This window comes from Gorilla gorilla, chromosome 3 (assembly GCF_029281585.2).
Source record: "Gorilla gorilla gorilla isolate KB3781 chromosome 3, NHGRI_mGorGor1-v2.1_pri, whole genome shotgun sequence".
NCBI lineage: Eukaryota > Metazoa > Chordata > Mammalia > Primates > Hominidae > Gorilla > Gorilla gorilla.
Genome location: NC_073227.2, coordinates 160084178 through 160228356, shown reverse-complemented (window position 1 = coordinate 160228356; position 144179 = coordinate 160084178). Strand labels below are relative to the sequence as shown.

The window sequence follows — 144179 nt, the reverse complement described above, 5'->3', positions numbered from 1 at the left end:
AGAGCTATTACCAATCCTGCTCAAACTATTCCAAAAAATAGAGGAGAGAATACTTCCAAACTCATTCTATGAGGCAAAATCAGACAAAGATGAATCAAAAGAAGAAAACTACAGGCCAATATCCCTGATGAACATTGATGCAAAAGTCCTCAATAAAATACTAGCAAACCATATTCAGCAATGCATTAAAAAAATCATTCATCACAATCAAGTGGGATTTATCCCTGGGATGCAAGGGTGTTTCAACAAATGCAAATCAGTCAGTGTGATAATGTGATAACATATCAACAGAATGAAGGACAAAAACCATATGGTCATTTCAATTGATGCTGAAAAATCTTTTTATAAAGTTCAACATCCCTTCATGATAAAAACCCTCAAATAACTGGGTATAGATGGAACATAACATAATAAATGCCATATATGACAGACCCATAGCTAGTGTCATATTGAATGGGGAAAAACTGAAAGCCTTCTAAGATCTGGAACACAACATGGATGCCCACTGTGACCACTGTTATTCAACACAGTACTGTATATCCTAGATAGAGCAATCACACAAGAGAAAGAAAAGGCTTCCAAATTGGAAAGGAAGAAGTCAAATTATTGTTGTTTGCTGATGATATGATTTTACATTTGGAAAAACCTAAAGACTCCACTAGAAAAGTATTAGAACTGATAAACAAATTCTGTAAAGTTGCAGGATACAAATAAACATACAAAAATAAGTAGCACCCTTTCCACAGCTTCCCATTCTTCAGAAACCAGGCTGCATATTCCCGGTGGTGGCACGCTGGATTCCAGCCTCTCACATCCCCACCAGCCTCCCTGAAGGCAGACGGGTGGCCATGGAGACCCATCCAGACTCATGGTCTTCAGTGCATTACAGGGTGGGTGATGCCAGGGTGCCAGACGCCATGTTTGACCAGAACATTGGGAAGGTCATAGCCATGCTGGAGGTTCTTGTGAGGAGATGAATTGGTGAAGAGAGAGGCCAGGATGAAGATGCCTCCAGGAGTGGGCCAGTTTGGGACTGGCAGCTCCACCCGGGTTCTGCTCTCGCTGCTGAGGGCAGAAGGGTTCACTGATGAGACCCTTTGGGGGAAGACTGAGGAGGAGGCAAAGCAGCTTGCTGCTTCTATGTCAGCCAGACTGATGACATCTTGCTGCATCAAGATGTGGATCTGGTGGGCATCAGCATCTCCCCTCCACTCACCCAGCAGATACATGTCAAGGCTCTAGATTTGTTGTCTGTGTCTATGATTGTTTCTGCTGCAAGCTGGCCAGATGAGTTCCCCTCCTGAGCCTGTGTGAACAGACTCCATCTTGGTCTGATATGGTTTGGGTCTCTGTCCCCACCCTCATCTCACCTTGAATGGTAATCCCCATAATCCACACATGTTGAAGGAGGGACCCAATAGGAGGTGACTGGATCATGGGGGCTGTTTCTCCCATGCTGCTCTCATGATAGTGAGTGAATTCTCATGAGATCTGATGGTTTTATAAGCGTCTGGCATTTCCCCTGCTTGCACTTCTCTCTCCTGCCACCATGTAAAGAAGGTATCTATGACAAACCCACAGCCAATATCATACTGAATGGGCAAAAACTGGAAGCATTCCCTTTGAAAACTGGCACAAGACAGGGATGCCCTCTCTCACTATGCCTATTCAACATAGTGTTGGAAGTTCTGGCCAGGGCAATTAGGCAGGAGAAGGAAATAAAGGGTATTCAATTAGGAAAAGAGGAAGTCAAATTATCCCTGTTTGCAGATGACATGATTGTATATCTAGAAAACCTCATTGTCTCAGCCCAAAATCTCCTTAAGCTGATAAGCAACTTCAGCAAAGTCTCAGGATACAAAATCAATGTGCAAAAATCACAAGCATTCCTATACACCAACAACAGACAAACAAAGAGCCAAATCATGAGTGAACTCCCATTCACAATTGCTTCAAAGAGAATAAAATACCTAGGAATCCAACTTACAAGGGATGTGAAGGACCTCTTCAAGGAGAACTACAAACCACTGCTCAGTGAAATAAAAGGATATGAACAAATGGAAGAACATTTCACGCTCATGGGTAGGAAGAATCAATATCGTGAAAATGGCCATACTGCCCAAGGTAATTTATAGATTCAATGCCATCAACATCAAGCTACCAATGCCTTTCTTCACACAATTGGAAAAAACTACTTTAAAGTTCATATGGAACCAAAAAAGAGCCTGCATCGCCAAGTCAATCCTAAGCCAAAAGAATAAAGCTGGAGGCATCACACTACCTGACTTCAAACTATACTATAAGGCTACAGTAACCAAAACAGCATGGTACTGGTACCAAAACAGAGATATAGATCAATGGAACAGAACAGAGCCCTCAGAAATAACGCCGCATATCTACAACTATCTGATCTTTGACAAACCTGAGAAAAACAAGCAACAGGGAAAGGATTCCCTATTTAATAAATGGTGCTGGGAAAACTGGCTAGCCATATGTAGAAAGCTGAAACTGGATCCCTTCCTTACACCTTATACAAAAATCAATTCAAGATGGATTAAAGACTTAAACATTAGACCTAAAACCATAAAAACCCTAGAAGAAAACCTAGGCATTACCATTCAGGACATAGGCATGGGCAAGGACTTCATGTCTAAAACACCAAAAGCAATGGCAACAAAAGCCAAAATTGACAAATGGGATCCAATTAAACTAAAGAGCTTCTGCAGAGCAAAAGAAACTACCATCAGAGTGAACAGGCAACCTACAAAATGGGAGAAAATTTTTGCAACCTACTCATCTGACAAAGGGCTAATATCCAGAATCTACAATGAACTCAAACAAATTTACAAGAAAAAAAAAACAACCCCATCAAAAAGCGGATGAAGGACATGAACAGACACTTCTCAAAAGAAGACATTTATGCAGCCAAAAAACACATGAAAAAATGCTCATCATCCCTGGCCATCAGAGAAATGCAAATCAAAACCACAATGAGATATCATCTCACACCAGTTAGAATGGCAATCATTAAAAAGTCAGGAAACAACAGGTGCTGGAGAGGATGTGGAGAAATAGGAACACTTTTACACTGTTGGTGGGACTGTAAACTAGTTCAACCATTGTGGAAGTCAGTGTGGCGATTCCTCAGGGATCTAGAACTAGAAATACCATTTGACCCAGCCATCCCATTACTGGGTACCCAAAGGACTATAAATCATGCTGCTATAAAGACACATGCACACGTATGTTTATTGCGGCATTATTCACAATAGCAAAGACTTGGATCCAACCCAAATGTCCAACAATGATAGACTGGATTAAGAAAATATGGCACATATACACCATGGAATACTATGCAGCCATAAAAAATGATGAGTTCATGTCCTTTGTAGGGACATGGATGAAATTGGAAATCATTACTCTCAGTAAACTATTGCAAGAACAAAAAACCAAACACCTCATATTCTCACTCATAGGTGGGAATTGAACAATGAGATCACATGGACACAGGAAGGGGAACATCACACTCTGGGGACTGTTGTGCGGTGGGGGGAGGGGGGAGGGATAGCATTGGGAGATATACCTAATGCTAGATGACGAGTTAGTGGGTGCAGCGCACCAGGATGGCACATATATATGTATGTAACTAACCTGCACAATGTGCACATGTACCCTAAAACTTAAAGTATAATAATAATAAATAATAATAATTGGGAGGAAATAAAGTGGTTAAGAAGAGAGAAAAAAAAAGAAGGTCCTTGCTTCCCCTTCACCTTCTGGCCATGATTGTAAGTTTCCTGAGCCCTCTCCAGCCACGTGGAACTGTGAGTCAATTAAACTCTTTCCTTTATAAATTACCCAGTCTCGGCCAGGTGCGGTGGCTCAAGCCTGTAACCAGTACTTTGGGAGGCTGAGGCGGGTGGATCACGAGGTCAGGTGTTCAAGACCAGCCTGACCAATATGGTGAAACCCCATCTCTACTAAAAATACAAAAATTAGCCAGGTGTGGTGGTACACGCCTGTAGTCCCAGCTACTTGGGAGGCTAAGGCAGGAGAATTGCTTGAACTCAGGAGGAAGAGGTTGCAGTGAGCCAAGGTCGACCACTGCACTCCAGCCTGGGTGACAGAGCGAGACTCCATCTTGAGAAAATAAATAAATTACCCAGTCTCGGGTATTTCTTTATAGCAGTGTGAGAATAGACTAATACACAGTCCATCAGGGTATTGGGAAGACTGTGGTTTGCAAGAACACAGCAACATCAGTGGATGCCTTTTGGATGGTGATGGCCTTGTGTTAACTGCCTGCAGCTGATGAACGTGGTGGGGAACATGCTGCATTTCCTACCTGCCTTTGTGTGCACGTGAAGCAACCAGTCTGGAAGCACTACGCAGGAGTGATGATGATCTGCAACACCTGCATCTACTCAGGCAGCCTGCTGAGCCCCAGCCATAGCTGGATCTGTGAGGAGCTCATGGGCAGCAGGGGTCTGACACAATGGGGACCTACATCGTGGACCTGCTGACCCACCCGATCTTCTGGAGAGATGAGAAGTTTCACACACTGTCAAGACATACATGAGGCAGAGTGCCATCATCTGTGGCATCCAGCATGTCACCATTGATGACTTCTGTTTCAAAAAAAAAAAAAAAACTACCTGCCGAAACAGGATTCAATACTGTGTAAAAGAAGGAAACAACTTCACAACATCAAGATACTAAGCAATGTAGCAGTTACAACTATACAATAAAAAATTACTAGACACATGAAGATTCAACAAAATATGATCCATACCAGAAGAAAAATCAGTCAATAGAATCAGAAATGACAGAGATCATGGAATTAGCACAAGAAAAAACCATTAAAACAGCTATTACTAATATAATTAAGAATTTACAAGAAAATATGAACATAAGAAAAAATGAAGATATGAAAAACAATGAAATGCAGCTTTTAGACTTAGGTAATGCAATATCTGAAAAAAATTTAAATCACTGTAGGAGTTTAAAGCAAATTTAATGTAGAAGAAAAGATTGGTGCAAGTTTTAGACCTATGTAATGCAATATCTGAAAAAAATTTAAATCACTGTAGGAGCTTAAAGCAAATTTAATGTAGAAGAAAAGATTGATGACCTTGAAGACATAGCAATAGAAGCTATTCAAGCTGTAGCACACAGAGAAAAATACACCAAAAAGCCAAACTGCTATGAGTGTTTGCAGAAATAAACTTCAGTAGATGTGTAACTCCAAGGACTGTAGGTAGTGGAATTGACAGATATGAAAAGTATAGAATTTCTGTGTTCTAAATATTTTAAAAGGTAAAGGATGTTATAAAGATGAGCAAGAGATTACCAGGAATGGACAGACAGGTTGGAAGGTAGGTGGGAGATGGGGAGATGCTCTAGAAATATAAAATATAATTGTTAGAATAACAAAACTCAGTGGAAAGGTTAAAGAGCAAATTTGATACAGATGAAGAGAGAATTAATAAATGAAGCCACTGAGGTGGCTCATGCCTATAATCCCAGCACTTTGGGAGGCCGAGGTGAGACGATCACTTGAGGCTAGGAGTTCAAGACCAACCTGGACAACGTGGTGAGACCCTGTCTCTACAAAAAAGTTTAAAAATTAGCTGGGCATGGTAGTGTATGCCTGTAGTCCTAGCTACTCAAAAGGCTAAAGCAGAGCATGACTTGAGCCCAGGAGTTTGAGGCTTCAGAGTGCTATGATCATGCCACTGTGCTCCAGCTTGGGCGATTGAGTGAGACCTTGTCTCTTAAAAAATAAATGAGAAGATATCTTTAAAAATTACCCAGGGTATACTAAGGAGAGACAAGGAAGTAAAAATATGAAAACAATATTAAGAGATGGAAGCTTGGATAAGAAAGTCACACATATGACTAATTGAAATCTCAGAAAGAAAGAAAAGAAGGAAAAAAGTAGAGGCAATACTCCCTGCCCCCTAATATTTTGTGAAATTGTTCAAACATACAGAAAAGTTGAAAGAATTACACAGTGAACTTTTACATTTACCAATTAATTCTAGAACATTTTGTTATATTTACTGTATCATATAGCTATCCACTTAACCATCCATCAATCCTATTTTTTATGCATTTCAGAGTAAGTTGTAGACATCACCACTAAACATTTTAGTATGTTCATCATTAGTATTCAGTATTGTTTTATAGCTTTTTTGTATTTAAAATGTACATACAATAAAATGCACAAATCTTAAGTACAATATTTGGTAAATTTTTACAAGTGCATATACCTGTGTAACACAAACTATCAAAAAAAATCATATACTGCTCTTCAGAAAATTCCCTTATGCCCCTTGCTAGTCAATCCCTGCCCTTTACCTCCCACTGGTAAGAAGTGTTCTAATGAGAGGTATCATTTAGATAAATAGTGCTGTGATTTTTGCAGAAATGATGAAAAAAATGAATTAACAGATCTGGGAGTCACAACATAATGAAAGCAGGATACATAAACAGAAATGTACAATGACATATTGTATAAAGAACCTGCAGAATTTGTAAGATCTTACAAGCAGCTAGAAAGGGCAGATCACTTGCAAAAGAACAGCAGTGAAAATGACAGTGGATTTATTATCAGCATCAATGGAAACCAGAAGTTAATGGAATAATACCTCTCAAGTGCCAAAAGATAATGGTCAACTAGAATTATGTACTTACCCAGACTACCTTTTAAGAACAAGAGTGAAATAGAGACATTTAAAGATAAGTGATAATTGAGAGTTTAGCTCAGAGATATGCACAAAACTCCTAAATGACATATAGTCATGCACTACATGACAAAGTTTTGGTCAATAACAGACCACATATACAATGGTGGTCCCATAAGATTATATTGGCTGAGTATTGCTAATCCAAAAATCCAAAATCCAAAATATTCCAAAATTCGAAACTTTTTGAGTGCCAACATGATACTCAAAGGAAAGGTTCCTTGGAACATTTCTTTGGATTTTCAGGTTAGGGATGCTCAACACTAAGTATCATGCAAATATTCCAAAATAAAAAAAAATTCAAAACCAAAATTTTCTTGTCCTAAGGATTTAGGATTAGGGATACTCAACCTGTAATACTGTATTTTTACTGGACCTTTTCTATGTTTAGATATACAAATACATACTCGTATTACAGTTGCCTATTCAGTACAGTAATATGCTATACAGGTTTGTAGCCTAGGAGCAAAAGGCTATGCCATGTAGTCTAAATATGTAGTAGGCTATACCATCTAGGTTTGTGTAAGTACAGTCTGTGGTTTGCACAATGATGAAATCACGTAAGGACACATTTCACCTTTCTCAGAATGTATCCCATCATTAAGTGATGTGTGACTGTAGTTGAGAGATAGTATTTCACAGGAGTTAAGAATATGCACTTTGGAGACTCCATAGGTGTGAATCCCTATTCCACCATTTGCTAGCTGTGGAATACTGGACAAGTGAGTTAACACCTCTGTGCTTCAGTTTTTTTTCTCACTTGTAAAATTTTGACAATAATTGTATTTACTTCATGGAATTGTTATGAGGATTAAATGAACTAATATAAAATAAAGCACTTAGAACCAAACCTGGAATATAAGTGCTTTGTTAAGTCAGAGCTTAAAAAAAGGAAATTATCATAAAAGAATGGTCTGAAGTACAAAATAGAATGGTGAGTTAATAAAATGGTGAACAAGCTTGTCAGTCCAAACAAACATCAGTCTAGAAAAATAAGGTCTGATTTGTGAAGTTTTGAACTAATGCCTCCAATAACAATAGCAAGTAGGCATTTGGGGGAGGGTCAATGTAATTAAAATTATTCTAAGATCATTGCTTCGTTTCAAAGGAAGGTTAAGATATGTTTGCCTTTACATTTTGTTAAGTTAGACAGTTATAAAATGCAGGGACAGTTGTTAAAAAAAAGGAATAAATACAGAGCTATGAATTCCAATTCAGTAGAGGAAAAATGGAATTTAAAAAATCTAACCATAAAGTCAGTTTTTTAAAAATGCAGAAACAGCCAGCGCCGTGGCTCACGCCTGTAATCCCAGCACTTTGGGAGGCTGAGACGGGCAGATCACGAGGTCAGGAGATCGAGACCATCCTGGCTAACACGGTGAAACCCCGTCTCTACTAAAAATACAAAAAATTAGCCGGACATGGTGGCGGGCGCCTGTAGTCCCAGCTACTCGGGAGGCTGAGGCAGGAGAATGGCGTGAACCCGGGAGGCAGAGCTTGCAGTGAGCCGAGATCACGCCACTGCACTCCAGCCTGGGCGACAGAGCGAGACCCCGTCTCAAAAAAAAAAAAAAAATGCAAAAACATTGGGGCTATAAAAATAGTAGCTCAGAAAAAGCAAGGCAAATATAAACAAAAAAGATATATAGACAAATCCAACTATATCAAGAATCACAATAAACATGAATGTAGACATTTACCAATTAAAAGATAGAGTTTGTCAGACTGAAATGAAAAGAAAAATCTAGCTGTATGACATATACAAGAATCTGAAAACATACAGGCAAAACAGTAGAAGATAAGAGATAGAAAAACATGTACCAGGCAGATCTTAATACAAAGAATTCACATACATTAATTTCAGAAAAAAGATTTTAAGACAAAAAAGATTATTAGAATAAAAAGGTCATTACCTACTGATAAAAGGTTTTTTTCACCAGAAAAAAAAACAGAAAAATTATAATCCTGTTTGTAACTAATAAAATGGACTTAAGCTATATACAGCAAAAAATGTTAGAACTACAGGAGGTGGCAAATTTCTATGCAACTCTCTCAGTTCTTGATAGGTTAAACAAACAAAAACCAGTGCATTGGTCTAGGCCCTGGGAATACAGAAGTGAACAGGCAGACCATCACCTGCATGCTAGTGGGAAGATAAATTAACAAAAATATCAAATTTTGGATAATGATAAATGAATGAAGAAAAAATCAAATATAAAGGTAGAATCTAATGGGAAGAGGTGGTTATTTTATGAGGGTGGTTAAGGGAAGGCTTCCTTGAGGAGGTGGCATTTATGCGGACACATGAATTAGTTGAGGGAGCAAATGATGTGTATATATAGGGGAATATTTTTTCAGACAAAAGGAAAAGCAACTGGAAAGACCTTGAGGCAAACATGAGTTTCACATAATGCAAATATACATATTTAGCTTTTTGAATCTGCTTAGAATGTCTTTTCCCCCCATTTTAAGTAGAATGTAGAAACCTTACATATAGGTCTACTTAACCTGTACCCCTTACGTTAGAGTTGTCATGAATTACGTCTACGTATGTTTAAAACCCCATTAGACAATGGTACAGTCTTTATTTTCAACCATCAAATATATTTTTAAAGAACTTAGTACCTGTCAATGATAGACTGGATGTGGCACATATACACCATAGAACACTATGCAGCCATAAAAAAGGATGAGTTAATGTCCTTTGCAGGGACATGGATGAAGCTAGAAACCATCATTCTCAGCAAACTAACACAGGAACAGAAAACCAAACGTCACATGTTCTCACTCAAGTGGGAGTTGAACAATGAGAACATATGGACACAGGGAGGGGAACATAACACACCGGGGCCTGTTGGGGGATGGGGGACTAGGGGAGGGATAGCATTAGGAGAAATACCTAATGTAGATGATGGGTTGATGGGTGCAGCAAACCACCATGGCACATATATACCTATGTAACCTGCACATTCTGCACATGTATCCTAGAACTTAAAGTATAATTTAAAAAACAAACAAAACGTAAGAGGAGAATAGGAGAATAGACTACTATTTTTACACAGATATTTACCATTTCTGGTGCTCTTCCTTCATTCCTGATGTTTTCAGGTTTCCTTCTGGTATCATTTCCCTCTGTCTGAAGAATTTTCTTTAGCAATTATTTTAGAACAGATCTGCTAGACATGAGTTCTTTTAGTTTGTCTTCATATGAGAATGCCATTATTTCACCTGAATTCCTGATGGATATTTTCACTAGATGTAGTATTCTGTGTTGACACTTTCAGTGCTTTAAAATTATTGTGCCACTTCTGGCGGGGCGCGGTGGCTCATGCCTGTAATCCCAGCACTTTGGGAGGCCAACGTGGGCGAATCATGAGGTCAGGAGATTGAGACCATCCTGGCTAACATGGTGAAACCCCGTCTCTACTAAAAATACAAAAAAATTAGCCGAGCGTGGTGGCGGGTGCCTGTAGTTCCAGCTAGTTGGGAGGCTGAGGCAGGAGAATGGCATGAACCCAGGAGGCAGAGCTTGCAGTGAGCCTAGATCACACCACTGCACTCCAGTCTGGACGACAGAGCAAGACTCCATCTCAAAAAAAAAAAAAAAAATTATTGTGCCACTTCTGTGGTTTGCATGGATCCTGCTGAGAGATTTGCTGTGATTCAGATTGTTTGTGTGTAGGTAGTACTTTGAATTTCTCTAGCTACTTCCAAGATTTTTTTCTTTGTCTTCATTTTCAGCATTTTGATTGTGATGTGTTTGGGTATAAATTTATGTGTTAAAACTGTTTGGGGTTTGTTGAACTTCTTAAATCTGTAGATTTGTCTTATGCCAAATTTGAGACCTTTTCTTCCATTATTCTAAATTTTTCAGCACCTTTTGTCATTATCCGAGAGGTCTCTGAGATTCTACTCATTGTTTTTTCAAATCTTTTTTCTCTCTGCTGTTCAGATTGGTTAATTTTTATTGATCTATTTACAAGTTCATTGACTCTGTCATGTTTACCTTGCTATTGAAACCATCCAGTGAATTTTTTTTAAATGTTGGCTATTGTATTTTTCTGTTCTAAAATATCCATTTGATTCTTCTTTATGTCTTCTATTTATTTGCTGATACTTTCTATTTTTTTCTTATTGGCTTCAAAAATGCTTGTGATTGCTTGTAGGAGAATTGTTATAACAAAGTCAAGAACTTTGGAGGGTCTGATATTTTACCTTACTTGCAAGTTAACAAGTTAGGCTGCCACAATTTCATGAATAGTGACAGAAGACACGAGACTCCTGGGTCAGAGACAAAGGACAGTTTATTACCCACACGAATAGCAGGAGGCAGAGTATCAGCATTTAACCCAGTTTTCTGAGCCTCAGTTCCCACACAGTGATGCTGTGAGGGCCTGGTGATACCTGTATATGTAGTGGGATTTATGAATGCTGTGGGAAACACCAGTCTTCAATAAAGGGCCAGCAAACCTGCCCAGCCTTGCCCTGGAGAGAGACATTATCTTTTTTTTTTCCATCCTGGAAGGAAAAAAATCTGTCCTTGGTCCCAAAGGAAGACATTCTATCTTCCAAGGATGTTTGCTATACAAACAGCTAAAAAAGATAGTTCAGAGAAAAAGCTGTTAATGCCTTTGCCTAGAACACCTGTAGAAATGCAAGAGACCAATGGAGAATAGACTCCTAACAAATATTAGTAGTTGCTTTAAAGCCTTCATCAGACAATTTTATCATCTGTGTTATCTCAGCATTGTCCTTTTTTTTCCCTATATGAATTGAGATTTTCTTGTTTGTTTGCTTTGTAATTTTGGACCGTATCATGGATATTTTGAATATTCTGTTTTGAGATGCTGGATCTTATTTAAATCCTATTAAGAATGTTGGTATTTTTGTTTTAGCAGGCAATCAAGCTGGCTAGGTTCCTGCCACAAGTTCAGACTAGTCTTCTGTAGGTGAGAAAGCGCATAATGGTATTAATATCCACATCCCAAACCCCAGTGTGTATTACATTCCAGCGTGATAAACCTAGAGGGGCCTTCTTCCTCTTCCCAGAGGAAATTCACTTATATTTCAAGATAATGAATAATTTCTCTCCTGAATGGGAGGAATGGGTAGGTCACCAGCAGCTTTGATAAAAGCTTGGAGGCTTCTAAATTTAAGATTCTTCTCCTGTGATGCAACCCACTGCACAGGAAACATCTGTTGCCTTACGGGAAATGGGGCATGGGGAAATGACACAAGGTGTTGTAAATGCTTTGTGCTTTCAGTAGCAAATCTTTTACGGCACCAGCCCAGCAGTCTGGTGTCTTCTGGCAGTATATGTATATGAAACTGTGGCAAGCTAACCTATTAGCTTGCAAGAAGGACAAACTCTAAGACACTTCACAGTTTCTGACTTAACAGGGGAGAGTGGCAGGATGTGAAGGTGAAGGAGCAGGCAGGGCAAATTACGTAGCACCATCCATAGCTAAGGTAATAGATGAATTGTTAATGTTAAAAATAATGACAGCTGGCCGGTCATGGTGGCTCATGCCTGTAATCCCAGCACTTCAGGAGGCTGAGGTATGCGGATCACGAGGTCAGGAGATCTAGACCACCCTGGCTAAATGGTGAAACTCTGTCTCCACTAAAAATAGAAAAAATTAGCCTGGCGTGGTGGTGGGCGCCTGTAGTCTTAGCTACTCGGGAGGCTGAGGCAGGAGAATTGCTTGAACCCAGGAGGCGGAGCTTGCAGTGAGCCAAGATCGCAACACTGCACTCACTCCAGCCTGGGCAACAGAGCGAGACTCCATCTAAAAAAAAAAGAATAATGACAGCAGTAGCAGTGGAAAGGAAAAGAAGACACTGCATGCTAAGCTCTTCTGCAATGAGGGTGAGAGACCAGGAAGACAGTAGACGACTGTAAAAAAAAAAAAAAAAAAAAAGGAGAATGGATGATATGGTCAAGGGAACTAGAATTTTCGAAGGAGAAAAAAGGTCTGGAATTGGCAGTGGGGAATAAGCAGGACACCTACCTCATCTCTAGGCTCCTTTGGTAAGTGGGTTGAGTAATTTTTAAAAGCAGACACAATTTGAGAGTATTGCAAGGAAAGCAATATTATTAGGAGATGGTTAGGTTTTGGTTAGAGTGAGAAAATGAAAGGAATGTTTAGAAAAGGTGTTAAGGATTAGGGGATTTGACTGATGACAATACAGTGGAAGGGTCAACACAGATTAAGAGGAGTGGGAGCCTGGGCACAGGGGCTCATGCCTGTAATCCCAGCACCTTGGGAGGTCGAGCCAGGCAGATCACCTGAGGTGAGGAGTTCGAGACCAGCCTGGCCAACATGGTGAAACCCTGTCTCTACTAAAATACAAAAATTAGCTGGGTGTGGTGGCTCATGCCTGTAATCCCAGCTACTTGGGAGGCTGAGGCAGGAGAATTGCTTGAATCCGGGAGGCAGAGTTTGCAGTGAGACAAGATCGCACCACTGCACTCCAGCATGGGTGACAGAGCAAGACTCTGTCTCAAAAAAAAAAAAAAGGAATGGGAAATTAGGCTATATTAGAGCAAAGCATGATGGTGTTACAATTCTATACAATGGACTTTAAAAGATGCAAATAGGCAAATGAGGTATGATGGGGTTATTTCTATTTTTTTAAAAAAAGGTCTCATTATAGCCTCTTGGGATTGTTCTTTTAAGCAGTTTGTAGCGTGTTATTATAATCTCTTGGAATTGTTCTGTTAGGCAGTTTATGAAGCAGGTGGATATTGTGATGGGTCGGGGGTAGATTTACCAGGATCACATTCAGCTCTTTGTGCCTCTAAAATCCAGTTGGAGTTGTGACTGGGAAGAACTCTGGATGTGTTATTTAAATCCAGGAACACTGGGAATTTTAGAGGCTTTCTTTACAGTCTAAGTCTTTGGTGTTGCTGCCACTGGACAGGCAATCTCCAGGAGCTTGGAAATCCTGCTGTGACTGGGAAAGAGCATAGTGATATAAGTAAATATCTACCAGGAAAACCCAAGAAAAGCACCATCACTTTAGGTGTCTCCTCAAACTTCAGCTCATCAGAGGGGGCTTATTTTAATACATTATCTGAAAGAATATCTTTCCTGGTCACTTTCCATCCTCCTTTCTATGCTTTTCCCCACTACCACCTCCTTAGCACTTATCACCACCTGTCATATATTTCTCTGTTTAGTATTTCCTCTCGGTAGGATATAAAGACCTGGAGAACAGATTTATTACTGCTATTTCCAGGACCCAGAATAGCATTTGGCACATTGTACACACTCAATAAATATTTGTAGAGTGGATGAATAGATAAACTGAAGAATATTAGAACCATTAAACAAGTCTAGTAATGTGACCAATTAAAAAATCAGTAATTCTGCTGGGCGTGGTGGCTCATGCCTGTAATCCCATCACTTTGGGAGGCCGAGGTGGGCAGAACATCCGAGGTCGGGAGTTCAAGGCCAGCCTGGCAATCAAGGTGAAACCCCATCTCTACTAAAAGTACAAAAATTGGTGTGGTGGCATGTGCCTGTAATCCCAGCTACTTGGGAGGCTGAGGCAAGAGAATCACTTGAACTCAGGTGGCAAAGGTTGCAGTGACCCGACATTGTACCACTGCACTCCAGCCTGGGTGACAGAGTGAGACCCTGTCTCAAAAAACAAAACAAAACAAAACAAAAAAAACAAAAACGACAAAAAAAACCCAGTAATGGTAATAAAAAATATAAAATATTCAGAAGTAAACTAAATGGTAAATAATACTCAAATTTACCGACAGAGGAAATGGATGAATGGAGGAGAGTACCATGCTGCTGGATGGAAAGACATAATATTGTAATAATGCAAACTCTCTTCAAGTTAATCTATAAAATGGACACAATATCAGTCAAAATTCCAGTAGAATTTTTGGAGGAAAGGAAGGGGCAAATTTGACAAAATGATTGTAAATTTCACCATGAAGAATAAATGCTTCAGAATAGCCAATTCATATTTTGAAGAAAGGCATCGATAAGGGACCTTGCTCTATTAGACACAAAAACCTATATAGGAAAAGACAAATGGGTGGTATATATTAAAAGGTTTTTTTTAAGTACATACCCTTTGCCCAGACATTCCACTTCTGGAAAATTTCCCTGAGAAATAACTAGATAGTATATGGCAAAGATATTTATTGAAACATTGTCTATAATGTTATAATGCCAATCCAATTAAAAACATTGATTGTTTGACAAGTAGAGGATAGTTTTAACAAAGTATGGTTTAAATAAATTCCTGTGGAATACCACAGAGCTCTTAAGCATGATGTAGAACTACATTAATTGATATGGAAGGTGATCGCCATATATTGTTATGTTTTTTAAAAAGCTGATTACAAAACAGATGTCTAATACTATCCACATTTTTGTAAAATAAAAATTGGCATATACCTGTGAAGAAAAAAACCTAGATGGAAGATTATATATCAAAATGTTAACAATAGTTCTGCATCTGTACACTGAAAAATGGTAAGCTTTCCCCAAAATGGGATGGTACTTAAATTCCTCATTACTGCCACCTGGTGGCAACCAAGGGAGATTTCTAATTTCTTTTCTACCACCTTGAGTACAATGCACATAACATCATAATTATATAAAGTTATAAAGAAATCTTCAGTATCACCTGGTTCTATCCATCATTTTGTAGCTGAAGAAATAAAGGGCAAAAACTTTAAGCCACTTGTCTAAAGTTGCACTGTTAGTGAAATTTAATAATAGTAGCAAACATTTGTTGAGCCGTTTTGCTAAGTACTTCAAATGGATTATATCATTTTATTGTCACAGGAGCCTATGAGGTTGGTCCTATTTTTACTCTCACTTATCCCTACTTACCAGATGAGGATCCTGAGGCTCAGAAAAAGTAAGCAACTTACCCAAGGCTGTATAGTTGGGATACAGCCAGTGATTCTGAGTTTTACCTCCCTCTCCTGAACCTTCTGTACTGTACCTTCTTAGCCCATTAATTGCCCCTGCCCCTTCCACTAAGTACCCTTGCCCTTTCCTTGTTCCTTCCTTCAGTGTTTTGGTGACAACTCTTAGCATATGCCCAGTCTTTGTGTTATGTTTCTCATGGATGAAAAGACAGTATAGGCCAGGTGTGGTGGCTTATGCCTGTAATCCCAGCACTTTGGGAGGCTGAGGTGGGCAGATCACCTGAGGTCAGGAGTTCGAGGCCAGCCTGGCGAAACCCCAGCTTTACTAAAGTAATCCCAGCTACTTGGGAGGCTAAGGCATGAGAAACACTTGAACCTGGGAGGTGGAGGTTGCAGTGAGCCGAGATCACACCACTGCACTCCAGCCAGGGGATAGAGCGAGACTCTGTCTCAAAACAAAAAAAAAAAAAAAAGGGAAGGATTGATTGATTTACTGAGAGAAGTATAAGGAAACAAAATGCCCCAAGACCCTTGTCCGGACTCTTGTCTCAAAAAAAAAAAAGGGAAGGATCGATTGATTTACTGAGAGAAGTATAAGGAAACAAAATGCCCCAAGACCCTTGTCCGGAAGGAAGGGAGGGAGGGAGGGAAAGGAAAGGAAAGGAAGGAAAGGAGGGAGGGAGTGAAAAGACAGTAAAGACAGTATGAACATTTACTGAGAGAAGTATAATTATCAGGGGTACCCACCCCCAATATTTCAACGGAGGTTCTATTTTCCATAAGTGTTGGCCGGCTGAGAAATAAAGAGTACAAAGAGAGAAATTTTACAGCTAGGCCACCAGGGGTGACATCACATATCGGTAGGACCATGATGCCCACCTGAACCTCAAAACCAGCAAGTTTTTATTAAGGATTTCAAAAGGGGAGGGCGTGTATGAACAGGGAGTAGGTACAAAGATCACATGCTTCAAAGGGCAAAAAGCAGAACAAAGATCACATGCTTCTGAGGAAACAGGACAAGGGCAAAGCAGAACTCCTGATAAGGGTCTATGTTCAGTGGTGCACGTATTGTCTTGATAAACATCTTAAACAACAAAACACAGGTTCGAGAGCAGAGAACCGGTCTGACCAAAAATTTACCAGGATGGAGTTTCCCAATCCTAATAAGCCTGAGGGTACTGCAGGAGACCAGGGCGTTATTTCGTCATTATCTCAACCACATAAGACAGACACTCCCAGTGCAGCCATTTATAGACCTCCCCCCAGGAATGCATTCTTTTCCCAGGGTCTTAATATTAATATACCTTGCTAGGAAAAGAATTTAGCAATATCTCTCCTACTTGCATGTCTGTTTATAGGCTCTCTGCAAGAAGAAAAATATGGCTCTTTTTGCCTGACCCTGCAGGCAGTCAGACCTTATGGTTGTCTTCCCTTGTTCCCTAAAAATCGCTGTTATTCTATTCTTTTTCAAGGTGCACTGATTTCATATTGTTCAAACACACATGTTTTACAATCAATTTGTACAGTTAACACAGTTATCACAGTGGTCCTGAGGTGATGTACATCCTCAGCTTACGAAGATAACAGAATTAAGAGATTAAAGTAAGACAGGCATAAGAAATTATAAAAGTATTATTTGGGAACTGATAAATGTCCATGAAATCTTCACAATTTATGTTCCTCTGCCGCGGCTCCAGCCGGTCCCTCCATTCGGGGTCCCTGACTTCCCGCAACATATAAGGAAACAAAATACCCCCAGCTCCTTACCCCAGACCCTTGTCCAGATAGAAACTTAGACTTATTAATATATTGAATTGTTCAAGTGTCCATATACTAAGAATCTTACATCAGCGATGTGGAACTATGGATAGGCTTCCTTGGGTTCCTGGCTCCACACTATAACCACTGCCCCCAACCCCTTAAATTTCTGTATAGCAGACTTAAGAGTGAATATCACCATAAGCAGTTGTTCATGTACTTCTTCCCCTTTCTCTTCTAGCTCTTGACAAAATTCTCAGGGAAAACTCTTCAGCTCTGGATGTCTCCCTTTTTGTGGATCAAACACAAAGGGCATCATTCTAAAATATATACAGAACCATAAAAGCCCCAAATAGCCAAAGCAACCCTGAGCAAAAAAAACAAGGCTGGAAGCATCACACTACCAGACTTCAAAATTTACTACAAAGCTCTAATACCTAAAACAACATGGTACTGGCATAAAAAAAAAAAATAGGCACACACACCAATGAAACAGTATAGAGAATCTGGATATACCAACTCATCTTTAACAAAGGTGCCAGGAACATACAATGAGGAAACGATGGTCTTTTCAATAAATGGTATGGGGAAAAGCTAGATAACTATATGCAGAAGAATGAAACAAGATTCCTGTCTCTCGCTATACACAAAAATCAAATCAAAATGGATTAAAGGCTTAAATCTAAGACCTGAAGCTACGAAACTAGAAGAACACACTGGAGAAGTGCTCCAGGACCTTGGTCTGGGAAAAGATTTTTTTGTTTAAGACCTCAAAAGCACAGACAACAAAGCAAAAACAGACAAATGAGATTACATTAAGCTAAAAAGTTTCTGCACAGCAAAGGAAACACTCAACAGAGTGGGGGAGACAACCCACAGAATGAGAGAAAACATTTTCAAACTATCCATCCGACAAGGGATTAATGACCAGAATAAAGAGACTAAACAATTTAAGCCAAAAACAAAACAAACAAACACACACAAAAAACAAAAGCCAAATAATCTAAAAAGTGGGAAGGCTGGGTGGGGTGGCTCAAGCCTATAATCCCAGCACTTTGGGAGGCCAAGGCAGGCAGGTCAAGAAATCAAGACCATCCTGGCCAACATGGTGAAACCCCATCTCTACTAAAAATACAAAAAAAATTAGCCGGGTGTGGTGGCATACGCCTGTAGTCCCAGCTACTTGGGAAGCTGAGGCAGAAGAATCGCTTGAACCTGGGAGGCAGAGGTTGCAGTGAACCAAGATCACACAACTGCACTCCGGCCTGATGATAGAGCGAGACTTCATCTTGAAAAAAAAAAAAAAAAAAGTGGGCAAAAGATCCAAACAGACATTTCTCAAAGGAAGACATAAAAATGGCCAACAGGTATATGAAAAAATGCTCAACATTACTAATCATTAGAGAAATGCAAATTAAAACAACATGTTATTTCACCCCAGTTAAAATGGCTTGTATTAAGAAAACAGATAATAACAGATGCTAGTGAGGATGTGGAAAAAAGAGAACCCTCGTACACTGTTGGTAGAAATGTAAACTAGTACAACCACTATGAAGAACAGTATGGAAGTTCTTCAAAAAACTAAAAATAGAATTACCATATGATCCAGCAATTCCACTACTGAATATGTATCCAAAAGAAAGGAAATCCGTATATCAAAAAGATATCTGCACTCCCATGTTTATTGCAGCATTGTTCACAATAGCCAAGATATGGAATTAACCTAAGTGCCCATCAATGGGTGAATGGATAAAGTGTGGTATATATGCACAATGAAATATTAATCAGCCATAAAAAATAATGAAACCCTCTCATTTGCAGCAACATGGATGATACTGGAGACCACTATGTTAAATAAGCCAAGTACATAAAGACAAATATTGCATGTTGTCAGTCATACATGGGAGCTAAAAATGTGGATTTCATGATGACACAGAGTACATTGGTGGTTACCAGAAGCCAGAAAGGAGGGGATGGAGTAGGGGATGAAGGGGGAAAAAGGATATAAGTGTACTTATTACCACTGAACTGTACACTTAAAATGGTAAAGATGATATGTTATGTATTACTTCAGTTTACAAAAGAAAAAACAAATGGCATCAACGTTAATAAGTGTAAAAGTTGTACTAGGGATAAATCCGCCATTTAAAAGGGAAATTAGAAATCTGAAATAATGAGTGCAGTTAGACTCTGAAACCCTTGAAGTCCCCAAAAGTCTCATTCAGAACTGGTCCCAAAATGAATACATACTTTTGTATCATTGTCTAATTAAAGCTGCTTTTTTCAAGTATTAGTTTGCTTCAAAATTAATCTTTTTATCTGTACTATTATTATAAGTGTTATTTCCTATTCTTCAGGTATATTTTTTGGAGAACAGTGTTAGTGAAAAGAGCTTGACTGTTAGACAGTCTTGAGTTAAAATTCACATGTTAGCTGTGATGAGGAAACTATTACATTAAATTTTAATTACTTAATTTTATTATCTACAATTAAGGATAATAATATCACCAAAGGTCGTGGAGAGGATTTAATGGGATGACACATAAAACTAGGACATAGAGGCATCTAGCAAATACACACTTCCTTCCCTTCTCCCTTGTTATATACTTATCCACATGGGCTAGGATTTCTTTGAAGGAACCATTTCTATCTTAGCCAGTGTTCTATCTGAGGTATTTGATGCTCTCTGCTTTTTTCTTTCACATCCCACTTTCAGTCTCTCAATATGTACTGTGAGCTCTGCTTTCAGACTAGATTCGTAACTCAGTGATTTCCTACTCCTCCACAACCACCACCCTGGTCCAGGCCATCATCATTTTTCATCTGGACTACTGTAGTCACTTCCTAACTGGACTCCCAACTTCCACTCTTGCTGCTTGCCATTTATTGTTCACATAGCAGCCAAAGTTATTCTTTCATAAATTAGATCATGTCACTTCTCTGCTCAAAACCTTCCAAGAACTCCCCACCACTTTTAGACTAAATATCTGAAGTCCTTACCAAATCCTACTAGATCTATGTGATTTGACCCCAGCCTATCATTCGGACTTCAGACCTCTCTCCTGCTACCTTACTGTGCTCCAGCAGCACTGGCCTCCTTGCTGTTTTTTTTTTTTTTTTTTTTTTTTGAGATGGAGTTTTGCTCTTGTTGCCCAGGCTGGGGTGCAATGCTGTGATCTTGGGTCACTGCAACTTCCGCCTTCCAGGTTCAAGCAATTCTCCTGCCTCAGCCACCCAAGTAACTGGGATTACAGGCGCCTGCCACCACACTCAGCCAATTTTTTGTATTTTTAGCAGAGATGAGGTTTCACCATGTTGGCCAGGCTGGTCTCAAACTCCTGACCTCAGGTGATCCTCCTGCCTTGGCCTCCCAAAGTTTTGGGATTACAGGCATGAGCCACCGCTCCCAGCCCTCCTTCCTGTTCTTTGATGGTGCCAAGCATACTCCTGCCTTGGGGCCTTTACATCTGCTGTTCCCTCTGCCTGGAATGCTCTTTCTAGATTTTTAATGCCTTACTTTCTCATTTTCTAACTCAGAGAGGCTGAACCTAGGTACCTCATTTTAAACAGATACCCCTGCAAGGGTTTCTTCCTCTCCTTATGCTTATTTTCCTCATAGCACTTACCCCACATTGATATTGAGTTTTTTTCTTTCTTTCTTTCTTTCTCTTTCTTTTTCTCTTTCCTTTTTCTTTCTCTTTCCTTCCTTCCTTCCTTTCATTCTTTTCTTTTACCTTCCTTCCTTCCATTCTTTTCTCTCTCCTTCCTTCCTTCCTTCTTCCTTCCCTCCCCTCCCCTCCCCTCATATAGGGGTCTCACTATGTTGCCCAGGCTCCTGGACTCAAGTGATCCTCCCACCTTAGCCTCCCAAGTAGCTGGGATTATAGGCACACACCAGCACACCTGACTCTATATGTAGTCCCACCTGAAATGTAAGTTTCCCTCTGAAATACAGGTTCAATACTTTGTTTTGTTCACTTTGTATCATCAGCATTTACATCTGCCAGGCATTCAAAAATATTCGTTGAATAAGTAAGTGAGCAAACTTACCTGCTTCCACAGACATCCTTTCCCCCTCTCCCTAGAGATGTTTTTCTTCCTGTCTGAGATTATAATGTCTCCCCTGTGTCCTGCCTGCTCAGCATTCCTTAATATTGCCTATCTTCCACATTCAGTTCTCCCTGGCTACATTTTTTGTTTTCTGGCAAGCACACATCTCTCCCATCTTAAATTAAAACAAAAAAAGAGAAAGAAAATTCTCTCTGGGCATCCCCTGTCAGCTGCCAGTCTCTGTCTCTCCTGCTCTTAACAAACTTTTGAAATATTTATTTATACTCTTTGCATTGCCTCAATTCTCTTTCATTCAAGTTTCTCCAAACCCACAGAAACTGTTCACTCCTGCTTTAAACTTTCTTTCCTGAGCTCTTCCAAGATATTACTCTCTTATTGTTTTTTTAATCTTACTTCCCTGATTGCTACTTTTCCTGTCCCTCCCTCAAATTTTGTATATCACAGCGTTCTGATACAAGTTCTTCATGTTCTCCAGATTCTTCCTTGGCAATCTTACCACATCCATTGCTTTAGTTACCACCTAAACCTGGAAGCCCAGCTCAGATTTCTCTGTACTAAGCTCATGACTTATTTGACCTAGTGTCTACTTGATATCCACCTTGATTTCCACAAGCACCTCAAAATAAAGATGGCCTCTTCTATCTCCAAACTTGATTCTCCTCCAGTGTTACTTATTTTAGTGAGTGGTAGCATCATCCAGTTGCTCAAGTAGAAAACATGGATATTGTCCTTGATTTATCCTTCGCCTTCAGCCCCCTTCCCCCATGTAGCCAACCATTGGCTTCCATTAATTCTATTACAGTGAGAGAAATTGTATCCCCCCAGAAAGATATGTCAAAGTCCCAGCCCCCACTGCTTATGAATGTGATCTTACTTAGGGTCTTTGTAGATGTAATTCAGGATCTTGAGAGGTGATTATCCCAGATTAGGGAGGGCCCTAAATCCAATGACTGATGTCCTTAAACATGAAAGGAGAGGGAGATGTGAGACAAAGACACAGGGGAGAATGCCATGTGAAGATCCCTATAAGGCTGGAGAGAGAGATTGGAGTGATGCTGCTACAGGCCAAAGAACACCAAGAATTGCCAACCCCATTGACAGCCTGATTTCAGACTTCTGGCCTCCAAAACTGTAAGAGAATAAATTCTGCTTTTTTAAGTCATGAGGTTTGTAGTAATCTGTTATGGTAGTCCCAGGAAACAAATTTTCTACCTTCTAAATAGCTCTGAAATCCATCTATGTTTCTCTACCATCACTGCCTCTAACTAGTTCAGATCATGATTACAGTAATCTTCTGCCTCATCTCCCTGCTACTAGTCTCAGCCCATCTTTCTAAAATGCATGAAATTCATTCCACTATTTAAAATCTGTTGAGTAGTTTGCCAGTGACTTGGATTAAGTCTAAATGCCTAGTATCATGGTTTATGGGACTTTATAATTTGGCTTCTGCCTACTTGTGTAGCCTTCTTTTCCCACTCACCCTCAATTCTGTTTTTTGTTTTGTTTTGTTTTTTGTTTGTTTTTGAGACAGAGTTTCGCTTTTGTTGCCCAGGCTGGAGTGCAATGGTGCGATCTCGGCTCACCAGATCAAGGTTCAAGCGCTTCTCCTCCCTCGGCCTCCCAGGTGCAAGCGCTTCTCCTGCCTCAGCCTCCCAAATAGCTGGGATTACAGGCGCATGCTACCACGCCCGGCTAATTTTGTATATTTAATAGAGACGGGGTTTCTCCATGTTAGTCAGGCTGGTCTCAAACTCCCGACCTCAGGTGATCCGCCCGCCTCAGCCTCCCAAAGTGTTGGGATTGCAGGTGTTAGCCACCGTGCCTGGCCCCCACTCACCCTCAATTCTATGCTACAGGCATAGTAATAATTTCTGATATTTCTCAGCATTTATTCTGTGCCAGCCACTATTCTAGGGGCTAAATTGCACAACAACCCTGTAAGATAGAAAACAGGTTTCTTTCAATGTCTCAGCCTTTCTCTCGCTTCCAGGATTTTGCACATGCTGTTCACACTGCTCTCTGCCTGAAACACTCTACTTTCTTTTCCCTTGCTCTTTGACCCTCTCTCAACTGGCTAATTCATACTAACACTTTAGGCCCCAGTTTATTCAATACTTCCTCCAAGAAGCGTTCCTCACTTCCTAAATCTGGGTATATATGCCACCCTCACTGCCTATATTCCCATTACACCCTGAACTCCCCCATCAGAATACTGTTTATTGGTCTATACCTCACACTGTATTTTATGTTTTCTTTGGGGAAGGGCTGTATCTCTATTACCATTGTAACTCCATTCCCAGAATCGAGCACAATGCCTGGCATAGAAGAGATGCTCAATCACTATATGTTGAGTAAATGAAAAAACCTTAAACAAAGGTTGCTAATAGCATTATGTCTCTAATACCAGCCAGGGCAGAAAGAAATGCATCCCAGACCTACTTGCCAACTGTCCTCTTCCTCACAATTCTGATGCCTCTGCCTGGACCAGTCCTGAAACATCTTTTCATAGGAATTCCATGAGATCTCTAAGGCCAGTTAATCTTCAGTTCCCTATCATATTCAGCACTTCTCCAAATACAAGCCTCTCTAGGTGGCTCTCCTTTCCCAGAGAGCTTTGCAAGCTCTCCCAAACCCTTCTGCTTACTTCTGCTCTCCTTTTTCCTGGGCTTTCTGGAACTCCAGCCTATTCAAAACAAACTCACCTGTATTTTCATCCTTTTTTTTTTTTTTTTTTTTTTGGAGACAGAGTCCCACTCTGTCGCCCAAACTGGAGTGCAGTGGCACCATCTCGGCTCACTGCAACTTCTGCCTCCCAGGTTCAAGCAATTCTCAGCTTCCTGAGTAGCTGGGACTACAGGTGTGCACCACCACACCTGGCTAATTTTTGTATTTTCAGTAGAGACGGGGTTTCGCCATGTTGGCCAGGCTTGTCTCGAACTCAAGCAATCCACCTGCCTCAGCCTCCCAAAGTGCTGGGATTATAGGCATGAGCCACTGTGCCTACCCATATTTTCACCCTTTTAACAGAATATTCTTTCCATCTCTGGCCTGAAATAGAAACCTGTTTTCCATTAGAAAAATTATCTTCTTACGTCTATCTTGGGTGGAAGTTGTTAATTTGTCTCACCCTTGTAGAAAACCCTCTCCTTTCAAGCTTTTATTTTTTTAATTAATTATTTATTTATTTGAGATGGGGTTTCACTCTTGTCGCCCAGGCTGGAGTGCAATGGCGTGATCTTGGCTCACTGCAACCTCCACCTCCTAGGTTCAAGCTGTTTTCCAGCCTCAGCCTCCCGAGTAGCTGGGATTACAGACACCTGCCGCCATGCCCGGCTAATTTTTGTATTTTTAGTAGAGACGGGGTTTCGCTGTGTTGGCGAGGCTGGTCTCGAACTCCTGACCTCAGATGATCTGTCCACCTCAGCCTCCCAAAGTGCTGGGATTACAGGCGTGAGCCACCACACCCAGCCTCAAGCTTTCATTTTCAACCATCCATCTCTCTACTGCTTCTTACTGTCATCTACTAAGCTACTAGTTATTCTTCTCTCTGGTTTATGGTCCCATCATCATCTGAGATGACCTCACTGTCCATGTGAACAGCCCTAGTCTCCAATTCCTTGAATCCTCTCAATTTGATACCCTTTAACACATTCCACTTGGTCTATTCTATGGCTGTACCTGTTTGCCACCATTAGGTGGTTTGTCACAACTTTATTTTGTTCTTTGGTCTATTCTATAGCTAAATCTAAGTTTGTTACAAACCAGGTGGTTTATCACCTCTTAAATCCTAAATTTCAATCTCGTCCATTCCTTTAGCTCATCCATTTTCTTGCTAAAAGCCCTCCTCTGCCACTTCCTTATCCTAAATTTCAATCTCGTCCATTCCTTTAGCTCATCCATTTTCTTGCTAAAAGCCCTCCTCTGCCACTTCCTTATCCTAAATTTCAATCTTGTCCATTCCTTTAGCTCATCCATTTTCTTCCTAAAAGCCCTCTTCTGCCACTTCCTTCCTTAAATCAGCCTAGATGCATGATCTAGGTTTCATGATCCAACTTTTCATAAACACCCTCAATCCTTTGTGCTCTTGTTCACCTGGCCCAAATTCGGCCTGGGTTTTACCATGATACTATGCTCCACTACATTCCAAGTTTGTGGCCTAAGTACTAGAATAGGTACTTTTGGTATGGTAGGGGCATATAAGATGAAAAAAATCATCCAATATAAAATGAATCCAGCCAGTATATAACAATATAACCATTTACTTCCTATCCCTGTACCTAGGCTTGTATAGGTAAAAATTCTCTCATCCTCTTATTTTTAATGTTGGTTAGGGGCTTTATGTAAAGCTTCTGTGGCTTCAAATGTATTGAAGTGTTCAATGGATATGCTCCTTTTGAAATCTTATCACTGTTCTCATGTAGGCTAAAAATGGAACTATCTATAACTTTCTTGCTTCTTACTGGTAGGTTTATTTACTCATGCAGCAAATATTTGAGTACCTACTATGTATTTGGCATACACTTTGCCCTTAAAGAGCTTATAACAATATAAAAATAAGACAAATACTCAAAAAAGTTTAAGATAATACTACATATGACTAAAAGAAAGATGGAATGTGTTATGAAAGATCAGAGAAGAAAGAACTTATATCCAGCTGAGAAAATCCTTAAAGAGTGGGCAGAATTTGCTCAGTTGAAGAGAGGAAATAATATTTCAGCCAGAGTGAGAGATACAAGAAAAGGCTTTGCATGGGAAAGGATTAGGAATAACCCAGTTCTTGTTTGTTTACAGGTGGATGGAAAGCCGATTTCCAGTCTTTATGATAACGCCGATGTTCCACTTGGGAAAGATACTGTACAACAATGAAAGTAGCCCTTTCTTTTGTCTTTCAAAGAATGTATTTTTAACAAACAGCCTCTGTGTGATCCTTTTGACCACACAATTTGTAGAGTTAACGCTGAAATTTTCATTAGCAACAATGAAAGCACACACAGGCACAATATTAATATAGATTAGTATCAGCCTATTTTGGTCAGAAAGGCTCATTTAAATGTTCAAGAGACAGAAGTCCCAAATTGTAGTAATTTCTTCCACTAGCAGGAGGAAGCTCAGAATTAGTTTTTCTACAACACTAGAGGAATACTACTCAAAAATAAAAAGGAATTAACCATTGATACATGCAACAACACAGATGAATCTCAAAGTAATTGTGCTGAAAGAAACCAGACCCAGAAAAAGATAAATTCTATATGATCTCATTTATTTAAGACTCTAGGAAATGCAAACTAATCTACACATACAGAAAACTGAGGGCAGGTACTGAGAAGGGTAGGAGGGAGGCGTTACAGAGAGGCATGAGGAAACTTTTTGGGGTGATAGATATGTTTACTACTTTGATTGTAGGGATGAGGTCGCAACTCTGTGCGTGTCAGTGGTATATTTTAATATGAACGGCTTTTATGTAAATTCTACCCCTATAAAGCTGTTTTTTTTAAAAAAAAAACCTTCTCTTTGAGAGACATCACCTTTGTCTTTTAAACCATCTAATGTTGAATCTAAAAGTTCAGTGTAAAGTTTAATAAAATCAGAGTGTGTATGTGTCTTAATTTCCAGGACATATAATCATAGTGATTAAGCCAAAAGTGCTTACATGATTACCTATAAACTATCATAGTTAAATGACTAAATACCCTGCATAAGGTAAAATGATTATTTTATTCCTATAGATTGAAATTGCTCAACTTTTTATTAGAGAATAATAGATTAGAGGGCATGTTGGCTCATACCTGTAAGCCCAATGCTTTGGGAGGCTGAAGCGGGAGGATCCCTTGAGGCCAGGAGTTGAAGATCAGCTTGGGCAACATAGCAAGACCACATCTCTACAAAAAATTTTAAAATAAAATGTTTATCCAAGCATAGTGGCACACACTCACTCACCTGTAGTACTAGCTGCTGAGGAAGCTGAGGCCTGGAGTTCGAACTGCACAATGCTGCACTTCAACCTATGTGACAAAGTGAGATCCTATCTCTAAAATAAATAATTCAATTTTTATAATTAGGGAACATTTAAATTCAGATTATAAGTAAAAAATGGAATAAACAGTTCTGTTACCTGATATGGTTTGGATCTCCATCCCTACCCAAATCTTATGTTGAAATGTAATCCCCAATGCTGGAGGTGGGGCCTGGTGGGAGATGACTGGATCATGGGGGTGGTTTCTCATGGTTTAACACCATCGCCCCCTGGTGCTGTCGCCGTGATGATGAATTCTCATGAGATCTGGTTGGTTTAAAAGTGTGTGGCACCTCCCCTTTCTCTCTTGCTCCTGCTCCTACCATGTGAGATGCCTTGCTCCCCCTTTGCCTTCCGCCATGATTCAGAGTTCTCTGAGGCCTCCCCAGAAGCAGATGCTGCCGTGCTTTCTGTACAGCCTGCAGAACCGTAAGCCAATTAAACCTCTTTTCTTATACATTACCCAGTGTCAGATATTTCTTTATAGCAGTGTGAGAATGGATTAATACACTACGTCATGCAATAATGTAAAAACAGGCAACTCACTGACAGTAAACCTAATCAACTTCTTCATTTAGATATAAACTGTAGAGACGACATTGCCATCTAGTTGTTGAATACTGAGTATACTGTTGAAACATTCTTGACAATGTTCTATTTCTCTTTTGTAGACTTACAAGGAACACACAGAAGCCCCTAACCAATTACATCTCCTTCCTAGGAGTATGAATGTGACTGCCATAGTGCAGCCCATGCTGCCCCTGGTAATTATATGCCTCAACCCAAGCAGGTGATTATGTATCCTGTGACTACCTCATGCTCAAGGCTCTTCCATATTACACACACACACACACTCACACTCAAAAGCAAAACAAAAATAAAACAAGCTGCTTGATCCCTGCCCTATAGAGATTAGTCTAGTCAGGGAAACATACAACTAAGCATTCGAATACAGTGTAGTGGGTGCTACGAGAGCAGAAGTACAGAAAATACGTAAGCTCCAACAAGCACCAGCAGGAGTTAAAGGTTTAGGGAAAATTAGTGGGAAGTTTATCTAAAATGAAAGCAGTGGATAAGAGGAGATGAGATTCTGCAGTGTCCTGTAAGCTATTTTATTCTAGAAGCAATGGAAAGCTTTGAACTTTTTGAAAGACCTTAAGCAAGGAAAGGAAGTAATTAGATTTGTATGTCAGAAATAATATTCTGGTTTTAGTATACAGAATGGATTAAAAAGAGATAAGATTAGAGGCAGGGAGAGAGCTTGTTAGAGTAATTTAAGCAAGAGATGATGGTACTAAGCTAGGATTATAAACATGGAAATGGAGAGAAGTTAGAGGGTTTGAAAGATGTTCTGCAGATATAATAAATATGACTTGCTGAAAGCCAACTGTGGAGAATTAGGAAGATGGAAACACCAAAGATGACTTCCATGTTTCTGACTTCACAACTGAGTGCATGGTGGTGTCCAAAAAGTGGAGGAGCAGGTTTTGAGATAATAAAATTCATTTTTACTCCTATTGAGCTGGAGGCACTCACGGTGTATCTAAGAACAAACATCTATTTGACAACTGAATATATGGTGTGATGCTCACTATAGAGATCTGGACGCTTCAGCACATACATTATCGCTGACACACTGGGGTAGACATAAGGCACGCTGAGTCTATTTCAGGAAATGTGCCTAGACTTAAAATAGATATGCACATAGAGTGGAAGGAAGAAGAGTAGAGAAAATTGAGAAGGAATAGTTAAGGAGGCTCCCTACCTTCTCACTCCACCTCAGGCCGGCAAGCAGAACTTACTGTTACCCCCTTGGGCTCCCACTGTTTTCCATCTATGCATCTACCAAGGCATCTGTTATGTCATTGAATATACTTATCTTTCTCTCTCCTTCTACTAAATTTTAAGGATCTTAGAGCAAGGATCATGTCATATTCATATTTGGATTCCCAGGACTTACAGCAGTGCTTGGCAGATAGTTTTTCTTAAGACTTTTATTTAATAACTAATGATAGAAAAAATTCATTGAGTACTTTCTGTGTTCTAGGCACTTTATATACAAGGTCTGTTATACTTGGGATATATTAAGACTCAGAAAATTTAAGTGACTTGTCCAAGAAGCTTCCAGGATTCAGACCTGGCTCTGTATGAGTCCATGCTTTTTTTTCTACTGTATCATACTGTCTACAACAGACTGGTGAATGAAATCTATCTTTAACAAAAGAGGAAAAAAGGAATTGCATCTTATATAAGGCACAGATACTGATTCTTATGCTAAACACGGTGAAGTCCTGTAGAGAAAATCCTTGGGTTCTGTCTCCTGGGGTTACATGCCATGTATGCCAGAAAGTATAGCAAGTAAATGGCTGCATGTCCTAAACCATAAGGAAGTTCATACAGACTAAGCAAAATGCAACTAGTTACCATTTTGCACAGCAGCTCTTGGAAGGATCCAGCAGTTACCACTACACCATGGATCTAAGACACCCTCACAAAGATAGGCCAAACACGGCCTGCGACCTTCACCTTGTAAGTTTTGCTCAAAATAACTTGGCCAAAAGCTGAGAAACTTTAGTACCATCTAAACTTTTCATTCCAATTATGCTTGGTCACTGCTCAGAAGGCAGCTCCCTCTCATCCATCAGCTTCCTCTCATTTCTTGTCTCCAAACTGTGTACTGGATAGCATCCTGTCAACACACAATGCCCTCCCTCCAACCTTTCAAGTATGGGCTTTGGCAACCTATTCCACTATAAATAAATCCACCTATACACTCAGCGCTTATAAAAACTTTAATTCCTTTGAAGTTCATTCCATTCAATGTTGTCACCCTTTACCTTGCTTTGTCCCTAATACCTACATCATGTTATTCCTTTAAACCCCAAATTCATTTAATCATTTCCTAGGAGATTTCAACATTCATGTGGAATGTCGGTTGAACATCCAACCATCACAGTTCCAATGCCAGTTCAACCTCATTCCCTTGGTCACACTCCCCACTTTGTTATGGAGCAGTTCTGGTGATTTTCATACCCTTATGCTTCCATTCATATTACCCACAGTGCACCTGATCATTAACCTCATTGAGACCTCCATTCCTATAATGCCACCTATTCTTCCAGTTTATTCTTGATCCCGCTTCCTTCTGTATCTGGCCTCAAACTCTTAAATTGGTCATATGACCTGCTCTAGTGCTTTTTTCTTTTTTTTTTTCTTTTTTTTTTTTTTGAGACAAGGTCTTGCTCTGTCGTCCAAGCTGGAGTGCAGTGGCCCGATCTTGGCTCACTGCAACCTTCACTTCCAGGGTTCAAGTCATCCTCCCATCTCAGCCTCCTGAGTAGCTGGGACTACAGGAGCTCACCACCACACTTGGCAAATTTTTGTGTTTTTTGTAGAGATGGAGTTTCCCCATGTTGTCCAGGCTGGTCTCAAACTCTTGAGCTCAAGCAATCCTCTTGCCTCAGCCTTCCAAAGTGTTGGGATTACAGGCATAAGCCACCAAGCCTGGCCTCGTCAGTGCTTTCAATTACCCTCCATATTTTTCCATCCCTGGGTTATCTCTTCCAACTCACATTTCTATATCCCGCCTGGCACAAATGCTCTCAATTCTCTTCTATCCTTATCTTTCTCCTATATCCATTATCCAAATCACAATTCTGGATCAGTCGTATAATCTATCTGGCCCTGTAAGCCATTCAGATGAGATGCTAGAAACAATCACAAAATCACCATACTTTCATGATTTCCAAATTCAGTTCCATGGTTAACCCTGTTCATTAATGTGTTTGTGTTTCATCAGCTCTATTCCAAACCATCTCTATTCTCTTCAAGCCTCTAAACTAACCTTTTGCACCCTCCTACTTCATAAGTAATATCACCTATCACTTCCTACTTCACAAAAAATTTGGAGAACATCTAATATAAATCTCTCCTTTCACATCTACAAACTTATAACTATTCCCTTCCTTCTAGTTTTGAGAAAAGGTGTGAAGGTGTGTTTTCCTTTTTTTTTTTTGAGATGGAGTCTCATTGTAGTGCAGTGGCACGATCTCGGCTCACTCCAGCCTCCACCTTCCGGCTCAAGCAATTCTCCTGCTTCAGCCTCCTGAGTAGATGGGATTACAGGCGCCTGCCACCATGCCCGGCTAATTTGTGTGTGTGTGGTTTTGTTTGTTTTTTTGAGATGGAGTTTTGCTCTTGTTGCCCAGGCTGGAGTGCAATGGTGTGATCTTGGCTCACTGCAACCTCCACCTCCGGGGTTCAAGCGATTCTCCTGTCTCAGTCTCCCAAGTGACTGGGATTTCAGGCATGCACCACCACGCCCAGCTAATTTTGTATTTTTAGTAGAGATGGGGTTTCTCCACGTTGGTCAGGCTGGTCTCGAACTCCTGACCACAGGTGATGGGCCCGCCTCGGCCTCCCAAAGTGCTGGGATTACAGGCGTGAGCCACTGTGCCCAGCCCCTAAATCACCTAATTCTTTAATCTGAGCCCCAGTCTCATTTCTCAGATTCTGTTCACACTCGGCTACATAAAGCTCCTGAATACACTATTGTTTCACATACCTAAATTCAACATTCTCTGAAGCTCTTCCTAGCCTATCCAAACAGAAATGAGTGCTGACTCCCAGGAGTTTAGATATTGCTGTTGCATTCACTTCTTGTCTGTCTCCTTTAGGAGCTTGTGAAAAATGTGAGAGCAAGGACAATGTCACGTACCCCCAGTGTGAAGTATAGCACCTGGAGATAGCAGGCATTCAATAACTACTGGATGGATGGAGGCATTATGAAGTTTGCCAAGTTTGTTAACACTACTAAAGGTTTCAATGAATGTCAAAACAGTGGCAGATAGGTGGTTTTCTCGACTGTGGGAAAGGTAAAATAGTATAAAGTACTAGCAAGTATAAACACAGGCATACCTCATTTTATTGCATTTTGCTTTACTGTACTTTGCAGATACTGCATTTTTTACAAATTAAAGGTTTATGGCAACCCTCCAACAAACAAGTCTGTTGATGCCACCCCAAAGTCATGTGCTCATTTTGTGTTTCTGTGTCACATTTTGGTAATTCCTGCAATATTTCAAACTTTGTATTATTATTATTTCTGTTACAGTGATCTGTGGTCAGTGATCTTTGATGTTACTATTTTGACCGTTTGTGGGCACCACAAACTGTGCCCATATAACATCAGCGAACTTAATAAATGGTGTGTACGTGTTCGGACTGCTCTATCAACCGGCCATCCCCCCATCTTTCTCCCTCTCCTCAAACCTCCTTATTCCCTGAGACACAATACTGAAATCAGGCCAATTAATCACCCTGCAATGGCCTCCCAGTGTTCAAGTTAAAAGAAGACTTGCACATCTCTCATTGTAAATCAAAAGCTAGAAATGGTTAAGCTTAATGAAGAGGCATGTCAAAAGCCAAGACAGGCTAAAAAAGCTAGGGTCTTGTGCCAAACCATTAATTCTTGAAGGAAATTAGAAGTGTTACTCCAGTAAACACCTAAGAAAACCTTATTGCTGATACGGAGAAAGTTTTAGTGGTCTGGATAGAAAATCAAACCAGCCACAACATTCTCTTAGGCCAAAGCCTAATCTAGAGCAAGGTTCTAAATTCAATTCTATGAAGACTGAGAGGTAAGGAAGCTACAGAAGTTTGAAGCTAGTAGAGGTTGGTTTATGAGGTTTAAAGAAAGAAGTCATCTCCATAAATAAAAGTGCAAGGTGAAGCAGAAAGTGCTGATGTAGAAGCTGCAGGAGTTTATCCAGATCCAGCTAAGACCATTGTCAAAGGTGGCTATACTCAGTAACAGATTTTCAATGTAGATGTAACAAGCCTTTTATTGGAAGAAGCCACCTTAGACTTTCACCGCTACAGAGAAGTCAGTGCCTGGCTTCAAATCTTCCAAGAACCGGCTGACTTGTTAGAAGCTAATGCTGCTGGTGACTATATTGAAGCCAATGCTCATTTGCCAGTCTGAAAATCCTAGGGCCCTTAACAATTATGCTAAATCTACTCTGCCTGTACTCTATAAATGGGACAAAGCCTGGAAGACAGCACATCTGTTTACAGCATGATTTACTGAATATTTTAAGCCCACCATTGAGATCTACTGCATAAAAAGATTCCTTTCAAAATATTGCTGCTCATTAACAATCATCTCATATCCCAAGAGCTCTGACGGAGATGTACAAGGAGATTCATGCTGTTTTCAAGCCTGCTAACACAATGTCCACTCTATAGCCCACAGACCATGGAGCAATTTCAACTTTCAAGTCTTATGATTTAAGAAATACATGTTGTAAGGCTATTGCTGCCATAAACAGTGATTTCTCTGATGGATCTGTGCAAAGTAAATTGAAAACTTTCTGGAAAGGATTCACTATTCTAGATATCATTAAGAACATTCATGATTCATGGGATGAGGGCAAAATATCATTTACTGGAGTTTAGAAGTTGTTTCCTGTCCTCAGAGATGACTTTTAAGGGTTCAAGACTTCAATGGAGGAAGTAACTGCAGATGTGGTAGAAACTGCAAGATAACTAGAATTAGGCCGGGTGTGGTGGCTCAAGCCTATAATCCCAGCACTTTCGGAGGCTAAAGTGGGCAGATTGCTTGAAGCCAGGAGTTTGAGACCAGCCTGGAGTGAAACCCTGTCTCTACAAAAAATGCAAAAAATTAGCCAGGCATGGTGGCGTGTACCTGTAGTCCCAGCTACTCTAGAGGCTAAAGTGGGAGGATCACTTGAGCCCGAGAGGTAGAGGCTGCAGTGAGCTGTGATGGTGCCACTGCACTCCAGCCCGGGGGCAGAGCAAGACCCTATCTCAAAAAGAAAAAAGAAAGGCCAGACGTGGTGGCTCATGCCTGTAACTCCAGCACTTTGGGAGGCCAAGGCGGGAAGATCATTTGAGCTCAGAAATTCAAGACAAACCTGGGCAACATGGCAAAATCCTGTCTCTACTAAAAATACAAAAATTAGCCAGGTGTAGTGGCATGCACCTGTAGTCTTAGTTCTTGGGAGGGTGAGGTGGGAGAATCACTAGAGCCCAGAAGGCGGAGGGTGCACTGAGCCAAGATGGTGCCACTTACTCCAGCCTGGGCAACAGAGCGAGACCCTGTCTATTTAAAAAAATGAGAGAGAGAGAGAGAGAGAGAGAGAGAGAGAAAACTAGAATTAGAAGTGGAGCATGGACAGGCCTGGTGGCTCACACCTGTAGTCCCAGCACTTTGGGAGGCCGAGGTGGGCGGATCACTTTGAGGCCAGGAGTTTGAGACCAGCCTGGCCAACATGGCAAAACCCCATCTCTACTAAAAATACAAAAATTAGCCAGGCATGGTGGCACATGCCTGTAATCCCAGCTATTTGGGAGGCTGAGGCACGAGAATCGCTTGAACCTGGGAGGTGGAGGGTTGCAGTGAGCCAAGATTGCACCACTACAGCACTCTGTCTCCAAAAAAAAAAAAAAAAAAAAAGAAGTGGAGCATAAGGATGCGACTGAATTGCTGCAATCTCATGATGAAACTTTAGTAAAGAGTTACTTCTTACGATCAACAAAGAGTGGTTTCTTGAGATGAAATTTACTCTTGGTGAAGATGCTGTGAACACTGTTGAAATAACAGAGGATTTAGAATATTACATAAAAGCAGTGGCAGCGTTTGGGAGGACTGACTCTAATTTTGAAAGTTCTACTGCAGGTAAAAAGCTATCAAACAGCACCACATGCTAGAGATTCCTTCATAAAAGGAGGAATCAATTAATGCAGCAAACTTTGTTGTTTTACATTAATTGCTACAGCCACCCCAACCTTTAGCAACCACCACCCTGATCAGTCAGCAGCCATTAACATAGAGACAAGACCCTCCACCAGCAAAAAGATGACTTGCTGAAGGCTCACACAGTCATCAGCATTTCTTAGCAATAAAATATTTTTAAGGCCTGGCACGGTGGCTCATGCCTGTAATCCCAGCACTTTGGGAGGCCGAGGCGGGTGGATCACCTGAGGTCGGGAGTTCGAGACCAGCCTGACCAACGTGGAGAAACCCCATCACCACTAAAAATACAAAATTAGCCAGGCGTGGTGGCGCACGTCTGTAATCCCGGCTACTCGGGAGGCTGAGGCGGGAGAATCGCTTGAACCTGGAAGGCAGAGGTTGTGTCGAGCCGAGATCACGCCATTGCACTCTAACCTGGGCAACAAGAGCAAAACTCCGTCTCAAAAAAAAAAAAAAAAAAAAAAATTAAGGTATGTACAATGTTTTATTAGACATAATATGATCACACAATTAACGGCTATAAGTATAACCATAACTTTTATATGCATTGGGAAACCAAAAAAATTGTATGACTTGCTTTAATGTGATATTCACTTTACTGCAACATTCACTTTATTGTAGTGGTCTGGAACTGAGCCTACAATATCTCCCAAGGTATGACTACTAAAAAATAAAAAAGGCAAATTTGATCTGTTAGTATGTAGGAAAGAATTATAAAGTATTCCTGGCTCGGCATGGTGGCTCACGCCCATAATCTCAGCACTTTGGGATGCCAAGGCAGGTGGATCACCTGATGTCAGGAGTTTGAGACCAGCCTGGCCAACATGGTGAAACCCCGTCTCTACTAAAAATACAAAAATTAGCCGGGCGTGGTGGCAGGCACCTGTAGTCCCAACTACTTGGAAGACTGAGGTAGGAGAATCACTTGAACCCGGGAGGCGGACAATTGCTTGAACCCAGGAGGCGGAGGTTGCAGTGAACGGAGATCGCACCACTGCATTCCAGCCCGGGTGAAAGAGCAAGACTCTGTCTTAAAAAAAAAAAAAGTACTTCCCGAAACACTGGCCAAATGTGCTGCAGAAGACAAATAAGAATAATCAAGTATAACACTGACAAACAGAAAGGAACCTTTTATAAACATAATGACATTGTGCAGATGTTGTGGTAATCACTTTCTATACAGTATATTATTTATCCTTCCAACAGCTGTATGACCTATAAATTCTTGGTATCTTATCTAAGAGACCTGAGCCAGGATTTAAACCTAGTTCTGTCTGACCTAAAAGCTTTAACTACATTATACTACTGTTGTACCAAAGCACCAAGTATTTATACCAGATATTTAGCAGCTAAGTCACAAGGATCAAAGAAAAGTAACTAAAGCATAAGGCAAGGCATCTATATGAAGACAGACTAAAAAATGTAGACCTCCCAGTATGTAAAATTAGAGAAAACCATCAATGTCTATAAATTCAAGAATGGCGATCAACAGTATCAACATAGCCTAACTCATTATCAAATATTCTTTAACCAGTTAAGAAACAAACAAGATTGGACAGATTTGGGAGTTCTATCCAGAATGTTATTTCAACAAATCTCATAAGGTAAATTTTAGCTTGACATATGATTCTGTAGCAAATAAATCTCCTTTCCAGGTTCTACCCTATCAGGCCAACATGTTCAGCTTGAATTCTGTCTGTCCCAGAATTATGGATCCTTTCACATGTAAGATTTGTAATAGTAATTCATTCATTTATGGAAAATGCAGTCTTGTAGGGATAACAAGAGAATATGTATTTGGGGGTTAGGTATGTCTGTATTTTCAGAGAGTAGTATCTACTGCTGATCCTTATTTAAAAGCCTGCTGAGTCGTTGCCTTGCCCTGATACTTAAAAACTCAAGCATCTATTTATGGCAATTATTATTATTTTTTGAGACAGAGTTTCATTCCTGTTGCCCAGGCTGGAGAGCATTGGCGCGATCTTGGCTCACTGCAACTTCCACCTCCCAGGTTCAAGCAATTCTCCTGTCTCAGCCTCCCCAGTAGCTGGGACTACAGGCATGCGCCAACACGCCTGGCTAATTTTGTATTTTTAGGAGAGACGGGGTTTCTCCATTTTGGTCAGGCTGGTCTCGAACTCCTGACCTCAGGTGATCAGCCCACCTCGGCCTCCTAAAGTGTTGGGATTACAGGCGTGAGCCACCGCGCCTGGCCCCTCTGTCCTCTGATCTTTTTGAGGAGAAAAACCAATAGTATAAAGCATTTTTTAACAACTTCATCATCAGACAATAGCTCTCAATTTTAGATGTACCTTAGAATCACTGGGGAAGGGAGGAAAGGAAGTACAGGAGGGGAGGAAAAGAGAGGACAGAAAATAAAGAAGGAGGACCAATGCCTAGCCCTGATTGCAGATAATTTAAATCAGACATCTTTGCTAGTGAGCCTGGGCATTAATGTTTATTATCTACAGTTCACCTCAGATTCTGATACACAACCAATGTTAAATTTATGACTTAAAGGATTCAATTGCCTAGCCTCAGTAGAGATTAACTGTGGGCCACAGCTATTGGTTGTGATGGACACTGTGAGCCAAGTGTCTAGAAAGAACCATAGCCTATCCCTACCTTTTGTCTTCTTGTAATGATTAAAAGTGGAGACACTGGGCTATGAAAAACAGAGCCTTCTAGTAGTTGTGTATGTTACCAGTATCCTTATATTGTCCGAAAGAGGAAAAACTGAGTGACAATCCTTGTAGTAACTTAATTCCAACGGCATGATGTTACCTGGGTGGCTGGTTGCTAAAGACATAAAGGATGAGTAGATTCACTGCCAACCAATGCCACAATGAACAGGCAACTGAGAAAATTAGAGGATGGTCCTTCCAGGCATCCATTCACAGCCATTCCTCTGACAAACTATAGGAAAAAAGCAAAATTTAGATATGAGCAATATATTCTTAGCATAAACAGACTAAAATGGATCGGTAGTATTTTGAAGGAATTCCTTAACAACAGAGAAGGACAAAAGAAGATGAATGAGAATATTCTACATCAACAGATAAAGGATAAAAAATTGTGGCCGTGGCAGGTGACCTAAAAGTTAAGTTTTTTTATAGCTATTATACAATCTGTATATACTGTCGTAGTCACTATACCTTTATACCACAATGTACCCAGTGTAAACCCTTAAGATATCATACATCACATTAAAAATAGATGAGTCTGAAACATTTAATTTCATATCGTAAATGGACATTTCTCTCAAATAAAAAGCATCCTGGCAGGTGAATGAGAAATCCGACATGAGATGGAATGCTTGAAATACCAACTATGCTTTTTAACTAAAACTGTTTAAGTTATAAAAAGGTGTAAGTGAAGCAATTGGCTTATTCGTAGGTCCTTTTCTATGAACTCCCAAACAAATGTTAGTTGTACAATAATGCTAGTTAAATACGTTTCTAAATACTTTTATTGTTAATGCATAGTAAATGCATTAAGTCACTGAAGGAATGAATCAGTATTTAGTAATCCAGAGTTCAGAACTTGAAAGGAAAGGGAAGAATCTAAGAGACAGGTTTGTTATTATCTACTTCTTTAAATGGTTCCCTTTTCATTTTTAAAGATATCAAGTGACAGCATGATTACTTGAAGGCAAATAAGTAGTTCGAAAAGAGATGAGAAGTGGCAGCCCATTTAATTTTTCACTACTGAGAAAAAAATATCAGATACCTTTGGGAGACCACTTTAGAAAGAAACCAGTTCCTATCCCATTTGTGATGAGGCATTAATCACTGGACAATGAACCTGGTAAATTTGCAGATCAAAGTAAACAAGCAGTACTTACAAAAGCCCAAAGCTGGGAAACCATGGTAGATTGGGAAGATAGCCATAGAATAAGAAGAGAGGCTTCTTGTTTTTGTTAGACAATGCATGGTAACTAAATTAGAAGATAAATGTATTAGCAGAAAGCAAGCCTTGGGATCCAGAACATACTCCAAAAATCCCTTCACTTCCTACCTTGTTTCTAATTGAGAGGGTAATTTGTACTTATTGAGACCTAGTTGAAGATTAAGCAACAGCAGAAACCTTTGTATCACAGAGAAAATTTTCTATCACATCTTCACCACCACCAACTTTTTTTCAGTTAGGAAGAATTATACCACTTTTATTAGATAATGCAGACCCTTAAACTAGGGACAAAGGCCTAAGTTTTAAAATGTAAGAACCACAGTATAGTTTTGTTAGATTGCCAAGTAGCAACTTTACTTTCGGTACAAGCACCCTTGAATCAAAGTCTGTATTTTGGTTTTGGCACATAGAATTTAAGACTATGAGTTAGTGAAAGTTCTAATTTATATAGTACCAGTTTTTTCTTTCTTCTGGTTACAATCCCAAGACAGCATTGTTTCAAAGGCAACTGGATAAACTGAGGCACTAGAAACTTTTAGATCTTCTTTCCTATAATATGCTGCTCCCTCTCCCTATCTTCATAAAAGGGGGTGTGTCCTAAGCTGGGCATGGTAGCTTGTTCCTATAATCGCAGCTGTTCGGGAGGATTGCTTGAAGCCAGGAGTTCACAATCAGCCTGGACAACATAGTGAGATCCCATCTCTATAACAAAACAGCAACAACAAAAGAGGAGGTGTGTCCTGATGGAGGCAGCAGGTTTGAATATAGTATATAACCAAGACAGTACATAAAGATACTCTTCTGATTTATTAAAACAGCATTATTGGCTGGGTGCGGTGGCTCACACCTGTAATTCCAGCACCTTGGGAGGCCGAGGTGGGCGGATCACCTCAGGTCGGGAGTTAGAGACCAGCCTGACCAACATGGAGAAACCTCGTCTCTACTAAAAATACAAAATTAGCCGGACGTGGTGACGCATGCCTGTAGCCCCAGCTACCCAGGAGGCTGAGGTTGCGGTGAGCCGAGATCGCGCCATTGCACTCCAGCCTGGGCAGCAAGAGCAAAACTCCGTCTCAAAAACAAAACAAAACAAAACAAAAAACACCAGCATTATTTTCTCCAGAACCTCCTGTACATTACCAATATTTTAATTTCAACAACGATCTCAGATTCCATACTAAAAGGTAAAAGTGCAATTCAGTAATCTTTTCCAAAAATGTTTTATTGCTACAGGTTGAAGTTTTTCAACCATCAAAATTAGAACAAAATTTAAGTTTCTGCTCACTATGGTGTATAACACAGCCATTTCGTGGGACTTTGTTTTTAATGTAGGTTGGCAGTAGAGTTCAGCAAAGTTTAGATGATAGCAGAATGGTATCATGAAACTTTGTTTATAACTTAAAGAAGTGGGGCATTAGCTAGAATAGAAAGACTGCCTTCTATTTGAAAGGTCAGTCTTTCTTTGAAATCTCAAAGATTCATTTCAAAATTTAAGGCTTTAATTATCTGACACAAGTATATACCTATCTTGCAACAAAGTCCAATATTTTACATTACAGCTTTTCCCAAATACTATACATGGTAACTGAAATATTCTTAGAAATCATACAAAAGAATTCCCTGAACTTACCACAACCTACCTGAATCTGGACCACACTTTTTTTGATCTCTTCATAAAGTCACAGCTTTCATTTCACAGCTCTAATAGCAATACACCATGGAGTACAAACAACACTGTGAAAAACAAGGGCCTGATAAAGCCCACAGCAAAGCTATTCACTAATATTGGCATTACCTTTAGCCATGCTATTAGAGATCACATTTTATTTTTGTGCATAATAAATACGATACAGAAAAATGTTGAAAATATATGACTCAACTATCTAATTAAAGCTGAGTAAACTAACCTAGTCAGATTTTAGTTTTTCAACGAGAAATGACAAGAATAGCTGAATATAAAGAAAAACAAAAAGAACTTTACTTTCCTATGTTAATACAGGTCAAGAGACCCTTTCTTCTCAAAAGGGTTGGTAACACCAGTTCTTAGCAATAAACATAAGGCACTTGTTTAGATTACAACATCACTCCATTTTTTCCACTTGTTTTTCTAACCCTGTTTTTCCCCCACAGTATCATTTGAAATTAATAGGATGAATGAGGCAAATATGAGACGATCCAGTTGATACTACTCAGAGCAAGATAGTACAGTACAGTGTTTCAGGGGTGATGTCTGGACATAAAATGAACCCAGTCAAGGTCCTCTGACACCAATGTATCCACTATCAAGTAAACCTGAAAGAAAATAAAAGATTTATTCAATAGTTCCAGTAAAATTGGGTTGGAATACAATACACATTAGGAATTTAGCTCCTCACGGGTGGCATCTGCATCTTAAGAGTTCTGAGTACTTATGAATATTCATTCTAAGACAATCTACATCATTTGAACATTGTCAAGACAAATAAATGAATTTCATTTCAATATACAGTAGAGTTTAAACAAAATTCACACATACACCCCCTATTATATGGCTGGTACCTCCTCCAAACACCTCATTAGTGGCAGAGGTAGGACTAGTGTTCTTTCCCAACAATAAGAACTTCAGTTGCCACTCATAGGAGTTGAAAAAAAGTTTTTGTTTTTTTGCCATCTGTTAAGATGTTCCTGAGACAGGGCCAGTTAATAAAACATAACAAAGCACTGGAGTTCGGTTTGTACTTCTCTTTACATCACTACTAAACTGTTAGACTGAGATGTGGAATGCAGGTCATGTACTATGAAAGGTTGATTGTAGCACAACTGTTCAATCAATAAAAGGTCTTCGGCAAATTCCCTTTAGAGTATACTTTCTATAAACTACATGTTCCACAAAAAGGTCAATTATATATACAATGGATTTGTTTTACTTAATCTTATTTGCTCAGATCTTGCAAATGCAATGAGAATATTAAGCCTGAGGCTAGTTCTCAGTGTATAGGTTTAACAAATTAAGGCTCATTTTCCCAATCAAAATAGTTTTTAGTTTTCCTTTTAAATTATGAATTACATTCATAGTACCTGCCACCAGCCTTGCCCTCAATGAAATCTTAATGCAGGAGCAGCATTCTACTTCATTATGGAATTTCCCTGACACCAGCACTTAGCCCCTTCTAAAAAGCTCCCATCTGCACTAGCCTTACAGCATATTACATTGCCTCTGGCTTGCACCTCTGTTTCCACCTGTGTATTTCACAGAAGCCCAACACAGATTAGTTGAAATATGCACACAACTGTTTTTCAAAACAATTTATTGCATCATATTTGGTACCTTATGTTTGACAACAAAAAGGAAATTACATCTGTAACTGCAAGAAAAAGAAGCTGGTCTGTTATTTGAAAAAAAAAAAAAAAAATCTTGGGCCCTTTAAAAATTACAAAGTCTTGGGCTTGCCTGAAACAACTGAGCAAGAAATATATTCTTAGAAATGTAGGGCTTCAAGTATTACAAACCTGTGACACTGTGGAAAAATTCCAGAGGTATCTAAACTGCAGCACTTTTTTTTCTGCATATCGTGAACAAGGCCTGCTGAGGTTTTTAACTATTAGTCTTTTGATCAGTCATAGAATGGTAGTCAGGAGTTCTGCTCTTTAACTTCAAGCCATGGTAGATTTTCCTTTTTTCACTCTTGGGTGAAAAATTCATGCTTGCTAATTAGTTGGTGCCACATCACAGTGCTTTTGGTTCTTGCATTACAGTTTTAACAAGTTTGGCCAAACAATGCTGAAAGGTTTGCATTGTTGTTTTAGTTCTTCAAGTTTTAGTTAAAATTGAGACTGTTACAACTGGTTCCTTCAGTTAAAAACTGTGGTACAAGAACACCAAACTGATCATGTACAGTGAATTTTGGAAACACAAGCGTATTGAACACCTTATAGGTTTCTTATAATTTTGCTTGGTATCTATATGTCCCAGTTTCTACAACATCAAGCATCTGTTGTAGGTTTCTCTGTAAATAGTGATTCACATTGCATACTTCCTATGGTCAGAATCAACCCCGTAACAAAATCAGTCAGATGCTAAAGCCCCAACAACTCTTTGTGCTCAGTGAAAGAATCCAGTGCTAAAACAGCATTTATGCTGTCTGAGATATAGTAAAATCTCACAAGACAAATTTAAAGTAATATTTCTGCCACACACCTGCTTTGTTAGCTGTAACAGCCTCCAGATTTTATATAAATTAGTTTAAAAACATGGGTGGGTGGGGAGGAATAGGATAAGGTATCTTTTTTAACCACTCAATTTTAGCAGCTTTAATTTTTTAAGAAACTGAACCTCTATCCTGTAATGTTAGATATTTTATATATACTTTTTCAGCAGGATAAAAAACGTAAAACACTATTTGAAGGCAAGAACATTTACTCCTCTCATTCTGTGTAAGTTAGAGCAATGCAGCAGGTGCGTGACAAAAATATTATATACTAGATATGGTCCAAAGTCATTCCATTTGCTTGTTTAGTGATGTTCAAATTTCATTGGCCAGTTCTTCAGCTTCTGCAGAACTATCTCCATTAACTGTGATCTTCATATCCTCTTCATATCCAGGAGGCATGAAAGCCAAAGCATAAGGGAAAAGCTTATGACAATTTGCTCTATAAATTTCAGCAGCTTCTTTACAGTCTCCTAGGCTACCATCATACAAGGCTTCCAATACCTCCATACATGTCTAAGGAAAGAAAAAACGTCATGTTATAACTGGTCAAAAAAAGGTTCTTACTGTGAATTTATTAGACATTTCAACAGCAAGAGATTTCTAAAATAAGAAATAAATAAACATATTTAGCTATTTACTCCTGCATATGCATTCTATTAGAATGTTCTTCAAGGCCTAATTTAACCATTTGTCCAGAATTGCAGGATTTATACAAAAGGCGAAACAGGGATGACTGTAGAAACAGGAATGGGACTACGGTGAGGCAAGCAAGGTATATGGAGTGCTACATTTAAAAAGCCACTCACTCTCAGCAAGCTTATGACCTTAGGCAGCAATGTTACCTCAGCCTAGCCTGGCCCTGGGTATAAACATCTAGATTTACAATGCCAGTACCAATTACTGCACATATGCCTTTTAATATTTTTGAAAGCTTAGAGCCAGCAAGCAAACTCAAACACTGTATTCAACATTGTGTTCAAATTAAAGAGCATCTTAAGGCACATCCAATAACTAAGCAGAAAAGAGTGTCTCAAACATGAAGTGATTATTTGCAAGAAAAATTAGTTCATGAAAATGAATAATTCTTTCAACCAAACCCCTAAGTAAGTCTGCTTCTTATCTTTTTTGTTGATTGATGTTGATTTGCATTTCTCATGTTTGCCTTCTTAATATTTTCACTTAGAAAAGCTACTTAGTTTCCAGATGCAAAAATCCCTACAAACTTTGCCAGGTTACAAAGCAACTTAAATTCAGGTTACAAAGGACCTAGATTAGAACTTTAAATCCAGGTTCTAATCTAAATGGTACAACTAACAAGTCTAATTTTTCTTTCTTAAAGATACTGCCTTCATTTGCTATTAAATGAATATATTTATTAATAACTGTCTTTCAGCATATACATGTTTATCTGGCAAATTATAACATGAGGTAGCTATCCCTTTGTTTCTAGTTTAAACTACAGTATTTTACAATACACCCATATTAATTTTTATTTAACTTAATCTCATATTGTATTACAAGTTACAAAATAAGTATTTTTATTTAGCCCCTAGTAAATACATCTTTCTTTATTTTGAGATAGGGTCTTGCCCTGTTGTCCATACTGGAGTACAGCGTCACAATCACAGCTCACTGCAGCTCCAACCTTTCAGGCTCAAGTGATCCTCAAATCTCAGTCCCCCAAGTAGCTGGGAATACAGTGCCACCACATCTGACTGATTTTTTTTTTAAGAGATGGGGTCTCACTATGTTGCCCTGGCTCGTCTCGAACTCATGAGCTGCAGTGATCTGCCCACTTTGGCCTGCCAAAGTGCTGGGAATAGAGGCCATGAACCAAAACACCTAGCTAAAATACATTTTAAACATGTTAGAATCTCCACTGAGACCACTGCTTGCTCAGAAATGCAGAGATATGAGGTGAAATCCAAAAATGACGATGGAATGTATATGATTTTATTAAAACATATTTCTTAAAAAGTTATTCCAAACTACAGATGTGAAACTAGTTACTGAATGCCAAGCAGCCTAAATAAATTTTAAGATAAGTTGTTTCTGACCCAGATTCATAATGATTTAAAAAACAGTGTGTATAAATACCCAATTATTTCTCTTGGTGAAAAAAGTAGTTCAGTATTCTTACAGAGAGATTATGAAAAACTCTTTACCTGGAGGTTTCTGTTAGTGAGAGATTCATCAAGTGTTGTTGCCAACTCTATAGCTCGCTTCTGACTAGAAGGATCTAAGTAATATACCATTTTGGCAGCTAAATGAGAGGGAAATGGGAAATTTATTTCAAGGTAAAACCAACATCTTATCCTCTACTTATTTAAATATAAAAGGCAAACAAGATATATGTGCACAGAGGGTGTGGCACGTTATTAGAAGAATGGGAACAGCTACTTGAGATATTGTCATTCAAAAAATAATAATGCTAAGGGGATTAGCTTAACCATCCAAAGAAAGAGAACGATAGAGGTATACCACATATATCTACCCAATAAAATAGAATGTATATGCAACACATGCACAGTAAAGGAGACTATGAAGAAACACAAGCATTCTAATAATACTTGTATTTTTGTGGTAGGACCATGATAGTCTTCTTTCTGAAATAAGCAGAATAATGTGGAGGTTGGGGGACTATCCTATCTCGACAGTGTGAGCCAAAATGCTGAATTCAGGATTCCACAAAGGTATACAAAGCTGCTGGGCTTAAGCCAAGTATTTGAAAAGTACTACCCACATGGTCCCATAAAGGTCAGATTTTGGCTCATTGGCACAGACCCTTGACTTAGATTTCTCAAACTGTGAAGATAATTTCAGGTGTTTAGCACTGTCAACTCTGATACCTACATAAGAATGAGAAATGGAAGAGGATGGTCCTATCTGAGTGAATTTTAAGAGCCCAATGATGAAAAAAGAAATAAAAGAAAACTCTACCTTCATTTTATGATATACATTTAAGTTCAGTTACACCTGCTTCTTTGTAATGCCAATGCTGAACCAGAAGAGACCACTGACTTTGATTTGTAGTGATTATTTTGCCGTAAGAAATTTAAAAATGTATAGGAAGCGCATATATATATATATATATATATATATATATATATATATATATATTATATATATATGTTTGGTTTTGTTTTGATTTGAAACAGGGTAACATTATGTTGCCCAGACTGGCCTCAAATTCCTGGGCTCAAGTGATCCTTCTGCCTCAGCATCCTGAGTAGCTGGGACTACCGGTATGTGCCACTGTGCCCAGCTTAGGAAGCTTATTTAAGCTGCCTGTTTTCATACGATCACAATGTAACATATACACACTGCCTCTTCCATTCTAAAAATGTGTACCTTATATTATTGGTGATTCATTAAAATTACTGAAGTTGTTTTAGAAGGCTAAGGATAAAATAAAGTGATTACCTGATAATCTGTGCGGCAATGAATCAGAATTCCTTTTCAGAAAAGTTTCATTAAAATTCTTTGGATTCGTTGCTCCAAAAAGACGATTCATTTCTTGTTTTAATACTGTTCTAACTGTATCAGGTAAATCTTTACTTTCACACACTGCTGAATAAATTAAAAATAAAATCTTAGCAGTTGAATACTCTGATAAAGTTTACAAAAGTTTATTTTTGTTTGTGTTTGAGACAGGGTCTTCCTCTATTACCCAGGCTGGAGTACAGTGGCACAACCATGGCTCACTGTAGCCTCAACCTTCCAGGCTCATGCAATCCTCCCACTTCAGCCCCCCAGGTAGCTGGGACTTCAGGTGTGCACCACCACACCCAGCCTATAGGAGTTAAATTACCTAATGATGAGGCCAATGAAACATGGCAATTATATACAAAGACAAGATAAAACCTACTGATAATTTAACATTTGCAAAAAGAGCTTACCTATATAAATTGACTGATTGATTGAGACAGACAAGGTTTTACTGCCACCCAAGCTGGAGTACAGTGGTGCAATCATGGCTCACTGCAGCCTCAACCTCCCAGGCTTCAGTGATCCACCCACCTCAGCCTCCTGAGAAGCTGGGACCACAGGTGCAAGCTACCACGTCCAGCTAATTTTTCTATTTTTTGTAGAGACAGGGTTTCGCCATGTTGCCCAGGCTGGTCTCCAACTCCTGGGCTCAAGAGATCTGTTCGCCTTGGCCTCCCAAAGTGTTGGGATTACAGGCATGAGCCATCATGCCCAGCAATACACATTAAAAAGAATGTATGTCAGCAGAACAATCTAATGTTCTAAAGGCATTCAAATAATTTTATTAACACGAGATTCATTTCCAGAAAGGAACTGTAAGCAAAGGAGATGACAAAACATGTAGTTTCACAGCCTTCTAAACCCCTAGAGCTGCCCCCTCAACCTTAAGGTCTGCAAAGCAGCAACTTAAGAGTACCCACCTGGTAAATAGTATCACAGCCAATTATGTAGTGCTGGAGACAACAAATTTTCCTCACCCTCCCTATCTTCCTCTATACCCAAGTAAGGCACATGTTTCAATTAAAAACAAAAGAAAACATGGTTGATGTCATTGACCTTTATTTCAGAAACTATGTAAATTGAGCTATCACTGTATAATAAACTCCCAAGGACCACCAAAGCATTTTCCTATTAATAAATAGGCTGGGCACGGTGGCTCACGCCTGTAATCCCAGCACTTTGGGAGGCCAAGGCGGGTGGATCACTTGAGGTCAGGAGTTCGAGACCAACCTGGCCAACATGGCGAAACCCCGTCTCTGCTAAAAATAAAAAAATTAGCCTGGCATGGTGGTGTGTGCCTGTGGTCCCAGCTACTCAGGAGGCTGAGGCAGGAGAACAGCTTGAACCTAGGAGGCGGAGGTTGCAGTGAGCCAAGATCATGCCACTGCATTCCAGCCTGGGTGACACAGTGAGACTCTGTCTCAAAATAAATACATAAATGAATGAATGCACTGTTGTCATCATATTCCCAGGCCTTGGGATTTACAGATGATTCCTCTGGATTGAATCCAAGTTACACTTTGTTTCATTATCATTTTGGTATAAAGAGAGAGTCTGGAGCTTTGAAGCCAGTTAGACTTGGGTATGGATCCAGGCTTGGATAAGTCATAACCTCTCTGAACCTATTTCTTGATCTATAAAACTGGGGTGATATCTAATCTAAAATATTTACAGTAAGGAAAAGCTACTGTGTAAAAGTGCTAATTATGTAATAGGTAGTCAATAAATCATAGTTACTATTTTTATCATAGTGTGAAAACATTACGTAGATTTTCCTTATGGCTGGGAACTATGGTGATGACTTTCAAATTTTCACTTTAATCAGGTATTTGTACTGCGACAAATACATATTCCATATCCATAACTTATGTGAAGCAAAAGTTTCACAGAACACTTACTGTGTGCAACATATGCTGATCTTTTCTACACTATTCTATTTTTATTTTGGGTTTCTGAGTGCTGGTAATGACCCACTATCCTGCTAATGGATCATTAATCTAAGTTTAAAAAATATAATGAACTCAGTAGGAAACATTTTCTAAGTGAAATATTCTATACATAATTATTAGCTGAATAATTCACTGACATGCTCTTTGTTGGTTAAATAGCATTTCTTCTATTATTCTATAAAACTGGGTGGTTCAAGTAAATGAGCTATAGTGAAATACTTTAGTTTAACCTCTACTATGGCTGTACTTTCAACTTGGTTTTGGCAATTTATCAATACTTGTTTTTCAGTGGAAAAGCAGGAATAGAGAGGAAACAGGAAAAAAGTTATTAAAATAGGTTACAGCCAACTGCAATGACATTAATTATCTCAAAAAGAATGTATCTTCTGTACAATAAAAATTATTTACATAGGCCTTGCTGGTTTGCCTGAAATGCTTTCAGGATACTTTACATGTAAAAAATATCTGCATAGTTTGTATCATAGTTGATGAAGAGAGGGGTAGGCAAGGGGTTTTTATGGTTTTCATTATCTTTTTTTAACTTGTTTTAATCAGATTAAACAATCTCCCAGAAAAATTAAAACTGCTAAAAAAAACTCTACCAAAATTGAAGCAAATAACTTCACTAATAGCTGATTCCAAAAAGTTTGAGGCCTACTAATTTTCTCCTAAACTTTTCTGGATATTTTCCTGGAAATTACAGTTGCAGAAAACTAGAATTGTTAACTTCCAGGAAAATATCAATTACAAAAAGGATAAAAAAATTCTACTGCAGTAAAACCCAGAATGTCCTATGGAATTCTGTGTAATGAAATTTTATGTGTACCCTTAAGAAAAGGAGCAACATCAAATGTCACAGATTATCAGATGTCCATTTACTGCTAAAGACTAGTGGGCAGGGGAGAAAAACTCTAAAAAGCCTTTGAATGTGGTAAAACTGACAAAAAACATCAAGGCCTCAGGAAAGTAGCAAATCCCCTACTAACTCAATTACCTTCCACGAAAGAGTAATAAGTCTTGAGAATCAAGGAAAAGTAATAACTGATGAGCGAGAAGGGGAATATAAAACCTTTTCTAAGGGGTTTTTGATTTGGGTCCTTTGACATCTTAAACTGGAATGTTTGGTTCATGCTATTAGCTTATTAACAGAATGAATAAATTAAGCAAGCACCAATGGTTAAAACACACAATGAAAAGGTGGCTGATTCTTAGCAAAAGGGATTGCACAGGGTTCTCAGGCTAGCTGGCATTGTTAATAATTTGGGTAAAAAATGTTCTTATTTTGTGTGAGGTAATGACTGTTCACTACTAGGTTATAGTACAACCGAGTAAGTGATTACAACTCAAAAACGGCAAAATAAATGAGAAAATTAAACAAAGCTTAAAAAAAATAAAAAAATTTAATAATTTAGTAAGTATTAAACAAGGTTTAATAAACAACAAATTAGATTATGAAAGAAGGTTGGAGGAGACATACATAAGTATAAAAAACATATCTGCAGATCGAAGAAAAATGAGTTTGTGCAAATGGGAGAGGAAAAAGACCTAAGTTTCACTGTAGATCAAGGCAGCCAAATAGTGCTAATTTTAAAAGCAGTTAGGAGAATATAAACATTTAAGAAAATAATAAGACAAATAGAATATATAAGCACCTATCTTTTACTTAGCACTGACCAGAAATGTAATTGTTTTAAGTCCTACAACTTTAAAATTTAAAATCATAAAAAACTTTAAAAGGGTATTAAATATATCGTCCTCATAATAAGAAAAAGACAGTGCTCCTATATGGTAAATAACTGCATGCAGCATTTAGTAATAACATTGTTAGTATAACAACATATTCTAGAGATTTGGAGGGTGCCAGTAACCATGCTAAAATCCATATTCACTCAGCAAAGCTTCCACAACTGATGAAACAGGTATGGAGGCACTGTTTTCCTCTATACTCTCCAGAAAGGTGTCTGTGAGGGTTTCTTTGTAAAGAAGCAGTTACAACAGTGTATCTTAACATGACAAATGTATTCCTGAGAAATTACTTCTAAATTACATATTTTTTTAAAGTACCAAATATTTTAGTTAAAGAAACCCTTGGGGTATAACAAAGATGCCACTATTTGGATATCTGTATTTTCACATATGCCTTTATAGTACACCCGTTTTCAATAAAGGCAATGAAGCAGTCTACCCAACTTCTTAAAGGCTTTTTAAGAGACAGATCTTTACCAATGCAAATAATCACAACCTAATTTCATTGCCTAAAGTCAGTCAAAATTAGATCACTTTGTAAAGTGATGACGATTTCAGCTGAACACAAAGAGCAATGGGTACAGCCAGTATAGATACTCAGTAATTCTAACTAATTAATCATTCTAAGCCCATGTGTATTTTAATTTTCTGAAACCAACTGCTGAAAGAAAACACTCATGTTAATCAATCTACATACTGATTATAAGCAAATACATTTAAATATGTCACTTTTAATTTGTATTTCAAAAGAAAGTATCTAACTCAAAAGGATTTAGGTTATTTTACTACCTTTCAGGAAAATATGTATAAAGTATATAACAGTGTGTATGTTATTTTTGAAAATACTTCATTTTGAAAATACTTTACATATACTCCATCTTAACTGAGAATAAATTAAAACTATTATTTCTATCCTTAATTTTCTGACCCATGATTGCAAAGTTATTTTTCATACCCCCCCCAAAAAACTAAAGAGAAACAAACTACTAAATACAGCAATTCTCTCCTTTACTTTCTATAATATGGTTACATTATTACTTTCATAATTTTTAAAAATTGAGGAAAAACACTTCTACAATTCAGTTTTTGTAACACAAATTAGTTTTTGGACAAGCGTAGTATAATTTAAGTCTAATCTTTCTTGAAAGTCAAAACGATGTTGTTGTTGTTTTTTTGAGACGGAGTCTCACTCTGTTGCCCAGGCTGGAGTGTAGTGGTGTGATCTCGGCTCACTGCAACCTCCGCCTTGCAGGTTCAAGCGATTCTCCTGCCTCATCCTCCTGAATAGCTGGGACTACAGGCGTGTGCCACCATGGCCGGCTAATTTTTGTATTTTTTGGTAGAGACGGGGGTTCGCTATGTTAGCCAGGCTGGTCTTGAACTCCTGACCGCAAGTGATCCGCCCACCTCGGCCTCCTGAAATGCTGGGATTACAGGTGTGAGCCACTCCACCCGGCCAAAATGATGTTATCAATTGGGACAATTTAGCATTTTTTTGGTGATTGGGATGCCTGATTTAATTTCCTCAGTTTTAAATGTATGGAGTTGGCAATGTGATAGTTAACAGTATTTCCAAATTCTATAGATTATTCTGTTAAAGGTTCTATTTCTCCCCCACCAGTCACTTAAAAATCCAAACAACAATACAACCTGACTACAGGAGTACTTTATTATAAATGTACAGTTCTTACAGTAGAAAGAACAATATGAAGATGTGGGCTCTAGTCACTGTTGCGTTACTAAGTTTCTATCTGTTACCTAGAATGAGTCATCTTTTAAGGTCTCAGATTTTTCCCACTATGAAATGAGAGACAATTACTGTAACATTCTACCTTTCAGGGTCGAAAATTCTGTAGTTCTACTTTACATTAAAACTAATATAAAACTGATCTGATTGTCAAAATATTTGAAGACACAGATAATTGTTTTAAAGTAACAAAAAATTTTATGACTCGAATTGTGCTAAGAAAACATAATTCATGCAAAGTCAGATCTACAATACAGATAAATAAGGAGAAAACAGTCAATTTCAAAGAGATTCTTCAATTTCAAAACAATTTACTAAGAAGTTTTACATAACAAAATATGGTTCAAAATTTCAACTTACATGTAACTTTTTAGAAACAGAAACAAAGATGATTCTCAAATATCTGGACTGAATAATTCTATGTCAAAATCAGGTAATACTTGTATCCTTAAAATAAAAACCTTCATCATAAAGAAAAAAGCCCTGCTTTTCCCTTAGCTAATTTAGTATGTGACAGCTTTAAAATCATTTGGTTTATGATAAACTTGTACAGACCACTTATACCGTCACCATCAACCACTGTATCAAATACTTAAGTAATGGAAAACAAAAACATACCAGTATTAAAGAGACGAATCATACACTCATGAAGCCAGGGATGACTAGAATCAATAGCAAATGCCCTCTTTACTGATTGTAGCATCAAAAGAAACTTTTCTATAAAAAGAGAAAGTAAGATATATTTTGATCATTGGATAAGAGGCCTCCTTTGGAGGGCCAAGACTTCACAAACAGAAAAAGTAAATTTAGAGTCGATCACATCAGAACCACAAACATATGATTGAGGCAAACGTTTTTCCTCAAATTTAGCAACATTAGTTAATATTTTTCACATAACATTAAGAAAAAACGTTTTGTGAAATGTAGAAAATTTAGGTGGCATTTAGCAATATTTAAACTAATGACATATAAGCAAAGAAAATTTGAAGTGCCTTCATTTCCTAACTTCCTTTATTTCAAAATAAAGCAACCTTTCCCACTACTTAGAAAATTTCATTGTGTATATTTGAAGGTATTCTTTTATTTTGTGACATGTGAAACAGCTTCCCTTCTGTTTGACTGTTCCTCTCCTGTCAATCTGTGACTCCTTTCTCCTCTAAAGGTAGAATAGTTACCAAGGTTATCTTTTCAGTCATTCTCTGATCTTTCCCTATGCTATCCCCACTCCCATTCCCTGTATTTCCCAAGATTCAGTAGTATCTCTACCTGTTAAATGGAAATTTGCACTTGAATACTCAGTCCACTTCCAAGTTTTATCTATAACCAACCTCTTTGATAAGACTTTCCTAATTTGGTATCATTTTCCCAATGACAAAGTTCAAAACCCCAGTCTCTTCTCCTAATGCTCTTTCCCTTGTCCCCAATACTAAAAAAGCCAAAAATACTGCCATGCCTTTGTCATTACCAATTTCGTACAACTGCAGTGGATTCCAAATGCTGGGGTCCTTTAGAGGTTAGGACACAGCCAAGAAGCCAACTGAATGGGGCTTTAGATTGCCCTTCGCTACTTTAAGCAGAGCAGCTTTTGAATTTTATACTTTGGGGTTCCAATTAAGAATTTTTTAAAAGTGGGAGTTGTATTAACTGTTAAAGTTTGAAAATTATTGGACTATTTATTAAACTTATTTTCCACGTTATAATAATTGTGGGAAGTAGAAAATACAGTAAATATTTTAATCACTCAAAATCTATCAAGAGACAATCTGTTATCTTTTGATCTATTTCTTTCCAGCCACTTCTATATTATATACCTATGTAAATATATTAATAAAATTTCAATTTATAGGTAGTTCTGTATCCTATTTTGGAATAATATAGCAACTTTTCCCCAACATCATTTACTTTTGATAAACATGACCTTTTTTTTTTTTTGAGATGGAGTTTGATTCTTGTTTCCCAGGCTGGAGTGCAATGGCGTGATCTAGGCTCACCACAACCTCTGCCTCCCGGGTTCAAGCGATTCTCCTGCCTCAGCCTCCTGAGTAGCTGGGATTACAGGCATGTGCCACCACACCCGGCTGATTTTTTGTATTTTTAGTAGAGACAGGGTTTCTCCATGTTGGTCAGGCGGGTGTCAAACTCCCGACCTCAGGTGATCCACCTGCCTCGGCCTCCCAAAATGCTGGGATTACAGTCATGAGCCGCTGCGCCTGGCCAAACATGACTTTTTAAATGGATACTCATATAGAGAAGTACCATGTTATTCAATTTCCTTTAGTAGATATACTGTTTAGAGCAACAACCTTCTCTTTGATTTTATTGAACAGTTTCTCTTTCCTTTAATATGCATCACCTTTGTGACGAACTCTTTTTTCAATTAACCACTTGGAAAATATTAACTCAGTACTCTAAAATCTTATTATCTACTACATATATATTCTAAGCATTCTAAACCTGGAAACCAAGACCCTTCATTCATCTTTTACCTGCTCCAGGCAATTCAGACAACCTCAACATTATTTACACACTCCTATGTTTTCTTAACAGATACTCTTGCCTTCTATGTATCTTTTCCTTTAGAAATATAATCCATCCTTCAAGATCCAGGCTCAAAATTTTATCTTCTATTTGTAACAATAGCTAATAATAGCTAACATTTATTTAATGCTTACTATATACCAGGTACTAGGTCTAAGCTCTGTGTATTAACTAATTTTATCCACATGATCAATTCTTTGAACCATATACATGGTAATTACATCTGACCTGAATCCTAGTTATGTTATGTACATCTATCATTGATTCTAATATGCTAAAAGAAGTGATTATATCATTATATCTCCCTACACATTCTGTTCATAGCAGGCATTTCTGTGAGAAAGCTGCGTTGGCATTTGCTAAATAATCGTACAGTGGTAAGGCTATCAGAGTTGGGTGACTATACCTAAGAAATACAGTGATCAGTTTTGTCAGGGCCACTGTACCCTAATTGCCTACCTTTCCTAAAGTAAATCTCAAAGGCAAAAAGATGAGTCTCTATCTTGTTCTTCACCAAGTTCTTCAACGGTGTTAAAAATTTAATAGCTTCTTCCAATGGAGTTTCAACCTAACAAAAATAAAAGATATTATACAAATCAAAGTAAGGTTCTTGGGGAATGTGATTTTATTCTACTAAAAATTCTTATTTTTAAAAAATAAAATCACTTACCAGTCACCCAGAAAAACACTGTCATATTTTAACCTCCTATAACCTAAACAAAGGGGATTTTGAATTCTAGAATTCTTAACTGATTTTTAACCCTAGATACTTTATTATTGCTGGATAGAAACTATCCAAAAAGAAGGAAGTAGATAAAATAGAACCAGAGAAAGAAAGACAGAAAGAGAAACAGGTCAGATAGCCAAGGGGGAAGAAAGAAGAGATGTGAACTAGGACAGGAGAAGTACAAAGGAGACTACAGAGACCATGACAGAATGAGTGAATGTTCTTTATAATTCAAACAAAGTGAAGTATAATCAAGCTATTCAATACTACACTATCCATTCTGTCTTGCTTTGTTCTGTAAATTCTACAGGAATTCATATTTATTCAAATGACATATTAATGGTGAGGTGGCATTTTAAAATATTAATATTTATAGAACTGTGTTCCTACCAATTTTTATTAATTACATAAATGTCATAGTAATTATATACTTGCAATCATTACTAGGCAGGTATAATGCAATTATGCTACTATTCTACTCCTGGACTGAATATTAAGACAAGACTATATTCCCTGTCTTATCTCTGGTAGGGCTGGAGACCACCACCATATTTATCAGAAGGGCACTAAACATCTGGATTCTATATTTGCTTTCTCTCATCACAGAGGCAGTAACAATTTACCCTAATGGAAAATGAATTTGCCACATCTGGTCAACGTGCCTCTGTTAGTAGAGTAATTGTGATTTCACCAAAACAGCTTCTGGGCAAGAAAATTGTTTCACTGCATTTAAAAAAGAAAAGAAAAGAAAAGAAAAGCAGTGAAGTGAATTCTATGGGATTCACCACGTCCTAGTGTGTAAAGCAGAAGGCCTTAAGGGACAATAAAATAACCCATTAAAAGCCCAGCTCCAGTGCCAGAATGTTTTCTTTTGAAGGATACATGTTCTAAACCAGAACCAGAAATTAATATATGGCTCTGCCACTCTAATAACTGTGGATTCAGGAACCAAGAGATAGAGGAGAAAATAAAGGCCCTCATAGGTACGACTTCCCCACACATTTGTACATATTTTACTTCTTGCTCCCATGACTCCATATTCTACTATATAGGAATTTCTGGTACAAGGGGAGAAATAGTTGTATCAGAGAAAGGCAGAGAACTGGAAACCAAACCTGCCACCTAGCTGTATCATGCCTTTCATGCCTCTAGGGTACAGACTGAAATGAGGGTCAGTGTATTGACCAGGGTAATTTACTATCAGAGACATATGGCTGCTATTACAAAGGGAAACAAGGACTATAGGGCAGGTAAATCAATACAAGTATTTATATTTAGTTAAATCAAGTACTCGAACTTGGAGAGAGGAAACAGAGAAATTAATTCTGTCTCCAACTTTAATAAACAAGAACATATTCCCCCAAAGGAGATCTGGGTTGGGTTTGATATTCTGATAGGTAGTCTCAGTCTCTGTTTACTTCTCATAGGTAAGACTTTGTCAGGGTAAATCTAAGTGTTTAAATATACGTAGATAACCACAAGAAATCTACACTCTATATTTACTCATACATCGTGCAGAACAAGGTTTTATATATACATGGAATCATGTAATCAGAAATGCAAGTCTAAAATCAGTATTTCAGGAAAAAAAAGTCAAAATATCCCTTGAAAATCCTTTAAGCTGAAGACAGGCAGATATAAAAATATAAATACTTTGTATTACGTGTATGAAAACCATGTTTTCAATACCAAATTGACAATCACCACAGCAAGATGTTCACACCAAGATAAGCACACAAGAACTGAAATGGACCGTGACAGTCATGCCTCCCATCTCATACTCAGTTGGGGTCCAGTGTTCACTGAGGGAAATACTGGATAGAATTAACCATCATGATGCATATTATTCTTTGTCTCCCTTAAAGAAAAAAGTACATCCAGTCATGAAGAGTTGAGTTCACTTAGGTTAAATGCATGTAGGATGAGACTGCACTGCACTTAATGGGCAATTTAAGACACTTCCAAGGGCAATTTAATCATATGCAATTTTTAAATTTATAAACTGACTTGAAATCTAATCCTCATATTAAGATATGTTGTAAAGGAGTATATGTCTCTAGCATAGCAACTCCCAGCACAGCAACAAAAAGTTTAAAATGATACTTTTTAAAGAAAGACTACTGTACTAAGGAATCATAGCCTTTGGAAGGAAAAGTATATATACAACAGGAAAAAAAACGCTAGGCTGGGCGCGGTGGCTCACACCTGTAATCCCAGCACTTTGGGAGGCTAAGGTGGGCATATCACTTCAAGTCAGGAGTTCAAGACCAGCCTGGCCAACATGGTGAAACTCCATCTCTACTAAAAATACAAAACAAAACAAATAGTGGGTGTGGTGGTATGTGCCTGTAATCCCAGCTACTGGGGAAGCTGAGGCAGGAGAATCGCTTGAACCTGGGAGGCGGAGTGTTGCAGTGAGCTGAGATCATGCTACTGCACTCCAGCCTGGGTGACAGAGTGAGATTCCATCTCAAAAAAAAAAAAAAAAAAAGCAAACAAACAAACAAACCAACAAAATGCTGAGTGAAGGCAAGGAGGAAGATAGGATGAGTGGTACAAAAGGGAATTCATAAATACCAACTAATGCCTCATGGTAAGTTGGAGAAACAAGTGATACAGCTTCTGCCAAGACCTGAGATTTATACTCAAGTTCACTGAATACTGACCTTACTAATTCCCATTTTCCTTTTCTCCTTCTTTACTGGAATTACTGCTAATTTATTAATGCTTTGATTTTATTTTATATAGTCATGTGCTACATAATGATGTTTTGGTCAACAATGAACTGCGTAAGTGGTCCCATAAGATTATAATGCCCTATTTTTAGGGCATTTTAGGAACACAACTACTTACCATGTATCACAATTGCCTATAGTAACACGCTATACAGGTTTGTAGCCTAGAAGCAATCAGCTATACCATATAGCCTAAGTGTGTAGTAGACTTTACCATCTAGGTTTGTGTACATACACCCTATGATGTTCGCACAACAATAAAATCACCCAGGCCAGGTGTGGTAGCTCACACCTGTAATCCCAGCACTTTGGGAGGCTGAGGTGGGTGGATCCCTTGAGCCCAAGAGTTTGAGACCAGCCTGGGCAACATGGTAGAATCCCATTGCCATAAAAATAAATTAGCCAGGCGTGGTGGTGGGCACCTGTAATGCCAGCTACTCTGGAGGCTGAGGTGAGAGGATCACTTGAGGCCAGGAGGCAGAGGCTGCAGTGAGCCAAGATCATGCCACTGCACTCTAGCCTGGGTGACAGAGCAAGACCCTGTCTCAAAAGAAAACAAAAAAACAAAACAAAGCAACAAAATCACCCAAGCATGCATTTGTCAGAATGTATCCCTGTTAAATGACACATGACTGAATATTATCCTGAACTGGTGACACTAAATTTGCCATTTACCACATACAAGAAAGCTGAAATACAGAATCACCAAAAAAAGGGGGGGTTGAAGGGCGGGGGAGATACTATATACTGCAGAACCAGACTTGGCAGGCGGCCTTTAAAATAACCTACAAACCCACTCCTAATTATGATGGCTTGGTATAATTTGATGTTGTTACCACATTTGGAAATCTTGGTAAGTATAGATGCTTTTAAACAGGGGCATCTTGGAGGAAGTTAGCTGAGGAAGAAAAAGGTCTTATGTACCTAACAGGTAAGAATAATATGTACTGAGGAGCAGCCCATGAAAAAGGGTACCTTGCACTAAGCTTCTTCCAAACAAAGCAGTCAGAAGCACCGTTTGTAGCCATTACTTTGTTCTCAGACTCTACAATCGTGGCTACAAATAATTAGACCACAGGTTGTTATCCGGCTTGAAGGCAATTATGACACCCTGGACCCAAGGAAAACCTAACAGTCTTTAAGGAAACCTAGTACAAGAATTCTGCTCTGCAGGTGTACTCTTTATCAAACAGTAACTAAATAATCAAAAGAGATCCTCTCCTTAAGAAATACATGGGCCAGGCGCAGTGGCTCACGCCTGTAATCCCAGCACTTTGGGAGGCTGAGGGGGGAGGATCACGAGGTCAGGAGATGGAGACCATCCTAGATAACACAGTGAAACCCCGTCTCTACTAAAAATACAAAAAAATTAGCCAGGCATGGTGGCGGGCGCCTGTAGTCCCAGCTACTTGGGAGGCTGAGGCAGGAGAATGGCGTGAACCTGGGAGGCAGAGTTTGCAGTGAGCCGAGATCGCACCACTGCACTCCAGCCTGGGTGACAGAGCAAGACTCCACCTCAAACAAACAAACAAACAAACAAAAAAGAAATACATGAAAACATGAAGAGTTATAATGAAAAATGTCATTAAGGAAAGTCATGGGATAAAGGGAAAAGTAAGTAGACAAAGTGATGATGGCAGCAGGCAGGCAGTGAAGGTGGTAAAAGTAGTAGTAATAAAGAAAGTGGGGGCATAAAGATGGAAGGTCTAAAGTTTAAGTTCTATGCCCTGAAAGACTGAAATTCTCTGAGGCCTGAAAGGTCAATTTTCTGTGCTTTCTTGCTTCCCTGTGCAGTCTTCCAATAAATTCCCAACAATAAAAAGGTATTGTGTTTGTTCCTAGCAGGTATACAATTATTTGTAAAAACATGTCAATAAATCCTTGTAGAATCCAACTGGATTTTTCTATATTTCGTGTGTGTGTGTGTGTGTGTGTGTGTGTGTGTGTGTGTGTGTGTGCTATTTTTCTCTTTTTTTTTTTTAAGAGACAGAGTCTTGCTATGTCTCCCAGGCTGGAGTACAATGGCTATTCACAGGCATGATCATAGCTCACAGTGTACTGCAGCCTCGAACTCCTAGATTCAAGTGATCCTCCCACCTCAGCCTCCTATATAGTTGGAACTATAGGCACATGGCTATATTTCTCATAGCAATATCACTATGTCTACGTGATACTACTGTCTACCTGCTCTGATGGACAGAATTCAAAACATATTCTCCAACTCTATTTGTTTGGCATTATAATTTTCCTTGGTTATAAAGCAGTCAGGGAAATGATTTTGAGCCTTTCCTTACTAGTGAGGCTAAAATTAAAGTCTGGGGTGACTGCTTCCTATATTGCTTTAACATAACAAATTATGCAATTATTTTCATACAAAGCAGGAAGATGTCTAGGGTCAAAAGAAAGGACAAAGGAATGTTATTAATCAAAACGGTTCATGTGACAATGAGTATCTTGGTTTCAGCTTAATGGTTAAAACCAGCAGGTCAGATTTTGGCCTAGGGAAAATATTTACAGCCTTAGGCTAGAAAATAAATAATGTAAACTGACAACAGAGGTAAATGGGAGATACAGGTATAGTCCTCAGTTTATAACAAACTCAATTTAGCCTAGACATAAAAACTTGCATGTTACCACTGTAACAGACATTAGATGCTTTACATATGTATTTTCTCCAGTCCTAAATAAGGATTTTCTTAGTTCCATTTTATAGATGAGAAAACCATCAGAGAGGTTAGACAAAGTGTCCAAGGGCACACAGTGAAAATATAAGAGCTAATATCTGGACCCAGATCAGAATGACTCAAAAGCCAAAATTTTTTCCACCATACTATACTACATGACTTTGGAACAGGATCATTATTTCAAGTTTTAAACATGAAACACGATCAGAAACAAAATATTAAAGAAAGAATACTAAAAAATAAAATAATTTTTGGCTCTAAAACCTACAATCACATAAGGTTATATACTGTCAAATAAGACAGTATAAAAATGACAACAGCTGGTCATAAACTTTCACTCAATTGTGCTAAACACTATTATTAAGTACCTTGGCCAGTTTCTCTGGAATAAGTTCTTCTTTTGGACCTCCTATCTCCTCATCATCATCATCCTTCTTCTTTTTCTGATTTCTCTGCTGCTTTTCTTTTTCTGCATTTTTTTTCTCTTCTTCTATCTGGGCTTTCTTTTGAGCTCTTCTTTGTTTATTACGTAGCTTCTTTAGCTCTTTGTCAGACATGTTTGCTGCAGGCAATAAGTTAATTAATAAAATTAACAAGCATGTTAATCAGATTAGTAATTTAAAGTATTATTTGATCCTACCAAACTTCCATTAAAAAATATTGCATGAGGCTGGGCATGGCGTCTCATGCCTATAATCCCAGCACTTTGGGAGGCCGAGGTGGGCAGATGACCTGAGGTCAGGAGTTCGAGACCAGCCTGGTCAACATGGTGAAACCCTGTCTCTACTAAAAATACAAAAATTAGCTGGGCATGGTGGTATGCACCTGTAATCCCTGCTACTCAGGAGGCTGAGGTAGCATAATTGCTTGAACCCAGGAGGCAGAGGTTGCAGCGAACCAAGGTCACACCACTACACTCCAGCCTAGGAAACAAGAGCGAAACTCTGTCTCAAAAAACAAATTTAAAAAAATATTACATGGTATGGATGTAAATGTCCCCATATGTATGTAGCCTTTTCTTTTTCTTTCTTTTTTTTTTTTTTTTGAGACGGAGTCTCACTCTGTCACCCATGCTGGAGTGCAGTGGCGAGATCTCAGCTTACTGCGACCTCTGCTTCCCAGGTTCAAGCAATTCTCCTGCCTCAGCCTCCCAAGTAGCTGGGACTACAGGCATGTGCCACCACGCCCGGCTGATTTTTGTATTTTTAGTAGAGACGGGGTTTCACCATGTTGGTCAGGCTGGTCTCAAACTCCTGACCTCCTGATCCGCCTGCCTCGGCCTCCCAAAGTGCTGGGATTACAGGCGTGAGTCACCGCACCCAGCAGTACCTAGCCTTTTAATGGTTCAACATCAGATAGCAAACAACGGAACCACTTCAGAAAACTTTCTTGAAACCATATGGGATATGCATGTAAACAAATGATCACAGCAAAACATACAAGTTAAACAGCAATATTAAACTATTTGCAATCTATGAATATAACAAGCTGTTGCATATCTCTATGGCTTCAGAGGACTATGCTCGCTTAGTTATGCCTTCTCTAACCTGGCCAAACAATTATTCATTCTGTCTGTGCTGCCACTATGGCTAATATATTTTGCTTGACACAATAGTTTGTTTATACAGCTGTCTCTCTTTTAAGCTATGAGCTCTTTGGTAAAGGAGATCCTGTCTAATTTGTAACCTTATTTTCAGGGCCTAGCAGCATGCCAAAACAGACAGACAACACTCAAATATTTGTTAACACAATAAATGAATAACTCTATAGTAAATTAAAAATTTAATACTGAAAATTAACAATATCCCTAGAAGTATAAACTAATGACTGTCTCAAAAGACTGGAAATCACTGACAAATATGCTATAATATAGTGAAATATTTATATTGTTTTGATTTCAAGGAACAAATTTGAAAGCTAAAGGCTCATCCAGTATTTATTTGGATAACATCTGTTAATATAGAGAAATGAAAAAAGTCATTCCAAAATACACTACCACTGTGGTGATTTCAAAATATGCCCACAAGTTCTTCCTTTAAAAAGGCAGGACCCCACCCCCCACCCCCGCCACCTCAAACGTGGGCTATATGTAGTGACTCATGTGTAAGGAGTAACATGTACTATACACCAAGGTATGTAACATTAATATTAGGACATAAATGGACTATAGGTTCCTCCTTGCTTTCTCTTGGATCGTTCAGAGGAAACCAGCTCCTGTCTTATGAGGAAACTCAATCTTATGGAAAGACCAATGTATGGCCAAGAACTGATGCCTCTGGCCATGAGAGTAAGCCATCATGGAAGGAGATCCTCCAAGCCAAGCCGATCCTTCAGATGCTCCAGCTGGCAACTTTTTAAATTTTAAAACATAAATAGAGACAGGGTCTCACTATGTTGACGAGGCTGGTCTCGAACTCCTAGACTCAAGCAACCACCCACCTCAGCCTCCCAAAGCATTAGGACTACAGGCATGAACCACCGTGCCCAGCCAACATCTTGACTTCAGCTGCCTGAGAGACCCAGAGTCTTCAGAAACATACAGCTAAGTGACTTCTGAATTCTTGACACATAGTAACAGTCAGATAATAAACGGTTGCTATTTAAAGCTCCTATGTTTTTGAGTAATTTGTTTTGCAGCAATAGATAAACAACACAGATTTTGGTACCTGGACATGAGATACTGCTGTAACAAAAACCTAAAATGTGGGAGTAACTTTGGAGCCAGGGAGTTGCAAAAGGTGGACAGACTTTGAGTAGGGCTTTAGTGGAAGTTTGAAGAGCCTTGAACTATTCATAGAAGTCTAGACTTTGAGGAGGCTGCAGGTGAAGTGAAGGATATGTTACAGCCACAGAGTAGCAGAAAGTTTAGCAACAGTGTTATAAAATGTGTCAAATGAACTCAGTGAGCTAACTAACTAACTGAAGGGATTTTCAGGCAAAGTGCCCAGGAAAAATGTAAGAGGACAAAGAAACTAAAGAAAAGAGACAGGGGCTTGATGGTTTTGAAAACTCTCAGTCTCTCCAGAAATGGCTTGCTGGGCAAAGATCAAAAAATATGTCAAGAGGGAAGGCAAAGGGGCTTGGCATTACAAACTTTTGTTACTCAGAATATGGTGGTGCCTCACTATTTAGTCTGAAGAAAGGCTCTCTAAAAAATTTAAGAGTATGACTCACAGATTCTCAAACAATAAAACTTCTCTAAGAACTTAAGGGTGTTCTCCCCTCCATAGAAGCTCAAGTATACGTGGATTCCAATAAGACTCACAAAAGATTCATGATGTTTATTCTATGGGCAGAAATAGTAAATCTGGAAGGAAAAGAACGACAGCACAAAATGAAAAGAGGTCTTTAGACTCTCAATATTTTACTGGTCAGAATACTGAAAAACTACTCAGTTGCAAACAACTGTTAACTTCCAAAAGAAAAAAAGGGTAATTCAGAAAGTGGAACCAGGAACTCAGAGGGCAGGGCCAAGAGCCACAGAAAATTATTCCAGTCTTGGGTCCTCATCAAAGAACTATTAAGCCATGCCCCACTGGACTTGAGGATGGACGTGGTAACTCCTGTGTGTCTCCTAATAATGTCTACAGTGGTCATCCTATCTATGCCTGTCTCATTTTATATTGGGTGTGTAGTTGATAAATAACTTGTAATTTTAGGTAACAGGATTTCATATTAAAAGAACTATAATTGAAAAGCCACACTTAAGGTTAAAAATAAAAATAAAAAACTATACTCAAGGAGCTGCTTCAGCACCTGTACCTGATTTACATGACAAGATTCTGAACTTTAAGCTAATGTTACAATGGGATAGACTTCTGAAGGCCTTGAAATGGCTAACTATATTTTGCATATAAGAATAATGTAAGCTGGGCGTGGTGGCTCATGCCTGTAATCCCAGCACTTTGGGAGGCCAAGGCAAGAGGATCACTTCAGCTCAGGACTTTGAGAACAGCCTGGGCTACATAGCAAGACCCCACCTCTACAAAGAATTTTTAAATTAGTTGGGCATGGTGGCATGTGCCTGCAGTCCTACCTACATGGCAGGCTGAGGTTGGGGGACTGGCTGAGCCCAGGAGTTTGAGGCTGCAATGAGCTATGACTGAGTCTCTGCACTCCAGCCTGGAAGACAGAGTGAGACCCTGTCTCAAAAATTAAAAAAAAAACAAAAACCAAAAATGATAATGTAAATAATTTGTAACCAAAATGCAGACCACGGCAGTTAAAATTATGTCTACAAATTCTTCAATTCTCCTCCCCTCAAATATAGGTTGTGCTTGGTGACTCTTTTCTGACCAATTAGAATGTGAAGGAAGTAATGGTGTGATGTCAGGAGAACAGAACATTAAAAAGGTGTTGCAGCTTCTTCCTTTCTCTGTCATCATTAGCTACCATGTCTTCAGAAACTTTAGAAACTCTACGGAGAGACTAAGAACTAAGGTCTCATGCCAACAGCCAGGTTGAGTAAGCCATCTAGGAAATGGATCCCTTCAGTCCTAGCCAAGCCTTCCAATGATGGCAGGCCCATCCAAAATCTCAACTACAACTTCCTAAGAGACCCTGAGTCAGAGTCACTTAGACACTTCTGAATTCCTGACCCAAAAAAAGGGTTATTTTAAGCTGCTAAATTTAGGGATTAATTTATGATGCAGCAATAGATAACATAAAGCCAATGAAAACAAATGCATTATTTGTTTATCTTTCTCCTAGTGAAGAATCTCTTAATACTAAAAACAAAACGCAAAAAAAAAAAAAAAAAAAAAAATTCTAATAGAGACCAAAAAATTACATTCTGGAAACACAAAACTATAAATGGATGGTAACATAAGCACTGACCTTTTTAACAACTGGTAAAATAAATGCTACCACTTGTAGCCTTGCTACATGATAGATATAATGCATACCTATATTTTTTCTCTCTTTCTTTTTTTCTTTGAAACAGGGTCTCACTCTGTCGTCCAGGCTGGAGTGTAGTGGCAAACATGGTTCACTGCAGCTCTGACTTCCAGGGCTCAAATGATCCTTCCACTCCTGCCTCCTGAGCAGCTAGAACTACAGGTGCTCACCACCATGCCTGTTTTGTTTGTTTGGTTGGTTGGGTTTTTTTTTTGTATTTGTAGAGACAGAGTTTCACCATGTTGCCCAGGCTGGTCTCGGACTCCTGGACTCAAACGATCCACCTGCCTTGGCCTCCAAAGGTGCTGGGATTACAGGTGTGTGCCACTGCACCCAGCCCATACCCCATACATTGTATTTCATTTGATGTCCTCAACAACCTCATGAATTAGAGTATAATATTATTTTATATACGAGAAAACTGAGGTTTCAGAGGAAAATAACTCAGAGTCATGGTAAAAGGCAGAGCAAGGATGTAAATCTACTTCACTTGGACTCCAAAGTCTAGGCTTCTTCTATGCTATACTAAACTCCAGATGATTAAAAAGACAAATGTAGGCCGCATGTGGTGGCTCACACCTGTAATCCCAGCACTTTGGGAGGCCGAAGTGGGTGGATCACCTGAGGTCAGGAGATCGAGACCAGCCCGACCAACATGGAGAAACCCCGTCTCTACTAAAAATACAAAAATTAGCCAGAAGTGGTGGCAGGCGCCTGTAATCCCAGCTACTTGGGAGGCTGAGGCAGGACAATTGCTTGAAACCAGGAGGCAGAGGTTGCGGTGAGCCAAGATTGTACCATTGCACTCCAGCCTGGGTGAAAAGAGCGAAACTCCATCTCAAAAATAAATAAATAAATATTAAAATTTATCATGAAGCATTATTAGTACTATCTCTACAGAAAAAAAGGCAGCAAATACACTTTTGTTCCTACTAATCACCACTGTTTTAGCAACTCTAACCATACCAGAAGACATAAGGGAGAAAGGTATAAATATTGAAAGAAATAAAACTACTGCCATTTACAGATTAACATACTGGCCTACATAGAAAATTTTCAAAAATCAACTGAAAAATGATTCAACCTAGTATCAGAAACTTTCTGGAAGACAAGCTAATTCTACCGTGTATGCATAAGCAAAAATCTGCATGTAAAAACACGAAAATTCTAAAGACACAGTGTTAGATTGAGAAAAATGGATCATAACAACAGAAACCTATCTGTGTACTGATGTCAATACCATGTAGTTTTAATCATATCTTTAATATATGTTAGACCAAGAAACCATGCCTATGACCTACTACATTATTTTTTTCAGAATTTATCATGATAAAGGTAGCATTTGAAATCAGCGAGGAATACAAAAACCTACTCAATAAATATTACGGAGGAAATAGCAGTCTATTTTGGGGAGGAAGGGAGGTGGAAAGCCACCCTCCACCTTACAACGTATATAAAAATTAACTCCAAATGTTTAAAGAGCCAAATCTAAAAAATTGCAAAGCAGAAGTATTAGAAGAAAAACACAGAAGATATTCATAAATATATTTTAAATTTTTAAGTAGAAAAAGTCTTTCTAAGCAAGACCTAGAAGCCACAAAAAAAGACTAAATATTAAAAATTAAAACTTGTATATAATGAAAGATACTCATCTTAAAGGATAAAACCTAAGTGAAAAAAAGAAAACATATAATCCACTCCATTAAAAATCTAGAAATTGGTCAAACATAGTGGCTTATGCCTGTAATCCCAACAATTTGGGAGGCCAAGGCAGGAGAATCACTTGAGCCAAGGGGTTCAAGACAAGCCTGGGCAACACGGCAAGACCATGTCTCTACAAAAATAAATTAGCTGGGTGCAGTGGCACGCACCTGTAGTCCCAACTACTCAGGAGGCTGAGTTGAGAGGACTGCCTGAGCCTAGGAGCTCAAGGCTGCAGTGAGCTATGATCCCACTAGTGGACTCCAGACTGGGCAAAAGTATGAGATCCTGTCTCAAACAAAACAAAACAAACAAACAAACAAAATATATTAATTGTAAACTAGATATTTTGCCCAACATACAAAAATGTAAAAGAACAATAACCTTCAGAGCTGGCAATAATGTAAAATAAAAGAAAATCTCAATACCCATGTTGGTGGTAATAAAAACTGATGAACCCTTTATTCCAAATTCTCATATCCTTCAACCCACCGATTTCCACTTCTAATAATCCATGCTAAATAAATATGCACATAATTATGTACAAGGACATTTACTATAGTACTATAATGGTGAAAAAATTCACACAGATTCCTACAGTCACTAAAATGTTAACAGTGAAAATAATAATTATGATATGCAGACATGGAGCAATACTATTAAATGGGGTAAAAAGTCTAAGTTGCAGAACACTGAGTATGATATAAACCCAATTATGGACTAAAGAAAAACAAATCAAACAAGAAACCCTGCAAAGAACCATCCTGAAATGCATGTGTGTATGTACACATAGAACTCTGGAAACTAGTTGTGCATAAAGGGAATTGATCCTTTCACAGGGATAATTGCTGGAATGAAGAATGGGTGGGAGAAAAGTGAAAGGGGATCTTCATATTTGCTAAGTATACTTCTGTATTAATAGTCTCAGCTTTGAAAAGTTAATTGTGTATTATTTGTATAATTTGAAGAAGAGAAGGAGGGAGGCAGAAGAATAAAAAGAAAGAAAAACAAAAGAAGCCAGAGGGTCATAGCTCTCAACTTTAACAGTAAATTGTCCAGCAGATTCTTCTTACTGGTGTTTTCTTCTAAGTTGAAGCAACACCAACAGGTAGAAAGAGATTCAAGCGATATCTGTACAAAGGCTTCAGTATGTGACCTTAGAAATTTCTAAACTGTCCTTAGGCAACAGGAAGTAAAGCTTAACGACAAATTAGCAAAATAATTCAAAAGCTGTTTAGCAGGAAGAAGGATATAGAAAGTAGCCAATCATATCCTCAAAAAAGAAATAGGCTTAAAAGAAAAAAAAATCAAACACACTTTTTATGCCCCAATTCCTACAACATTTTTGCCATGAATAAGTCACAAAATTTGTATTTTTCTACGCATGAGATCACTCATTCTCAGGTTCTTCCCCAAAGAACTGTCTAAGAAAGACTTCTCCCTAGTCATTCCGACACCCTACTATAAAAACAGTACATTAAAAATGAGTCAAATGATAAGTCACTGTGCAATTTTCCTAGCTTTATCCCAAGCTGGTTTTTAATGTTCAAACAATATTCATTTTAAGTAGGTTAATTATAAATTACTATTAAAAAGAGGAATAGGCTGGGAATAGTGGCTCATGCCTGTAATCCCAGCACTTTAGGAGGCCAATCCCAGCACTCTGGGAGGCCGAGGTGGGCAGATCACTTGAGGTCAGGGGTTTGAGACCAGCCTGGACAACATGGTGAAACCCCGTCTCCACTAAAAACACAAAATTAGCCAGGCGTGGTGGTGGGCACCTGTAATCCCAGCTACTCAGAAGGCTGTGGCAGGAGAATCGCTTGAACCTGGGAGGTTGCAGTGATCCGAGATCATGCACTGCACTCCAGCATGGGAAACAGAGCGAGACTCCATCTCAAAAAAATAACTAGTAATACTAATAGCCAACACTAATGTAGAATTATAATACTAATTATACAATTAGCAATCTAGTACCTGTAAAATAGTTAGCAATTTATAATTTTGGGTAAACCAGATATTAAATGTAAAACTCATAACATGCAAACTTCTTAAATGCCAATGAATAACTGCAAATTAAATTCTTGTTTAACTTTGGAAGCATAAAAGTAAACATTTTTCTTTCGTTGTTTAGAGAACCTTGTATAATATCTTCCCTCGTGGTGCTCAAGACATGGAGCAATACTATTAAATGAAAAACATAATACACATAAATACACATAAACACATCAGAGCACAAGAAGAACTCTGAATATTATACCTGTATCAGCTTCGTGTTCTTTATTCTCATCTGTAAGGGGGTTGTCATGAAGCTTCAAATAGATCTCTATAGCAATTCTTGCTGCCTTGAAGTAAAATGGATGCTGTCGAAGTACATCTTCTAGTTTTAATAAGTCCACATATGATCTAAGGGTAATCTTCCTCATACAGTATGTATGAAAGTCAAACTGGTCATCAGTGATTTCTATAAAATGCTAACAAAATTATCTTTTTATTATTATACCGAAGTACAGCAATGGCTAAGAAAACTATAAAATCAAAGCATTGGAATACTTGTTACTTTGGCATGAAAAAAACTAGTAAAATTTTAAAAAAACAATTACAATTATTCAACAAGAATATTTTGCATTTCAAATAAGCAAATAGAGTTAGCCATTGTCTAGCACAGGATATGGCATACTGCAGGCACAGAATCATTTGTTGAAAAAGGAAGCTTTAAAAATGTTTATTCATTATCCCTTCCTTAATTATACTTAAAGCTATCGTGACAACATCAAACATAATTTATTTACATAGTAGTGCAAGTAGACTCACATGTTAAACATTGAGTTTTTATATTTAGAATCATTTGCAAAGGATTATAAGATGTATTTGATAATTTTTTTTTGAGGATACAAATCTGAATCCTATGCAATGTGATGCTGGTATGTGGAAAAGAAATCAATTAGCAAGTAAGTCAAGCAATCAGGAACTTGATGCATTTCAACTAAGCTTTGGTATTCTATACTTGACAATATTGCAAATGTGAAATTAGTTATATAAACTATGTTTATCTGTGTAAAACACAAAAAAGAAAAACCAACCACTAGTCATGGAAATGAGTCAGACGTGAAGAGGATTAAGAAAACAATTTTATCAAACAGCATGAAATTAGATAAGCTACAGAAGAAATATTGTGAAAAGTCTTCCAACATTTATATCTTACCAAGGGTATATGGCATCATCAATAAATTCTACAATGAACAGGGTCCTAGGAGTACTTTAATCAGCTGTGTATGTACTACTAAAGCGGCAGCAGCAATTTGGAAGGTTCAAAAATCAATAAAAACATAGCCAAGACACAAAATTTCCATAAAGTTTTTTAAAAAAGAGTTCTTACCAAAAGACAATAGAGACCCTGGCTGAAAATGTAGTCTATATTTCCAGTATGAAAACTGAAAAAAGTGAATACTGATTTTAAAAAGCACCTACTATAAATTATAAAGAAATAGAAGAGAAAAAAACTATGAAATTTGTCCAAAACCATCGACAGAATAAAACAAGAAAACTTTTATGTAGAAGGTACTTACTCTCTCAATCTCATGACATTTCTTAAGTGCTTCACCAAATTTATTCATTGCTTTATAAGCCTGGGCACATTCTGTTTGGAACCACATGCACTGCATTTCATTCAAATTCTCTACCGCTGATGTTCCTTCCTATACAGAAATCAAATATTTTCAAGATCATTTTTTATCATAGACATCATTCTACCACAGAATTTTAAAAAACAAAGATGTTAAGCTGATTGGGACTCTTTCAAAAAATTTTTTAAAACATTCTTAAAGAATAGTTAACATGGGAAAACAACTGATATTCTCTAACTACTAAAAATAATTTGTAGTTTCACAGGTGATTAAACAAAAGGTCTACATAATTGAGGGTAGGGATTAATACAAGAAAAAGAACACCACCACATAGCAGGTATTCAATAAATATTAGTTCCCTTGACCCCTAAAAAATTTATCTGAACGTACATCAATATAAACCAGTTTAAAAGTCCATTGTACAACCCTCTAAATGGAAAATCCTTTATACCAATGTTGACTCCAGTATCTTCTGATACAGTGATTTAATTAAAATCTTGGCTATTATGGTGTCAAAAATATTAAAGACAAACTTTGAAAAATAAGCATGTTATACAAGTATGAACTGGCTCATGTCTTCTTTATTCATAATTAAGAACACTAGCTGTACAAACCCTTGTAAACTTTGAGCACATTTCTTCAGCTTCTTTAATCAGGTTGGCTTTTAGCATGTATTTTGCACATTTGGAGTTGATAAATCTGTCTGCTGTGTCCAAGGCCTGGGCCTCATCCATCCACCTTGCAGCTTCTTTAATATTTCCAGCATGCTTATAAGGTACAAAAGCAAAATAAACCAGTTAGCATGCTAAGTTTACTGTGCAGGTAATTCATTATCTGTTGATAAATAATTTAAAAACAAATGAAAGTAAAGGCATTCTTGTGACTCTTAGATGCTAATCAATATAAAGAAATGCATTCTTCCATAATATAAGTTCTGATTCCTTTTTCCAGCCTTCTAGAATGTAAGCTGTCTGACAGTAAAGACTTATTTTAATAGTTTTGTCTACTGTTAATATCGCCATTGCCTAAAACTGCCTGGCACATAGTAAAAATACTCAAAAATAATTGTTAAAGAATAAATAAGGCCGGGCGCTGTAGCTCATGCCTGTAATCCCAGTACTTTGGGAGGCTGAGCCGGGTGGATCACTGAGATCAGGAATTCGAGTCAAACTTGGCCAACATGGTGAAACCCCATCTCTACTAAAAATACAAAGTAAACCAAGGGTGGTGGCACATGCCTGTAATCCCAGCTACTTGGAAGGCTGAGGCAGGAGAATCACTCTAACCCAGGAGGTGCAGGTTGCAGTGAGCTGAGATCATGCCACTGCACTCTAGCCTGGGTGACAGTAAGACTCCATGTCAATAAAAAATAAATAAATAATAACAAAAATCTTTTTTTTTTTTTTGAGATGGGAGTCTCACTCTGTCACCCAGACTAGAGTACAGTGGCACAATCTTGGCTCACTGCAACCTCCGCCTCCCGGGTTCAAGCAATTCTCCTGCCTCAGCCTCCCGAGTAGCTGGGCCTGCCACCACACTTGGCTAATTTTTGTATTTTTAGTAGAGATGGGGTTTCACCATATTGGCCAAGCTGGTCTTGAACTCCTGACCTTGTGATCCGCCCACTTTGGCCTCCAAAAGTGCTGGGATTACAGACACAAGCCACAGCTCCCGGCCAATACTAGAAGTCAAAACATAATTAAATGTGAAAGTCATAAAAGGCATAGCCAAATCTCTACGCTAAAGGAACCATGGAAACATTACTGATTAGGACCATTAGTAGACATTCCCCAATGTTCCTCATTCTAAGTTACCTAACTAGTCCATCTGGCAAAGCTTCAAAACTAATGAGCCATAATCTAGTTTTAAAAAGTGCTTCTTGGCACATGTATACCTATGTAACAAACCTGCATGTTGTGCACATGTACCCTAGAACTTAAAGTATAATTTTTTTAAAAAATCTAAAAATAAAAAAAATTAATAAAAAAAAATAAATAAATAATCAAAAGTGCTTCTTTAGCCGGGTGCAGGGGCTCATGCCTATAATCTCAGCACTTTGGGAGGCCAAAACAGGTGGATCACTTTAGGCCAGGAGTTCAAGACCAGCCTAGCCAACATGGCGAAACTCCATCTCTACAAATAATACAAAAATTAGCTGGGTATGGTGGTGCATGCCTATAATCCCAGCTACCACTCTGGAGGCTGAGGCATGAGAATTGCTTCAACCCGGGAGGCAGACATTGCAGGGAGCTGAGATCGCGCCACTGCACCCCAGCCTGGGTGACGCAGTGAGACTCTTTCTCTCTCTCAAAAAAAAAAACAAAAAACAAAAAAACAAAAACAAACAAAAAAACTTCTTAAATATTACTTAATTTCATTATTTTCTTGCTAAACAAATTACTGGTTTATTATCAGTCCCTCAAGAGCTTTCATTACTAAATTTTATTTGCAATATGTCAGAGAAAAGCCAACTTTATTTTAAGATGATACTAAAATAGATGACTAAAAATTCTCAAGCAAGGCCCAGGAGTTGAGAAGTCAAAAGAGATAACCTGTAGAATTCATAATAGAATCTTCACAGTTTCATCTCATTAACATTGCCAGATACTGATATGTTATCATACTCAAATTTTAATAGAAATACACATTTCGCAGCAAATAAAATTTCTTTTGGATTACCTATATACTCTTACTCTCCAAACCCAAGAGAATTACCAGATACGTGTGAATACATATACATTAATGTATGTACGTATGTGTGTGTATACGGATATAGATAAATGACCAAATTAGCATGACCACAAGTCTCAAAGTAATTGGACTGAGAAATGTACTATACTTGTTACTTCATGTTTTTTGAGTTATCAAATGTCACTTTTCCTATATTTAGAATCTATAAAATACAGAGAAAAAGTTCATGACAAGTCTCATTACCTTATAAGAAAATAGAAAAAAAGATTTTTACCTTATAGATTTTAGCTTTCACGAGAAAGAGTTCTATTAATGTAGGTGTACTTTCAATAGCAGTATTTATGTACTCCAAAGCAATAGATGGCTGACCAATTTTGTCATAATGTTGTGCCAAGTAGTACTGGACCCAAAGTAATGTGGTTGGTGGTTCCTCCTTTCCATCATCTTAGGAGAAGAGGGAGAAGAAACCAAGATGAGGCATTACATATATTAAGAGCACCCCCCAAAATGGTCCCTATGTTTATTAACAAGGGAGGTACTATGAAAGGAGTATATTTATGTATCTAGCTATAAAACTCCTCCTAAGTTTATAAGATCTTTGGAAAGGTCCATATTTTCTTTTCTGCATCCTTATAACCCCTAGCACAATCCCTTTCATATAATAACTTTATGAAACAAACATGGGAGATAAATAAGGTCTAACTACCTAGAAAGAAAACTGAAACAGGTAGGGGGGAGACAAGCTGTACTAGAACTATGAGAGCATACTGATCAGGATGTTATTTATAAAGGGGGAAGAAATTAAAAATGTTCTCTATTCATGGGAGGTTAAAAAAAAAAAAAAAGCCCTGGCTGCTTAATTGAGTTTCTAGCTAATGCACCAAACTGTTATAAATATACTTGTAATGTGGTTATTTTGAATTTGGTGATTATATTCTTAATATATTTTAATATGCTGAATATGCAAAGATGCATAATTTAAGTCAAATAAAAACTATACCCCAAAAATGAAATGACAAGTAAAAAAATTTATATATTTAGTTCATGATTTAATTTTAATATACTGACAAGAAAATGTGTAAGTTAAATATACAACCCACACATTAAAAAATTCTTTTTTAATACAAATTTCTAAAATCTGAGAACTGATACATGCTTTCAAAGAAAGCAACAGATTGCTTTTTTAAAAATTTTTCCTAGTAAAAGCAGGATGGCTCAGTGGACAAATAATAGGAGTGGAACTCACCAACTCCCCATCTGATAGATCTGCAACAAAAGTGCTGCATATTCTTGGGCATGTCATTGAACCTCTTCCACATTTGTAAAATATGTAGGAAAATGCTGATAATCAAAGGAACATTATGATGATTAACCAATGAAATCATGGGAAAAAGTACTATTAAATTAATCTGAGACCTAGAAACAATGACCAACCCAATAGCAATATGCACCCAGGGTCCCATACCGGGCTTTCCCACTACAGGAACCAGAACTCCTAGGAAAAACAATTGATTCCAGATCTGCAGTGGCAGCAATAAACTGGAATATCTTGTCTTATTAACACCCAAGAAGTTATCAACTACTACTATGGTATGTAAAGAATGGGACCATTTGAGATTTTTAATGTGGTTATTTTGAATTTGGTGATTATATTCTTAATATATTTTAATATCATGCTGAATATGCAACATCAAATATGCTTAAATCCACGAATTCATAATACTTTTTAAAAACGTATTTGCTGTCTTTGAAGGATGCTATTGAACCAACAATTCATTATTTTGAAAACTGGTAAAGAAATTTTAAAAAGGAGGAAGTGGGGAGAAAAAATCCATTTATCATTCTTTTCCTATGCAAACTGAAACACTGTGTAAACAGGTAATAGAGGACAAAAATTTTCTCTTTTAAAATAATAAAGAATAATAGAGTATCACCAGTTGGTAATTCTTAACAGTTGCTAACATATAAAACAAACACGTATGCCTACTAATAGAAGAATATGCCACCACCTGTAAGAATCTCACTCACTCCTCTGTTTAAAAAACAAAAGCAAAACCATCAAAACAATATTGAATCTCATCAAATCTCTAGTTGGACCTGTCCATTAGAAGATTCTGTCATGACAGAAGTGTCCTGTATTTTCCCTTTCCAACATGGTAGGCATTAGCTATATATAGCTATTGAGCAGCACTTAAAATGTGGCTACTGCAACCGAGGAATGGAATTTATTTTATTTAAGTTTTTAAAATTTTAATTAGCCACTGTGCTACTAGCTATCATACTAGCAACAAACTTCTACATTGAACTACCAGTTTATAGGAAATTCAGAGAGCAAGGAATAATGTGTTAAGCAACACATGGGGTACAGTCAGCAAACTCTAGACTGGGAAAACTGAAAAAAAAAAAAAAAAAATTCCTTCAACAAATAAATTGCAGGAAAAGGGATAGGACAGAAACCCAAAAGATAAAAAGAGTTTAAGAGACACATCAACCAAATTCAAAGTACACATCTTTTCTGAATCTTCATTCCAACAAACTTCAAAAAAGGAAAGGCAAAAAAAAAAATGACATTTATAACATAACTGGAAATGTGAACATGGACTGAATAGTTATTATTAAGAAAGTATTAATTTTTGTCAGGCATGGTGGCTCATGCCTATAATCCCAGGACTTTGGGAGGCCGAAGCAGGCGGATCACTTGAGGTCAGGAGTTCGAGACCAGCCTGGCCTGGCCAATATGGTGAGACCCCGTCTCTACCAAAAACACAAAAATTAGCCAGGCATGGTGGCAGGCACCTGTCCCAGCTACTCGGGAGGCTGAGGCAGGAGAATCACTTGCACCTGGGAGGTGGAGGTTACAGTGAACTGAGATCATGCCACTGTACACCAGCCTGGATGACAGAGCAAGACTCCATCTCAAAAAATATATATATTAATTTTCAGGTATGAGAATGGTATTAGGTTATGTTTTAGGTTAAGTCCTTCTCTTTAGACATACTGAAATATCCATGGATAAAATGATGTGATGTTTGGATCTGCTTCCAAATAATATGGGAGTAGAGAAAAGTAGGAGAGGCTATAAATAAATTCAATTATGAATTAAAAATTATTGAAGCTGAGTGCTGGGTAAAGAGAGGATTATTATACTGTTGCATTTAGTTTTGTAGATGTTTTTAAAATTTTACATAACATTCTTTTCAATAAACTAATGTGAGGTGGGACACAGTGGCCCATGCCTATAATCTCAACAATTTAAGAGGCCAATGCAAGAGGATCACTTGAGCCCAGGAGTTTGAGACCAGCCTGGGCAACAAAGTGAGACCCTAAGTCTACAAAAAATTTAAAAATTAGCCTGGCATGATGGTGCATGTCTGTGATCCCAGCTACACAGAGGACAGAGGCAGGAGGATCACTTGAGCCCAGGAGGTCGAAGCTGCAGTGAGCTGTGTTCACACCACTGCACTCCAGCCTGGGGAACAGAGCAAGATCATGTCTCAAAAAAAACCCAAAACACAAAAAACAAAGATAATGTAATTCTCTTCTAACCAAATATCATCACACAATGTGCAAATTAATGGATCTCCCTCTCAAAGAGAAAAAAATTTAATGCACTGTGCTTACTGCCTAAGTAATAATACTGACCTTCTGATTAAGAATTTCACAATGTATTAAAATTTTCAAGATGTTTTTAAAACATAAAACTTGAGGACTTACCATTGGGGTTAAATAACCGGCAGCTTTTTAGAGAGGTTTCATAACCTACTACTAACTCTTCTATGATTGCCACCTAGAGTACAAACACACAAACACACTTTAATAGAAAAAACACACATTTACTATTCTTATGCAAAATGTGTTATTTTCTACTAAAACACTAAATAAACACTCCAACACACACACCCTCCTTTATTAAAAATATCTTAACCTCTAGATACAAATTTTAAAATACATCATACTTTTGCACAGGTGTGCATTAAGATGTAATTTTATAAAAACTTATTGGTTACTCCTTTTCAGCTGAACCAGAAACCAGGAAAGAGTTGGACAAAGACAGGCAATATTGTGGATGATTTATATCTTGATTCTTTTAACAAAGTTTGTATAAATGAACACCCACAGTAAACATTTGCATTTAAGAATTAAATGCTATGTGAAAAGAGAAATTCTCTAAGTAGACGACAGTATTCAACTTTCAATTTCACAATCCAGGGTAAAACATTAGTAAAACTCAAAGAATACATTGAGAGTTTGTTAGGTCCAGGAGAATGAGTGGCCATCCAGGTTCTGGTTTCTCTTGAGTCTTGACTATACTACTCGCTCCTGGCTTCCTGAGAGATCTCTGAGCATTTTTTATTTACTACTTCTGTTCTTTGTTTAATCCATGTTTAAGGGATTTCTATTACTATTATGGCTTTATTGAATGACCTCAACCTAACTGACTCAACAGACTAATATCAGCTCTTTCCAAAACCTCAATAAATTGTGAGGACTAAAGATTGCAGCTAGGTTATTCTGGTGCACCCATGTTCCCTCCTACAAGCTGAGCTACAAGCCTACTAAGACTGTTTTGTTTTCTCAAACATCTTTGAATCAGTTGCATTTATTATTCTAATGGCAGAATTCAGTATTGTGTAAACTTAAGATGTGAGAATGAAAATGACTGTTCCATAAGTTGAATACCAAGGAAAGACTAAAAAGATAAATTAGGTATTTTTAACCAGTTTAGATCTAAATCAAAATATCTTAAGTAGAAGAAAATCATAAAAATATAGGATTCTATACATAAGACCACTTCATAAGCATCAAAGTCTGACTCTTTCAAAACTGGAAACAAAAGATCCTACTTGGCCAGGCATGGTGGCTCACATCTGTAATCCCAGCACTTTGGGAGGCCGAGACGGGTGGATTGCCTGAGGTCAGCAGTTCAAGACCAGCCTGGCCAACATGGTCAAACCCCATCTCCACTGAAAATACAAAAATTAGCCTGGTATGGTGGCACGTGCCTGTAATCGCAGCTACTTGGGAGGCTGAGGCAGGAGAATCGCTTGAACCCGGGAGGCAGAGGTTGCAGTGAGCTGAGATCACGCCATTGCACTCCAGCCTGGGCGACAAGAGTGAAACTCCGTCTCAAAAAAAAAAAAAAAAAAAAAGATATTTTATGGATGTGATTTATGCAAGAAAAAACAAGTGAAACAGCAATCAAAAAAGCCCATACGTTGGGTCTCCAACAAAAGACCGGCAAATAAATGCACATTATGTAATTCTGGTTAAAGTGTTTCACATGTCTCATTTGCTCCATCTTTGACTCTTCAATGTAACTGATTTTTTAGAATCCAAACAATATGCCTTGATGACACTGTACTTATAACCAAAATAATCTAAAAATTAAAATTAAAATACCCTTGGCCAGGCATGGTGGCTCACGCTTGTAATCCCAGCACTTTGGGAGGCCGAGGTGGGCGGATCATTTGAGGTCAGGAGTTCAAGACCAGCCTGGCCAACACGGTGAAACCCTGTCTCTATTAAAAATACAAAAATTAGCCAGGCATGGTAGTACGCGCCTGTAATCCCAGCTAGTTGGGAGGCTGAGGCACAAGAATTGCTTGAACCCAGGAGGCAGAGGTTGCAGTGAGCCGAGGTCACGCCACTACACTCCAGCTTGGGTGACAGAGCAAGACTCAGTCTCAAAAGAAAAAAAAATAATAATTAAAATAACCTCTAAAGAAGCATTCTGAATATTATTAACATGTAGCTGAAAGAGTAAGCTGACTTATTAGAACATCAAAAAAACTCTTCTGACAGAACTTTTTGTCTACCAAATTTAAAAAGGAGAAAGAAGACTAAGCTAAAACTTAAGTTAAAAAAAAAAACAAAAAACAAACACACTCTGGCTTCCGACCATGAACAAGATGAAAGAAAATGGTGAAGAAATTATTACCTTATCAACTTTTTATAACCTACAGTGACTCATTAAAAGTTTATAACAGAAAGGAAACAGAAAACAAGCAATAAGTTACTGGGCTAAAGAAAAAAAAGAGGATGAAATGGAAAAAAGAGGAATCAGAAGCATTTAAATTGCAAACTGGGAAGACTGACATGAGATTCACAAAACACGTACAGAGATACGAAACACGGATAATCAAGAATCAATAATTCCAAATACCAAGCAAAGAAATGGTAGCCAAAAGAAAGTATCATATTTCACTTTACCTTTTCTTTGTCTTTGTATAATGATCTTAAAGTATTGAAGACTGGTGGGCAACCCTTGCTGAAATTCATCCTTAGGAACTTATCCAAACATTCTTTAAACTTCTCACCTTGGAAGAGAAAAATCCTTTTCGCAAGTATTTACTTACATTTACCAAAGTATTTACTTACATTTACCAACTTACATTTAGTAGAGTTGTTAGACAACTCTAACAATGTATAGCTTAAACTTAATATGCATACTCACACTTAAAACCAAGAAAAGAAACTTTAAATCATAAAAGCATTTCTATTCCTTTGCAATTATTCTCACTTACCAGATAAAAAGTTTAACGGCAGCCTTCTTGGCACCAGTCCCCTGGGATATTTAGTCCAGGCTTCCTCATAAATTTTTAGCCGTTCTAACATATTAGCTGCAAACAAAGAAAAATTCTTTGTTATATATAATCATAAATTGTATATTTTTTCTGGAAAATTACGAACTTCTCAAAGTATATTAAAATTCTAATATTTAAAAGAAAATTGGAATTATTTGTAATCTTACACCTACTATTTCAACAATTATTTTAGACTATTTCTTTTCAATTTTTTTATCTTAAGTACATAATTATCTTTATCCTGTTCTGCTTTAGGTAGGCTTTTAAAACCTGAGAACTTCTTTAGTTCTGAAAAAGCCTTGGTTATCATGTTTCCATATATTGCTTCTCCTACTATTCTCCTTAGCTTCTCCCCTCTAACTTCTCTCCTCTGATTTTGGCCATGGCCTCTCTTCCATTCAATTAAAATTTTTATTTTAGTAAGTAGGTTTTTCATTTCAGATTCCTAATTGGTACTTCTCCTAACTATTCATGTTTCATGGCAGCAATTACCTCTATCTTAGATTCCTCCATCATCTCTACTCTTCCTTTTGCAGACAGTGGTGATTACCATTCCTTGCTGGTGTTCCTAAAACAGTCTGAGAATCTTTGTTACAAAGTAATCTGCAACAAGGTTTCTCTTGTATATTTCAATGGCTCACAACTAGCCTTGAAGGAAACAAATCAGATCACCTCTGCTGAGGATTCTGCCTGTTTGTTTCTGGGCCTGTTCCCACAAGTGGACCCCACTTATGGGAGAGGATGACTGGGGGACCACAGTCTGAATCCAAGTTTGAGTGACAGAAATTTAACCCCTCTTCCCACAAAGGAACAGTGATGCTCATTCAGCCTGGCTACATTTACGTGACCGTGGCAAGTCACTTCGATGCAGCCACAGCTTACCACAGAGCTTATTCTTGCTTTTAAGAATATATCTCTATTTCTGTCACTGGAAATTTCCTTTTATTTAAGAGGCAGTGTCTCACCATGTTGCCCATGCTGAGCTCAAACTCCTGGGCTCAAGCAATCCTCCTGCCCCAGCCTCCCAAAGTGCTGGGATCACAAGTGTGAGCCCCTACACCTGGCTTCCTTTCATGTTTTTGATGCTACTATGCATTTGTGAATTTTTTTCTAAAGTTGTCTCTAAAATTATTTTCTCAACCATTCTATAAATCTATAAAAGAGAGGTTTCAGAACATGCTCAATCTGTCATATTAAATAGAAGTTTGCAAATGTACTTTTGTATTCAGATTTTTTTTTTTGAGACACAGTCTCGCTCTGTTGCCCAGGCTGGAATGCAGTGGCACTATGCTGGCTCACTGCAACCTCCGCCTCCTGGGTTCAAGCAATTCTCGTGCCTCAGCCTCCGGAGTAGCTGGGACTACAAGGCACACATCACCGCGCCAGGCTAATTTTTTGTATTTTAGTAGAGACGGGGTTTCACCATGTTGTCCAGGCTGGTCTCGAACTCCTGAGCTCAGGCAATCCATCCACCTCGGCCTCCCAAAGTGCTGGGATTACAGGCGTGAGCCACTGCGCTTGGCCTGTATTCAGATTTTAAACCAATTCTTAACCACTATTATTCTAGTTGTGCTTTTCAATGAGTAAATAAAATATATATTAACAAAAGAAACAATAAAACTTAGTAAGTTTTAAACAATACTACCTGGCTTGAGTGCTTTTTCCAAGCCTTTGTAATAGGCCCAGTTTTCAGGATTTCTCTCTTGCAATCCTCTATAAACATCTGCAGCATCTTCCAAACGACATAGTTGCAACAGAAGTTCCCCTGATTAAAAACAGAAAAAAAAATTATATACCTGAGAAAACCTTCCAATTAGAATTTTAACTTTTCCTCGAAATTTCTCTTAAAATCTCATTATAAATCAGTGCTGCTAAGTGAATGGACCTGGTTCCAGTTCCCTTAAGATCATTTACCAAGTTATTTTATGGTCTCCTTCCTTTTTTGAAGTTCACACTATTTAGAAATGCCATCCTCTTCACATCCTCAATTTATTCAGAAAATCTGTCCAATGCCCGGCCAGTTTCTCACATTCACTCAACACACTGTCACCAAGCCATCTTCTACTCCTCAATTATTCCTGATATCATATGGAACAACTTCAGCATCAAAATTAATGACTCAATTCAATATCCTAACCTTATGATCCCTTAATCAGCTACAAAACAATTCTGCCGTAGCAGCCCTTAATCTGGCTACATTAAAAACTATCTAGACTTTACCTTTTAATGTCTTCCAAGAAGCAATTAAGCACCCTATTTTAAGCTTAACTGTCTTTTCTTTCTGTCTCACTAATCCTACTATTCAACTTCAGAGAAAAAACTATCAGCCTATCAGCAACTTGTCGACTCACTGTTGCCTTCCCTGGACTACATGACCAATCACATCATCCCTGAACGATATTAGCAGCCCCAATTATCAAAAATCAATCTTAAAACCTAGGCTCTTTTGTTTACTAATTTTAAAGCCCAGATCATCCCAACTGTTTATTTGCTCCACATTTTCTTATGGAAGGAAACAAGCCAGATGAACAGAGAGAGACAGTGGTTTCACTATTATATATGAGCTCCAAAGCCATATAAGCTTCAAATATTCAGGATTCCTTTTCTCTATCCTTAATGTGCTTCCCTTCATCCAAGGTATTATTTTTAAGCCACTACTTCACCCTTGCATCCTTCACTCTCTGTTATATCTTTCGCTCTCATTTGATAATAAAAATGAACACTTACTGAGTACTTACCATGTGCGAGTGGCTTTTTTTTCTTTTTTGTGATACAGTCTTGCTCTGTCACCCCAGCTGGAGTGCAGTGGTGCGATCGATCATGGCTCACTGCAGCCTCGACCTCCTAAAGCGATCCTACCACCTCAGCCTCCCTAGTAGCTGGAACTACAGGCATGTGCCACCATGCCTGGATAATTTTTGTATGTTTTGTAGAGATGGGTTTTCGCTATTTTGCCCAGGCTGGTCTTGAGCTCCTAGACTCAAGTGATCCACCCACCTCGGCCTCCCAAAGTGCTGGGATTATAGTCGTGAGTCACCGTGCCCGGCCACCAGTGACTTTTAAACGCTTCACATGCGTTAACTAATTCAATTCTCAGAACTCTATGAGATAGATTACTATTACTTTCATCACTTTAAAACTGAGAGGACTTAAGTAAACTTTCTAAGAGTCTTGCAGATAGTGATGGAGTTAGGATTTGAATCCAAGCAATTTATCTGAAAGAGCACATATTCATTCATTCATTCTTTCTTTTTGAAGACAGGATCTCATTCTGTCACCCAGGCTGGAATGCAGTGGTGCAATCCTGGCTCACTGCAGCCTCAACCACTTGGGCGTAAGCAATCCTTCCACCTACGGCAGCCTCCTGAATAGCTGGGACTACAGATGTAAGCCAACACACCCAGCTAATTTTTTTATTTTTATTTTTTGTAGAGACGGGGTTTCCTTATGTTGCCCAGGCTGGTCTCGAACTCCTAGGCTCAAGTGATCCTCTGGTCTCAGCCTCCCAAAGTGCTGGGATTACAGACATGAGCCACCATGCCTTACAAGCCCATATTCTTAGTATCTGTACCAGCGGTTCTCAACCAGGGGCAGTTTTACTAACATTTAGCAATGTCTGAAGACATTTTGCTTGTCTCAGTAAGGGTGTTGAGTACTACTGGCATCTAAATAAGCTAGGAGCGCTACTAAACATCCTACAATGCACAGAAGAGATCTCCACCCTCAACAACTCAGGCCCAAAATGTCAACAGCGCCAAGGTTAACAAAGCCTGCACTATACTAACCAAAAGCCAACTTCATCAAAAACACTAAAAATAACCCATAGCTGAGTACGATGGTTCGCACCTGTAGTGGGAGGCTGGGGGTGGGGTTTGGGGGGAGGATCATTTGAGCCTTGTTCAAGTCCAGCCTAGGCAACACAGCAAGACCTCACCTCTAAAATAAAAAATAAAAATAACCTGCACCTTTACTCCCCTCTACACTACACCCATCCTCGTTTCCTTCCCTCTATCTTCTACCTTTTCTGAGCAGAAGGAACTGGTGGTATAAGAATAAACAATAAAAAATTTTGCCTAGGCTGGGTGCGGTGGCTCACGCCTATAATCCCAGCACTTTGGGAGGCTGAGGTGGGCGCGTCACCTGAGGTCAGAAGATCAAGACCAGCCTGACCAATACGGAGAAAGCCCGTGTCTACTGAAAATACAAAATTAGCCAGGCATGGTGGCACATGCCTATAATCCCACTACTCGGGAGGCTGAGGCAGAATCGCTTGAACCCGGGAGGTGGAGGTTGTGGCGAGCCAAGATCGCGCCACTGCACTCCAGCCTGAGAAACAAGAGTGAAACTCCATCTCAAAAAAAAAAAAAATTTTTTTTTTTTGGCCTAACTGTGCCCATTGATCCACTCTAAGAAGTTCCTGAGTGATCTTGACCATCTTATTTTCTCCCACCAACTATCCCTACCAGCAACACTGCCTTGAATTTCTAAAGATTGCTAGAATTTCCAAAGATTGATTCTACCCTCACTTCCCTTCTGTTCTCTTTATACACCCTGTCCCATTACCTAACTCAAAGTAGGTATTCAATACATATTTTGTGGAATGAGCTGATAGCCTTATTTCTTATTTCATGTAGAAAATGGAAGCAATTAGAGGAAACTCCAAAATATGCATTACATCTACACATTTACTTGCCCGCCACTTACACACCACCACTACTTGTTGATGTGAACTATTCATGTTCTTACCTAAATTAATCCTTCACATGACATCAATCTACCACATGACATTCTCTCTACTGTATCAAATATTCTATCTCTATTGGATCACTCCCCAGTCAGCACAAATACACGCTATGAAAAACAAACAAACAAACAAAAACTTCTTTTGAGCCTGCATCCCATTTCATCTACCAGCACCCCATTTGTTTCATTTACAGCAAAACTCCTCAACTGAGTCATGTGTGCTTCCTATCTTCAGTTCCTCTACTCCCACTCCCTTTTTTTTCTGATACGGAGTCTTGCTCTGTTGCCCAGCCTGGAATGCAGTGGCGCGATCTCAGCTCACTGCAAGCTCCGCCTCCCAGGTTCACGCCGTTCTCCTGCCTCAGCCTCCCGAAGTAGCTGGGACTACAGGCACCTGCCACCACGCCTGGCTAATTTTTCTGTATTTTTAGTAGAGACGAGGTTTCACCGGATTAGCCAGGATGGTCTCGATCTCCTGACCTCGTGATCCACCTGCCTCGGCCTCCCAAAGTGCTGGGATTACAGGCTTGAGCCACCGTGCCCGGCCTCAGTCTCTTTTAAATAGACTTGATGTTTGGGCTTTTACCATCCTTCTTCCAGAAGCTCAGAAAGTGCTTTTGTTAAGGTCACCAATGACTTCTAAATTGCTAAAAATCCACTGGTCAGCTCTGAGTCCTTTATCTAACTTTACCTATCTGCCATTCTTCCTCATTAATGAAGTTATCAAAGGGATCAAATGAAATAATTTGTCATTTATTTCCATAAAGAAACTTGAGGCCCAAGCCTTGACCCTGTTCACAGAGCTATTTAGTGGCCAATGAGACAAGTTTTTTCCAGACTTGCGATCTTTCCAGCAAGTCAGAAATTTCCTTCCTTTATGATTAACAGACTACTAAAGAATGACTACTTCAAATGAAAGAAGGTTGTCTTGGATCTGCAGTTCACAAGAGAGCTCCCTCCAGAAGTCTTAGAATTCCAGTTTTTCTTATCAGTACCATTATCCTCCGACAAAAGTTTATCTGGCAAACAATGGCTATACCTATTATGCACATGGATGTATATTATACTTTTTGTGTTCAACCTCAAGGTGAGCCAAGGGAATGTGAATCCAGCAAACTTCAGTTCCCTAGACTAGCAAGGACAAAGCAGCATTTCAGAAGGTAATTTTTTAAAAAATCACTTGTCCTTTCATTACTTGTTATTCTTCTTTTATTTTCTATAATCACGCCCTCAACTTCTAAAACTGTTAAGACTCATTTTTCTCAGCCCTCTGCTGAGTGGGATCTACCCCTCCTATCACAATCTACACATTATGAACCCAAATCTCTGGTCTCCCTTTCTTCCAGAACTCATATTCTTTCGGTGTCATCGAAGACATTCAGATTAACCATAAAGACTCTCAGAAATATCCTGTATGTATTTTAGTAAAGACTGATTCATCAATATATATTATTAGCAATAAATCTGGCACATAGTACATACACTATAGTTTATTAATAAACTGTTTCTAATAAATGTAATCCTGTCTTATAAAACTAATTGTCTCTTGTGTTTTGATCAAATTCCATATTTTTAATACAAAGATACTTTATTTAAAGAAAGAATGTTATGAGTCATTTCATTCAACTACTTTTTATTGTTCAAAATCAACTTTCTCCTCTATCTACAATATTGTTTAAATGTACATTTTCCCACATCATAAACTATTAAAAGTACATGAGTAAGAAATAGATTTCCTATCATCAAAAAGCTGAATTATATGAAACTGTCAGCAGCAACTAGATTTTTCAGCCTTGCTCTGTCATATTTCAATATTAGAATAAATGACAATTCTTTTAAAAATACCTTTGGTTTCTTCTACAGCAAGTTTATCACAAATCTGCTTTTCATAGGTACAAAGATGTTCCAAAGCTTCTCTATAGAGACCTGCTTCCCGAAGAACTTGATTCTGATATAAGAGTAGTTCACTATATTCATAATCCACCTTGTCAGGGGATGTCTGTATATGGATATAAGGAATACTGACAGTAAGAATTTTATTTTCATATCAGAAAATTGTTCACAATACTCAAAAACATGTAAGAAGTCAAAGGATAACATCCGGTTGATAAAACTAATTTTTAAAAAATTCTTAAGTATCTACAGAGCAACTAAGTAAATAATGACAATATTAGGATATAACAGGTTGAATAAAATAATAATCCATAAGTCCTTACACACAATAAATATGGGGAAGAAGGGAAAGCTCTTACTCAGGAGTAGAATGCCAAATAATAAACCTACAAGGAATGACTAGAGTTAAGAGAATCACCATTTTGCAACTATCATAGTAATACTGATTCAGGCAAGAATCATAATCAATGAATGCTAAAACTAGATGGTGAAAGTTTGATGAGCAATAGGCTATTCAGTCTCAAATTGCATATTAAACACAAAGAGAGAAAAACACGTTTACAATTGCAAATACAACTTTCACCATGTAATCAAATGGAACGAACTGATGGCATGTGCCTCTTGATGTAATGAACGGAGAAGGACCCAACATCATTTTTATGGTTTCCTGCCAAAATTGTAAAACTCTATCTAAGAATGAGGAACCATCAGAAAAATCCAAATTGAGGGACATCCTACAAAAGCACAGCCTTCTTCAGAAATGTCTATGTCATAAAATACAAAGGAAGTTTTCAAAACTGTTTCAGATTAAAAGAGGCTGAAGAGAAATGATAACTAAATGTAAGGTATGATTCTTAATTGGATCCTGCAATGAAATCAAATTGCTAGAAAGGCTATAACTAGGACAATTAGTAAATTCTGAATATGGGCTGGGGATTAATTAGATAACAGTCTATCAGTGTTAAATTTCCTAATTTTTATAATCTATCCCTATAATACTATCTAGAGAACTGACAACTATACAGTTATTTTTAGAAAATACACATTAAAGCATTTAGGGGTAAAGGAGCATGATGTCTTGCAATTACTCTCAAACATTTAAGGAAGAAAATTAAAATAGATAAATAGATACACAGATTTTTAAAGTAAATGCACCAAATATTAACAATTAGTTTAGTATGAATGAACCCCTATGTAGAGTTCTTTGTGCTATTCCTGCAACTTTTCTATAAGTTTGAAACTATTTCAAAATTAAAAGTAAGCCAGACTATGCACATTTTTTTTTTTAGTTATACTTAGGATCAGACTTAGTAAAATGGCTTCTAGTTATTACCTGTTGTGTTTTCCTAAATTCTTCTAAAATCTTTGCTGCCATTTCATAATCTTCTAATAAATGGTAAGCAATAGCATAACCAATCCATGATGCTCTCTGCGCAGGTCGAAGCTGAAGTAACTGATATCTCGTTTCCTTTAAAAGGAAAAAAATAAACACTTTTTCTTAGGCTTTTAGTAACAGCAAGTGCTCCTTTAAAAGATCTCCATATTAGGCCAGGCGCAGTGGCTCAAGCCTGTAATCCCAGCACTTTGGGAGGCTAAGGTGGGTGGATCACAAGGTCAAGAGATCGAGACCATCCTGGCCAACATGGTGAAACCCCGTCTCTATCAAAAATACAAAAATTAACTGGGCATGGTGGTGCACGCCTGTGGTCCCAGCTACTCGGGAGGCTGAGGCGGGAGAATCACTTGAACCCGGGAGGCAGAGGTTGCAGCCTGGCAACAGAGCAAGACACCGTCTCAAAAAAAAAAAAAAAAAAACAAAAAAAAAACACATATTAATTTATCCCACAACCCTAAGCATTTTACAACACAATGATGGGAACAATAATAGAAAATACTTCAAACATCCATATTGTGTAGCTTTATGGAGGCAAAGAAATATTTGTTAAGAACATAATGAAGCCTCCAAGCTAATCTTAGAATTTTTTTAAAACTTAAGACCAAACTTAAGACCCTTCTTTATTTCTTGATCTGCTCAGTCCAAGAAAAGAGGCAGGATGGAAAGAACAGCACAAAGGAAAAATATTCAAAAATGTTTTTAAAAATTAAGTGTCCAACTAGAGTTAACATACATAAAGAGGAAAGAATATGAAAGAGGAACTAAATAGATCTAACACTAATTTAAGGGTTAAAATTGAAGCTACAAAAATATATTAGAGTCAGTGGAGGTAGAAAGAAGAAACAAAACATTTGTTTTTGCCAGGTGCAGCGGCTCATGCCCGTAATCCTAGCACTCTGGGAGAATAAGGTGGGGTGGACTGCCTGAGCTCAGGAGTTCAAGACCAGCCTGAGCAACATGGTGAAACCTCATCTCTACTAGAATATAAAAAATGAGCTGGGCATGGTGGCACATGTCTGTAGCCCCAGCTACTCAGGAGGCTGAGGCATGAGAACTGCTTGAACCCAGGAGGTGGAAGCTGCAGTGAGCCAAGATCATGCCACTGCACTCCAGCCTGGGCAACAGAGTGAGACTCTAATGTCTCCAAGAAAAAAAAAAAATTTTTTTGTTTTGTTTTGCTTTCCAGAAAAATGTGGGAAGTAAATGTTAGAGTTACATGTCAATACTAGACAAAGGCATTGTTTATTTGAGTACTGATTTTCTTTTTCTTTTTTTTTTTTTTTTGAGACAGAGTTTCGCTCTGTTACCCAGGCCGGAGTGCAGTGGCGTGATCTTGGCTCACTGCAAGCTCCACCTCCCGGGTTCATGCCATTCTCCTGCCTCAGCCTCCTGAGTAGCTAGACTACAGGCACCTGCCACCACGCCTAGCTAATTTTTTGTATTTTTAGTAGAGACGGGGTTTCACTGTGTTAGGCAGGATGGTCTCGATCTCCTGACCTCATGATTCACTCACCTGGGCCTCCCAAAGTGCTGGGACTACAGGCGTGAGCCACTGCACCTGGCCTGATGTTAATTTTTATCAAATTAAGTCAACCCTACACAGTAGGCCAAATCTGCCTCACCATAAAATAATTTATTTTTAAAGATCTGATTATTCCAATCATAAACATAACCACTATGGTAGGAGGAAAAAAAATTCAATTAAATTATTTTCAAAATGAAATAAAAAATTTATGTATCTGAAAGTACTCAAAGTTGTACATATTTTCCCCTTAGAATTAAAAAAAAAAGTCTCTACTTACCCTGTAACCCTCAAGATCTCGCATTTGAATCTGTAGTAAGGAAAGGTCCCTTAAGATTTGAAGATTGTCTTTATCCCATTTTAGTGCATTTCTGTAACACTTAATGGCTTCATCATACTTCTTGTCTGACCTCTGAAGAAGGCCATAAACGTGCCAACCTAAAGAATTTAGTTAAGGATACAACCTACAAGTCAAAAATTACTATTCCAAATGACCTCCCAAGAAACTTGGAGAACCACAGCCATTTATAAAACTACAAGCTTAAAAAGAATGGGAAGGGCAGGGGGAGATTGATTTCAAAGATATAAAGCAGTTTAATACAGTGGAAAAGAGCACAGCTTTTGCAGCCAGAGAAAATTAGGTCTAGCCTGCCTTATCAGCTCTGTAACCTTGGACAAATCAGTCTCATTAAGTTTCCTCATTACTAAAATGTAAACAAATAGTCTATGCAGCAAATCATACTACTGACAACTAAATGGGATAACATATAAAGTGCTCACTGGCTGGCACAAAGTCAATATATATATATGTAAACAGTTACTATATTATTAATAGTAAAAGGAAAAAGAAGGAATGGGTCTTCACGGAATCCAGTTATGTAAAGTCATGAAGATTTTATTTTCTTGAACTAACAAGATCCTTAGGACAACCCTTAGTGTAATACAAACTTTCTAAAACTCAGCCACATATAAAATAAAAACATTCATTCATTTAACCGTAATTATTAAAACTTCTTTCCCTTTTTTTGAGACAGGTGTTGCTCTGTCAGTCACCCAGTCTGGAGTGTCGTGGTGTGGTCTTTGCTCACTGCAACCTCCACTCCCTGCACTCAAGTGATACTCCCACCTCAGCCTCCTGAGTAGCTGCGACTACAGGCACACACCAGCATGCCAGCTATTTTTTTCTATTTTTGGTAGAGATGGGATCTCGCCATGTTGCCCAAGATGGTCTCAAACTCCTGAGCCCAAGCAATACACCTGCCTTGGCCTCCCAAAGTGCGGAGATTACAGGCATAAGCTCCCAAACCCAGCCTAAAACTTCTTAATAACTAAGATGTAGGTCATCAAAATAGCCTCCTATATTAAAAGATCTTAAAGTCTAGTAAAGGACAGATAAATAAGCAAAATTAAAGTAGGTTGTAAAAACTGCTATCAAGGAGGAGAATATTCCACTTCCCAAATACAGCCCTTTTTCACTTTAGGTCTTGATTACTGTACCAGCTACCCAACCCACCTATCTTCAGTCTGTCTTCTTTTATTCTCCTACCAAAGTAATTGGGTTTTGTTGTTTTTTGTTGTTGTTGTTGTTTGTTTGTTTTTGAGATGGAATCTCGCTCTGTCACCAGGCTAGAGTGCAGTGGCATGATCTCAGCTCACTGCAACCTCTGCCTCCCAGGTTCAAGCAACTCTCCTGCCTCAGCCTCCCAAGTAGCTGGGATTACAAGCGTCTGCCACCACGCCCAGCTATAATTTTTGTATTTTTAGTAGAGACAGGGTTTCACCATGTTGGCCAGGATGGTCTCGATCTCCTGATCTCGTGATCCGCCCGCCTCCTAATTATTGCGTTTTTTTAAAAGAGATGGTCTCGCTCTATCACCTAGGCTGGAGTGCAGTGGCACGCTCATAGCTCACTGTAGCCTCAAACTCCTGGGCTCAAACAATCCTTCTACCCCAGCCTCCAGAGCAGCTAGGACCACAGGCACATGCCACCACCACAGGCAGTTAATTTTTTATTTTCCATAGAGACGAGGTCTCACTATGATGCCCAGGCTAGTCTTGAACTCCTAGCCTCAAGTGATCGCCGCCTCAGCCTCCCAAAGTGCTGGGATTACGGGCATGAGTCACTGTGGCTGGCCCAAAATAATCTTTTTAAAACACACTCAGAAGAAAAAAGGAAGTCCACTTCCCTTTCCAGAAACTTATAACGTTTCTTTCTGAGATCAAGCTCAAACTTCAATCTGGCCAGGTACAGTGGCTCACACCTGTAATCCCAGCACTTTGGGAGGCAGTGGTAGGTGGATCACTTCAAGTCATGAGTTCGAGACCAGCCTGGCCAACACTGCAAAATCTCGTCTATACTAAAAATACAAAAAACACCCAGGCATGGTGGCATGCACCTGTATTCCCAGCTACTCGGGAGGCTGAGACAGGAGTATTACCTGAACCCGGGAGGTGGAGGTTGCAGTGAGCCAAGATCACACCACTGCACTCCAGCCTGGGTGACAGAGTGAAACTCCATCTCAAACACAAACAAACAACAACCTTCAATCTAACAACTTTTAGGCCAGAGGTCCTCAACAGAGTCAATAAAATACAGAATGTTGGCCGGGCATGGTGGCTCACACCTGTAATCCCAGCACTTTCGAAGGCAAAGATGGGTGGATGGCTTGAGGTCAGGAGTTTGACACCAGCCTGGCCAACATGATGAAACCCTGTCTCTACTAAAAATACAAAAATTAGCCAGGCTTGGTGGTGTGCACCTGTAATGCCAGCTACTTGGGAGGCTGAGGCAGGAGAATCACTTGAAGCAGGGAGGCGGAGGTTGCAGTGAGCTGAGATCGTGCCATTGCACTCCAGCCTGGGCGACAAGATCAAAACTCCATCTAAAAAAAAGCACAAACAAAAAAAACCCCAGAATGTTTAGGATGGCATGCATGAACTAAAAACACATATTTAATATTACACATTTTTAAAGCAAGTCAAAATATTACAAATTTTATTTCAAAAATAATCTTAATTTCCATAATACAAATGACAAAGTACAACTGGATCAAATCCTCTCAGCCGTTTGGATCATGGTTTTATAAACTAGGAAACACTACCCATTAAAATCTAGCTCCCATTACCTATCTTTCCACTCCCTCCCATTTCTATCACTAATATCCTGTATTTCAGGACTTTACCTCTCTTAAATATTGCAACAGCCACACAACTGACTCTCATCTTCATCTCCTAAAAATCCCATCCTCAAAGAGTTTAACATTGCCAAATATTTAAAGAAAATTATGTCCATCAAGAGGAACTCAAATAAATCATAATAAAACATTGGCAGAACACTATACAATCATTAAAAATGATGGAAAGACATCTATCTATGACAGTCTTAATAGTTAAGCCTTTGCTTGTCTTTCTAGTCCTCCAGTCACTCTCAATTCACATACTTCTGCTTTACTGGATTAGTGACAATTACTTGAATAAACCATAACATCTTATGTAATACTCCTAAATGTTCTGTAAATGTTTCTAATCAGTATCTTCCTTCACCAGACTGTAAGTTCTTTGAGAGCAAAATCTGTTATCTTTTCTTTGTCTGTACTAAGCCAAGGGCCTGGTAAACATCTGAAAAATTGCTAATTGTTTCAGCACTTAAAATTGTGTCAGCCCACAAAGTTGGTACAGTCTATCTTAAAAATAGCAAGCCACAATTTTTTCTCTGTCCTCCCTCAGACATTTCTATTTGCTCTTACTCTTCCTTAATAAACTATTTATCCAATACGGTACTTAGCATTATCAGGGGCTATGTTATATATCTCATCATTAAGTCTTTAAACCAACACAGTGAGGTGGGTATGATTATCCCCATTTTACACATGAAGAAACTGAGCCCTAAGATCACACAGAAAGAAGCTGAAATGGGTTTTGAACCTAAGTGAGGCACATTCTAAGCCTATACTCCAAAAGCTTGTGCTCTAAACCAGGGTATTATAATGCCGCTCTAATATTCCTTATTTTATATCCTTTTTCTTTTTGAGACCCACCACCTACCACTATCACATTGGTGATTAGTTTTCAACAAATGGGGTAGGGGAGTGCCACACAAATATTCAGACCCTAGCAATGCCCCCTTTTTAAGAGTGAGAAAAGCTTTCACAGATATTTTTAAAGGCAAGTTCCATTTATCTGTGAAATAAGAGAATGTTAAAACATGGTTAGGTATATAAAAATGTTCCCTGAATGAAGGCAGTTGCTGTTACCCTATTTAAAAAATAATTTCCTGTGTAATAGCACAATAAGAGAGATCTAAAAATTTGACTCTCAAATTGCTGCCTTAGCTCAAAACACCCCACTCAAACCTTAAATATATCTCAAAAAGGATACACACATGACTCTTCAAGTCATTTCTCAAACCTCTACGAACCAATTCATAAGCTTCTTCCTTTTTCCCCAAACAGTTCAATGTTAATCCTTTCATAGCCAGGGTTTCTATTTTCAAAAACAAAGAAGAAAAGGAACATTTTAAAAAATTAAATATTAAAAATAAATAACAACAGAACCATAATCTCAAAAACAAATGCTACACTGCCTTAAGAATTAAAAATGTCAAGGAGATTACTAAGATACTTTCCACTTTCTTGCAGATTTAAAACATTTTTAAAATTGGCAATCCAAGTAAACACAGATTTCCAGACTCTATTATTGGAAAGAGACTCTCCTTTTTTTTTAAGATAAAAGATACAAAATGCATGCTATTTGACTAGAAAGATAATCTAGTAATTCATTCTTCAGGGGAATTCCATGGGATAACCTTATATATCCACTTCATTAAAATATAAAAACTTTATCTTGAAAATATACTTTATTTCTGTGAACCTAGGTTATATACGGGTTAAACTCATCAGTGATTAAAAAAATACACATAAATTTCCTACATTTTTTATTTTCCTAAATTTATTTTAAAGTGATTATTTGAGATTACTATTAAATATACAAGAAAAAGATGTCAGAAATCTATCATTAGCAACCAAAAGATTAAAAGAGAGTTAAAAGAAATATTAAGTTTCCAGAAGAGAAAAACTAAATTCTAATTTTATATGTATCCTATGAAGTCTAAAGGAAGTGAAAACATTATTTGCCTAACTTTTTAATTTATTTGATTGATTTCCCTTTTAGACTAAAATTTAGACTTTAGAGAGAAATTAATTAGGCACAAATGATAAGGATTAAAGATATAATCCTGAGGAAGAATCAACATGTACCGTTTGAAAATACTTTCGGCCAGGCGCGGTGCCTCACACCTGTAATCTCAAGACTTCAGGAGGCCAAGGTGGGCAGATCACTTGAGGTCAGGAGTTCCAGACCAGCCTGGCCGACATGGTGAACCCCCGTCTCTACTAAACATACAAAAATAGCCAGGTGTGGTGGGGGGCACCTGTAATGCCAGCTAGTTGGGAGGCTGAGGCACAAGAATTGCTTGAACCCAGGAGGCAGAGGTTGCAGTGAGCCAAAATTGCCCCGTTGCACTCCAGCCTGGGCAACAGAGTGAGACTCCGTCTCAAAAAAAAAAAAAAAAAAAAAAAAAAAACTTTCAATGAAATTATGACAATTTATATGCAACCTGAATTCAGGTATGTTACAGTGGCAGGGTAGGGAGTTGGAGAATCACATTTTAGAAACAGTGAAATAGGCTGGGCACAGTGGCTCACTGTAATTCCAGCACTTTGGGAGGCCGAGGTGGGTGGATCACCTGAGGTCAGGAGTTTGAGACCAGCCTGGCCAACATGGTGAGACCTCATCTCTACTAAAAATACAAAAATTAGCCTGGCATGGTGGCACACGCCTGTAATCCCAGCGACTTGAGAGGCTGAGGTAGGGGAGTTGCTTGAACCCAGGAGGTGGAAGCTGTAGTGAGCTGAGACTGCGCCACTGCACTCCAGCCTGGACAACACAATGAAACTCTATCTCAAAAAACAAGGAGAAAAAACAGTGAAATGATGTAGGGAAAACTGCATTTCAGAAATAATGAAATCTGATACTTTTCTGTATTGAACACATTATGAGTATGCCTACTTTAGAAATGAATATCAAACAACATAATGCTCAGCTGGTCAGCAAAAATAATTTTTAATATGGAAAAAGAGAGATAAATTTATTTCTATTTACTTGTTTTTTTAAATATATGCTTTGTCATAATAAAGACAAGGTCCCGCTATGTTGCCCAGGCTGATCTTGAATTTCTGGCCTCAAGCAATCTTCCTGCCTCAGTCTCCCAAAGGGTTGGGATCATAGGAGTGAGCCCCAGCACCCAGCAGAGAGATAAATTTAGATACTTTTATCTCCATTGTTTTCCATCTCCAAACAATTACAGTAAAAGAAAGTATAAAGTGAAACACAGTGAAAGAAAGTGAGCATTATTATAAAGATAGGCCAAAAAAAAGGCAAGGAATCTAATGGAGAATTATTACTCTCCCCCTTCTCTTCAATACTAAGAGTACATTATCAATAGTTACTGAACAGCCACGTTTCTTAACTGTACAAATCAGACCTGCCAAAACTTATTTTTCCTTTGCCTCCTCTCAAGTTTAGCCACATACTCTCCCCTTGCTCTACAAATATCTCACCATCCAATAATCTACCTTCACACAAGCAAAAGCCTATAAACTTTCAGAACATTACAATATACAAATCATGTCTTAAACATGACTTGGTCTTGAGAAACCGAAAAACATAAATGAAAAATATGATAGTTTATGAGCAAAGGACCAAATGGTCACTTTCTGAATAAGATTATAAAGCATACAATTTATACAGCTCAACCAAAGTTCTAAAGTAAATTTTAGCATTCTATCCTATTATTTCTCTTTTCCTACAGAGGTAATATTCAAACTAAGAATAAATCAGAACTCAAGTAAAATGTGTTATCATTTTCTTGATATTAAATTCAAAATTCAGTATTAAATTTCACTTTCTCACAGAAGTCAAAGATGAGAGGGTCTGTTCTCTCTGGAAAACAGTTAAGGCAGCTGGGAAGAATACAGTCCAGTAAGAGAGGCCAGACAGGTATGTAGTAAAGCTTTATCTACTTGCACTTACCTCCATGCTCTGCAAATTTGGGATTAGAAAGTATTTGTTTACAGAATTTCAATCCATTTCTATACTGTTTATGTTCATAACACCTCTGTCAAAACAAAAAAGAAAAATTTAAGTTTAGCAAGGAATAAAACCACTTTAAATTCAACGCTAAATTTCTCTACTCTGTTAAATACAACAGAATGCTATTTCCATATGCTTCTAAATCTCGGTAAAATGCCAATAAAAAATACAAAAGGTTCAAATACAGGAAGTAAAAGACAGACAAAGGAACAAAATATAGATTAGTAAAGTCCAACAACTGAGTGATGCAGAAAGAGAACAGAAAAATAAATGGTATAGAATTTATTTTTTTTTTTTTTTAAAGACTGAGACTCACTCTGTCACCCAGGCAGGGCACAGTGGCGTGATCACAGCTCACAGCGACCTTATCCACCTGGGCCCAAGGAATACTTCTATCTCAGCCTCCCAAGTAGCTGGGACTACAGGCACACGCCACCATACCTGGCTAATATTTTTATTTTTTGTAGCGACAGGGACTCACTATGTTGCCTAGGCTGGTCTCAAACTCCAAGATTCTCAAGCGATCTCAGGACTCACTCAAGCAATCCTCCCGCCTCGGCCTCCCCAGGGGCTGGGATAACAGGCATGAGCCACTATGCCCAGCTAGTTTTCTAAAGAACATTTTCTTTTTACTGAAGAACGTTTTCTTTTTACTGAAGCTTTCAAGCTGAAAGGGCCAAAAAAAGTCCATGCAAAATACACGGAAAAAATACCCAGACTGTAACATATCATAGTGAAATCTCAAAGCCTGAAAATAAAAAAAAAAGGTCCTTAAAAACTTCCAGAGAGGGGAAAAAAACAAGTCACATAAAAAAGATCTATAATCAGAATAGCAGTGCACTCTTATTTGAAAGTAAAAATGAAATACTGTTGAAATCTAGAAGACAAATATACAGCCTTCAAAAGTCAGAGTGAAAATTAAGTTTCAACTTATAATTCTGTACCAGCCGAGTCATCAATCAAGTACAGTCAGGCCCCATATCCATGGGTTCTACATGCGTAGATTCTGCTAACTACAGATAGAAAGTATTAGGAAAAAAAAAAACTGCATCTATACAAACTTACACTTTTTTCTTGTAATTAATGTCTAAGCAATACAGTATAACAACTATTTACACAGTATTTACATTGTATTAGGTATTATAAATAACCTAGAGATAATTTACAGTATACAAGAGGATGTGCATAGGTTATATGCAAATACTACGCCATTGTATATCAAGGACTTGAGCATCCCTGGATTTTGGTACCCAAGAGAGATCCTGGAACCAATCTCGCAAAATGTCATTTTGCTCCCATACATTAAGACTGTATAAGAGGCCAGGCACGGTGGCTCATGCTCGTAATCCCAGCACTTTGGTAGGCCAAGGTGGGTGGATCATCTGAGGTCAGCAGTTCGAGACCAGCCTGGCCAACATGGTGAAACCCTGTCTCCACTAAAAATACAAAAATTAGCCAGGCCTGCTGGCGCCACCTGTAATCCCAGCTACTCAGGAGACTGAGGCAGGAGAATCATTTGAACCCAGCAGGCAGAGGTAGCAGTGAGCAGAGATCGCACCACCACACTCCAGCCTGGGCAACAGAGTGAGACTCCGTCTCAAAAAAAAAAAAAAAAAAAAAAAACAAAACCATACAAACCAAAATACCAAGACTGTATAAGAGCAAGATGACATTTTAAAGCTTTGCAAAAAGCTAAACTTTTGTGTCCATGTATTCTTCCTTAGGAAGCCACTAAAAGAAATTAAGATAAATTTTTAAAAAGGCACTATCGAGGGCCAGGCGTGGTGGCTCACATCTGTAATCCCAGCACTTTTGGAGGCCGAGGCGGGCAGATCACAAGCTCAGAAGTTCGAGACCAGCCAGGCCAACATGGTGAAACCCCGTTTCTACTAAAAATACAAAAATTAGCTGGGCATGGTGGCGGGCGCCTGTAATCCTAGCTGCTCGGGAGGCTGAAGCAGGAGAATCGTTTGAACCCGGGAGGCAGAGGTTGTAGTGAGCCGAGATCGCGCTACTGCACTCCAGCCTGGATGACAGTGTGAGACTGTATCTCAAAAAAAAAAAGCACTATAGGACTTAGTAAATAAGGAATATAATACAGAAAAAAGAACTAGAGAACAGCCACTCCAGAGTGGAGCAGAGTCAAAAGCTACTATGGAATAGGTTTCCAGCAAGAGCAAAAATCGAACTAGTGTGCTTGCTAACATGGAAAATGTTAATCATAAGCTCATGACAGAAATACAGGCACATTTGCAGGAAACGAGCAATAGGTCTACAGAAAACCAGGCAACTGCCTAAATAATAGGTATTAACTCCAGAAAAAACAAAAGCTTGTATAAGACTTGGATTTAGTACAAATTTGGCTCAATGCTGAACAATATATGCATAGTTATAAAAATGTAAACATTCTGTACTAGTTTATAAAAAACTTGTGATATGGCCGGGCGTGGTAGCTCATGCTTGTAATCCCAGCACTTTGGGAGGCTGAGGTGAGCGGATCACTTAAGGTCAAGAGTTCGAGACCAGCCTGGCCAACATGGTGAAACTCTTTCTCTACTAAAAATACAAAAAAAAAAATTAGCCGGGCATGATGGCATGCAGGTGCCTGTAATTCCAGCTACTTGGGAGGCTGAGGCAGGAGAATCACTGGAAGCTGGGAGGCGGAGGCTGCCGTGAGCCAAGATCATGCCACTGCACTACAGCCTGGGCAACAGGGCCAGACTCTGTCTCAAAAAAAAAAAAAAAGAAAGAAAGAAGAAAAAAAAACTTGTGATATAATTATGTTGAGGAATGAGGAAGATGAAAGTGGGCAAATGTGTGAATGAGTAAGTTCTGAGTCCTCATTTTCAAAAACCAGAGGTCAACTAATATTTAAAAGCTATGTATCAAGAAGAAATAGTGATGTATTACTAAGCAACAAGAAGGCAAATACCAGACAAAATAAAGGGCTGAAGTTGCTTGATTCTGGAGGGGGAAAGCAAGGGGATGGGAGAAAATAGGGAACATTATTTCTTTCATCATAAATCTTTTAGTGCTAGCTGACTTTTGGACATCAACATATGCTTTCACATGAAAATTTATTTTTAAAGCATTATATTTGTTACAGATAAAAAAGGTGCTCTAAAAGATACAATTCGTGCCAGAATACATTGATATAAATTTTAAACATTTTGCTCATAATTTTTGAGGCAATATATTTAAAATCTGGGAAAGAAGTTAATGCAAGTGATGACAAAAATCATGGTAGAAAATGTGTAGAAACAGAAAAATAAAAATGTAAAATTTCAAATTTTAGCATGAAGAAATCAATTAAGTTCACACTACAGCAAACTAGAGTTGTTTTACAACCAACTATATACCCATCATCTCCACTTTGCTGTTGCTTTGAGACAGGATCTCTGTGGCCCAGACTGGAGTACAGTGGCTCAATCATAGGCTCGAGCAATCCTCCTGCCTCAGCCTTCCAATGCTGTTGTTTTGCATCTGAAACCTAATATATCCAAATACAACTGATTTTCTCGCCCAAAATGTATTCTGCACCAAGTCTTCACCATCCTGAAGATAGAATTGATCCCCCCCTTCAACTCAATCAACCAGATGATTATGCAAAAAAAATCTAATCATCTTTGGTGCTTCTCCTTCCCTTATACTTCTGTCCTCTGGTAGGTCCTATCAGACCCAGTTTCTTGGCAACAGCTTCCTAACTGGTTGAATATTTTCTTTGTTTCCCACAATCAACTATGCATTCAGCAGGCACAGTGATTTCAGGGATAAGAGGAGGAGAAAGCAGAAGCAGTTACTTGAGAGCTATCATTCATCATATGTAGCCAAAGAAACATAGTAAGACTAAGTAACTAAATTTAGTGTTCCCATTTACTTAGCAGAAAGCCTAAAAGTAGCTTGTTTTTCTTATAATAAGAAAGCACTAAAGGAAGCTATGATGTAAAGACTAACATAACTAAAAGGGATATTCTTGATTTCTTGCTGTTTACGAAAATTCATACCTATAAGGAAGAGGGTTAAGTGTCACTGTTCATAAAACCTTCAGCTTTCTGAAATTTTACATGTATAAAAATGTAGTTAGGTGACTTTCATTTTTGGCATGATGGAGTAGGTGAAGCTGAACTTTTTCTTTCATCATAAAGAAAACTGGACAAAATATATGAAATAACAGGTTCAACAGGTGGTGCTAACAGGTGGCGCAAGACTGTGAACCATGAGAAAGGGAAACAAACATGATGAGCTCTAGAAATGCCATCACTTTACTCCTGGAGGCACTTCCTAGCTCACAGCACAGGAAGAAGGATCCCAAGCGAACTACAGGAGTCCACAGAGTTAACAAAGACTGATGTTCAATGAGGCTGAGGCACTCTGCAAGAGACGAAACTACCCTGAGAAAGAGATCCAAAAATCCACAGAAGATCCCCATGTGTCTGTTGCTGAAAACTGTTGAGTACTAAGTTTTGCATATGTAGGGTGAAACATAACAAGGCCAGACAAAGAATGATGAGGACGCATTAAGTTTAACAATTCTCACAGCCCACATGGTAGTAAGAGTTCCAACTTGCCAGAATGGAGTGTCAACGAACAGCTGTAGAATTCAGTAAATACTGCAAAAAGGTCATTCCTTAAGAGTAGACATACACTAGCCCTAGAGTATTACTTTAGACCCACCCTAACAAACCCTCAAAAAAAATCAGGTTGACAGACAAGCATCTTCACTGTGCACCACAACAAAGTCCAACACTACTCTTTAAAGACAGTTAAATTTAGTAAAATAATATAAAACCTATAATGTATAACATCCAATAGAAAATATCTAGACACCTAAGAGCAGGAAAACATGATCCATAACCAGGAGAAATTAAAAACGTGATGGAATTACGATAAAGAAGTTAAAACAACTATTATAAATGTGCTCAAAATTTAAGCAATGAATAAACAAATGAAGAGGAAAATGAAATATATTCGAAAAAAACAAATAGAATTTGTAAAGACGAAAATACAGTATTAAGGCTGGGCACAGTGGCTCATGCCTGTAATCCCAGCACTTTGGAAGGCCAAGATGGGCAGATCACTTGAGACCAGGAGTTCGAGACCAGGCTAGCCAACATGGCAAAACCTTGTCTCTACTAAAAATACAAAAAAAAAAAAAAAAAAAAATTAGCCAGGCATGGTGGCGCACACCTATAATCCCAGCTACTTGGGAGGCTGAGGCAGGATAATTGCTTGAACCTGGGAGGTGGAGGTTTCAGTGAGTTGAGTCAAGATCATACCACTGCACTCCAGCCTGGACAACAGAGCAAGACTCTGTCTGAGGAAAAAAAAAAAAAGAAGGCCGGGCACAGTGGCTCACGCCTGTAATCCCAACACTCTGGGAGGCTGAGGCAAGCAGATCACGAGATCAAGAGATTGAGACCATCCTGGCCAACATGGTGAAACCCCATCTCTACTAATATTACAAAAATTAGCTGGGTGTGGTGGCACACGCCTGTAGTCCCAGCTACTCGGGAGGCTGAGGCAGGAGAATCACTTGAACCCGGGGGGTGGAGGTTACAGTGAGCCGAGATCACGCCACTGCACTCCAGCCTGGCGACAGAGTGAGACTCCATCTCAAAAAAAAAAAAAAAAGAAAAAGAAAAAAGAAAGAAAAAGAAAAAGAAAAACAAAGAAAAGGAAAAAAGAAAATACAGAATTTAACATGAAACCAGCTGGGTGTGGTGGCTCACCCCTGTAATCCCAGCACTTTGGAAGGCCACAGTAGGCAGATCACTTGAGGTGAGGAGTTCAAAACCAGTCTGGCCAACATGGTGAAACCTCCGTCTCTACTGAAAATACAAAAGTTAGCCAGGCGTGGTGGCAGACACCTGTAATCCCAGCTACTTGGGAGGCTGAAGCAGGAGAACTGCTTGAACCTGGGAGGTGGAGATCGCAGTTAGCCAAGATCGTGCCACTGCCCTCCAGCATGGGCAACAGAGCGAGACTCCATCTGAAAAAACTAATAAAATAAAATTTTAATTTCAATTTTTTTAAAATGGAACCTTTCCCAGATAAGAGTAAAGCAGATTTTATGACACTTCAGAAGAAGAAAAAAAAAAAATCAGTGGGCTAGAAGACAGACATAGCAACAGAAACCACCTCAATGAAAGAAAGAGAAAAGATAATGTAGAAAAATATAATTAGTGGAACTACAGTGACCTTTCTTCATAATAAAAAACATCTAAAAACACTGCAGATCTAAATGTGTAAGTTAAAATGAAAAAGCTTCTAGAACATCTGTAATCCTGGAACTTTGGGAGGCTGAGACGGGTGGATCACCTGAGGTCAGGAGTTCAAGACCAGCCTGGCCAACATGGCAAAACCCTGTCTCTACTAAAAATACAAAATTAGCGGGGTGTGGTGGTGCATGCCTGTAATTCTAGCTACTAGGGAGGCAGAGGCGGGAGAATCGCTTAAATCCGGGAGGCAGAGGTTACAGTGAGCTGAGATTGTGCCACTGCACTCCAGCCTGGGCAACAGAGCGAGACTCTGTCTCAAACAAAACAAAACAAAACAAAACGAAAACAAATACACATGCTATCTGATCCAATCCTTCCAACCTAGGTGTACACATAGAAACGTATATTCGCCCTAAGATAGGAAAAAGAATGAGAATAAGATTTACTGGTCAGGCTGGGCGCAGTGGCTCACGCCTGTAATTCCAGCACTTTGGGAGGCCAAGGTGGGCAGATCACCTAAGGTCAAGAGTTCGAGACCAACCAACCTGGCCAACATGGCGAAACCCCATTTCTACTAAAAATATTTTTAAAATTAGCTGGGCGTGGTGGCACACCACGCCTGTAGTCCCAGCTACTTGGGAGGCTGAGGCATGAGAATCACTTGAACCCGGGAAGCGGAGGTTGTGGTGAGCAGAAATTGCACCACTGTACTCCAGCCTGGGTGACAGAGCGAGACTCTGTCTCAAACAAACAAACAAAAAAAGATTTACTGGCCTGGCACGATGGCTCATGTCTGTAATTGCAACACTTTGGAAGGCCAAGGCAGGAGGATTGCTTGAGCCCAGGAGTTCAAGACCAGCCTGCATAACATAGTGAGACCTTGTCTCTACAAAAAAATCAAAAAATTAGCCAGGCATGGTGGTGTGTGCCTTTAGGCCCAACTACTCAGGAGGCTGAGGCAGGAGGATTCCTTGAGCCTAGGAGGTTGAGGCTGCAGTGAACTATGGTCACACCACTGCACCCCAGCCTGGGCAAGACAGAGAGAGACTCTGTTTCAAAAAAAGGAAAAAATATTTATTAGTAACTGGTTAAAAAAAATTAAAACGACAAAAAGGACACCCAAAATTAATGACATACCTAAACTAAAAGTAAACTTATAGTCTCTTTTAACTAAATAAGACTAAGTAAAAATCTATTTTAATTGACTTTGTATTAATGGCCTTTATGCCAAAGGCTTAAATTACCAAAACTAATACAGTAAATATGATATAAAAGGAAATCTAGGTCTCATCCGTTAAAAGTATAGAATTGATAAAGTATCATCACTGTGTAATAATCCTAGCATTACATTCCAAGGTAATTTTTATATAACAGAAACACTATGAACAGAAAAATTTACTTTGAGGAATTAACGAAGTAGTGAAAAGGGCCGCCTTTGGAATCAAAGGCTCTGGTTTCAAACAGTGACTCTAGACTTTAATTCTATAATCTTATGTTGTACTTTGCTGAGTATCAAAAAGAATCCTTAAATCATGGAGAGCAATCATGAGAAAAAGACATGTAAAACACTTAACAATAATAACAGCTAATATTTAATGAGCATTTACTGAGTCCCAGGCACTGTGCTAAGTGCTTTACAGGGAAAATTTATTTAATCTTAATGATATGAAGCAGGTAGTCTTACTATCTTCATTTTACACGAGATAACTGAGGTCCAGGAGGTTATATAATTTGGCCAAGGTCACACTGCTATTAAGTGATGGAAAAAGAATCTGAACCCAGACAATCCAGATACAGAACCATAACACCTAACCATTGTAACTACTTCCCTAACCTAGTGCCTAGAACATTTTACAAAAAAACATAAAACTGCTAACACAAGTAATGGCCATTGTAGAAAGCTTTAAAAAAAATGAAAAAAGAAAATCAACCCATAATCTCATTGCAGACACAACTGCTATTAAACATTCTGATTTTAACAAGAAAGTTTTCACCCAAAACTTATGGAACAGTTTACTATTCTACAATACTAATGTGAACCTATACAAATATAATTCAAACTAGCATATAAAAACAGACAACGGCTGGGCATGGTGGCTCACACCTGTAATCCCAATACTTTGGGAGGCTGAGGTGAGAGGATCGCTTGAGGCAGGAGTTTGAGACCCACTGTCTCTACAAAAAAATTAAAAATTAGCTGGGCATGGTGACATGCCTGTACTCCCTGCTACTCATGAACCTGAGGTGGGAGGACGGCTTGAGCCCAGGAGTCCAAGGCTGCAGTGAGCCGTGATGGTAACACTGCACTCCAACATGAGCGACAGAACAAAACACTGTCTCTTAAAAAATAAATAAAATTGATATTCTTACTTGACATGCACAATGTAACTTTATTTTACATAGCTGATTTTTAAAATATTCAGGATTCCAATTGGTATTTTTGGTGGTGTGACTGGAAACACCTTTATTTGTTTATCGTATGTTTTTCAAAGAGACTCCTCGGTAACATTTAATCAGCATGATAATCCTATAAGCACAAAAGGTTTAATCCTTATTGTAGAGGTAAAATTTAGAAAACAAGTAACTTACCCCAGATTACATACCTAACTAGTGGCAAAATTTAAGACTATAATTTAGGCTCTCTGACTCCTGGTTAAAAGCTCTTTCCATCACCTACAGAAATTTTATTAAATGTTAAAAGTTATTAAACCCGAAATTTTTATCTTTTAAAAGATCTTCTAATCAACAAATTCAACTGTTACATTGCTTACCCAGTCTTATAATCAAATGGACAATAAAAATGCCCCAAATAAAGTGAGAAGTGAACACACAAAATTAAACTAGATAATCCCCTCCAAATAACTGACAGGAAAATTAAAAACTAAACCCCCTCTCTTTGAATGAGATATGTTTACATTACAGCACTTAGCTTTTTACTTCATCATACTTAGAATAGTAACTAAGTTTTAGATCCTAATGATTATGTTCTCAATTAATGAAATTCAGCTATGTCCTTATTGAAATTATATTCAATGCCATTAATTCAATTATCTCCTGTCAATGTGAGCTGTAAAAATAATTCAGAATGGCAGGCCCCTCCAAATAACTACTACTAATTCATTTCTCCTCAACAAGAACCAACGTGCATTTAAGTAAATAGACCTCAATTTTTTTCACGAAATGCACTACTTCTATAATAGGTCACTTATTACAAAGGAGAATAGAAAGGAAAAAGTAACAAAAAATATCCAATTTGGATGTTGGCCAGGCTGGTCTTGAACTCCAACCTCTGGTGATCCCCCTGCCTCGGCCTCCTGAAGTGCTGGGATTACAGGCGTGAGCCACTGCGCCCGGCCCTAAACTAACTTTTTAGGGAACTTACTTTGCTTTCATTTACGGAAACTGAAATGCAAAATACTACATATGGTATACTTTCAACAAATGTTTTACATTCAATTCACTTAAAACAGGTTTTATAAAGTGACACAGTAGACAGACATTTTCAGTTCTCCACAGAAGAATCATTGCATTAAACAGAAATACAGGTCTACATTCCCTCATCTGAAACTCTTGTGTTTGGGGAGTCCTTGAAATTTCAAAACTGTGAATAAGGATTTCCCTTGCTATGGAAGGAATGCCAGAGTATCTATTTGTCCTCCTACCTATAACACCTGCATATGTTAGTTCAAAATCTAACATAATAGTTTCAAAAATACTAGAAGAATAATGCAGGCTATTGTTTTTCAACAGGAATTAACATTTAAAATTTTAACACTCTGCTATAGAAACAATGAAGCAAAGAAGCAAACCAGGATATAATTAAAACAAACTGGGCTGGACTCATGCCTGTAACTGCAGCACTTTGGGAGGTGGAGGTGGGCAGACTGCTTGAGCAGGAGTTCCAGACAACCTTGGGAAACATGGTGAAACCCTGTCTCTACAAAAAATACAAAAATTAGCTGGGCCTGGTGGTACATACCTGTAGTCTCAGCTACTGGGGAGGCTGAGGTGGGAGGATTGCTTGAATCTGGGAGGACAAGGCTGCTGCACTATAGCCTGGGCAACAGCAAGACCTGTCTCAAAAAACAAGAGACTGAATTGTTCTAATAGATAATAAAGTCGCATGTGCTAAATTCTGGCACCATACACTCTGAGACTTCTGCTCCCAAATGTATAAGAATAACTGACACTAGATGAGGTTCCTGCCAACTATAAAACTGGAAAGTAAACATAAAATAGCTGTTTTCAGCTGTTGGACAAAAGCCAACACAGGACTACCGTTTCGGAAGAGAAGCAGGGTAAATCCCAAGAAAAATCCCTAGTTCTCTCTAGAAGCATCTTCCAGACTGCAAAATAGGTGTAAGAGGTGTAGGGGTGTGGGTGGGGGACCTAAACAGAGCTTAGCAGTCTCACTGACCTGAGTAGATATGAGAATTAGAAACTGCTGGGACACCTGGAATTTATGGGGCAGGGTGCTACAGAGAACTATATATAGAAGAGGCTTCAGAAATCTGCCACAGGAGTTGACACGATGGCTCACGCCTGTAATCCCAGCACTTTGGGAGGCTGAGGCAGGCAGATCACTTGAGGTCAGGAGTTCAAAACCAGTCTGGCCAACATGGCAAAACCCCGTCTCTACTAAAAATATAAAAATTAGCCAGACATAGTGGCACGTGCCTGTAATCCTAGACCTTTGGGAGGCCAAGGTGCATCACCTGAGGTCAAGAGTTCGAGACCAGCCTGGCCAACATAGTGAAACCACATCTCTACTAAAAATACAACAATTAGCTGGGCATGGTGGCAGGCGCCTGTAATTCCAGCTCCTCAGGAGGCTGAGGCAGGAGAATCGCTTGAACCCAGGAGCTGGAGGTGACAGTGAGCCAAGATCATACCACTGCACTCCAGCCTGGGTGACGAGCAAAACTCTATCTCAAAAAAAAAAAAAAAAAAGAAAAGAAAAGAAAAAGAAATCTGCCACAGGAATCCTCCATCCTCCGTCAAATACTAAGCTGAGGCTGGGAGCGGTGGCTTATGCCTGCAATCCCAGCTCTTTGGGAGGACAAGGTGGGCGGGTCACTTGAGGTCAGGAGTTCAAGACCAACCTGGCCAACATGGTGAAACCCATCTCTACTAAAAATAGGAAAATTAGCCAAGCATGGTGGTGCATGCCTGTAATCCCAGCTACTCGGGAGGCTAAGGCACAAGAATCGCTTGAACCCAGGAGGTGGAGGTTGCAGTGAGCCAAAATTGCCCTATTGCACTCCAGCCTGGGCAACAGAGCAAGACTCCGTCTCAAAAATAAAAAATACACACACACACACACACACACACACACACACACACACACACACACACAGAGTAAGCTGAACAGGTACACACCAAAGGTCTATGAAAGCTGGGCAAAGAACAATTACCAAGTAGCATGAGCCTAACAACTACTGGTGCTCATGCATGGCTGGCAGACATTTGAATTCCAAGTATCAAGTTAAGAGACTACGTTAAAGACTGCAGAATTCAGCAGAGATCCAGAAAGCTCACACCTTAGGAATAAGATTAATCTAGACCCATGTATTAGTCCATTTTCGTGCTGCTGATAAAGACATACCTGAGACTGGGCAATTTACAAAACAAAGAGGTTTATTGGACTTACAGTTCCATGAGGCTGGAGAAGCCTCACAATCCTGGCAGAAGGTGAAAGGCATGCCTTATATAGCAGCAAGCAAGAGAAGAGAGCTTGTGCAGGGAAACTCCCCTTTTTAAAACTATCAGATCTCATGAAACTCATTCACTATCATGAGAACAGCACAGGAAAGACCCTCCCCCATGATTCAATTACCTCCTACCAGGTCCCTCCCACAACACGTGGGAATTCAAGATAAGATGTGGGTGGGGACACAGCCAAACCATATCAACCCATCTTTATTAAAACTTAAAAACAAGCCTCAAAAAGAACAAGCTGATAAACAAGCAAATTGTCTGCCAAAACAAAACTCTATTAAGAAAGGCAAGAGGATCCAGACATTAAATATCCTAGGATCCATACTATACAAAATTATGGAAGGAAAATTACTATAAATTCCAAGCAGGAAACTAACCCATGACCTACAGGAGAAAGAAATCAATAAAAAAAGAGTCAGAAATATTAATAACAATGACGTAAGTAGCTGAGACTTGAAAACAAGTTACTATTATGTAACACTAAAGGATTTAAAGCAAAACACAAAGGCAACAAAAAAACAAAGGAGGGGGCCAGGCACGGTGGCTCACACCTGTAATCCCAGCACTTTGGGAGGCTGAGGCAGGCAGATCATGAGGTCAGGAGATCGAGACCATCCTGGCTAACACAGTGAAACCCCATCTCTACTAAAAATACAAAAAAAAAAAAAAAAATTAGCCGGGCGTGGTGGCGGGCGCCTGTAGTCCCAGCTACTCGGGAGGCTGAGGCAGGAGAATGGCATGAATCCGGGAGGCGGAGCTTGCAGTGGGCAGAGATTTCACCACTGCACTCCAGCCTGGGCAACAAAGCGAGACTCTGTTTCAAAAATAAATAAATAAATAAAAAATAAGGGCCAGGCACTGTGGCTCAAGTTTGTAATCCCATTGCTTCTGGAGTCTGAGGCAGGAGGATCACTTGAGGACAGGAATTTGAAACTAGTACGGGAAACACAGTGAGACCCATCTCCACAAAAAAATAAGTAAAAGGCTATAAATTTTTTTTTTAAGAAGAAACAGAAAATCTCAGTGAAGAAATGGAAACTATTTTTTAAATGGAAATGTTTAACAGAAGTCACCTTAAGAAATTAGAAAAAACAAGAGCAAATTTAACCCAACATAAGCAGAAGCAAATAATAAAAACAGAATCGATTAAATAGAAAAAAATTAGAAATATTTGGCTTTGGCAAAAGAAAAAATACGAAAAAATAAGAAAAACAGAAGAAATTTGTGAAATCAAAAGCTGGTTCTTTGAGAAGATCAAAAAAATGAATAAATCTCTAGCCAGACACAGTCACAAAAGTGCACAGCACAGAATAGCTTATTAAAGGCCCAGCTTTCTAGCCAGAGGATAAAAAGAAGGTGGCTGGGCGAGGTGGCTCCCACCAGTAACCTTCACACTTTGGGAGGCCCAGGCAGGAGGACTGCTTGAAGCTAGGAGTTCAAGATCAGCCTGGGCAACATGATGAGTCTCAGTCTCAAAAAACACCAGGGAGGCCAGGCGCAGAGGCTCACACCTGTAATCCCAACACTTTGGGTGGCCGAGGCGGGTGGATCACCTGAGGTCAGGAGTTCGAGACCAGCCTGCCCAACATGGTGAAACCCCGTCTCTATTAAAAATACAAAAATTAGCCAGGCGTGGTGGCATGCGCCTGTAGTCCCAGCGGCTCAGGAGGCAGAGGCAGGAGAATCGCTTGAACCCAGGAGGTGGAGGTTGCAGTGAGCCGAGATCATGCCACTGCACTCCAGCCTGGGCGACAGAGTGAGACTCCGTGTCAAAACATAAATAAATAAGTAAATAAAAAACCCGGGGAAACATTCAGGAAGATCACAGAGAAAGAACTGGGAAAAGCAACACCACAAAGTTGTTTATGAATCCCTAGGTTTGCCCCCTAACCTATACATGCAAGAATACGACCCTACTCACAATATTAAAGACTTTGAAAACCGAACTAACAGATACTCTGTTCAGGCACCAGACTGGCTATGAAGTGGCACATACATGGAATAGACCCAAATAGGACTGCAAAGATGTTGAAAAATAAACTGACATTAGAACAACACCCCAAAGAGGAGTTGGGACTTGAAGCTTGAACCTAACCAAATCACTAAAACAAAATTATCAACATTTTCCACAGGATTTAAGTGAGATCCAGAGTCTAATAAAATAGTATGCAAAGAGGAAAATCTCAACTTGCCTGGGAAAAGAAACAGATACCAATGCAAAGATGAAAGAGATATCTAAGACTTTCTATTCAGTGCTATAAAAATGCTCAAGGAAGCAATAGTGAACACTTTGAAACAATTTTTTTAAGGAGAAAATACCTCACTGTATGGACTCAAGAGCAGAAAGAAGATAACAGATAACAGGAAAGTAGCAGTGTGCAATAAAATTTATCCAATCTGAAAAACACAGAGAAAGATGTTTAAAGAAACAGAGCTTTAGGAACCTGTTGGTAAGAGGAATCCCAGAAAGAGACATTCTCAGTCGCCAGGCATAGTGCATCAGCACCACAGCTGAGCTGAAACACCATATCATGAGATCACGGCATCTGAAACCCACAATATTAAGAAATAGAACTTGGCTGGGTGTGGTGGCTCACACCCGCAATCTCAGCACTTTGGGAGGCCAAGGTGGGCAGATTGCCTGAGCCCAGGAGTTCAAGACCAGCCTGGCAACATGGCAAAACCCATCTCTACTAAAAATACACAATTCTCCAGGCATGGTAGTGTACACCTGTAATCCCAGCCGCCCACAAGGCTGAGGTGGGAGGATCGCTTGAGCCTGGGAGGTTGAAGCTACAGTGACCCATGACCATGTCACTACACTGCAGCGTTGGCAACAGCGAGTGCCTGTCTCAAAAAATAAATAAATAAATAAAGCAAAAATAAAATAAAAGAAATATAACTTTTGGCTGGGCACAGTGGCTCACGCCTGTAATCCCAGCACTTTGGGAGGCCAAGGTGGGTGGATCACAAGGTCAGGAGTTCGAGACCAGCCTGGCCAACGTGTTGAAAACCCATCTCTACTAGAAATACAAAATTTAGCCAGGCTGGAGTGCAGTAGCATGATCTTGGCTCACTGCAACCCTTGCCTCACGGGTTTAAACGACTGTCCTGCCTCAGCCTCCTGAACAGCTAGGATTACAGGCATGCACCACCATGCCTGGTTAATTTTTGTATTTTCAGTAGAGACGGGGTTTCACCATGTTGGCCAGCCTGGCCTGGTCTCCAACTCCTGACCTCAGCTGGTCCACCAGCCTTGGCCTCCCAAAGTGCTGGGATGACAGGCTTGAGCCACAGCACCCGGCCTACAAAAATGTTTTTAGATATACTGATCCAAACTATCGCCCTGTAACTGGATAAGGGATTATAGCTCTGTAAGAATTCTGTTTTCTTTTATTCAAGCTAAACAGCTTTGTTCTTTTAGCTGTTCCTTATATGAAAGTTTTAAGTTCCTTTTTTTTTGTTTGTTTGAGATGGGGTCTGCCGCCTAGGCTGGAGTACAGTGGCGCGATCTTGGCTCACTGCAACCTCCACTTTCCGGGTTTAAGCAATTCTCTTGCCTCAGCCTCCCAAGTAGCTGGGATTACAGGCACATGCCACCACACCAGGCTAATTTTTGTATTTTTCGTAGAGACGGAGTTTTGCTGTGTTGGCCAGGCTGGTCTTGAACTCCTGACCTCAGGCAATCAGCACACCTCAGCCTCCGAAAGTGCTGGGATTACAGGTGTGAGCCACCATGCCCAGCCTCCTTTGACATTTTAGACCACTCTATGAAGTTGATATAATATTATTCCCATGTTTCTATGTTTTACTTAATTTTTTTATATTTAAGAAAACATGGAATATTTCATGAATTTACATGTCATCCTTGTGCAAGGGCCATGCTAATAATCTTCTTTGTATTGTTCCAATTTTAGTATATATGCTGCCAAAGAAGCACCGTATATTTAAAAAACTAATAGGGTTTCAAAAAAACAAACGGGGGAACTGAAATGGAATTGCTAAATTTTTATTTTTCCAAATAAGCCATTTTAAAAAATTTTGGCGTTAGTATTTCACACACACACACACAAAGCATCTTAATATTATAAAGGTAATAAATAGTCTCAGAATAAAAAAGACAAGAAAGATCTGTAAGGAATTTTACACCAATATTTTTGTGGAGTACAAGCATTAGGGCATCATTGGTCTGTATCTTTGGAAGTTTTGGACACAGAAGTGAAAATTACATATATGGTCTTACTAGCAAGCAAAATTGAGTGCAACAATCACCATCCACTTTCTGAATATTATACTCTTGTTAATGTATCATAAAATGTGCCAGATTTTATATTTCATTTACTTTGTAGCATGAAATTATGTCACTTGAAGAAAGAACATTAAAGTGGCATTTCAGATTCCTGCTTGATAAGAGTAGAAATCTGCAAAACAAGGATTACACACACCATTGACAGACAGCTATAAAATATAACCTCATAGTTGTTTCCATGACAAATACTTCCAAGAGAGTTTGAAGAGAGAACAATGGGGTAAAACAGAAGTATAACCAATTATCCAATTATATAAAACCTGAATTGCAAATTATTTTAAAGCAAACACAAATATTTTCAAGTATAGCACATAAAAAACACGGATTAAGTCCCCTATAGGTTAATGGCCATCCTCTAATTTGGGTTTGTTTTGTTGTTTTTTCAAGACAGTGTCTTGCTCTGTCGCCCAGGCTGGAGTGCAGTGGCATGATCTGGGCTCACTCCAACCTCCACCTCCCGGGTTCAAGAGATTCTCCTGCCTCAGCCTTCCGAGTAGCTGGGATTGCAGGCATGTGCCACCATGCCCAGCTAATTTTTGTATTCTTAGTAGAGACGGGTTTCACCATGTTGGCCAGGCTGGTCTCGAACTCTTGACCTCGTGATCTACCCACCTCGGCCGCCCAAAGTGCTGGGATTACAGGCGTGAGCCACCGCGTCCGGCCCACCATCCTCTAATTTCTACACACTCCACAAATCCTCATAAAAACCATATAGGCCAAGAAAAAGAGCAAATAAAATCATCCATAGCTGACTCCACAGCATTATAAGGAGATGAAATGACTAAAAACTCCAATTTACGTATAAGAGCATAAACATTGAAGACCAGAAGCTTCAATGGGAACTGTCCAGAAGAGCAATATAGCAGGGTCCTAGTGGTAACTGAATTACATGTAATATGACTGAGGATTTACCATCAGGAGAGGGCCCCATCTGAGAGAAAGTACTGGCACATCTGATACATGACAGTGAGAGCAATGGCTATTGGGAAGTCAAAAATAATACACTTAGAAAGTATGTAAGATCAAAGGCAACAGTTTTAGCAAGGCACAGTTTCTGGGAGAGAAGGAGGTGTCATTTGGAGGGTTGATGATAAAGGAAAAAAAGGAAGTGACCAGAGCATAAATGGACTACTAAAACAAGACAGAACTATGGCGGGGGGTGGGGGAGGTGTTAATTTATTTTTAAAACTACATTTCACTGTGGCAACAAATCAGAGTGCTCTTGAACTAAGAGACTGAGAAGGCCACCCTAACCCCATCACCAAAATAAGACAAAATAAGATAACAATATTGTTGGTACAATAAAATCTGGCACGAACAACCTAAACAGAAAAAAGGACTCAGCATTCATACCAAATTACTTATAAGGAATAAAAAGTAAAATACTTGGGCAGACGAAAATACACCAAAAACGCTCATAGAGAAAAGATGTAATATCACCATATCCATCGCAAATTTAAAGTAATTAAATAACAAATGCAGACATAAAAGAACACCTCAAATGAGAAACTCAAAATTTTAAACAGAGTAGACAAATAACAGGAACTTGTAAAACATGAACAAACTGAACTTAAATGAAGACTAAATTACAAAAGATGCCCTAGAGAGAACAGATATGATCTAAAGAGATAGAAAATAGGAATGCTTTCACATAAATGAAAAAGAAACAGATGTGAAAAGAATCAAAGAAAAGTCATACATATAGAAGAGAGAGAACAGGTGGTAGATGTGAATCACATATTTTATATCCAGCCAAGCTGCCCTTCAAATATCAAGGATATAGGAAACAATTTAAACATGTAAAAATTTAAGAAATTGTTTCACAAGCATTCCTGAGGAATCTACTAGATGATGAGCTTTATCCAACCAAGAAGTGATTGAGAACTTCAAGAAAAGATCTGTAAATCTTTAACAATATTGTAGCACTAAATTTAAAACAAAGGTATTGATGAGGAAGAATAGTATGTAAAATGACATACTCTCACAAAGTAAATATAACTTCAAAAAATCACAGGGAAAGAGACAGAAAAAAAAGAAACTGGAATAAGACTTCACACCTAAGAAAATGAAACCAAATGGCTCTAATTTAAAGCTGATAAACCAAATAGAAGAAACCTAAATTTTTTTTTAAAAAAAGAGAGAGACTAAGAGGATTTTTAAAGGTATAATATAAAGGTAACTAATGAAAATATAAACTCTCTTAAGTAAAAAATAAAAATAAAAAATAAGCAAATAAAAACATCAAACAGAATATAAGACCCAGAGTAAGTATAACATAAACCAAAGATGAGATCAATTCAGTGAAAAAGCTAAGGTTTAAAATAGACTACATCTACAAAAGAGCAAGTACTAATAATACACGTGCTTTACAATTTGGCATGCACTTGTATACGTATCTCACTACCTAATTTGGGAGGTAGTTTAGAAAAGTACTGCTTTTCTCTTTTACTCAGATTTGCCGAGTCGTTGTTGTTGTTGTTGTTGTTGTTGTTGTTCTTGAGACGCGGTCTCACTCTGTCACTCAGGCTGGAGTGCAGTGGCATGAACACTGCTCACTGAAGCCTGGACCTGCCAGGCTCAAGCAATCCCCCACCTCAGCCTGCCAAGTAGCGGGGATTACAGGCACGTACCACCACGCCTGGCTAATTTTTGTATTTTTGTACAGATAGGGTATTGCCATATTGCCCAGGCTGGCCTGGAACTCTTGGGCTCAAGTGATCCTCCCACCTCTGCCTCTCAAAGCACTGAGATTACAGGCGTGAGCCATCGTCCCTGGCCTATTTCCTGGGTTTTAAAATGTCACTTGGTCTCCCACAGAAATCTTTAAAATGAATTAGCCTCTATCAAAAGCTTCCCTAGGCCGAGGCAGAGTTTGCAGTGAGCCGGGATCGTGCCACTGCACTCCAGCCTGGGTGAAAGAGCGAGACTCCGTCTCAAAAAATAAAATAAAATAAAATAAAATAAAATAAAATAAAATAAAATAAAATAAAAGCTTCTCTAGGCCGGATGTGGTTGCTCATGCCTGTATTCCCAGCACTTTGGGAGGGCGAGGCAGGCGGATCACAATGTCAAGAGATTGAGACCATCGTGGCCAACATGGTGAAATCCCGTTTCTACTAAAAATACAAAAATTTGCTGGGCATGGTGGCACACGCCTGTAATCCCAGCTATTCAGGAGGCTGAGGCAGGAGAATTGTTTGAACCCAGGAGGCAGAGGTTGAGGTAAGCCAAGATCATGCGACTGCACTCCAGCCTGGTGACAGAGCAAGACTCCATCTCAACAAAAAAGCTTCCCTAACAAAGAAACAGTTGGAAGATGCTTAAATCTCCTTGGTTTTCATTTAGTGGCAGTGGCAACCTAAGATGGCAAAGAATGTGGCACTATCTCAGGTATTAGATGCAAGACCAGGGCTCTTAGTAAACAGCCATACTTCAAAGTTAAGAACTATTCAAACACAGGATATATGATCTCTACAACTCTAAGTTAAATCATGTACAGGTAAATTCTGTTACATTGCTTGTTTTGAAAACACACATTGGCTCCAACACAATTGATGGGGAGCATTTTGAGCATTTTAAATTTCATGTTTGCTTCTGTGAATTTCATCTATTAGAAACTCTAGATGAACACAGAAAACAGCACCTAGCCAAAACAAGTCTCATAGGCATGCACAGCAGCACCCAGACACACACCTCAAACAACTACCTCAGATCCCCTTGTATGTTGTGAGCCACAATGAACCACACCCATCTACATCTGATGTTACAAGTTACCATCAGATTTCAGATAACCTGCCTTTCTCCACTTCACAATAATTTACAAACTGTAATCCTTCAGATGCCCACTTCTGCAAGCAAGCACTGTCTTTTTCAAGGTAAAGTGCAATATTTACATCATAGTATTATGTATTTGTTAACCATTTAACATATGTAAAACAGTACTACCATTTTAAGTTCTTATTTTTGTTTTTAATCTGTCACTAATAATGTTTTTTAATGTTGTGGTCAAACTCATTTTCCCCATAAGCCCTGTGGTTTTTATTGCGTGATTTTGCAAAGCGCAGCGACTTTTAGGAATCTCCATGTCCCGATACGGTGGAATTACCTGTATATAAAGCATTTAGAAATATACTGTAACAGGCCGGGCGCGGTGGCTCACACCTGTAATGCCAGCACTTTGGTAGGCCGAGGCGGGCAGATCACCTTAGGTCGGGAGTTAGAGGCCAGCCAATGGAGAAACCCCGTCTCTACTAAAAATACAAAATCAGCCGGGCATGGTGGCACATGCCTGTAACCCCAGCTACTCGGGAGGCTGAGGCAGGAGAATCACTTGAACCAGGGAGGCGGAGGTTGCAGTGAGCCAAGATTACGCGGCCACTACACTCCAGCTTCGGCAACAAGAGCGAAACTCCGTCTCAAAAAAAAAAAAAAAAAGAAATATACTGTAACAATGTAGTCATTAAGTATTGGCTATACTTACAATCTCCTTAAGGGAGTGTCACAAAGTTTATATCAGCTAACATGTAAAAAGTCTAGCATAAAATCTGGCTCAAAATAGATACTAAATAAATACTGCTTTGCTTAATGTTCCCCTTCTTAAAAATTCTAACTTGGTCCTCAAACATTGATAATTAAAGGTAATCTTGTACTACCCAACAAGTTCTCTTTGAAAAATAGAGTAACATTTTAAGTGTAAGCCATTTTATTGTGAGAGGAAAAAAAAGTTTTTGAATTTGAACAGCAACCATGTGTAAAAGCAGACAACCAACCAAGGCCAGGCTTTTTTTCCCTAGGTCTACTGTTTTTAAAAGCAAACTTTCACTTCTCCTTTTATGTAATCAGATAAAACAACTCTTACAGATGCCACTCAGGAATGTTTACATAATCTCCTCTGTAATAAAATCAAATGGAATCTTTAAAATTAAAAATAATACTGGCTTCAAATAATATTATTTCCCCAAGGTGTTTCAGTAGAAATTTCACATTATTTCAACTGAAGATTTGTTCATATTATACTAACCAAAGAAAGTGCAGTAGAGCCCATCAGATAACAAAAACATCAACCTGTCCATCATTTAATTCTTACACTGCAATTTTTATTTTACTTTTTTTTCCCCCCAGACAAGGTCTCATTCTGTCACCCAGGCTGGAGTGCAGTGGCATGATGATAGCTCACTGCAGTCTTGAACTCCTAGGCTCAAGCGGTCCTCCACCTCAGCCTCCCAAGTAGCTATGACTACAGGTTTGCACCACCACCACATCCAAGTAACTTTTTCATTTTTTACAGAGACAGAGCCTTGCTATGTTGCCCAGGCTGGTCTCAAACTCCTGACTTCAAGAGATTTTCCACATTGGCCTCCCAAAGCGATGGGATTACAAGCTATTTTACTTCTAAATAACAAGGAAAGAAAAGATTGCTTTAATTAAGTTAAAAGTGTAAGGGATTATTTTAATGCCATATTAAGTAGTGAACAATATAATTTCCTATCTTACCTAGGAGGAAAAAAACCACAGGCAACAAGTTAGACTAGTGTTCTTAAAGTTACAACTTTAATACAAGTTTGTACAGCATGTATCATAAAACAACTTAGATGTTTAAGCCTACAGCTGGCATTTCAGGGAAATTTCCAAGTCAAGAATACAACCACAGCATAAAATTCCTTCCACACCCTAACATTTACACTGAGAACTATCACTGAATTTAAGCCTCTTCACTCACCCTTCTTACTATCAGAATTGGCAACTGACATTCTTTTCAGAACTATTTCTCACTAAGAATCTTAAGTTTGTCTCCTCAACAGGATATTGCCTGTAAACAGAGAGCAAAGTTGTATTTAGATATGAATGCTGATTGCTGGCTAAGCTCACTGTTATGTGACTTGTTCTTTCTTCCATATCAGCTTCCCAGCACACCAAGAATTAAACTTGATTTTTAAATTTTCTGAAAAACACAAAGCAACTCTAACACTACGATTATTTTCCTTCAAATTTTTTTTTTAAAGAGATGGAGTCTCGCTATGGTGCCCAGGCTGGAGTGCAGTAGCAATTCACAGGCGCAATAACCACAAACTATAGCCTTGAACTCCTGAGCTCAACCAATCTTGCTGCCTCAGACTCCTGAGTAACTGGCATGCACCCCTGCGCCCAGCTCTTCTAACATTTTATATTTTAAATTTTATAACAGGTCTATTTCTTAATATCATATATAGTGGTCATCAACCCTGACTTCGTGTCAGAATCGGTTGTAAAGCTTTATGAAATGACGTATGGCTGAGCCCTACTATCTGAAGATTCTAATACAGCAGCAGGCTCCTCACAACAAACTCATTTAATCCTGATACCATTTCTCCTCCAATGCCAAAACCAAAGAAACAATAACAAAATTTTCCTCTTATTATGCTTTTGTGATGAAAGGCTATATAAACAAATACTATAATTCATTTATAAATTAAACTTCGCCTCTCCCTCTCCCTCTCCCTCTCCCTCTCCCTCTCCCTCTCCCTCTCCGTCTCCCTCTCCCTCTCCCCACGGTCTCCCTCTCCCGCTCTTTCCACGGTCTCCCTCTGATGCCGAGCCGAAGCTGGACGGTACTGCTGCCATCTCAGCTCACTGCAACCTCCCTGCCTGATTCTCCTGCCTCAGCCTGCCGAGTGCCTGCGATTGCAGGCGCACGCCGCCACGCCTGACTGGTTTTCGTATTTTTTTGGTGGAGACGGGGTTTCGCTGTGTTGGCCGGGCTGGTCTCCAGCTCCTAACCGCGAGTGATCGGCCAGCCTCGGCCTCCCGAGGTGCCGGGATTGCAGACGGAGTCTCGTTCACTCGGTGCTCAATGGTGCCCAGGCTGGAGTGCAGTGGCGTGATCTCGGCCCGCTACAACCACCTCCCAGCCGCCTGCCTTGGCCTCCCAAAGTGCCGAGATTGCAGCCTCTGCCCGGCTGCCGCCCCGTCTGGGAAGTGAGGAGCGTCTCCGCCTGGCCGCCCATCGTCCGGGATGTGAGGAGCCCCTCTGCCTGGCTGCCCAGTCTGGAAAGTGAGGAGCGACTCTGCCCGGCCGCCATCCCATCTAGGAAACCAGGAGCGCCTCTTCCCGGCCGCCATCACATCTGGGAAGTGAGGAGCGTCTCTGCCCGGCCGCCCATCATCTGAGATGTGGGGAGCACCTCTGCCCTGCCGCCCCGTCTGGGATGTGAGGAGCGTCTCTGCCCGGCCGCCCCGTCTGAGAAGTGAGGAGACCCTCTGCCTGGCAACAGCCCCATCTGAGAGGTGAGGAGCCCCTCCGCCCGGCAGCCGCCCCGCCCGAGAAGTGAGGAGCCCCTCCGCCCAGCAGCCACCCCGTCTGGGAAGTGATGAGCGTCTCCAACCGGCAGCCACCTCGTCCGGGAGGGAGGTGGGGGGGTCAGCCCCCCGCCTGGCCAGCCGCCCCGTCCGGGAGGTGGGGGGGCCAGCCCCCCGCCCGGCCAGCCGCTCCGTCCGGGAGGGAGGTGGGGGGGTTAGCCCCCCGCCTGGCCGGCCACCCGGTCTGAGAGGTGAGGGGCGCCTCTGCCCGGCCGCCCCTACTGGGAAGTGAGGAGCCCCTCTGCCCGGCCAGCCGCTCCGTCCGGGAGGGAGATGGGGGGGTAAGCCCCCCGCCCGGCCAGCCGCCCCGTCCGGAAGGGAGGTGGGGGGGTTAGCCCCCCGCCTGGCCAGCCGCCCCGTCCGGGAGGTGAGGGGCACCTCTGCCCAGCCGCCCCTACTGGGAAGTGGGGAGGCCCCCGCCCGGCCAGCCGCCCCGTCCGGGAGGGAGGTGGGGGGGTCAGCCCCCTGCCCGGCCAGCCGCCCCGTCCGGGAGGGAGGTGGGGGGGGTCAGCCCCCTGCCCGGCCAGCCGCCCCGTCCGGGAGGGAGGTGGGGGGTTAGCCCCCCGCCTGGCCAGCCGCCCCGTCCGGGAGGTGAGGGGCGCCTCTGCCCGGCCGCCCCTACTGGGAAGTGAGGAGCCCCTCTGCCAGGACAGCCGCTCCGTCCGGGAGGGAGGTGGGGGGGTCAGCCCCCCGCCCGGCCAGCCGCCCCGTCCGGGAGGGAGGTGGGGGGGTCAGCCCCCCGCCCGGCCAGCCGCCCCGTCCGGGAGGGAGGTGGGGGGGTCAGCCCCCCGCCCGGCCAGCCGCCCCATCCGGGAGGGAGGTGGGGGGGTCAGCCCCCTGCCCGGCCAGCCGCCCCGTCCGGGAGGTGAGGGGCGCCTCTGCCCGGCCGCCCCTACTGGGAAGTGAGGAGCCCCTCAGCCCGGCCAGCCGCCCCGTCCGGGAGGGAGGTGGGGGGGTCAGCCCACCGCCCAGTCTGCCGCCCTGTCCGGGAGGGAGGTGGGGGGTCAGCCCCCCGCCTGGCCAGCCGCCCCGTCCGGGAGGGAGGTGGGGGGGTCAGCCCCCCGCCGGCCAGCCGCCCCGTCCGGGAGGGAGGTGGGGGGGGTCAGCCCACCGCCCAGTCTGCCGCCCTGTCCGGGAGGGAGGTGGGGGGTCAGCCCCCCGCCTGGCCAGCCGCCCCGTCCGGGAGGGAGGTGGGGGGGTCAGCCCCCCGCCGGCCAGCCGCCCCGTCCGGGAGGGAGGTGGGGGGGTCAGCCCCCCGCCGGCCAGCCGCCCCGTCCGGGAGGGAGGTGGGGGTTCAGCCCCCCACCTGGCCAGCCGCGGCGCCTCTGCCCGGCCGCCCCTACTGGGAAGTGAGGAGCCCCTCTGCCCGGCCACCACCCCGTCTGGGAGGTGTACCCAACAGCTCATTGAGAACGGGCCATGATGACAATGGCGGTTTTGTGGAATGGAAAGGGGGGAAAGGTGGGGAAAAGATTGAGAAATCGGATGGTTGCCGTGTCTATGTAGAAAGAGGTAGACATGGGAGACTTTTCATTTTGTTCTGTTTCTGCCTTGGGATCCTGTTGATCTGTGACCCTACCCCCAACCCTGTGCTCTCTGAAACATGTGCTGTATCCACTCAGGGTTGAATGGATTAAGGGCGGTGCAAGATGTGCTTTGTTAAACAGATGCTTGAAGGCAGCATGCTCGTTAAGAGCCATCACCACTCCCTAATCTCAAGTACCCAGGGACACAAACACTGCGGAAGGCCGCAGGGTCCTCTGCCTAGGAAAACCAGAGAACTTTGTTCACTTGTTTATCTGCTGACCTTCCCTCCACTATTGTCCTGTAACCCTGCCAAATCCTCCTCTGCGAGAAACACCCAAGAATGATCAATAAAAAAATAAAAATAAATAAATTAAAAAATATATATATATAAATTAAACTTCAAAGTCTTACCATAATATAGGCTCTGCCCAGTATCCTACAATTACTTCATACACTAATGTACTCTGTAATGCCAAAGCCCAGCTTAACTCCCTTCTCCAAAAATTTATGCAAGCACACAATCCAAACATCTTTTTCTCTCTTGCCCTGTAATCACTATTTTCACACTCACTTCACATAACAAATATTTATTAAACATCTACTATGGTACATCATTTTAACCAATGTGAATAGAGCCATTAACAGACGTCCTTATCTTCATAAAACCTACATTTTAATTGTGGAAAACATGTGATAAACATAAAAGTAAATGTATGTCAGAAGCTGATAAATGAGAATAAAGAAATAAGAAAATAAGGTGAGAAGGACTGACTGCTAGACAAGGAAGGTCTCTAAATAACATTTAAAGGACACCTGTTTAGCCAGGCATGGTGGCATGTGCCTATAGTCCCAGCTACCCAGAAGACTAAGGTGGGAGAATCACTTGAACCCAGGAGACAGAGGTTGCAGTGAGCCGAGATCACACTACTGCACTCCAGCCCTCCAGCCTGGGCAACAGAGTAAGACCCTATCTCAAAAAAATTTTTTTAAATTAGGCCAGGCATAATGACTCACACCTGTAATTCCAGCATTTTGGGAGGCCGAGGCAGGTGGATCACCTGAGGTCTGGAGTTCAAGACCAGCCTGGCCAACATGGTGAAACCCCGCCTGTACTAAAAAGGTGTGGTAGCAGGCACCTGGAATCCCAGCTACTCGGGAAGCTGAGGCAGGAGAATCGCTTGAACCCACGAGGCGGAGGCTGAAGTAAACTAAAATTGTGCCGCTGCATGCTAGGCTGAGTGACAGAGCAAAACCCTGTCTCAAAAAATAATAATAAAAATAAATTTAAAATTAAAAATAAATAAAGGACACCTGAGCAGAAGTCCTAAAACAAATAAGAAAAATGAGTCACACAGGTATCTGGGGGAGAAAATTCTGAACAGTCCTTTGCATATGATCCTTTATACGACCTAGCTTTTTATGTCCAAAAATGCTTTTATGAAGAAAGAAGATATATTTGAATCAATGCTCTGTCAGAACTGCATTGTCAGAAGCAGAAATATTAAAAGATATAAGACTGCACACTAAGGAGAGAGATCCCTTCAGTTGAGGCCAGCTGGACAGTATCTCTCCAGTCCCCCAATCACACCGAGCACCGTGCCCGCCTCTCTGGAAACTGTTCGTTAACCAGCGCTCCAATAGTTTGGATGGCAATTCTATTATCATCAAATAACTAGTTTGAGCCCCAATAATGACCCAGGACTGCAAGACTTTGACACATCTAAAAAATGGAACATTAAATTCAGTTCCCTTTTAAGCTTTAGTCTGCTTTTCTGAAAATATAGTGTTGTCCATCTACTACTATTGAAAACTGAACTGTGGTCACTCTGCACAAACAAGTATTTTTAACCCACTCTCTTGACGCAAAAGAATTATTTTTTAAAACATTTCAGGTTTCTAACACAATACAGAATTTTAAAAATATATGCTGTCAGTTTAAAACAAAAACATATATTTGTTCATTCATACTGCATCTCACTCCAGAAAGACAAAAATTAAAAAGTAAGCAAACAGGCCAGGCGCAGTAGCATGTACCATAATCTCAGCTACTTGGCAGGCTGAAGCAGGAGGATCACCTGAGCTCAGGACTAGCCTGGGCAACATAGTGAAATCCTGGACACACACACACACACACACACACACACTTAAAAAGCAACCAAAAAATAAATTTACCACATTATTAAAAGATTTTCACTTCTCACTAGATTTTTTTTTTTTTTTTTTGAGAGAAAGTTTCACTCTTGCCCCCAGGCTGGAGAGCAATGGCGCGATCTCGGCTCACTGCAACCTCCACCTCCTGGGTTCAAATGATTCTCCCGCCTCAGCCTCCCGAGTAGCTGGGATTACAGGCGCCTGCAACCATGCCCAGCTAAGTTTCGTATTTTTAGTAGAGACGGGGTTTCACCACGTTGGCCAGGCTGGTCTCGAACTCTTGACCTCAGGTGATCCACCCGCCTCAGCCTCCCAAAAAGTGCTGGGATTACAGGCGTGGCCACCGTGCCCGGCCCTCACTTGATTTTTACAGAAAAATCATTTTGTAATTTTTATAATAATTATATACACATTATATACACATATATAAAATAGCAAAACTGCATTTTGTTTTCTGGTGTACTTTTAAGGAATAATTTATCCGAGTTTAAATTTACGATTACCGGCAGGGTGCGGTGGCTCACGCCTGTAATCCCAGCACTTGGGAGGCTGAGGTGGGTGGATCACCCGAGGTAAGCAGTCTGAGACCAGCCTCGCCAACATGGCGAAACTCTGTCTGTACTAAAAATACAAAACTTAGCTGGGTGTGGTGGTGGACACCTGTAATCCCAGCTACTGGGGAGGCTGAGGCAGGAGAATCACTTGAACCTGGGAGGTGGAGGTTGCAGTGAGTCGGAGAGTGCAGTGAGCTGAAATCACGCCACTGTACTCCAGCCTGGATGACAAAAGTGAGACTCCATCTCAAAAAAATAAATAAACTTATGATTAACTACTATGTACAGAATGGGATTTCAGAACAGACCAAACTTTGTTTCCATTTTTTGATTTTTTGTTATATTCTAAATATATGAAGTACAAGCAAAAGTATATTAAAACCAATTTCAAAGTTACTGTCCACTCTTAGTTGCAAAACTGGAATTCTGTCACAAAGAAATTAATCAGTTAAACTTTCATGTGCATATGGACACCTACTTGCTAACAATTCCTAATCTAAATTTCATCAGCAACTAAAGCTAAACTAAGTATCATTAACTAGCAGAAACATTAACTTTCCCAAAGAAAATAAATCACATAAAATAATTTACCTATTATACAATGGGCCGGGCGCGGTGGTTCATGCCTGTAATCCTAGCACTTTGGAAGGCCAAGGCGGGCAGATCAGGAGGTCAGGAGATCGAGACCATCCTGGCTAACACGGTGAAACCCCATCTCTACTAAAAATACAAAAAATTAGCTGGGTGTGGTGGCAGGCGCCTGTAGTCTCAGCTACTCGGGAGGCTGAGGCAGGAGAATGGCGTGAACCCGGGAGGCAGAGCATGCAATGAGCCGAGATTGCACCACTACACTCCAGCCTGGGCAACAGAGTGAGACTCTGTCTCAAAAAAAAAAAAATTAATAATAATAATTTACTTATTATACAATGTATACAGCCACCTAATAAGTATTACTACTCCTTTGCCTAACAAAGAATTCCCTCACCCTCCTCCTACACCCCTCCCCTAAATAGTTAAACACTAGGCAGGTGTGATGTTAAGTGCCCTGAAAAGAAAAAAAGTTTTATTCCAGACTGTAACTAACACTAGCTGTTGACCTTAATCTCAGTCTGTTTGCTTAATAAAAATGTCCCCACCTTGAAAAGTTTTGAGAATTAAGAAAGGACTCTAAATAAAGCATGCTGTGTCCAAAACGGTAACCATTCACCACATGTGACTATTTGAATTTAAATTAAGATTAATTAAAAATTCATTTCCTCAGTTGCACTAGCCATATTTCAAGTATGCAATAATTACATGTGGCCAGGCCAGGCACAGTAGCTCACATCTGTAATCCCAGCACTTTGGGAAGCCAAGGCAGGAGGACTGCTTGATCCCAGGAGTTCAAGACTAGCCTGGCCAACATGGCGAAACCCCGTCTCTACCAAAAATACAAAAATTAGCCAGGCGTGGTGGCACGCCTGTAGTCGCAGCTACTCGGGAGACTGAGCTAGGAGGATAGCTTGAGCCGGGAGGTGGAGGCTGCAGTGAGCCGTGATCAAACCACTGCACACCAGCCTGTGTGATAGAGTTAGACCCTGTCTTAACAAAAACAACAAAAAACAAACCTACACATGGCCAATGGCTATCATATTAGAGCAGATAACAAATATTTCCATCATCACAGAAAATTCTACTGTGCAGTGCTATTCTAAAGCACCTAGAGCAGAGCCTGGCAAATGGTAGATTTCTCATTTTACCTGGCAAATAGTGACAAATCACAAACATAATCATCATGCTATTTTAACTTCTCTCACCACTTTTCTAGGAAAGAAAAATTCTGTCCTTTAACACTTACAACTAACAATTTAAATCATTCAGGCTAAAGTCCAAAACTACATTTATTGATGTACAATATTTTAACTATTCCCAACTTAGATTTTTCTTATAACTGACATTAACATTTGAAGAGCAAAAAAGAGAGAAGGAAGCAGCAGCAACAGCAACCAACCTACCAACACTTGATTGAAAGGCATTAGGGTATGTCCACCTTTTCCAAGCAGGTTAAAATCTAAGGTGTGGATTTTGTTCTACTCTGGCAACCTCATTTTTCCTACCCTTAACCTAGATCCTAACAAAGTGGTATAAATATCTGGTAACCTCCTCAAACTTTTAGATAAACAAATAGCATCAACAGTAGGCAAAGGCCACAATTTTCTAATGACTTCATTTTCCAAATAAGTTAAAACAGTTTGTAATTACAAAAAACAAAAAACAAACAAACAAAAAAAACCAGACCAAAAAAAAAAAAACCAGCTTCTGGCAAACACAAGTCTTCCTTAAACTCTTACATAGGACCGGGTGCAGTGGCTCATGCCTGTAATCCCAGCACTTTGGGAGGCCGAGGCAGGCAGAACACTTGAGGTCACTAGTTCAAGACCAGCCTAGCCAACACGGTGAAACACCATCTCTACTAAAAATACAAAAAAAAAAAATTAGCCAAGTGTGGTGGCAGGCGCCTGTAATCCCAGCTACTTGGGAGGCTGAGGCATGAACCCAGGAGGTGGAGGTTGCAGTGAGCCAAGATCACACCACTGCACTCCAGCCTGGGTGACAGAGCAAAACTGTCTCAAAAAACAAACAAAATAAAATAAACTCTTACACAGTATATGTCACATTAAATTCATCCCATCCTTTTTCTAGACAAATTATCAGCAAGAAACATTATGCAAGCATTTTGATTAACTTAGGACAATGCTTTAGTCAGAAAACAGAAGAGTAATACTGGAAAAAAGAGAAAAATATACAACAAAACTGAATTTTAGAGATCAACTAGACTAGATCAAGCCAGGCAAATCCGCTGCAGAAACTCTAAAATTTTTGCAAACTTATGTGTAAAGCAGGTTTCCATTAAAAATTTAAGGAAAAAAATGTTTATTTTGAAATACAAACTAACTGTATTTCCTACTTAAGTTTATCATAACAAGTACAGTACAACTAACAAAGTAGCAGCTCAAAAGTTGAATGCTGCAGGAATGATTTAACAAGTTACCAAGCAGCCAGGAGCAGTGGCTCAGGCCTGTAATCCCAGCATTTTGGGAGGCCAAGGCGGGTGGATCACTTGAGGCTGGGAGTTTGAGACGAGCCTGAACAACATGGAGAAACCCCATCTCTACTAAAAATACAAAATTAGCCAGGTGTGGTGGCACACGCCTGTAATCCCAGCTACTCAGGAGGCTGAGGCAGAATTGCTTGAACCCGGGAGGCAGAGGTTTCGGTGAGCCGAGATCATGCCATTGCCCTCCAGCCTGGGCAACAAGAGCGAAACTCCGTCTCAAAAAAAAAAAAAAAAAAAAAAGTTACCAACCTAGCAACACTTGATTACATAGAGCACACACATCACATTATGTCCAACATTTCCTTTATCAGACAGGGCAAAAAAAAAAAAAATCTTAAAAGCACTAACTTACTATCGAATCTCAAGAAACAGAAGCAATTTCAAAAAATCAATACTATCCTTTTGGTCAGTAACACTTTCTTCATTCTTAATGTATGAGAACAATAAGGACTCCTTTACTCTTCTTTCATTTAGTGACTTCCACATTTCTCTCACATATAACTTATCAATAGATCATCAGCACTGTGATTTTGGCAATAAACTTACAGGTTTTTGCCCCACTAACATTACCACAAAAAAATTAAGATGTTTAATCAAAAATTGCTATTATATGGATGGTTAAACACACTGTGGTACATCCATACCATGGAATACTACTTGGCAATAAAAATGAATAAACTATTAGCTGGATGTAGTAGCCCTGTAGTAATCCCCCCTACTCCGGAGGCTGAAGCGGGAGGACTGCTTGAGTCCAGTAGTTTGAGGTTACAGTGCCCTTTTGATAGAGCCTATAAATAGCCACTACACTCCAGCCTGTGCAACAGAGGAAGACTCTATCTCTAAACCCAAAAGAATGGCAAAATTATACAAATAGAGGACATGTACTGGTTGCTGGAGCCTGCAGCGAGAGGGGATGGGAGGGCGGTGGGAGAGATAATGGATGGGGTTCTAAAAGGGCAACAGAGGGGGGTACTTTGGACTGAAGGAACTGTTCTGTAGCCTAATTGTAGTGGTGCAATCTATACATGGGATAACACTGCATAGAAGTAAATACAGTCAGCTCTCATTATCCTTGGTGTCTGCATCCATAGGTAAAAACTATTTTTAAAAATACAATAAAAAATACAAATTTTTAAAATACAGTATAACTATATAACAGTAATATTGCATTAGGTATTATAAGTAATCTAGAGATATTTAAAGTATACATTTGCATAGGTTATATGCAAATACTACACCACTTTACATAATGGACTCAAACACCTGCAAATTTTGGAATCTCGCGGGATCCTGAAATCAACCCCCGACAGATACCAAGGGATGACTGCACCCGCGTGCGCGAGCACTCACACGCATGTACAAGTAAACTGGGGAAATCTGAATAAGACTGGTGGATTGTATCAATGTTATAATAATGAACCATGGTTTTGCAAGGTATTAGTGTTGGGAAAACTGAGTAAACTGCACTGTATTATTCCTTAAACTACGTGATTATTACAGTCTTCTCAAAATTAAAAGTTTGATTTATTTAAAAAGTGCTAACACTTGGCCGGGCACGGTGGCTGACGCCTGTAATCGCAGCACTTCGGAAGGCCGAGGCAGGCGGATCACTAGGTCAGGAGATTGAGACCATCCTGGCTAACATGGTGAAACCCCGTCTCTACTAAAAAATACAAAAAATTAGCCAGGCGTGGTGGCGGGCACCCGTAGTCCCAGCTACTTGGGAGGCTAAGGCAGGAGAATGGCGTCAACCCAGGAGGCGGAGCTTGCAGTGAGCCGAGATCGCGCCACTGCATTCCAGCCTGGGCGACAGAGCGAGACTCCGTCTCAAAAAAAAGAAAAAAAAAGTGCTAACACTTGAGAAAATCTCAATATGAACCAGATATTAGACAATATTAGAGAATGATTGTTATAAGTATACAAGACGATGTCCTTATTCTTAGAAGATGCTTGCTTAAGTATTTAGAGATGAAGTTTTTTGTTTTTGTTTTGAGACAGTCTTCCTCTGTTGCCAAGGCTGAAACTGCAACCTCCACCTCCCGGGTTCAAGCGATTCTTGTGCCTCAGCCTCCCTAGTAGCTGGGACTACAGGCGAACACCACCATGTCTGACTAATTTTTGTATTTTCAGTAGAGACAGGATTTCACTACGTTGGCCAGCCTGGTCTTGAACTCCTGACCTCAAGTGATCCATCTGCCTCAGCCTCCCAAAGTGCTGGGATTACAGGCATGAGACACCGTGCCCAGCCTAGAGATAAGTTTTACGTCTACAACTTACTTTTATACAAATGTATATATACATATACATAGGGAGAGAGAAAGCATATATGGCAAATAAATTTAAGTAAAGATTTATGAGTGTTCCTTGTTCTCTCAACTTTTCAGTTTCATTTTTTTTCAAAATAAAGAATTGTGAAGAGATTAAAGATAAATTGCTATTCTAAACTTACGTTACAGTTCTACCTGCACACCAATTAGTCTTTTTAAGGGTTTAAAAGTAACTTTTTTCCTAAAACTATTTTACAGCTCCACCTACACTCTTAGTCTTAAAACAAAACAAAATTCCAGTAAGAATTTCAAGGTAACAGTTTTGCGACACTGGATGTGACTTTCTAATGTTTTTCAAAATGAATTCACTAAATCTGTAGGGCATATGGACGCTTTTGTAAAATCAAAGTTAGTTCAAATGTATGATTATTTATTTCTAGAAAAACTGAATCCCCAGAGTTGTTCTACTTTTCAAACAGGTGAAATAAATTATAACTGCGGGGGAAAAGGCTAACACTTTCACACACACATCCCAAATTTTAAAAGTCTTAAACTTGGCAAATACAGTTAATTCTATCATAAGGAAACGTTTGCGTGAAAGGGGGAACCCACATACTAAATGCCAAACAAAAAATGTGCTACAATGTGTTAATTATAGCTCCAAGGCTACAGGACATATTTTACAATGTAAACAGTCCCTGCAAACATCAATGCATTTATGGTTTAAAAAAATGCAAACTGCACACATTTGAAATGTAGGAAATAAGTCTGAGCTAGCGTCAACAAAATCCATCTCAAAAGTTCTTATATTCTCTTTTCTCTAGTAAGTTTTTGCATGTGTTAATATACTTCAGTGTATAAGAAAAGTCTAGGTCTGGAACGTTTAAACTAAAGACTCAACTTTTTACTTCCTACCGAACCGCCCCCTCGCAATGGGCCCCACCTCCCGAGAAGAGTGACGGGGTGGGGCTGTTTCCCGCTCGGAAACTAAGAAATAAATGCCTCATCCCTACTCCAGAAACGAGAGAACAACGGAGGCAGAGGAGCTGAAGACTCCAGTATGCAACTGACTACAAGGAGGTAGTCGTTTGAAAAGCTTTCTTTCCTTCTCTGAACTCCTTCTTTCCCTCCTCTCAGGTCATTCGGTGACCCCGGGCCGGGAGGAGACAGGTGAATCCCAAGAGAGGAGGAAGAGGGAGGGACATATGATGGAGGGAGAACCGCATTTAGGCAATGAATGAGCCTGCTGCATCCGCACCACCTGTTCCTTCCAAGGGTGCCACCCCGGCCTGCCAGCAGGGTTCCCACACCAACCGGGCCGCGACTCCTGCCGGTGTCGCCCACTTGCCCGCCAAAGGCCGGGCCTCTTCTCCCCCAGATCGGGGAGAATGAGAACCGGCAGTCTAGAAGCCGGGAGGTCGGGGCCTAGTCCGGAACCAGGGCCTCAAGCGTGGGGATGGAATGAAGAAGCCTGTGGTCCCTGGCGCGCGGGCCATAGTAGGAACCACAGAGAGGGAGCAAAGCAATGCATTCGGCCTGACGAGGGCTATGAAGGCGGGGTCCCGGGCGGGAGTGGCTCAGTGCCCGCCGGGCCGAGGTTAGGGGTGACAGGCCCGGTTGCCGGCTAAATCCTCCCCACTGCTTGCCCGGAGCCTCACACTTACCAAGATCCGCTTGAAGAGCGCATTCTCCTTGGGCGGGAGGCTCACGGCCGGCATCGTTCCGGCTGCTCCCGCTGCTCCCGCCACCACCCGGCTCGGTCAGTCAGTTTGTCCGACCGCCGCCGCTGCCGTTCCGTAGCTGCTTCAGCCTTGAATATCTCGATCCGCCGCCACCACCAGGCCTCGGGTGTCGCCGCGTTGCCCTACCCGGACACCTCCTTTTTCCTCGTTGTCTTTTTTCCTTTCTCACTTAACGCTGCCGCCGCCTCCCCCACTACGGGTCTCCGTCGGCGGTTCACGTGGTAACTGAACAGACCGACAGAGGCAGCCAAAATGGCGGACGCAGAGGGTTTTCCCACCCGGGTCACGCTTCCTAACACGCAGGCGCGGTGACCTCCTTTCCCCACCTCCTCTGGGTTTCGGAGCTTGCCGGGAAACCTGGAGGCTGGCCCGCCTGTGGAGGCCGTGAGGGTCGGGGCAGGCCCCGCCCATCATTTCAGTGCGTGGTGCCCTCGAAGCGCCCGCGGAGCTACGGGAGGCTAGGCAAGTACGGTTCAGACCGCCTCCTCATCAAAAACAGCCTCTCTGGCGCCTTCCTGCTAGATTGACCTTTCATTCCTTGGAAAGAGTCTCGCACTCTGTGTGATCATCGTTTGAGCACAAAGTGCTAAAATACAGGTGTAGGTGTTTGAGAAGCGCTGTAGTTGATTATGGACGAAATGCCTAATTTAAGGAGCAGAGGCGGAGTGGAAAATGAAAAAAGCTTCACCGCAGTGGAGACTTGTTAACAGCCCTGGGGAGAAAGGGGCTTAACAGAGTCTGAAAATCGTGAAAGAGCTTGACCGATGAAGTGGGCCTGGCTGTCGTATCGGTAGTTTGGTGAATGTTGCTTAAGATCAGCCTGGAAAGGTAGTTAGTCAGATCCGAAGTGACATATTTGCACTGCCAAAGGAGCCTCTGGAGGTTAAAGTATGTGTTTTAAAGTCGTTGTTGAGGCTATATAATGCGGAGTTGACGGACCGACCTTATGAGTCACCTTGGAGCGGATTAGTGGAGACTTAAAGACAGACTACCCTGGAGCTGGCTTCAAACTAGTGCTTAATATTGTGACTCGAACTCCCCATCCCCAGAAATTCTCAGATCTTAGAAGCCAAAGACTGGCAAGGATACTAGAGGGAACTACTCGAGTAGGCGAGGTCAGACTACATACCGAATAGGAGTCCTTCCAAAAATGTAAGTCATTTCATTAACAGCTGACAGTAAAACTTTTTCCAAGTGGCATTCCATTGATCTAAAAATTTTCAAGTTATATGAGCCACTTTTAACCTTTGGTTCTTGATTACCTCTTTCCAAATCCTGATTTCACTCTGTAGCATTCTTTGCATCATGAATTATTAAACAACATGTTATGTGCGTGTTTTTTACTGTTTTAAATTTATTTACAAAGATATTTTAATTTTCAAACTTCTCTTAACTGTCCCTGAAAGGTGTGAGTTGAGATATATGTTTCCCAATATAAACTTGGGTTTTCTAGCTGCTATATTGATTGTCCTCTCCCTTCACTGGGGTCATAAATAAGGTTTTTAACAGTCAAATCCTGGAGTTTCCTTAAATTCTGTGATCTCTCTTCAAAAGTTTGAGAAAAATCATATATACAGGAAACTATGTTTCAGTTTGAAATATGGCCAGTATTTTAACCTTAACTTTATAAAACTAAGAACAAGCTTATAATTCATTTTTAAGCTGTTACTTAGTAATAACCTGCAAAATTCACTGCCCCAAGAGGTCTTTCAACGTCTGAACTATTGAAAGACAGAAAAATAGTCTAAATGCAGTTGATAGTTTTAGCTTGGATTTCCAAATCTCTGGCTTCATATCCAAAAATCCCTACAGCAATACTATTTGCTATAGTTCTCTAAATTTCTCCTGTAAAGAATATTCTATTTTCCTTCAGAGGAAGAAAATTTCTGGTCTTTGAAACAATCAGTAGCTTCCACCAGAACCTGAGTACCTGATTAGATGAGCCAGAAATAGAGTTTGGCAAATGTTACATTCTTTTTGGGTGATGACAAAGAAATGGCAATTTTAAAGGCTCGGCAAATACTAGTCTGATTCAACATTTAACTGATTCATCTGCTAGTTAAAATGCACCTACAGATAACAGTCTGACCACACAGTAGTCTGAATTGAATAAAAAAAAAATGTACTCTGATCACCACAATTTCACAAATAGAGATCCCATTTGAGTTATACTGTAAGTAACAGCCATGCTTTCAGAAAGTTAACATATCCAAGGCTATATGCTGCCGCTGCTGATGATGATAGTTAATTCATCTTACCCTATGTGCTTGCATGTCACTATGTTCCAAATGCCAACTCTAAAAAATATTAACCAAAAAGAAAGAAATAAAATCATTTACCTTGCAAACTTTAATTCTACAAAAGGGATATGTTGAGTGAAATTTCTCCATATATGTAAGGTGTTCTCTATTGAGACTGTTACATCTTATTAAGTACTTGGATCTTATTTAAAAAAAAAAAAAAAGGCTGGGCTTGGTGGCTCACGCCTGTAATCCCAGCACTTTGGGAGGCTGAGGCGGGCGGATCACAAGGTCAGGAGTTCAAGACCAGCCTGACCAACATGGTGAAACCCCGTCTCTACTAAAAATACAAAAATTAGCAGGGTGTGGTGGTGCGTGCCTGTAACCCCAGCTACTCAGGAGGCTGAGGCAGGACAATCGCTTGAACCTGGGAGGTGGAGGTTGCAGTGAGCCAAGATTGCACCACTGCACTCCAGCCTGGACAACAGAGTGAGACTCCATCTCAAAAAAAAAAAACATAGGCCAGGCATAATGCCTCATACCTATAATCCCGACACTTTGGGAGGCTGAGGCAGGAAGATCGCTTGAGCCCAGAAGTTTGAGACCAACCTGGGCAACATAGTGAGACCCTGTCTCTACAAAAAAATTTTAAAATTTGCCAGGTGTGGTGCTGTGAGCCTGTAGTCCCAGCTACTTTGTGGGCTTGGGTGGGAAGATTCCTTCGGCCCCAGAGGTCGAGACTGCAGTGAGCTGTGATGACACCTCTGCTCTCCAGCCTGGGCAACAGAGCTGAGACCTTGTTCAAAAAAAAAAAGAAACAATATAAAAGAAATTCATGTATTTGTCACCTAGATTTAACAAATGTTAACAATTTGCTATTGCTTCTGGGTTTTTTGTGTGTGTGTGTATAGACAGGATTTCTCAATGTTGCCCAGGCTACTCTTGAACTCCTGGGCTTAAGCAATCCACCCACCTCAGCCTCCCAAAGTGCTGGGATTATAGATGTGAGCCCCAACACCCGGCCTGCTGCTGAATCTTTTTTTTTTTTTTTTTTTGAGACAGAGTTTCGCTCTTGTCGCCCAGGCTAGAGTGCAATGGTGCGATCTCAGCTCACCACAACTCTGCCTCCTGGGTTCAAGCGATTTTCCTGCCTCAGCCTCCCGAGTAGCTGGAATTACAGGCATGCACCACCATGCCCGGCTAATTTTGTATTTTTAGTAGAGACAGGATTTCTCCATGTTGGTCAGGCTGGTCTTGAACTCCCGACCTCAGGTGATCCGCCCGCCTCGGCCTCCCAAAGTGCTGGGATTACAGGCGTGAGCCAGGGCGCCCAGCTGCTGAGTCTTAAAAAATAAAAACTTATAGATACATCTTGGTGTGTGGGGAGGTGGGAGGTTGTTGGTTTTTTTCTTTTGTTTTGTTTTGTTTTTGTGACAGGGTCTCACTGTGTCACCGAGGCTGGAGTGCAGTGGCAGAGTCTTGGCTTACTGTAGCCTCACCTCCCAGGTCCAAGCGATCTTCCTACCTCAGCCTCCCGAGTAGCTGGAACCACAGACATGCACCACCACACCCAGCTAATTTTTTAAAAAATCATTTTGTAGGGATAGTTATCTACCTGTGTTGCACAGGCCAGTCTTGACCTCCTGGACTCAGGCAATCCATTTACCTTGTTCTCACAAAGTGCTAGGATTAGAGGCCTGAGCCACTGTGACTGGCCCAAGTCCTAAGTTTGATTCATAGTATTCTCATGCATGCTGTATCAATAAAAATACGGATTTTTTGTTTTGTTTTTTGCATTTTATACTGTTTTTCAATTCTTGCTCTTTTTTTACCTTCCTTGGGAGATGTGATTTTTTCCCAGTGGAAAAATCTTGGACTGAAACTTTGCTTTTCTAGCTGCTAACTCAAATCCTCTCTCTTTTCACCTGGATCATAAATAAGATTTTAGTGTTCAAATTCTGAAGATGCTTACATGAATGTTATGAAGCAACTTCTAACAAAATATTATAGATATTAGTTCCTAGCTGGAATTACTTAATCAGGATTATTTTCTAGATGCAGTTTCACATACAGCTGGGTACTCCAAGTGTACAGTTCCCATCAGCTCTAATATGGTGAGAAAAATGTGCTTATACTTCATCACTTTCCCAAAATACACACTAGTAAAAGGATACAAGGGCCAAAGCTCTGAAAAAGAACAAAGCAGTCTTTCTCAATAGCAGTACTGAAATTAGTAATTTGCTTACTGGTTCTGAATACTCTGACTAAAGAAAGGTAGCATCTGTTTCAACTTGTTGGATACTAGCAAAAGCTTCGTCAGGACAAGCTTCCAACGGATGGTATAGAAAGGGTATACAACTGACAGGTTGCTGAGTGGACAATAAATGGCGAACCAACAACTGGCTCAGCACATTCGTTGGGTAGTTTACTTACTTGAGCATGAGTCCAGGAGGCTCAAACTAGGTTACAAACTAAAGTGACTCACAATTTAGCAATCCATTTAGCCACCATTTGCATGTTAAAATGAGCCAGAAAACACAGTGCAATTAATTGACTTTTTGGTCAATAATTTTTGGTTAAAAAATATCTTAAAATAACATTGCTAAAGAGAATATAGGAGATTTGCTAACATTTATTTTGGTTTTAAAATTAATGACAAAGTTTAAAGGATTAGTTTTAAAGGGTCAAAATGTATTGTCTGTTACCTATAAATATTTTTACTGGTCTTTAGACATCAGATTGAACTGAGTTGAATGTACAAAGATCTGGCTCAACTGTGCAAGATAAAACCTATTCCTCAGAATGATGTCTTTAATAGGCAAAACCAAATAAATTGTTTACTACTACCAGACACTTGTTTAAGCTTCTCAGCAACCCTATAGGTTTTATATTATAGATGTAAAACTTAGGTATAGAGAGGTTAAGTAATTTGCCTAGAAATAATAGAGCTAAAAAGTGGTGAGCAGAATGGCTTTGAACGCTGATTCTACAGCTTATGGTCTAGGGTGGTCCAAGTCTGTTAGGTGGGCTAATGAGGATCACTAGATCTGGAGTCAGAAGACCTCAAACTGTATCCCACCTCTGCCATCTATGTGATCTTAAGCCTACCTAAGTCACTAATTCTACTTCACAGGTTTGTGAGGCTTCAGTATGATCGTGAGTGTAAGTGGTAAGTGTTAAGAGATCTTTTCAACTATAAAATATAATATGTCACCTTGGATGAGTGAGTAGCTGTCTTCTTTAAGCTTTATCTGTAAATTGAGGCTTATAACCACGGCATGATATGTGCTCGTTTTGAAGATGAAATAAGACAATGAATGTAAACCATATGATACATTAATGCACCGTGCCTGGACCACAGAATTCAATCCAAATGCTAGTTATTATTCAGCACGACACTTTTCTTTTTTCTGGCTCATGTAGGAAAATTTTAATAAACCTCTTGATGAATAGCCGTAGAGATGGGGTGAAAAACCCCCAGAGGACAGAGAATAGGTAAACTCTTTTTTCTTTTAATTATTTTCTTCCTAATTCCACTGTATAGACAGAAGGCTGAGGCCGGGGTGCTAGAGAACCTTGCCGTGCTGGAATTCACGTTGACGCCCCCACGGAGCTCTGCTGCAGAGCCCTCGAGTCCCGCACTTCCGGCCGCCAGGTGGCGCTGGTTCTGTTGCCAACTCGGAGAGACTGAGCTGGGCCACGCAAGATGGCGCCGTCCGCCTTGCTGCGTCCCCTCTCCCGGCTGCTGGCCCCCGCCAGGCTCCCGAGCGGCCGTGAGTATCCTCCTCGTGCAGGCCGACTCGACCCTCAGATTACCCCTCCTAAGGCGGACCCAGCCCACGGGTGCAGGAGGCGGCAGCGGCCCGGGTTCGTCCTGCAGTGACCTTCGCCGCCGACGACCCAAGGCCCAGCCCACGCCTGTCCCCTACGCAGGGCTCTCTGCTCCCCATCACCCGTCTCTAGCACTTATCCAAGTTCAACCTGACCACTCTTGGCCTTTGTAAATGGACTTTGGGTCCTTGCCTTCCCCACCTCTGTACGTTAGGTCCCGTAAACCGGGAGAGGAGACACCCTCCCCGGGGCGCCTCTTACATGACCACTCCCGAGTCGTCTGAGGGTCCGCAAGCCCTTAAACGAGGCTTTGAAAGCCTCGGACAGGACAGGTGCGTCCTGTCTAACTCGCCAGTGGCCCTGGGCGAGGTACTTGATCTCTTTGAACCTCTATTTCCTTGGCTGTTTAAGTGGGAGATGGGGGAGTTGAAGGGAGAATTAAATGCGATAATACGCACGTAAATGTTAGGGTTTTTTCCCTACAAGGCAGTAAGTTACAAATTTACAGACCCTCTTCCCCTTTCAGCTTCAGTGCGATCAAAGTTCTACGTGCGAGAGCCGCCGAATGCCAAACCTGACTGGCTGAAAGTTGGGTTCACCTTGGGCACCACTGTTTTCTTGTGGGTCTATGTAAGTAAGTACTTTACTCCCGGATGTCGTGAGACTACGCCAGCGTGGTAAGGGAATGACATAACATTGCGAGATTGAATGGTGCTGTTATGTTGTATGGAAGTGAAACTCTCATAACAGTAGGATATTTATATAATCGCTGATACGTATTTTTCCATAAGAGAAATCCCAAGGACTAAAAAGAAATTAAGATTTCAGCAACATTGAAAAAGTATGATGGGACTAAAATTTCTGTTATTGTTCCTTAACATGGTTTTGTAAGGAATGGCAGTTTTACTAAATAGTAATTATGCTTTTTTTTTTTTTTTGAGATGGAGTCTCACTCTGTCTCCCAGGCTGGAGTGCAGTGGCGTGATCTCGGCTCACTGAAAGCTCCGCCTCGCGGGTTCACGCCATTCTCCTGCCTCAGCCTCCCAAGTAGCTGGGACTACAGGCGCCCGCCACCACGCCCGGCTAATTTTTGTATTTTTGGTAGAGACGGGGTTTCACCGTGTTAGCCAGGATGGTCTCGATCTCCTGACCTAGTGATCCGCCCGCCTCGGCCTCCCAAAGTGTTGTGATTACAGGCGTGAGCCACCACACCTGGCAATAGTAATTATACTTTATTTCTTAATGAGAATTGAGGCTAATTGGAGTTTTATGAAGGTATCTTTTTCAGATGCTGTAAGGACAAACCAGCAGTGTGCAAGTTGTACAAACTGAATCCCAGTAGACTTCCATTAGGTTTTAATCAATGTTTGTATAAATACATCGTTGGAAATTGTACATAGTGTGTAGCGACCTTTTTAAAAAAATTTTCAGGCCGGACGTGGTGGCTCACACCTGTAATCCCAGCACTTTGGGAGGCCAACGTGGGCGGATCACGAGGTCAAGAGATCCAGACCATCCTGGCTAACACAGTGAAACCCCATCTCTACCAAAAATACAAAAAAAAATTAGCCAGGTGTAGCGAAGGGCGCCTGTAGTCCCAGCTGTTCAGGAGGCTGAGACAGCAGAATGGTGTGAACCCGGGAGGCGGAGCTTGCAGCGAGCCGAGATGGTGCTACCGCACTCCAGCATGGGAGATACAGCGAGACTCTGTCTCAAAAAAAAAAAAAAAATTTCACACCACATGCTTTACACATAAACTTGCGTTTAATCATTTCAACAACACTACGTGGCACCTACTATTGTTGACCCGTTACAGATAAGAAACACTTGGAGAAACTAGTTTGGCCGAACCCAGTTCTCCTGACTTCAGAGGCCACACTATCCTATAAAACACTGTGAAACACTGCCTCTTTGGGGATAAAATTTCTTTTTAAAGTTAAAGTATCTGCTATATTAATATTTAAAATTTTGTTTTTTATCTAATGGGTTTGGGACTTCCTCCACTGTCCCCCAGCTCTAAGATATTTTAAATTTTCTTGTTGAAGTGGTTCAGATTTTTGACTTGGAAAGGGGTGAGAGATTTTGAGTCACTTACAACTTAATAGTAACTCATCTTTTTGAATAATGTTGCTTATAATGAATTTTATACATTCTTAATTTAAGGTTTTCTCTAACAAGAAGCTTAATTACTGCTGAGAGCACTAGTGATTGAGCTTGGATCTTTGATTGCCATGAATGTCATCGTATATAAGACGTTTTTCCAGTTGCATATTCTGTCAGACAGTGGTTCTAAAAATGTGACTGTCCTCCATGACATCTAATTAATACACATACAATTTCGTGGTGGGGTTGGTCATTCAATCAAGGTATCCCACTTCTAAGATTAGAAGCATAACACGCACCCACCAACCAGCCTGGATCCCATTTAATAACCAAGTTGTGCTGTATCATATTGATTTACCCCTTCACGATAAGCCATTTCATTACATTTATTACCCACCAAATGAGGTAAAATTTTTTGGCAGTAGTTTAATTTAAATTTTTGGCCAGGTGCGGTGGCTCACGCCTGTAATCCCAACACTTTGGGAGGCCGAGGTGGGTGGATCACCTGAGCTCAGAGTTCGAGACCAGCCTGGCCAACATGGTGAAACCCCATCTCTACTAAAGATACAAAAATTAGCCAGGCGTGGTGGCAGGCGCCTGTAATCCCAGCTATTCAGGAGGTTGAGGCAGGAGAATCGCTTGAACCCAGAAGAAGGAGGTTGCAGTGAGCCAAGATCATGCCATTCCACTCCAGCCTGGGGTGGAGCAAAACTCCGTCTCTAAATAAATAAATAAATATTTAAGGGCTCCCTTTTCAAATTTAGTATGTCACATTGTGGTGAGCAAGTTTATACCATTCCTGGTTTTTGAACTTTTGGATCTCTTAGCCTTTTATTTCTAACTAGAATAGTTGTTTATTTTTTCTATCCTTATTCCTTTACAAAATATAAGTATCCAGGAAGATTACATTTCTAATTTTAACTGTTTAACTCTTTGTAGCTCATCAAACAACACAATGAAGATATCTTAGAGTACAAAAGAAGAAATGGGCTGGAATAAACTTTTGAAATACTAATGTAGTAAGTATACAAGTTTATTGGATGAATAGATTATGCAAATTAACTTGACCTCTTTTTTAAATACTGAAAAACAAGCTTGTTGTTTGTTTTGTATTAGGTTTATACATTTTAGCACCCATACTTCTGTCTGTGACAAATTTATGAATTTGTAATACCTTGCCTCAAGCAGTTGGTTTTGTTTTGGGGGGGTTGGGGTTTTTTTTGTTTGTTGTTTGTTTGTTTGTAGACCTGTTGGCCAGGCTGGTCTCAAACTCCTTGCCTCAGCTTCTGAAAATGTTGGAATTATAGGTATGAGCCACTTTGGTAGCCTCAAGAATCTTTTAGCGTAATCATTTTTAATCATTAGTCTTTGACTCTGTTCAAAGAAAGGTATGTTTAAGAATGAAACCAAAATCTGCCAGGCGCAGTGGCTCACGCCTGTAATCCCAGCACTTTGGGAGGCCGAGGCGGGTGGATCACAAGGTCAGGAGATCAAGACCGTCCTGGCTAACACAGTGAAACACCGTCTCTACCAAAAATACAAAAAAATTAGCCAGGTGTTGTGGCAGGCGCCTGTAGTCTCAGCTACTCGCGAGGCTGAGGCGGGAGAGTGGCGTGAACCCAGGAGGCTGAGTTTGCAGTGAGCCAAGATCGTGCCAGTGCACTCCAGCCTGGGTGACAGAGTGAGACTCCCTCTCAAAAAAAAAAAAAAGAATGAAACCAAAATCATATTATTTTCTTAAATCTGATAGTGCTTTACACTTTGCTTTCATAGCACTTACGACAAATTATTATTCTTTGTGTGTGTATTAATGTCTGTTTGGTATCTTGTACACTTGAGTGTGAATTCCATGAGAACAGAAACCTATTTTATTAATTATCATTTATTCAGCAACTTGCTCATCTGGTCCATTTAGGAATTTAATATTTGTAGAAGTGGTGAATGTATAACGGCAATCGATTCTTTTTATTTTATTTTATTTTTTGAGACGGAGCCACCAGGCTGGAGTGCAGTGGCACAATCTTGGCTCACTGCAACCTCCACCTCCCAGGTTCAAGCAATTCTCCTGCCTCAGCCGCTTGAGTAGCTGGGACTACAGGTGCGCGCTACCACGCCCAGCTAATTTTTGTATTTTTAATAGAGACGGGCTTTTCCCATCTTGGCCAGGATGGTCTCCATCTCTTGACCTCGTGATCTGCCCGCCTCAGCCTCCCAAAGTGCTGGGATTACAGGCGTGAGCCACTGCGCCTGGCCAGAGCAATCAATTTTTAAATTTTTTTCTGCATCACTATTTCATTATGATTGTCAACTCAACTAATATCCAATTGGACAGTTCCTGGTAAAAAACCTAGTTATGAACAAGATAGTTTATTCTGCATGGTCTGTGATTTAAAAGAGAAAGTTTATTATATATATATAAAATATATACATCTGGCTGGGCGCAGTGGCTCACGCCTGTAATCCTAACACTTTGAGAGGCTGAGGCGAGTGGATCACTTGAGGCAAGGAGTTAGAGACCAGCCTGGCCAACGTGGCGAAACCCCATCAGTACTAAAAATACACAAAAAATAGCTAGGCATGGTGGTGCGTGCCCGTAGTCCCAGCTACTTGGGAGGCTGAGGCACGATAATTGCTTTAACCCAAGAGGCGGAGGCTGGGAGGTTGCATTGAGCCAATATTGGGCTACTGCACTCCAGCCAGCCTGGGCAACAGAACAAGACTCTGTCTCAAAAATAAATGAATGAATAAATAAATAATATATTCATCTATAGATATGTATCAAATATATATAAGTATACCATATACAGTGTACATATATATATATATACACATATGGTGTGTTTCTGAAAACCTTTTTTAAAAATCCTATATTAATCCTTTTATAAGTGAACAGTCACTTAAAAATCTCAGCTTTCATAATTGGGTTGATTAACTTATATCTGCTGTATAATAAACATAGCGATCACAGACTATCCTTTGTTTTCCATATTTTATAATAACTCTGAGCTCTTTACTGTTGATTATCCAAATCTTTTGCCTTTTTTCTATTAGCACCCTGCCCATTTCACTACTCTAATCAGCCAATCAAAAGATAAAATGAGTCTGGGCTTGGTGGCTCATGCCTGTAATCTCAGTACTTTGGGAGGCCTAGGCAGTGGGATAGCATATGCCCAGGAGTTTAGGCAACATAGTGACTTTGTCTCTACCAAAAAAAAAAAAAAAAAAAAAAGGTAAAAATGAAATAGGCATTTAAATACAAACCAGATGGCTTTTGCTATTCTTTCATAGTTAAGGCAAAATATTTTTTGTTAAAATTAAATAAAATAAGGTATTGGTACTCTTTGTGGGTCTTTTCTAGACTTTTTCTGATGTTCTAAGGTGAATTCAGAGTAGTTTAATTTTAATATTATTTCTGCTGGTTAATGCTACAGTTTTTTTTTTTTTCTTCATTATAGGTATGCTCCATATAGTGATTGTAGCTGTTCCTCTGGATTCACCATCTGTTGAGTTGTAAATGTGAGAGAAAAAGTTATATGTGAATATATATCAAGCCAGCATTTGTATTTTGCATCATTAAATAAAAAGAAAGAAAAATACTTCTGTATTCTTCAGATAAAGCATATTGTGACAACTTGTAGAAAATGTTAATTCTATAGAAGTATTTCAATATGGAAGGTACCACCTGATAACAAGGTCAGTGGTAATTAAGGACACATTGGTAAGAAAAGTTTTTGTGAACATAGATTCAAAAATCAGGGCTGGCTGGGCGCGGTGGCTCAACGCCTGTAATCCCAGCACTTTGGGAGGCCGAGGCAGGCAGATCACCTGAGGTTGGGAGTTCAAGACCAGCCTGACCAACATGGAGAAACCCCATCTCTACTAAAAATAAAAAAATTAGCCGG

General features: G+C 39.8%; 2 protein-coding genes and 1 non-coding gene across 10 annotated transcripts; 1 reads left to right on the top strand and 2 right to left on the bottom strand.

The window, feature by feature from the left end:
- Positions 1-41466: 41466 nt before the first annotated feature.
- On the bottom strand, positions 41467-132434 carry NAA15 (N-alpha-acetyltransferase 15, NatA auxiliary subunit). 3 transcript variants are annotated; one of them, XM_055384722.2, is made up of 21 exons: positions 107383-107460; positions 106007-106076; positions 97126-97210; positions 94414-94518; positions 90317-90474; positions 88452-88586; positions 87071-87224; positions 82128-82247; positions 80423-80518; positions 80109-80215; positions 77613-77685; positions 74173-74342; positions 71822-71974; positions 71151-71279; positions 69842-70055; positions 61353-61546; positions 55298-55406; positions 52919-53017; positions 46793-46939; positions 45535-45632; positions 41467-43882 (listed from the first exon to the last, which is right to left on the bottom strand). In XM_055384722.2, exons 4-21 carry the CDS (start codon positions 94505-94507, stop codon positions 43682-43684), a joined length of 2451 nt encoding a protein of 816 aa, XP_055240697.1. In that variant the 5' UTR covers positions 94508-94518; positions 97126-97210; positions 106007-106076; positions 107383-107460; the 3' UTR covers positions 41467-43681. The 3 variants fall into 3 exon arrangements, with proteins under 3 accessions (XP_055240697.1, XP_018880978.1, XP_018880979.1); XM_019025433.4 differs by lacking the exons at positions 106007-106076; positions 107383-107460 and adding an exon at positions 132026-132434; XM_019025434.4 differs by lacking the exons at positions 106007-106076; positions 107383-107460 and adding an exon at positions 132026-132164 and having other exon boundaries at positions 46793-46936.
- LOC115934378 (U6 spliceosomal RNA) lies at positions 112953-113061 on the bottom strand. Its single transcript, XR_004070191.1, has one exon. It is a non-coding gene; the product is annotated as a U6 spliceosomal RNA (small nuclear RNA).
- On the top strand, positions 131304-143873 carry NDUFC1 (NADH:ubiquinone oxidoreductase subunit C1). Of its 6 annotated transcripts, none has more exons than XM_004040402.3 (6): positions 131304-131441; positions 137477-137512; positions 137888-138116; positions 138701-138804; positions 141217-141296; positions 143733-143873. In XM_004040402.3, the coding sequence occupies exons 3-5, from the start codon at positions 138050-138052 to the stop codon at positions 141274-141276; spliced, it is 231 nt and encodes a 76-aa protein (XP_004040450.1). In that variant the 5' UTR covers positions 131304-131441; positions 137477-137512; positions 137888-138049; the 3' UTR covers positions 141277-141296; positions 143733-143873. The 6 variants fall into 6 exon arrangements, with proteins under 6 accessions (XP_004040450.1, XP_055240699.1, XP_004040451.1 ...); XM_063705553.1 differs by lacking the exon at positions 131304-131441 and adding an exon at positions 132475-133255; XM_055384724.1 differs by lacking the exon at positions 137477-137512 and having other exon boundaries at positions 137892-138116.
- Positions 143874-144179: the final 306 nt, after the last annotated feature.

Bases quoted from the DNA above. Each gene is read 5' to 3' on its own strand.
- NAA15 (XM_019025433.4), bottom strand. From the start codon at position 132,079: ATGCCGGCCGTGAGCCTCCCGCCCAAGGAGAATGCGCTCTTCAAGCGG. The intron at 88,587-90,316 runs GTAAGTAGAGAC...TTCCTTTTAAAG, and splicing joins GAGATCTTGAGGGTTACAGG to GAAACGAGATATCAGTTACT. The intron at 45,633-46,792 runs GTAATCACTTTA...CCTCTCATTTAG, and splicing joins ATTGCCGCACAGATTATCAG to CTGCCAAAATGGTATATTAC.
- NDUFC1 (XM_055384724.1), top strand. From the start codon at position 138,050: ATGGCGCCGTCCGCCTTGCTGCGTCCCCTCTCCCGGCTGCTGGCCCCC. The intron at 138,117-138,700 runs GTGAGTATCCTC...TTCCCCTTTCAG, and splicing joins CGCCAGGCTCCCGAGCGGCC to CTTCAGTGCGATCAAAGTTC. The intron at 138,805-141,216 runs GTAAGTAAGTAC...AACTCTTTGTAG, and splicing joins CTGTTTTCTTGTGGGTCTAT to CTCATCAAACAACACAATGA.